Source organism: Anguilla rostrata, chromosome 12 (assembly GCF_018555375.3).
Source record: "Anguilla rostrata isolate EN2019 chromosome 12, ASM1855537v3, whole genome shotgun sequence".
In the NCBI taxonomy this organism is placed as follows: domain Eukaryota; kingdom Metazoa; phylum Chordata; class Actinopteri; order Anguilliformes; family Anguillidae; genus Anguilla; species Anguilla rostrata.
Window position 1 is genome coordinate 6,709,639 of NC_057944.1, and position 100,945 is coordinate 6,810,583.

The 100,945-nt window shown below is 47.8% G+C and overlaps 6 protein-coding genes across 15 annotated transcripts in view; 2 read left to right on the forward strand and 4 right to left on the reverse strand.

Annotated features, from left to right (window-relative positions):
* Window positions 1-13,039: 13,039 nt before the first annotated feature.
* Window positions 13,040-33,331, reverse strand: pafah1b1a (platelet-activating factor acetylhydrolase 1b, regulatory subunit 1a). Of its 3 annotated transcripts, none has more exons than XM_064300934.1 (11): window positions 33,146-33,331; window positions 29,572-29,700; window positions 23,487-23,571; window positions 23,129-23,203; window positions 22,454-22,660; window positions 21,855-22,023; window positions 18,893-18,995; window positions 18,322-18,550; window positions 17,814-17,915; window positions 17,098-17,254; window positions 13,040-16,438 (listed from the first exon to the last, which is right to left on the reverse strand). In XM_064300934.1, the coding sequence occupies exons 2-11, from the start codon at window positions 29,601-29,603 to the stop codon at window positions 16,365-16,367; spliced, it is 1,233 nt and encodes a 410-aa protein (XP_064157004.1). In that variant the 5' UTR covers window positions 29,604-29,700; window positions 33,146-33,331; the 3' UTR covers window positions 13,040-16,364. The 3 variants fall into 3 exon arrangements, with proteins under 3 accessions (XP_064157004.1, XP_064157006.1, XP_064157005.1); XM_064300936.1 differs by having other exon boundaries at window positions 33,253-33,277; XM_064300935.1 differs by lacking the exon at window positions 33,146-33,331 and adding an exon at window positions 32,891-33,033.
* Window positions 33,332-34,592: 1,261 nt separating this feature from the next.
* Window positions 34,593-59,422, reverse strand: cluha (clustered mitochondria (cluA/CLU1) homolog a). 4 transcript variants are annotated; one of them, XR_010324684.1, is made up of 27 exons: window positions 59,094-59,422; window positions 51,312-51,505; window positions 50,559-50,730; window positions 50,017-50,160; window positions 49,794-49,918; window positions 49,266-49,420; window positions 48,549-48,674; window positions 48,275-48,422; window positions 47,842-47,934; window positions 46,882-47,576; window positions 45,841-46,433; window positions 44,749-44,850; window positions 44,514-44,614; window positions 43,894-44,046; window positions 43,614-43,676; window positions 43,164-43,408; window positions 42,008-42,092; window positions 41,720-41,873; window positions 41,095-41,234; window positions 40,622-40,702; window positions 40,397-40,522; window positions 40,066-40,187; window positions 39,795-39,888; window positions 39,350-39,484; window positions 38,598-38,671; window positions 37,282-38,318; window positions 34,593-37,243 (listed from the first exon to the last, which is right to left on the reverse strand). XR_010324684.1 is itself a non-coding variant. In XM_064303445.1 (26 exons), the coding sequence occupies exons 1-26, from the start codon at window positions 59,221-59,223 to the stop codon at window positions 38,189-38,191; spliced, it is 4,293 nt and encodes a 1,430-aa protein (XP_064159515.1). In that variant the 5' UTR covers window positions 59,224-59,422; the 3' UTR covers window positions 34,593-38,188. The 4 variants fall into 4 exon arrangements, 3 of the variants coding, with proteins under 3 accessions (XP_064159515.1, XP_064159514.1, XP_064159516.1); XM_064303445.1 differs by having other exon boundaries at window positions 34,593-38,318; window positions 45,928-46,433; XM_064303444.1 differs by having other exon boundaries at window positions 34,593-38,318.
* Window positions 59,423-59,782: 360 nt separating this feature from the next.
* On the reverse strand, window positions 59,783-67,255 carry LOC135236864 (coiled-coil domain-containing 92B-like). Of its 2 annotated transcripts, none has more exons than XM_064303447.1 (4): window positions 66,879-67,255; window positions 65,086-65,234; window positions 64,645-64,692; window positions 59,783-63,188 (listed from the first exon to the last, which is right to left on the reverse strand). In XM_064303447.1, exons 1-4 carry the CDS (start codon window positions 67,130-67,132, stop codon window positions 62,497-62,499), a joined length of 1,143 nt encoding a protein of 380 aa, XP_064159517.1. In that variant the 5' UTR covers window positions 67,133-67,255; the 3' UTR covers window positions 59,783-62,496. The 2 variants fall into 2 exon arrangements, with proteins under 2 accessions (XP_064159517.1, XP_064159518.1); XM_064303448.1 differs by lacking the exon at window positions 66,879-67,255 and adding an exon at window positions 66,427-66,872.
* A 3,537-nt stretch (window positions 67,256-70,792) lies between these two features.
* Window positions 70,793-82,613, reverse strand: LOC135236738 (TLC domain-containing protein 2-like). The gene is made up of 4 exons (XM_064303251.1): window positions 81,977-82,613; window positions 81,430-81,512; window positions 78,369-78,451; window positions 70,793-71,011 (listed from the first exon to the last, which is right to left on the reverse strand). Exons 1-4 carry the CDS (start codon window positions 82,153-82,155, stop codon window positions 70,793-70,795), a joined length of 564 nt encoding a protein of 187 aa, XP_064159321.1. The 5' UTR covers window positions 82,156-82,613.
* A 4,586-nt stretch (window positions 82,614-87,199) lies between these two features.
* On the forward strand, window positions 87,200-97,038 carry LOC135235949 (apoptosis-inducing factor 3-like). Of its 3 annotated transcripts, none has more exons than XM_064302031.1 (19): window positions 87,200-87,402; window positions 88,189-88,270; window positions 88,566-88,675; window positions 89,813-89,922; window positions 90,139-90,183; window positions 90,549-90,630; window positions 90,909-91,021; window positions 91,269-91,355; window positions 91,452-91,543; window positions 92,061-92,191; window positions 92,296-92,411; window positions 93,165-93,236; window positions 93,449-93,512; window positions 93,759-93,835; window positions 94,108-94,225; window positions 94,695-94,793; window positions 94,886-94,961; window positions 95,092-95,196; window positions 95,330-97,038. In XM_064302031.1, exons 1-19 carry the CDS (start codon window positions 87,384-87,386, stop codon window positions 95,361-95,363), a joined length of 1,632 nt encoding a protein of 543 aa, XP_064158101.1. In that variant the 5' UTR covers window positions 87,200-87,383; the 3' UTR covers window positions 95,364-97,038. The 3 variants fall into 3 exon arrangements, with proteins under 3 accessions (XP_064158101.1, XP_064158103.1, XP_064158100.1); XM_064302033.1 differs by lacking the exon at window positions 87,200-87,402 and adding an exon at window positions 87,622-87,643; XM_064302030.1 differs by lacking the exon at window positions 87,200-87,402 and having other exon boundaries at window positions 87,686-88,270.
* Window positions 97,039-97,417: 379 nt separating this feature from the next.
* Window positions 97,418-100,945, forward strand: part of vps53 (VPS53 subunit of GARP complex) — an 18,402-nt gene continuing 14,874 nt past the window's right edge. For both annotated transcript variants that reach the window (XM_064301549.1, XM_064301550.1), the window contains exons 1-6: window positions 97,418-97,583; window positions 98,232-98,312; window positions 99,430-99,479; window positions 99,596-99,662; window positions 100,163-100,249; window positions 100,527-100,642. In XM_064301549.1, coding sequence (XP_064157619.1) covers window positions 97,491-97,583; window positions 98,232-98,312; window positions 99,430-99,479; window positions 99,596-99,662; window positions 100,163-100,249; window positions 100,527-100,642 — 494 coding nt within the window. In that variant the 5' untranslated portion in view covers window positions 97,418-97,490. The remainder of the gene's footprint in view (window positions 97,584-98,231; window positions 98,313-99,429; window positions 99,480-99,595; window positions 99,663-100,162; window positions 100,250-100,526; window positions 100,643-100,945) is intronic.

Here is a 100,945-nt window from a genome sequence, read left to right on the forward strand (position 1 = left end):
TGAGCGACTATGTATCACACGTTGTTATGCTTCGTGTATCCTGAAGATTTATAGACAGTAACTGTTTTGATTCCAACATTTTTCATTTGAAATTGATGCACTGTATCGAGTCTCTCGCAGCGCCCTTTAATTTAATCTTTTAGTTCTTTTTGTTTCAATCAGAATATAAACGTTTTTTTGAGCAAAAAGTATTATATGTAATATTCATTCATCTATTTATTTTTTTCTGTGTGGATTATAGCTGTCCCCTATGTCCATATGTACACATATATCAAAAATTGGCTGTAATAACAGCAATAATCATCACATCACTATCGTGTTAAATTTTAATGGTAAATTATATTTAACATTTATTTTTTGCAGTTTTGAAAAAAGTAACCAAGTAAAGGCACACTTGTAACAGAGAACATTCTGGTGGAAACTACAATAAAATTAACATTAGGTTAAAAACATTATTATTATTATATGAAAAATAATACCAGACAGGACTTAATTTAAAAATAGCTAAATTATGTCCTGTCCAGTATTATTTTTCTCATATACAACATCTGATATATAAAGACCACAAAGAGAACTGGTAGTAATAATAATAATAATAATAATAATAATAATAATAATAATAAACGGGGTAAACTGAATTATTCCCGAACACGTCTCCTGTCTGTTCTGGCCCCACGATGGTGGAATGACCTCCCCGTGGAGGTCAGAACAGCTGAGACACTGACCCACTTCAAGCGACGACTGAAGACTCACCTCTTCAGGCTGCACCTCTCCCCATCCCACCCTACCTCCCTGTAAATGACTGTAAGCTTAGGGTTGTAACTAGGTAGCTGTTTTGTAGGTGACTTAGTTAATGCACCTGTCTTAACTACTGCTTGTATTTTTGCATAGACTGCGTTGTTGCTGTTCTCGTTTGTGTTAGTGTTAAACAGTTTAACCTTCAGGGTCCAAGTTGAACTATGCGGTTGTTCCCTGCACTTGGACCGGTACTTCTCTCTAGGGTTTTCGTCATACTTGTTCCTGGTTATGGTCATACACTTTGTTGTACGTCGCTCTGGATAAGAGCGTCTGCCAAATGCCTGTAATGTAATGTAATTTAATATGTATGGGTAATAATAGGACTAATGTCTAAATGTATTTTAATGTAGAGTTGAAGCAGCAAAATCTGACAATGCATTGATTCCGAAGCACTGGTAACCTGGACAAAACGGGGAAATCCTTCCGCCGGGTTTTACCTGCAGCCCTGTCCTGCAGTGCATTTGCATTCAATGAGAATATGTCGATGACTGGCAGCCAATCAGCATTGAGAACAACAAGGCATGGTGACTGTACACATGGACACCGCCGAGCGCCTTCATTTGCATGTGAAGCCCGACCTACTGTCTCAGACATCTCCTTGGTAGCCACACCCCTCCCACGTTGCCCGCATGCCACAGTTGCACAAGAGGTCGCTGTGCGTAACCTGAATCCATTTTAAGTTTTTTTTTCTTTGCACCATTTCGCATTTCGTTTCTTGTTCGTGAACATTATTCCGTGCGTAAAACTGAAATAAATTCATTACGTTTTACCAAACAGCAAAGAACTGATTTAAGCTTTAACACATTTGGATGGTCTTAAAACATGTAGAAAACTGATTTTTTATTATTATCGTTGCGTTAAATATATGAACAAATAGTCTCATATTCTATTGTGTTTCAGTCGTTTTTCTCACTGAAATGCAGTTAGCCTACTTGCTTTCCTTTCGCAACATAGGGCGCGGCGCGGGAACAGTTCGTTCATTGCTCTCCATAAATCGGAAGGCGCGTGGTGTGGGGCGGAGCTACAGGAAATCAGTACACGCATTTAAAGGGATAGCTTCTGCTTTTCCGTAATAAGGGCCTCTGAATCAGCGCTGTACATGGTCACCAGTTAAACGAGCAGGTCTGACAAACTGAATCCCAAAGGGGCTGCAGTGTCTGCGTGTTTTTGTGGTTTCCCTTCCGTTAGCGGCCAATTAAGGTCTTGGGAACAAGATGTGTGGATTCCTTATCCAATCGATGACTTAAATGAACAACTGGTGCTGAGAACACCTCAAAACAAGCAGACACTCAGGTGTGTGTGCGAAGGGGCAGACCATTTCAAGATACCACATAGTATTTTATGTCTGGATGGGTCAATATGAGGATACATCAGAGTCAATGTTATCCCAATTTTAATAACTCTGTAAAGACACCGTGATCTGGTCCAGTCATAGTAAATAGTGATCTGGTGCAGTCACAGTAAATAATGATCTGGTGCACTCACAGTAAATAGTGATCTGGTGCACTCACAGTAAAGGCTGAGCTGGTGCAGTCAGAGTAAACAGAGTGATCTGGTGCAGTCAGAGTAAATAATGATCTGGTGCACTCACAGTAAATAGTGATCTGGTGCACTCACAGTAAATAGTGATCTGGTGCATTCACAGTAAATAGTGATCTGGTGCACTCACAGTAAATAGTGATCTGGTGCACTCACAGTAAACAGAGTGATCTGGTGCAGTCACAGTAAACAGAGTGATCTGGTGCAGTGACAGTAAATAGTGATCTAATGCAGTCACAGAGTGATCTAGTGCAGTGACAGTAAATAGGGATCTGGTGCAGTCATAATGAAGCAGGAAGTGACCACACCACCAACCATCAGTTCTGAAAATATGAAATGAACAGCACCACCTTGTGGTTAGAGTTAGAATTTGCTAGACAAATTTTCACATTTTTATATTATAGTGTAAATATGACTGAAAAGCAACGTAGTGCTCCATAGTTATGGGATATGCTCTGCCAACCTGTAGTTTCAATGGCATACCTACCAACCCAAAATGGTTACCCTCACATTCATTGAGAGACTGAGTTGATTTCATGGTTGGTTTCATCTCACACAACTAATATCCTCACTACACACTAGGATATGGTTACAGTGCAATGTAAATTCCTCCTCTATCCCCTGATTGGCTGAACTGAAACCAGGGGGGATACATGGCTGCCTGGCATTGCTGCAGAGCATGTGTATTATGCAACGTCCAGTCACACACACACATACACACTCCCATATACACACTCACACACATACACATGCGCGCACACACACACACACGTGCATACACGAACACGCACATGCACACAGAAACACATATGCATGCGCATACACACCCGCATACACACACACATGCACGCACACATGTACACACACACACACACACACACACACAGCGATTAGCAAACTGTATCTCATTCCCCTGCAAATACACACATAAAAGCACAAACATAATGCAGACAAACACGTGTGCTCTTAGACACTGAGCTCACACACAAGTGTCCGGTCTCCTTGGAAACCGGCCTACAGTACAGGAAATCACGGCATGGCAGTGAGTCAGAGGGAGAGAGGGCGAGAGAGAGAGAGAGGCACAATGGTCTCTTCCTGTTCTCTCTTCTCTATTATAAGCCGCGTTTCCACCAAAATTACCCGGAACTTTCAGTCCCAGGAACTACTTTACCAGGAACTAAAAGGTTCCTTCAGCCAATGGTTGTCTGCGTTTCCACCGGGGTCTAAAGTACCGCGAAGATTAGGCAAATTAGCCCACTGACGTTGTCGTCGGTCCATCTGTCATATGATTTCTTCTGTATCCTCATACTACCACCGAAGTAGCCTACATTATTTTCTAATAACCGGGACAGCCCGGAGGGGTTTATTCCACTTATATACAACGGGTTACCAACAATGACTATATATGGTTACTTTTGTATTTATTGATTTTCATATATCCTCTCAAACACATTCACTAACAGCAGAAAACATGCACACGTTGTAAACAATTAGCTGTTTTATTACTTTCTCGTCGTCAATTCCATATAGGCTAATCGCAAAATGACAAGAATAGAACGAAAACTCGGACTTGCGTGAAAATGTAAATTAGTAGTGGTACAGCCACCGTTTGCTTTCCTTCGAAGTTACTGCTAGCCGAGCAGCGGTGTGCCCTCCAGATGCGAACCATGCACCATAAATGAATATAAATCCATAGTCTTCCTGGTCTTTTCGTGGAATTGAAAAATGGCAGTAAAATTGAGTAAAATTACGGCAGTCTGAAAAAGCTAAAGGGAAGATTACTAGAATTAACCTGTTATTTTACCCGGATAAAAAGTGCGGAAGGTGATTTCCAGTTTGCTTGTACTGTATCACCAATGTTAATTATGCAGAACTACCGCATACCTCACATAACTGTATCAAACGTTTTGAGTCAATTACAACGGGCTAACAAAGAAAATCCGGAAGAAAATATTCAGCAACCGAATTAATCCGTTTGAATGTTTTGGTAGCCTACGTAATATGCTGTCCCAGCACGAATGCTTAGCATTTTATAAAACGAATACTAAAGCAAGAAAAGAACAGAAGAGCACACGTTATAATTCCAAGACGTTGACAGGCTATAACCAAAGTAGGCTACTGCGCCGCATAACATACAAGTTTGATTTGAAGTTATTATGAAAATAAATTGGTTTGCCGCTGCATATTTTCAAACATGGCGGGTAATGGCGGAAAATAAATACAACACAAACGCTACGAGTACTCGACCAATCAGAAATGTTCAGCGCTGCAAGCTCCACCCAAAAGGTTCCTGTACTTTCGGAAAGTACTACCCCCCGAGCAGGAACGTTTTGGGGGGTAAAACAAAGCCCCCAGAACTAAATTTAGACCCTAGTTCCTGCGGTGGAAACGCACTGAGTTCCTCAAAAGGTTCCTAGTTCCGGGGTATAGTTCCTGCGGTGGAAACGCGGCTATAGATAATAATTGTGTCATTATAGGCTCCACACAGAGTTACACTGTCCTCTTCATGATACCAAGGTGATACCAAGTTATGTGTCAGAACCGATAGTGGCAATTACATTAACCTGGAGAAGCTGTAATCTGTTCTGTCACATATGGTCAGAAAGAAGAGGAGAAAGACAATAGTACCTGGTTTTTCTAGAGTACCCAGGGCCTGGGTGAAACGGAACTGAAACTTTCCACACCCCTCCCACGCAGTAATAAGAATAGGCGGTTCAAAAAAGGGGCTGCTTGGTGACTCCTCCTGTTAGATTGTTGGTCATCATCCTGTTAGATTGTTGGTTATCATACTGTTAGATTTTATGCTTATCATCCTGTTAGATTGTTGGTCATCATCCTGTTAAGATTGTTGGTCATCATTATGTTAGATTGTTGGCCATCATCCTGTTAGATTTTTGGTCATCATCCTGTTAGATTGTTGGTCATCACCTTCTTAGATTGTTGGTCACCATACTGTTAGATTTTATGCTTATCATCCTGTTAGATTGTTGGCCATCATCCTGTTAGATTGTTGGTCATCATACTGTTAGATTGTTGGTCATCACCCTGTTAAGATTGTTGGTCATCATCCTGTTAGATTGTTGGTCATCATCCTGTTAGATTGTTGGTCATCATACTGTTAGATTGTTGGATATCATCCTGTTAGATTGTTGGTTATCATCCTGTTAGATTTTATGCTTATTATCCTGTTAGATTGTTGGTCATCATACTGTTAGATTGTTGGATATCATCCTGTTAGATTGTTGGTCATCATACTGTTAGATTGTTGGTCATCATCCTGTTAGATTGTTGGTCATCATCCTGTTAGATTGTTAGTCATCATTCTGTTAGATTGTTGGTTATCATCCTGTTAAGCTTGTTGGTCACCATACTGTTAGATTGTTGGTCATCACCCTGTTAAGATTGTTGGTCATCATACTGTTAGATTGTTGGTCATCACCCTGTTAAGATTGTTGGTCATCATCCTGTTAGATTGTTGGTTATCATCCTGTTAGATTGTTGGTCATCATCCTGTTAGATTGTTGGTCATCATACTGTTAGATTGTTGGTCATCATCCTGTTAGATTGTTGGTCATCATCCTGTTAGATTGTTAGTCATCATTCTGTTAGATTGTTGGTCATCATCCTGTTAGATTGTTGGTCATCATACTGTTAGATTGTTGGTCATCATCCTGTTAGATTGTTGGTCATCATACTGTTAGATTGTTGGTCATCATCCTGTTAGATTGTTGGTCATCATACTGTTAGATTGTTGGTCATCATACTGTTAGATTGTTGGTCATCATCCTGTTAGATTGTTGGTCATCATACTGTTAGATTGTTGGTCATCATACTGTTAGATTTTTGGTCATCATCCTGTTAGATTGTTGGTCACCATACTGTTAGATTTTATGCTTATCATCCTGTTAGATTGTTGGTCATCACCGTGTTAAGATTGTTGGTCACCATACTGTTAGATTGTTGGTTATAATCCTGTTAGGTTGTGAGTCATCATTCTGCCATGCACCTACCCTGGGTCTGAATCCTTATGCTCAGCATTTCCAATTTTTTTTCCTTCTGCGGCACACTTTACAAATTTACAAAATCTCACAGCACACCACTCTCAAAAGGCAGCAAGGTACTGACATCGATGCGACGTGTCAGCAGTTGGCCTGAATGTTCTTTGCGGGGTTTTAATCAAGCAACATGCATTTTAATGACATTTATTTTGGCTTTTGTGAATGGGCATATCCCAGGTGTATCAGAGGACGAATGCCAGTTGTACGTAAATTGAATACCTGTTAATGTTCATTGGCATAAGGAAACACACAAGCAATCCCATAAAAGACATGCAGACTTCAGGATTGTGTGCAAACACCAGCAATCTATTGCTCCCTGCAAACATACCAGCCTGGTCCATAAATATGCACTCTCTCCCCTCTCCTCAAACTCCCCATACAGTTGAAGGTACATTTTTGTTCCCAAATGTAACCTGAAGGTACAACACTCTTCTATTTGGGTACTAACAAGTTAATTTTACAAGCTAAAAAGGTTTAAATGAATTATGTAGGCTATTGCTGGCTAGGGGTACAGTTTTATGTACCTATGGGGTACCAGCCCTGTGACAAGTGTTGTACCTTTTAGGTGCTGTTTTTTTTTTTTGTAACTTTTTTCTGATACTGAATGTACAATTAGCCAAGTAATCCAAAAGCAGCAAATGCACCATTGCTAAGTGTTAGATTCAGCTGCACGCTTCTCTATTTCCATATACCGTGATTAATCACTTTTATCAATAAATGAAATTACATGTTTGACCAAAAAGGTTAATTTTCATAAACTAAAATGAAAACTAGGGGTTGAAAAACACCAAATAACTAAAATAAAATAGAAAAACTGAAATAAAAAAACTAAAACAAAAATAGAAAAGTGAAATTAAACTAAATAAAACATTTTAAACTACTGAACAATTAGAGGTTAATCAGTTAAAATCAGTAAACTACTTAGTATTAATACATTATGATATTAACATTATTTGTATTGATAAACCTTATGTTGTTAATATGAGGTCTGCAACTACGTGAACGGCCTTAACATAAATAATAAAGCATTCTAAATAGAAATATCTCCTGCATCCGCCTTTACACGTTTCCAGACACATGTAGATTTTGCTTGTACTAAAGAACAAATTTAAATAAGGATCGTACATATTTTTGAGTGAGGCCCATTGATCAGTGCCAGTTACGTGGTGCCATATCTATAACAGCCACACGGGGGAGCCCTTGCCTTCGTCTTACACACCCCCTCCCAGTGGGGGCTCAGGCGTGGCATCCGCAATCAGCTCCAATCAGTAACGCCCCCCTTCCAGCAGTCAGACAGCCCTGGCACGGATATGGTGGTGGTTTTGGAGATGGGGGGGGGGGGGGGTCTCAGTATCCAGGGACAGCTGGTCTCCCCAGGGATGGGGGTGGGATCGTAGCTACTGTGGGTAATGGGGTATCTGTCTGCCAATTAATTAAACAAACTCTAAATGACAGATCCATCTGCACCCCAACCCCCCCCCCCCTTCAACACTCCTGCACCTGCAGCTCCTCCTGTCTGTAAGCTCCCCAGCTTTGCACAGCCCCCCCCCCCCCCCCCCCCCCCCCCCCCCCAATTACAGGAAAGATGAACTCCTCTGATGAAATCCACAGTAATGTCCACAACCGCCGGAAGAAACCTCAGTATACAGTCGCTCAGTGGCTGCAGCAGAGAGGCAAACAAGGTATTAAATGAGATAAATCAGCAATATGACACGCAGGCACTCAGAACGAGGTTGACTGCCACCGTTGCACTCATCTTGATGCAAAGGCAATAAAATCCCGTCATTAGAACAACACCATGTTCCGTTCGACTTGCCCGTATGTGTCCAAGATAAATATCGCCTTGCGCGGCTCTGTCCATTAGAGCCTATCAGACAGACAGTGGTTTCTCTATTAGTCTGACAGGCTGGATTAGAGATTCCCTGACTGTGATTATAGTAGCGTTTGCCCCATTAAGCCCTGAAAACGTCTGTGTCTCCATATGGATCAAAGGCAGTAATCACAGAGTTTTGTCTCCCCGTGGCACACAGCTGCACTCTGGTTCAACGTCTCCGTATTTACACCCCGATCAGACGCCGCAGTTCCCGTGCTGCTCACCGCATTCCATCTCCATGGAAACGCTTTGTGACTCAACGTGCTTTCCTTTGAGATGCGACCGGGCTGAGCAGCGGCCGGAAGTTTGCTCTGGAGTCCCGGAGGGGACGACGTCGTAATGTCCGCCGGAGACGCTTGTAACCCCGTTAAACGGCACAGATCGTGTTTCGAACACGTTTCGTGTTTCGCGAAAACGCACCACGGAACAGCGCGGATCGCTGGAAAATCCATGGCTTCTCTGGGCGATTTTCGGTACAGCAGACATGTTTGTTTGACAGGTCTTTGGGAAGATGTCCCTCGTGAAGCAATAATGCGACACGTGTGAATTCTGAAAACACGACACTCGCATGCAAGCATTCTACCAATCAACTGCAGCCAAGTGGCCAATTATTCTGCTCGCTCATTTTCACAGTGATGGCAAAGAATACATTTCGATGAACGTAATGTGTTTTTAAAACCTGGTGCCCTGAAGTGTTCTCCAGTGGTGGTATGGTTAGGGTTAGTGAGCTGAAGAAAGGTAGCATGCACATATATGCATGTAACCTTTTCCCCATTTTGCATTTTAGGCGTTTAGTAGACTCATCCAGAGTGAATTACACTAATTACATGCCTTTTAAACACTTTTATACAGATGGATAATCTACTGAAGGAGTTCAGGTCAAGCACCTTACACAAGGGTCCTACAGCAGTGCCCCATATCTAGGAATCAAAGCTAACACACACACACACGCATACACACACACACACACACATAAAACACACACGCATACACACACACACGACACAGCACAAAACACACACGCACACACACAATACAACACACACAGCATACACACACACACACAGTACAACACAACACACAGTACTACACACACACACGCAGGTACATACACATACACACACACGCACAGGTACATACACATACACACACCATCACACACATACGCACACACATATAAACACACACACACACACACACACACACACAGGTACATACACACACACACACACACACACATATAAACACACACACGCAGGTACATACACATACACACACACACACGCATCAACACACACACACACACACACACACACACATACAAACGCACGCATACATACACACACACAAAGACACACACACAGTTCTGTGCCTCAGTCTTCTCTGTGCCGAACCTCCACCACAGCCAAAGGTGGGGATTACCGCCAGAGTCATTAAGAGAAACGACCCGGGAGTTCCACCCCCTCCCGCAAAGACCAGCGATAACATCAATTAATTTTTAACGCTGCTCTGTCACCTGCCATCTCTCTGCTCCTGAATCTTTTCTCCCCCCCACCCCCCCCTCTCTCCAGTGCCCGAGGCCGCTGGTCTGGATGTTTTTTTTGTTTCGGCTTTAAAAACGTGCAACCGGTTGAGATGCGAAGGAACGGGCGAGTTTACCGTAATGAACCGCTTTGATTGATCCGTGATGAGCTAAGTGCTAAGTAACGACAAAAACCCCCCTCACACCCTGTGCGTCTCCAAGGTCAACAGTGGTCAGTGCCCCGAGTGCAGGACAGGACGGTATTGCAGGGGCAGAGATGTGTCTGGTGTTTGTTCCAGCTGAAATCGGCTGCAGTTGGGTGGCCTATTGAATCAGCCCGAATACAACACTACTGCATGCGGTACAAACAATGCAGACATCCCCCCCCCCTCCAACAAAACCCAGACTGGGGGGCGCATCTGTAAATATGGGCTCTTATTCACACCTCTCGGAGAGTTCCGGAAGCAGCAGGAGCCCGTATGTCACCCTGCGGCTGATTCTCTCCACACTGCATATTTTACAGGCTACAGTATGGAAACCAGGCGGAGAGGAGATCCTGCCTCTCCACAGCCCCTCTCCTTCGCCCCCCCTGCCCCCCCCCTTCCTCCCCTCCACTCTTACACTTCCACCTCTTCAGCTCATTTCCCCCTTTTCTCCACACAAAACAGGCAGGAAGCCCCCCCCATTTTCAGCCTCAGAATGAAACACTCAAGCATCCTCATGCAGGTGCAGCTGCTTACGCTGCCTCATGTGAGTGTGTGTGTGGGTGTGTGCATCTGCACGTGTTTGAGAATGTGTGTGTGTACATGTGAGAAGATGTGTGCATGTGTGTAAAAATGTGTGTGTGGTGTGTATGTGCATCTATGTATGTGTGTGTGACAATCTGTGTGGGTGTGTGTGAGAATATGTATGTCTGTGTGCATCTGCATGTGTGTGAGAATCTGTGTGTGTGCCTGTGCATCTGCATGTGTGAGAATCTGTGTGTGTGTGTGTGTGGGTGTCTGTGTGTATGTGAGAATCTGTGTGTGTGCCTGTGCATCTGCATGTGTGAGAATCTGTGTGTGTGTGTGTGTGTGGGTGTCTGTGTGTATGTGAGAATCTGTGTGTGTGCCTGTGCATCTGCATGTGTGAGAATCTGTGTGTGTGTGTGTGGGTGTCTGTGTGTATGTGAGAATCTGTGTGTGTGCCTGTGCATCTGCATGTGTGAGAATCTGTGTGTGTGTGTGTGTGTGTGTGGGTGTCTGTGTGTATGTGAGAATCTGTGTGTGTGCCTGTGCATCTGCATGTGTGAGAATCTGTGTGTGTGTGTGTGGGTGTGGGTGTCTGTGTGTATGTGAGAATCTCTGTGTGCACACGTGTGTATCTGGGCTGTAAATTTAACTGGTTATACTCAGGCCAGACAGCACCTCCTGCTGCTTCCTCTTCTGACACCAGCCGAAATCTTTCAGGCGGCTTCGTGAAAAAGGACCGAGATGAACGTGACGACAGGGCTGGGCTGAGTTTGAGCGCGGGCGCCGCCGACGTGGCGCAGGCTTTGGTGCAGCGATGCATCACACGCCGCCCGGCTCCAGCCCAGGCTGCGACTGCGCGCCGTTGCCCAGGAGACGGGGCTTCGGTTGGCACGGTAACCCCCGCGTAATCGCTCAGCGGGAAGTCCTCCGGGCTGATCGGGTGCCTGGGACCTGCCCGGGCCTGCCTCTCCAGCGGAGCAGCACTCCAGATCACCAGAGACTCACCGCCTGCGTGCGCGCTGGAGGATGTGAGGAGCGTCTGCACAGAGAATAACGGCAGAACAACCATCCTCGGGCTTCCCACGTTCATTTCCCCCTGCTGTCCTGGAACATGAACAACCTGCGCACTGATCAGCACATACTGCAGTACAGTCCTCTGCTCTATCAGTACAGTCCCCTGCTCTATCAGCACAAACTGCAGTACAGTCCTCTGCTCTATCAGTACAGTCCCCTGCTCTCAGTACAAACTACAGTACAGTTCTCTGTTTTATCAACACAAACTGCAGTACAGTCCTCTGCTCTATCAGTACAGTCCCCTGCTCTATCAGTACAAACTGCAGTACAGTCCTCTGCTCTATCAGTACAAACTGCAGTACAGTCCCCTGCTCTATCAGCGCAAACTGCAGTACAGTCCTCTGCTCTATCAGCACAAACTGCAGTACAGTCCTCTGCTCTATCAGCACAAACTGCAGTACAGTCCTCTGCTCTATCAGCACAAACTGCAGTACAGTCCTCTGCCCTGATCAGCACAAACTACAGTACAGTCCTCTGCTCTATCAGCACAAACTGCAGTACAGTCCTCTGCTCTATCAGCACAAACTGCAGTACAGTCCTCTGCTCTATCAGCACAAACTGCAGTACAGTCCTCTGCTCTATCAGCACAAACTACAATACAGTCCCCTGCCCTGATCAGCACAAACTACAGTACAGTCCTCTGTTTTGTCAACACAAACTACAGTACAGTCCTCTGCTCTATCAGCACAAACTGCAGTACAGTCCTCTGCTCTATCAGCACAAACTACAATACAGTCCCCTGCCCTGATCAGCACAAACTACAGTACAGTCCTGTTTTGTCAACACAAACTACAGTACAGTCATCTGCTCTATCAGCACTAACTGTAGTACAGTCATCTGCTCTGATAAGAACTGCAGTACAGTCCTGAGTCCTCTGGGTAAAACATGGGCAGTGAGATCGTTTTGTAGGGTGATTTACAGAAGTCTGCCTCCTATCAGACAACCAAAGTAAAACAGACCGTTTACTGTGCTGACAGGGAGTCAGCAGGTCTGATAAAGGGACAGTGCTCAGTTGCAAAACATCCCACATCAGCATTATGTGAACCTTAGGTTCTCCATAATACAGTGTAACCATGTTTTGTATTGTTGGAAAGCCAAAGTCATGGGAAACAAGTTGGTGTCTTTGGTGCGGACTAAAGATCTTGATACCTATGGGTCAGCGCCCAACCAGATACAAAGGTTAACCCAGTGTGATATGCTCACAGATAGTGCAAGCAGGATCATTGATCTATATTGTTTTGTCATGCTTGTGTCTGATGAGTTTGTGTTTTGCTTTTAGAAACGGTTTTGGTAATGGATGCATGCAACTAGTGATGCACAGGTCAGTACTTTTTTTAAACACATTATTTGCCTGCATTTGAACCCTCACTTCAAATCACCTCCACAGCAGGACATCAGGTTTTATCCAAATCTGACCAAACCAACAAAAGGAGAAAAGGAGGCATTTTTACAGATGAATTTTTTAATTATGTTGCAAACAATGACATCCATACATACTGTTAACAAGTTGCTGTGTGGACATTGAGACAGTGTGACGTGAAAATCCCACAGGAGCAGCGAGTCAGAAGTTCAGTCTTTACATAGGAGAGCACGGACAGACAGACAGACAGACGTGCCGGCAGCACAGTGACTGTCTGTCTGTCTCCCCTGCAGTACAGGCCAGGGATTCACACTGGGGTAAAGACCTAGATTCCTATGTGTGTAACCAGGTGATGGAGGAAGCTCCGCCTCCAAGCAGGTGAGAGGGAAGCCTATAATCTCGGCTCCGTCATGTGACTGTGGTTTGGGGTATATGAAGGACAGGTGCAGTTACGGACAAAATGAACTCTGGGTAACATGGGACAGCATCGCCCCACGGAGAGGGAACTCTCCTGCTCACTACACCCTCCCCAGACTACCTCCTGCTCTTCAACACCAACCCACCCACCTCTTCCTCTTCAACACCCACACACTCACCTCTTCCACTTCCACACCCAACTCTTCAATATCCATCCACCCACCTCTTCCCAACCACTGGGTAACTACCTACGTGCCTCAGATGAGGAGGGATTCATAGGTAAAGGCCCTGCTTCGTCTGCAGGTGGAGCTGGCTCCCCTGTGCTGGTCCATGGTCGCGCGCTGCTCATAATTACACTCATTAAAACGAAAAGGCTACACGTTCATTTTCTCTGGACCAGAGACCGCTCACTGCAGCCCTGCGGGGGAGGCTGCTCTCCAACAAATCCCCCTATTCGCTACCTTCAACAAATCCGAGGACCATCCACCAATCGGACGGCGGTAACACGTCAGAGAGGGCGGGGCTGCACGTGCACACGCATGACCGAGCATCTTTAGAGTTGTAAAGAGGACAGAAGCACAGCTGAGTTCGGACACTGGCGCCCATTCTAAAGCAGCATTTGGATAAGAATGCCACGGCTAATTCACTGATCGCTTACAGTCCACAGAGACCACAGTTTCTAAACGGGCTTAATCACAATTAGAGCAAGCCTCACACGATAGCACAAGCTGCCACTGCCAGTTACATCACTTCCATGAGCAATAATGCACCTCTTGCATTCTCGCAAACTTTTTGCTCGACAAAAAAACTCGTAAGGTCCAGCAATTGGTCGACTAGTTTAGATTTTTATGCACATACAACTTATTTCATTAACCATTTTTCAAAATTCAGAATCAAGCTAAATTTACGCTTGCGGAAATGGTGCTAGTCACTTGGTCAGGCTTTGAGTACCGTATTGCTTCTAATAAACACTGCCCTTAAATAGACAATGCAGTCAAGCACACATTTTGGTATTGTTACACAGGCAGAATCTCTAAAGCAAGATATATCCAGCCATCTAGCCTGCTATGCACTTAATATCTATAGCCACTGTACCCATAAAAGACAGCAACGTGCAGAAAGACAGAATCAACGCTCTCTCACCTCTCCCTCAATGTAGCTGGGAGATACAGCGTGTACGCCAGGCAACACTAGCAAGCTAGCTTAACGTGTGTAGGCTGGTAAACCCCCGTAAACTAGCTTAGTGCTTATAGGCCGTATAAACCCTGGCAAGCTAGCTTAGCGCTTATAGGCCGTATAAACCCTGGCAAGCTAGCTTAGCGCTTGTAGGCCGTTAAACCCTGGCAAGCTAGCTTAGCGCTTCTAGGCCAGTAAACCCCAGCAAGCTAGCTTAGCGCTTATAGGCCGTATAAACCCTGGCAAGCTAGCTTAGCGCTTGTAGGCCGTTAAACCCTGGCAAGCTAGCTTAGCGCTTGTAGACCGTTAAACCCTGGCAAGCTAGCTTAGCGCTTGAAGGCCAGGAAAACCCCGGCAATCTAGTTTCACACTTGTATGCTGGTAAACCCCAGCAAGCTCGCTTAGCGCTTCTAGGCCAGTAAACCCCGGCAAGCTAGTTTAACGCTTATAAGCCGGTAAACCCTGGCAAACTAGCTTAGCGCTCATAGGCTGGTAAACCCCGGCAAGCTAGCTTAGTCCAGTTAACTCCAGCAAAGCTCGGCGTGATTAGGCTTGGTAATCCAGAGCAAGCTAATTTAGCATAACCAGGCTCACTAAACCACAGCGAGCAACCTTATCTCATACAGGCCAGTAAAGGCCAGCGAGCTAGCTTAGCGAAGCCACGTCACATAATGGAATGTACATTTGTATCATCTGCCAACTGCTCTCCGAAGACAGCAGTGAGCCACAAACATTTATGCAGCTGAATGCCCTATGGACACAAAGATTTACACGTATGCTAATAGCTCCACCAACAAACAAAAACCGCCCAGCAGCAGGAGCCTCAGAGGTGAGGGACTGATTATTAGAAGTAATACGGTAAATTCCCTTCCTATTTGTGTGCTCCAGCAGTCACACTTCTTGCTTCTGTATTTTCTAAAAATGGGAGTCTTATTTTCGGGAACCCTCTCGTATCCTTTTGCCAAATAGCTGCGGAGGGGCAAGGCTCCACAACCGCGTCATACTACGCAAGTAACTCCGCCCACATTGTGCCAGGCCCCTCCCACAGCCCGCCCAACTACAGCAGCAGGCGGAGCCACAGCGCTGCCTGTACTCCGTGCGTGCAAAAGACACGGGGCGCCTTTTCAAACGTCCTTTGTGGCCTAAAACGAGCCAAACTGGACAACCGCCCCACCCCGCCCCCTCTCCTTCCCAATAACCCCCTAATTATTTCGCGCTGCAGTTTCTGACCCACCTCCGTCAGGTTCGAATCTGTGAGACGTTCACCATGACAACGAAAGAAAGCCTGTGCCGCTGGTCTGGATGGAACGTGAGGGAAGTGTGAGCGGGTGCCCCAGCAAGCCCACACACCCCCCTCCCCCTCCCCCCTCCCCCCTCCCTGCTCCCGTCCCACAACAGGGGCGCATCACAGACAACCACAATCAAGAGAAAGAAAAAAAAATCCTAAATTAAAAAATATATATATATACAGAGCAAATGGAACACGTGAGAAAGGACACGGTCATCAAGTTATAAGTTTAGTGCCCGGCGTTAATCGCCAGTATCAGTGTCACCGCTCCAGGGCCGCGGGTGCTCAGGCTGGTTAAACCTATGGTACTCCTAGACAAAGTTTATGTCAGTTTTACAGTATACAATTTTGGATTCACCATGCAAGAATACTTTTTTTTTCCGTGTAACATTTAATAGCTCAATCTACATCGAGAATAATTTACATAAAAGGACGATAGTTATTTTAAACAGAGATCGATGGGCGTAACCATGGGGGGACTGAGGGCATCCGGCGGGGCGGGGCGTGGGCGTGGCCTGGCAGAGACGATCAGCGGCATTCCCACACTTTTACAGTCTGATCTACGCTGCCAGTGACGACGTACGGCGCTGACCTGTGGAAATCTGTGGAGAGAAACTCGGTGAGTGCCTCAAACTTATATTTTAATATTACACAGACAAGCCGGAGCAGTCAGTACCGGCAGCACAGACAGACTGGAGCAGTCAGTGCCCGCAGCAGAGACAGGCTGGAGCAGTCAGTGCCGGCAGCAGAGACAGGCTGGAGCAGTCAGTGCCCGCAGCACAGACAGGCTGGAGCAGTCAGTGCCCGCAGCACAGACATGCTGGAACAGTCGGTGCCCGCAGCACAGACATGCTGGAACAGTCGGTGCCCGCAGCACAGACAGGCAGGAGCAGTCGGTGCCCGCAGCACAGACAGGCTGGAGCAGTCGGTGCCCGCAGCACAGACAGGCTGGAGCAGTCAGTGCCCGCAGCACAGACAGGCAGGAGCAGTCAGTGCCCGCAGCACAGACAGGCTGGAGCAGTCAGTGCCCGCAGCACAGACAGGCAGGAGCAGTCAGTGCCCGCAGCACAGATAGGCTGGAGCAATCAGTGCCCGCAGCACAGACAGGCAGGAGCAGTCAGTACCCGCAGCACAGACAGGCTGGAGCAGTCAGTACCCGCAGCACAGACAGGCTGGAGCAGTCAGTACCCGCAGCACAGACAGGCAGGAGCAGTCAGTGCCCGCAGCACAGACAAACCAGGGTAGCTGTGGTCACTCTTACCCAGAGAGGTGACGAAATGCTCGTGGGCACACAAGGTCTTCATGCAGCGCTTGTTCTTGTAGTCCCAGATGCGTAAAGTCTTGTCATCAGCACAGCTCAGCACCAAGCGGCCGCCAGGGTGAACCTGCACACCCCGCACCCAGTTATCATGGCCGACCTGAGGAGCACACACAGCGTGCTCATTACACACAGCATGCGCATTACAACTGCACAGTGCTCACACACACACCGCACACGCATTACAACTGCACAGTGTTCACACACACACCCGCACCGCGCATTATCACAGCTACACAGCACACGCATAACGCACGCTTCACACACACAACACAGCAACAACTGCATTCACACGCACTTACAACTGCACAGTGCTCACACACACAGCACAGCATTACAACTGCACAGTGTCGCACACACACGTAGCATAAGCACAGTACCAACACACACAACAGCACGCATTAAAAACAACTGCACAGTGCTCACACACACACAGCACACACATTACAACTGCACAGTGCTCACACACACACAGCATGCGCTTTACAACTGCACAGTGCTCACACACACACACAGCACACGCATTACAACTGCACAGTGCTCACGCACACACACACACACACACACACTCACTCTTACACACACACACACACACACACTCACTCTTACACACACACACACACACACACACACACACGCTCCAGATCTAACAGACTCACCAAAGTCATAAGGCACATGCCCGTGCTCACATCCCACATCTTGATGGTTTTGTCTCTGGATCCTGACAGGAGGAAGGGGCCCGGCTTCCCACTCTTCTTCACCTGGGGAGGGAGGGAGCAGACAGCCCGCATTAACCTGTGTGTGTATGTGTGTGTGTGTGTGTGTGCGCGTGCATGAGTGTGTGAGTGTGTGTGCGCGCGTGAGTGTGTGTGTGTGTGTGTGTGTGCGTGTGAGAATGTGTGTGAGTTTACAGTGTGAGGGGGCGGGGCTGACCTCTGACCCCGTGGCCTCCAGGATGGTGGAGTAGACTCAGTGTGTGTGTGTGTGAGCGTGTGTGGGCGAGGCTGACCTCTGACCCCGTGGCCTCCAGGATGGAGGAGTAGGCTCAGTGTGTGTGTGTGTGTGAGTGTGTGTGTGGGCGAGGCTGACCTCTGACCCCGTGGCCTCCAGGATGGAGGAGTAGGCTCAGTGTGTGTGTGTGTGAGTGTGTGTGTGGGCGAGGCTGACCTCTGACCCCGTGGCCTCCAGGATGGTGGGGTGGGCGCTCTCGGGGGCCCAGCAGATGCACTCCACCACGTGCTCGTGCTCCCGCAGCTCCGCCTTGCACTCCTTGGAGGCCACCGCCCACACCCGCACCGTCTGGTCGTTGGAGCTGCTGGCCAGCAGCGAGCCATCCTGATTGGGCCTCACCATGCGCACCCACTCCCGGTGCCCCGTGAACGTCTTCACGCAGTACCTGCAGGGGAACCCAGAGCCAGGCCTCACCACACAGCCAATCACAGCCCTGCTGAAGCCACCCTCTATGTGCTAGTAAGCTATCCCTTTAGCTAAAGCTCTGCTATCTGTGCTAACACACAATCTACAGTCTTCTCCCCAGACAATCCTAGAGCAGATATTTAAAGGAAGTCGAGTGTTTGTCTGAAGAAGTGTTTACAGATTTCAGGAAGTAAATATAGGTGAAAGACAGTCTACATGTAGCCTAATGAATCAGCACTTTGCTCATAAGCTAAACAACATTAACACTCCAGTAACGGACGCTCTGATAGGTCTTTGACTCGGACACAGTGAGTGTACTCACCCCGTTGCTACCTCCCACATCTTAATGGTTTTGTCCCTGGAGGCCGACACTATATGGTCTCCGTTGGGCATGATGGCTACAGACGACACATTGTGGTCATGTCCTAGAAGTCAAACACAGCAGGCCAGTTAGCACTGAGCTTCAGCTCCATTAACCCAAACACAGCAGGCCAGTTAGCACTGAGATTCAGCTCCATTAACCCAAACACAGCAGGCCAGTTAGCACTGAGCTTCAGTTCCATTAACCCAAACACAGCAGGCCAGTTAGCACTGAGCTTCAGCTCCATTAACCCAAACACAGCAGGCCAGTTAGCACTGAGCTTCAGATCCATTAACCCAAAGACAGCAGGCCAGTTAGCACTGAGCTTCAGATCTATTAACCCAAACACAGCAGGCCAGTTAGCACTGTGATTCAGCACCATTAACCCAAACACAGAAGGCCAGTTAGCACTGTGATTCAGCTCCATTAACCCAAACACAGCAGGCCAGTTAGCACTGAGCTTCAGCTCCATTAACCCAAACACAGCAGACCAGTTAGCACTGAGCTTCAGCTCCATTAACCCAAACACAGAAGACCAGATAGCACTGAGCTTCAGCTCCAGTAACCCAAACACAGCAGGCCAGTTAGCACTGTGCTTCAGCTCCATTAACCCAAACACAGCAGGCCAGTTAGCACTGAGCTTCAGCTCCATTAACCCAAACACAGAAGGCTCGTTAGCACTGAGCTTCAGCACCATTAACCCAAACACAGCAGGCCAGTTAACACTGAGCTTCAGCACCATTAACCCAAACACAGCAGGCCAGTTAGCACTGTGATTCAGCTCCATTAGCCCAAACACAGAAGGCCAGTTCAGCTCCATTAACCCAAACACAGCAGGCCAGTTAGCACTGTGATTCAGCACCATTAACCCAAACACAGCAGGCCAGTTAGCACTGTGATTCAGCACCATTAACCAAAACACAGCAGGCCAGTTAGCACTGAGCTTCAGCTCCATTAACCCAAACACAGCAGGCCAGTTAGCACTGTGCTTCAGCTCCATTAACCCAAACACAGCAGGCCAGTTAGCACTGTGCTTCAGCTCCATTAACCCAAACACAGCAGGCCAGTTAGCACTGAGCTTCAGCTCCATTAACCCAAACACAGCAGGCCAGTTAACACTGAGCTTCAGCACCATTAACCCAAACAAAGCAGGCCAGTTAGCACTGTGATTCAGCACCATTAACCAAAACACAGCAGGCCAGTTAGCACTGAGCTTCAGCTCCATTAACCCAAACACAGCAGGCCAGTTAGCACTGAGCTTCAGCTCCATTAACCCAAACACAGCAGGCCAGTTAGCACTGTGATTCAGCACCATTAACCCAAACACAGCAGGCCAGTTAGCACTGATTCAGCACCATTAACCCAAACACAGCAGGCCAGTTAGCACTGAGCTTCAGCTCCATTAACCCAAACACAGCAGGCCAGTTAGCACTGAGCTTCAGCTCCATTAACCCAAACACAGCAGGCCAGTTAGCACTGTGATTCAGCTCCATTAGCCCAAACACAGAAGGCCAGTTCAGCTCCATTAACCCAAAAACAGCAGGCCAGTTAGCACTGTGATTCAGCACCATTAACCCAAACACAGCAGGCCAGTTAGCACTGTGATTCAGCACCATCAACCAAAACACAGCAGGCCAGTTAGCACTGAGCTTCAGCTCCATTAACCCAAACACAGCAGGCCAGTTATCACCAGAGGTGGACATTCCAGGGATCAGAAAGTAAAAGTCCTGCCATGTATTTCATCTACCCCTGAACTCAGCCAGCTGATTTAGTTCTACCTCCTGGCAGAAGAATGGTGCTCATTAGCAAATCCAGGTGACTGGAACGAAATCCCGGGATGAACTTTTACTTTCTGAACCTGGATTGTCCACCTCTGGTTAGCACTGAGCTTCAGCTCCATTAACTCAAACCCAGCAGGCCAGTTAGCACTGAGCTTCAGCTCCATTAACCCAAACCCAGCAGGCCAGTTAGCACTGTGATTCAGCTCCATTAACCCAAACACAGCAGGCCAGTTAGCACTGAGCTTCAGCTCCATTAACCCAAACACAGCAGGCCAGTTAGCACTGAGCTTCAGCTCCATTAGCCCAAACACAGCAGGCCAGTTATCACTGAGCTTCAGCTCCATTAGCCCAAACACAGTAGGCCAGTTAGCACTGAGCTTCAGCTCCATTAACCCAAACACAGCAGGCTGGGTTGGAAGTCTGCTTCAGTGTAGTTTGACTAGACACCAGCAGAGCAGAGGATACAAAGAACTTGAGCTGAATGACACCCCCCCCCCCCCTCCATGCCGTAGGAAAGCTGTGGTAAAGGGGGGTTCTGCAAATTAGGGACTTAAACAGAGGGAGATAACCAATTAGCCAGGGGGTGGCTTTGTTATGTGAAAAGATAATTACACAGGCAGCCATCCTTACGCAGCTGAACAGGAAGATTACCAAAGAGCAGACCCCACATTCAGACCTGGCCAGGATAATTACACCGCTCTTCAATTCACACAATACAAATCCAGGAGAGGGGAGAGGAGGCAGGAGTGAGAGAAAAGAGAGAAAGAACAGAGATGGAGAGACACATGCACACGCTGTCCGCTTTGGCAATATTTATGGCATATGTATTCACTCCTATAAAGCATAATGAATTGAGAGAGACACACGAACACACACAGAGTGTGTGAGTGAGAGAGCGAGAGAGAAAGAGAGAAACAGAGAGAGAGCTCAGAACACGGTCTCTCCCTAGCCATGTGCAGACCACACAGGTCTACTACCCCTCACCATGCAGCACCCTCTACGATGGCCTGATGCCCCCGATGCCCCAGCCCCTCACATGCTGGTCCTGATGCCCCCTGATGCCCCCCCTCACCATGCATGGTCCTGATGCCCCCCTGATGCCCCCCCCCTCACCATGCATGGTCCCGATGTCCCCCCCTCACCATGCATGGTCCTGATGCACTCGAAGCCCTGGAAGTCCCAGAGTTTGATGGTCATGTCGGCGGAGCAGGAGGCCAGCAGCTTCCCGGTCTGGTCAAAGGAGATGTCCTGCACAGAGTCCGTGTGTCCCTTCAGCGTGCGCTCAAAGTCCCCCGTCTCATAGTCCCACACCTGGGGAGGGAGGGGGGGGAGGAGTTCACACTGCAGCTCCACCGCAACCCAATACCACACCCTCTTCCATCAGACCAAATATATACTCCTCTCCACTCCTCACACACTCTCACACACAGAGAGAGCACTAAACAGATACAGCAGGCATGAAACAGAATCATACACACAGACAGGCAGACACAGAGAAAGAGAGACAAACGAGAAGACAAGAGGCAGAGAGAGCAGACAGACAGAGAAGACAACAGCAGAAGACAGAAGAGAAGAAGAAAAGAAGACAGACAGAGACAGACAGACAGAGACAAACAGGCAGACAGAGAGAGAGAGAGACAGACAGACAGAGAGAGAGACAGACAGAGAGAGACAGACAGACAAAGACAAACAGGCAGACAGAGAGAGACAGACAGAGAGAGACAGACAGACAGAGGCCTACCTTGATGGTGGCATCCTCGGAGGCAGACACCATGACGCTGAAGACGGGGTGGAAGATGACCCGGGTGACGGGGCTGCGGTGGCCGCTCAGAGCGTACTTCTCTGGGGGGCGCGGGATCCACTCCTTGGGGTCCCGCTTCTGCGTGATGGGCCCGCCCAGAGTGATCTCCTCTTTCGCTTCATTCAGCTTGGATTCCAATTCCATCACCTTGAGAATGCGGAAAACAAGGGCCACTTCAAGACAGGCCAAAAGCACGCACACCCTACACCCCCTACACACACCCTACACTGCCTAACCCGCACACCACACACCCACACTGCCTAAACACACGCACACCCTACCACCCCTACTGCCAACACACGCCACACCCCTACAACCCGTACCCCCTACACCACCTACACGCCTAAACACACGCCACACCCCCTACACACACCCTACACTGCCTAAACACACGCCACACCCCCTACACACACCCTGTACCCCTACACACCACACACACGCACACCCCTACACACACCTACACCCCCTACACATACCCGCACCCCCTCACACACCCACCTCCTACACACCACACCCCTACACACACCCACACCCCCTCAACACCCCACCTCCTACACACACCCTACACAACAGAGCACCCTTTGGGATGGGAGTTAAAGCGTACACGCTCCACACCTTCTTCTGTAGCCTGATGACAGAGGTCCATTTCTTCTCTAAAAGTCCGGCATATTTCTTATCCAGCTCTTCGTTCTGGAGGGAAAGCCGAAGAGAAGCAATGAGAAGGACGACAAATGCAGACGTCAAAAAAATCAAGACACACGCAAAGTACGCACACACACACCTCCCGTCCAGAGGACAGCCAGGAGCCAACAAAGACAGATACAGGTGGTCGTGGATGCTCTGTGCTAAGCTAGCCCTTTGTCTGGACCGCTCAGCACAGATTCATCACACAGACGGGCACCATGTCTCCACATTGTTCCGTATCTGTCTGGCACAGCCATGGCACAATGCCCCGGGATCTACAGGAACTTACCATATCCATCTCGGACTCCTTCTTAAAGACGGAGTAAGCCTCTTCGTAGCCATTGGAGCGGAGATAGTCCGCTATCGCTCGGTTCCTGGGAGACAAAAGGGAGTAAATTGCTTCCTGATCCGAGAGGCCGATTACACGTGCGCCAGAGAGAGCAGCAGCCCGAGACTACTGCAGCGCTAACGTACTCGCGCTGCTCACAGCTGAACACAACCACACACGCCGCGAGTAAACAGAGTCACACCCGTACCGCGAGTAACCAAGCATAACCACACCCGTACCGTGAGTAACCAAGCATAACCACACCCGTACCGCGAGTAACCAAGCATAACCACACCCGTACCGCGAGTAACCAAGCATAACCACACCCGTACCGTGAGTAACCAAGCATAACCACACCCATACCGCGAGTAACCAAGCATAACCACACCCATACCGCGAGTAACCAAGCATAACCACACCCGTACCGCGAGTAACCAAGCATAACCACACCCGTACCGCGAGTAACCAAGCATAACCACACCCTACCGCGAGTAACCAAGCATAACCACACCCTACCGTGAGTAACCAAGCATAACCACACCCGTACCGGAGTAACCAAGCATAACCACACCCGTACCGTGAGTAACCAAGCATAACCACACCCCGTACCGAGAGTAACCACAAACATAACCACACCCGTACCGTGAGTAACCAAGCATAACCACACCCTACCGTGAGTAACCAAGCATAACCACACCCGTACCGCAGTAACCAAGCATAACCACACCCTACCGCGAGTAACCAAGCATAACCACACCCTACCGATGTAACCAAGCATAACCACACCCGTAACAACCCACCGTGAGTAACCAAGCATAACCACACCCGTACCAGCGAGTAACCAAGAGCATACCACACCGTACCGTGAGTAACCAAGCATAACCACACCCGTACCGCGAGTAACCAAGCATAACCACACCCGTACCGTGAGTAACCAAGCATAACCACACCCGTACCGTGAGTAACCAAGCAAAACAACACGTACCACATAAAACCAAGCATAACCACACCCGTACCGTGAGTAACCAAGCATAACCACACCCGTACCGCGAGTAACCAAGCATAACTGCACCCGTACCGTGAGTAACCAAGCATAACCACACCCGTACCGCGAGTAACCAAGCATAACCACACCCGTACCGGAGTAACCAAGCGTAACCACACCCCTACCGCGAGTAACCAAGCATAACCACACCCGTACCGCGAGTAACCAGAGAGTCTCACCCGTACCGCGAGTAACCAAGCATAACCACACCCGTACCGCGAGTAACCAAGCATAACCACACCCGTACCGCGAGTAACCAAGCATAACCACACCCGTACCGCGAGTAACCAAGCATAACCACACCCGTACCGCGAGTAACCAAGCATAACCACACCCGTACCGCGAGTAACCAAGCATAACCACACCCATACAGCGAGTAACCAAGCATAACCACACCCATACCGTGAGTAACCAAGCATAACCACACCCGTACCGCAAGTAACCAAGCATAACCACACCCACACCATGAGTAACCAAGCATAACCACACCCATACAGCGAGTAACCAAGCATAACCACACCCACACCATGAGTAACCAAGCATAACCACACCCGTACCACAAGTAACCAAGCGTAACCACACCCCTACCGTGAGTAACCAAACATAACCACACCCGTACCGTGAGTAACCAAGCATAACCACACCCGTACCGCGAGTAACCAAGCATAACCACACCCGTACCGCGAGTAACCAAGCGTAACCACACCCGTACCGTGAGTAACCAAGCATAACCACACCCGCACCATGAGTAACCAAGCATAACCACACCCGTACCACATATAACCAAGCAAAACCATATCTGCGTAGTCAGTAACCAAAGAAAACCACTGCTGCACCATTTCAAATCAAACAAAAACCACTCGTGCACCATGACTAACCAAAGTTGTATATCGTATATATTGTACAGTACTGCAGATACATCAAGGGCTCTGTGTGTACTGTGTATTGAACAGCACTGCAGATATATAGATCTCTGTGGGTAGTGTGTATTGTACAGTGCTGCAGATGTATAGATCTCTGTGGGTACTGTGTATTGTACAGTACTGCAGATGTATAGATCTCTGTGGGTACTGTGTATTGTACAGTACTGCAGATAGGCTATATAGAGAGCTCTGTGGGTACTGTGTATTGTACAGTACTGCAGATATATAGAGAGCTCTGTGGGTACTGTGTATTCTACAGTAGTGCAGATATAGAGAGCTCTGTGGGTAGTGTATATTGTACAGTACTGCAGATATTGAGCTCTGTAGTGTATATTGTACAGTACTGCAGATATTGAGCTCTGTAGTGTGTATTGTACAGTACTGCAGATATAGAGAGCTCTGTGAGTAGTGTATATTGTACAGTACTGCAGATGCAGAGAGAGCTCTGTGAGTAGTGTATATTGTACAGTACTGCAGATGTTGAGCTCTGTAGTGTGTATTGTACAGTACTGCAGATGCAGAGAGAGCTCTGTGTAAACGGCCTCTGAATAACATTTGAGGGGAGAGAACACAAGACGGACACCGACAGATGCTGAGTGAGCATGGCGGTGTTTTGGTTTCCATGGATACAAACTCACAGGCACACAAGAGGGACAGCTCCCTCAGAACTGTGTGGGTAGACTCAGGCAGGACTCAGAGACAGAAAAGCCCTATTCCCCATGCTTACACAAGCACACAGCGCACAGCGTTCGCCTCCAACACACCACGGTATCCACCCGTGCAGGCATGCGCCATTGATTCTGACTTTCTTCTCGACCTCTTTTCAGCAATCACACCTGATGTGGTAACGAACCTAAAAACTTCAGAAACCACATGAAAAAAAAAAACCCCATCACCACTCCCCACACACAATATAGTGTTACAGCGATGACGCCTTTTTGTTGGCCAACTCGGATGTTTCTTCTGCCATAGGTTCCCTCGGCAGATTTCCTATGCTTTTTTTCCCCATAGAAATTTCATTTTCTGCCGAAAATAAGGCCTGTGGTTGACGTACGCCTAAGTGCATTTCTCGTTTTGTAATACAAGATAAATTATACCCATTAATGTCTCAACTGTGAATTTCGAAGCCGTTGTGTGCTTTAAAAAAGTATGTTGCTAACAAGTTGCTACATTGAAACTACAACAATGGTCGCATTTCTGGCAACCGCCGAACCTGCAGCACAGCCAGTGTCTCAGACTGAGCTCAAACCTGCAGCACAGCCAGTGTCTCAGACTGAGCTCAAACCTGCAGCACAGCGAGTCTCAGACTGAGCTCAAACCTGCAGCACAGCCAGTCTCTCAGACTGAGCTCAAACCTGCAGCACAGCCAGTGTCTCTCAGACTGAGCTCAAACCTGCAGCACAGCCAGTCTCTCAGACTGAGCTCAAACCTGCAGCACAGCCAGTCTCTCAGACTGAGCTCAAACCTGCAGCACAGCCAGTGTCTCTCAGACTGAGCTCAAACCTGCAGCACAGCCAGTCTCTCAGACGAGCTCAAACCTGCAGCACAGCAGTCTCTCAGACGAGCTCAAACCTGCAGCACAGCCAGTCTCTCAGACGAGCCAAAGCCAGCACAGCAGTGTCTCTCAGACCGAGCTCAAACCTGCAGCACAGCCAGTCTCTCAGACCGAGCTCAAACCTGCAGCACAGCCAGTCTCTCAGACTGAGCTCAAACCTGCAGCACAGCCAGTGTCTCTCAGACCGAGCTCAAACCTGCAGCACAGCCAGTCTCTCAGACTGAGCTCAAACCTGCAGCACAGCCAGTCTCTCAGACTGAGCTCAAACCTGCAGCACAGCCAGTCTCTCAGACCGAGCTCAAACCTACAGCACAGTCAGTCTCTCAGACCAAGCCACAAACCTGCAGCATAGCCAGTGTCTCTCAGACTGAGCCACAAACCTGCAGCACAGCTAAAGTCTCTCAGACCAAGCTCAAACCTGAAGCACAGCCAGTGTCTTTACGGATTGACCCTTTACAACCCAACCAGAGCACATGTGCACTCAGCAAGCTCATCGTCGCCCTGTGGCTCTTACAATCCGCCCTGGATTGCAATATACACACACTCAGTCCACAAAGGGTTAATGGAGCCTGCACATTGTTAACTGGGTGTTTAGAGCGCAACACTGTAAGCAATAAATTTCCCTCAAATGCACGATAAAGAGAATCCTGGAAATGTGCGCTTCAGTTCTGTGTCGTGATTAAATCTGCGTTCATTAAGCTCTTCCGGCTCCACGGTTATCCTGCTGTACCAGTCGGCGAGATTACTCCTCTACACCCCTCCAGCACTACAGGGGTTAATCAGAGTTTAATTAGAGGAGCCTCCTCAAAGTTCAGCACCGGCAACTTTTAAACACCATCAGCAAATCACAGTGCATCTACACAACAATGATGCACATCACCCTGCAACCAGGAAGCACCATCACTGCATCACCATGCAACTATGCAGCACCATCTCCACATCACTCTGCAACTGTGCAGCACCATCACTGCATCACCATGCAACTGTGCAGCACCATCACTGCATCACCCTGCAACTGTGAAGCACCATCACTGCATCACCCTGCAACTGTGCAGCACCATCACGGCATCACACTGCAACTGTGCAGCACCATCACTGCATCACTCTGCAACTGTGCAGCACCATCACTGCATCACCATGCAACTGTGCAGCACCATCACTGCATCACCTGCAACTGTGCAGCACCATCACGGCATCACACTGCAACTGTGCAGCACCATCACTGCATCACTCTGCAACTGTGCAGCACCATCACTGCATCACCATGCAACTGTGCAGCACCATCACTGCATCACCATGCAACTGTGCAGCACCATCACGGCATCACCCTGCAACAGTGCAGCACCATCACGGCACCGCAGAGCAACTGTGCAGCACCATCACTGCATCGCAGAGCAACTGTGCAGCACCATCTCCACATCATGCAGCAACTGTGCAGCAACTGTGCAGCACCATCACTGCATCATCATGCAACTTTGCAGCACCATCTACACATCATGCAGCAACTGTGCAGCACCATCAGCACAACATCCTGCACCTGTGCAGCACCATCACTGCATCGCCCAGAAACTGTGCAGCACCATCACTGCATCGCCCAGCAACTGTGCAGCACCATCACTGCATCGCAAGTAACTGTGCAGCACCCTCTCCACATCATGCAGCAACTTTGCAGCACCATCTCCACATCACGCAGCAACTTTGCAGCACCATCTCCACATCATGCAGCAACTGTGCAGCACCATCAGCACAACATCCTGCACCTGTGCAGCACCATACCAAAGGGACTTCAGTTCCACACGTGGGCACAGCCAGTGTCTGCTCTCCCTGCTCAAACAAGGGCGACTCTGGTCCCACGCTGTCCAGACATGTTTAATGTGAGTCTGGGGACACGCCCAGTCAGCCCCACTCAAAGCCTCACCCCCATGGGCATTCAGCAAGGCTAGTGTTAGCTGGTGTTCCCAAAACAATGCACTTCATTCTGTTCACCACAAGCATTTTCCCGAGTTAGCCACGCTGAGAATGGTAGTGAGCAGCAAACAAAAACTAGGGACAAAGACAGTGGCGTCCAACTCTGGAGGGCCGCAGCATCTGCAGGTTCAACTCCAGTCCTGGAGGGCCACAGTGTCTGCAGGCTTAACTCCAGCCCTGGAGGGTCGCAGTGTCTGCAGGTTTAACTCCAGCCCTGGAGGGCCGCAGTGTCTGCAGGCTTAACTCCAGCCCTGGAGGGTCGCAGTGTCTGCAGGTTTAACTCCAGCCCTGGAAGGCCACAGTGTCTGCAGGCTTAACTCCAGCCCTGGAGGGTCGCAGTGTCTGCAGGTTTAACTCCAGCCCTGGAAGGCCACAGTGTCTGCAGGTTTAACTCCAGTCCAGACACCTTACAAAGCAGAGTCTATCATACTGAAGTTTTCATAAATCCACACCCACTTATTACACACTCCAGTCGCAACACTGAAGCCCACACCACTGAAGAAGTGAAGCAGGGAGTGGTCATGGGGGTCACGGGGTCATGGGGGCGGGACTCACAGCTCGTCCCTCTGTCTTTGGGACAGCACCATGGTGCAGCAGGTGGAGGTGAAGCTGTCAGTTCCTGGTCCTCGCGCCGGGATCCCTCGAAGGCCAGCGGCAGTCTCTCCAGCAGGGCCTTCAGTTCATCTGCAGGGAGAGGGAGAGAGAGAGAGAGCTCCGTTTCACACCGACCGCTTCGCCACCTCCGCGCCGGGTCCGAGGGTCTCGCCACCGTCGTCAGACGTGCCTGCAGAGCAGCTCTGGAAGGGCGCGGCTCCTACGGGTCAACCCCCTTTCAGCATCACAATCCTATAAACCTGCCGGTGCTTCCAGTACAGCTGCTTGAATCAAACCATGGACATACGCTCACGCGGCGGCCATGTTGCGTTTATGGCACGCTCCACCCGGAAGAGCTGGTAAACCACTGAGAAAGCACAACGTCTTACTGTTGTGTGCCAGGCTGCAACTGATTAAACGTTGGGAGACGGACAAAAATCTCTTTTCAACGCTTCCCGATAAAGACAAAGCACTGTGAATTGAATGGATTTCTGAATTTCTGAGCCACGTTGGGCCGCATTTTAAGGTGATAATCTCGCGCACGACTAACTGGGTTTAGCTCTTCCGGGTGGAGCTTCCCTCCTCCACCGTAGCATAAGGGTAACATGGCCGCCGTGCGAACACGGCCAGTCCTGCTTCCAGGTGATGGTCATGGACGCTAAATTTGTCCTTCGTCGGTTCGAACCGCGTGCCCTGCTTACTGACACTCGGTGATCGGCTGGCTGCGGTCTTGGAGCGCTGCGGGAAACGCAGCTGAAAATTTCACCCTTTAAAACGGCCTTCAAGGACAAATTTCAAATTAGACTTCTAAAGGAGGTTCTTTTGTAAAAGCATATCCGCGGATTGGTACCACCGCACCTCATCTTAATTAGTGCCGTAACCATCATGGCCTCTGACAGATTCTCAGCACTGAGCAGCACGTGGAGGAGACCCAAAAGGACTCGGGGGGCTTTAAGTAGCTAATCCAGCAGACTGCTCGCGGTGCATTACCGGCCCCACACCGGGACTGCATAGAGACAGCCATAACGGAAAGCACTGCATCTTATCAGTACCACACCGCGCGCTTTCATAAAGAGCGTGCACAACAGACATCGGCCGCCTTCTGAGAAATGACATCACCACCGTGCTGCCAGACATGTCTAATGGACTGACGTACCGCTCTTCTTCCGCGGCGCAGAAAGACGATTGCTAATAAGTTAAACCACGATAGCAAACACCTCTCAGCTTAACTGCGTTATCAGCGAGCAGCGGTATAATAACAGGCCGGTGAGAGGAACAGGAAAGCGGGCGCTGTGTCGTAGGGGAAGGGCCGCGGAGATTTGCGACTCTGCTAAGACGCCCACCGGCAGGGAAACCGTTTCTGCGCGAAATCGGTGAACACAGCCCACCCCTCATACGCCTGATAACACAAGATTGCCGTTGAATGAGATCATGCCGATTTTCAAACCAACAAATCGAGCGGGGGAGGAAGGGGCCGGCTGCCAGCCTTAAACGGCCTGCTTCTCCTCCGCTGGTGGACAGACAGATAGACCACCGAATCATGGGTCAGTAACACTTATGACAGGACTCCACTCGCCTTTCACTTAGCTAGATATCTAAATGCGGTATAAAAGTTGACAGATACAAAGATAGATATTCAAAATCAATGCCAAATGACACATTCGGCCACAACCAGCAAATTGGCAACGTCAGGTAGCGAGCTTTACCTTCCGAATTCAATAGCTACAGTTGACCAGATTTAATTTAGTCCACGTGAACTTAAAACATAATCATAGCTACCGGGGCTGAGCGTTTATCTGTGACTATTTGCTTTGGACAGCAGCATGTTAAGTCATATTTCACAGCAATTTCAATTCTAATCATGCAAGATTGAAATACAAGCTCGCTCGCCAACAAATTTCATCTTAGGCCAGCTAACGTTAACGACCCGGATCATCAACATTACAGGAACAGTCTGCTACATAAAATAACATTAGACTGGCGTTATTTAACCGTTAATAGCGTCATGACCACCCCAACTTTAATCAACGCCAGTGATGCGCTGACATATCAATTTATCACTGACCTACGTGCAATGCTAATGGCATAGATCCTCTGTTCAATGCCGTATTAGCTACAAATATGATGGCTAACGTTACAATGACAGTCTTAGCCACAACTACCTACTGTTAACCTTGGTATATGTAACAGACAAGACGGAAAGCTGTTCGGAAACGCTATTATATTAACAGCTATGTTGGCCATCAACTAGTGTAGCTCGTTCGTCGTCATTTCCCGACCTTGAAACATCTAAATGTTCCGTTTTTGCGGACTGCTCCTGGTTAACTAGTCTACTTTATTAGCTAGCTGACTAGATAGCTAGCACGTGTTTACCAATCATTCTAGTCTATGCATCAGCGGGGTTTACTTTACAGCTAGTCAACTGCATTTAATTGCTTTTGTTCAAGCTAGTTCCTTGGCAAGTGCATGTCTAGCTAACGTTGCCGTTACAAATCATAGACCACCAGATCTGCTGTGTTAATTGTTAGCTACACTTTAACCTAGCTCTAGTTCTTGAGTTTATTCGTTGACCTGGCTCGGTGACCATTCTGTCGGTCTGCCATGTAACGTCAACAGATGCTAGTCTAGCTATCAACTTGATAAAAATACTGTACCATTCGTTGGACAACGGCTATCGGGTTAGCTAGTGTGCCTAACAGTTAGCAAAAACAAACAGATTAGCTATCTAGTTTAAATGTCAAATTAACTAACGTCAGACTAGGCCATTATAGCTAGCTACAAAGACACAAATGGCACTTGAGTCGCTCGCTAACTGTTAGATCTATGTGCGAAGACAAGCCCCAGCCTTGTACCGCTATTCATAATGCTTTATCTATACTAGCTGCGTAACTAGCTAGCTAACTTATCGAGCCAAACAACAAACTTAGACTAGCTAGCTCGTCTAACCTTGCTAGTTTGCAGCGGTGCAATGGTAGCGCTCAGATTCAACCACTGCATTGAAAAAATTCTGACCTACATTTGGTCATCCGCGACCTAACAACAATGGTAACGTTAACTATTTATGATATTCTTTATCATTTTCTTAATTATAAAAAACGGCCACATGACACTTTATTTCAAACACAACTTAATCCAAATGTTAGCAAGCGCAGCTAGATTGTAAACTTTAAAAAGGATAAGATCAGTTTAACTAGCCAACTAACTACAATTAAGTTCGATCACCGATTTGGGCGTTAACTAGTTCGTCTAAGCCTATCCGAGTTAACTGGCGTCTACTTACATGTAGAAAAAGATAACATCAATGTGGTAGATCGTTTTTCTGATGATATATAAGTTAGCTGTGGTTTGCTGGCTACATAATTACGTCAACTAGCTAACTAGCTAGTTACCCAGAAGCAAACTGCAGCGCCAACGGCCTGGCGGCCATTTTGAGACACCGAAAGGAGACGCAAAATACAGCCACATCGTCATTTTTGCCATTCAGTTTTCTCAGATTACATTACCACAACTTGGAGTTAAATAAAGCCAGTCTTACCCTATGGTGTCTCCTCTATTTCATTAGCTTGTTCTGACACTCACGTTGAACTGGGTGAGATGTATGTTTCGTTCAACAGAGCAATATGTTTGGTCTGACCGGCTCACCGCCTTGTATCTCCAGCGATCCTTGTTTTCAGTACCGCATTCGCCTTCTGAATGCGGGCATGCGCACACCTACCTTCGCGGTCGTAGACTGACAGATTTTAAAATCCTCGTTAACGTATTCACGCACACTTGCTCGCAGCACTTTATGTAGTTCGTGAAACATCATTATAACGACTGACTCCTCAAAATTTGAGATGAAAGTTTATAAAGTTATTTATAAAATTATGCTGCATTATGAGACTGACAAATCTTATTTTCAAAATAATTGTGGACTTGCTTGGCGAGAGGGTGCTGTCCGACATGCACACTATTTCATGAAAACTGAATAGAGAAGAATAAAAAATCTATATGAACCCGTGCTACAATGGCTATCATCTCAAACGTGATGAATTAAATGAGGAACAGCTCAAGCATAGTGGAGCTTTGGCTGTCAGTGCTTTTGATGTCTGTGCAGTATTCAATGGGAAAGAGAAGAGCACGTGTTATGCATTTTATGAATGTGGAAGATCTTATCCCAAGCAACTTGCATTCTTTAAAAAAAAAAGAACACTAATATTTATACAGCTAAGCAGGGCCGGTTTTAGGCACAGGTGGCAAGGGTTGTCGCCTAGGGCACCATCCGTCTGGAGGGAATCGGGGATGTACCAAAAAATCCTGACATTGCGTCTATGATATTCTGTAACCCCCCCCACCCCCCCACCTAGGGCAAGAGAAAGACTACAGCCGTATCTTCTGCTAGATCAGGGGCGTTGCCAGGCCCGATAATATGTTTCTGTGCCCCAGTAAAATAATCATGGAAAAATTAGCGACCGTTACAACTGTTAACGAAGCAGTTAGACAACTAAGGGGGAAGTGCTTGTCAGTGCAAAGGCGCGAGGAAACACAAGGCAGTTTTATTTGTGCAGAAAACCGATTTTCAGGGATGCGAGCGCTAGCAACACCTATGTGCTGTATATTAACCAAGACAACGGAGGTTAATTATTTTAGTCAAGGATGCCGCAGTCGTATGCAGGCTGTACTGTATCATCAAGAACCACCACACCAGGCTTTCATCTTCCAATGTAGACCTGCGAAATCGTAGCAGGGCTGGGCTTGCCGTGTACTTGGACGGGAGGCCTTCTGGATGCAGAGTTGTTGGTGGAAGTGATGGGTCAGTACATTAGTAATTTTGGAATTACTGTTGAAAATGACAGAATTTTAGATTTCAGAATTACATTTCTCAGAACATCCCATCTGTCCTGGAGGTGAAAGTGCAGTGTGTGTTAGATTTCAAATTTCAAACATGGTATTAAATTCATATACAGTAGTTGCAGACAATTCAACAAAGAATCCAAACAAAATGTTATTAACTAGTTTTCTTTATTTTAATACAAAAGCATACTCAGACCAAAAAGGAAGGAGGGATTATTTGTCAAGAGGGACAGACACCACACAGCAAGGAAACAAGCAGACAGACAGACAGACGCACACACACACACACAATGCGCTGGAGAAACGTCTTCCTCCGTTAAAGTGGGTGAAAGGAATCCTGGGACGTCCCGACTCTGGACGGTGTGCGTTTCGCGTCGGAAGAGGCACTGCTGAACAGTCCCAGCCGCTGCCAGACAGCCCGCCACTTCAGTAAGAGTGCAGGGCCCGGATGAGCCGGGGCGGGGCGGGGCGGGGCGGGGCCAAAGCAGGAAAGAACCAGGACCGTGATTATGTATGTGTGTGCTGTGGATGTGCAGGTCACATGTACGGACAGCTGGAGAAGAAAGGAGGGAGGAGCTGGAATTCTGAATACAGCTGTGCACGTCTGAGGTTGAAGGAAGCATTACACTTCAGAACAGGCGTCCGTGGGGAAAATGGCTCGACTTGGCCGGGCAGGACACACACTCAGCCAGCCAGGCAGGACACATACACACACAGCCAGGCCAAATGACACACTGGCAAGGCCTGGTTTCGATACTGCAGTAAACCCAGCCCGTATCTGCAGTAACACTGATCAGGGACAGCCCTGTAGGTACAGTAATGCTGACCGGGAACAGCCCTATAGCTGTATTAACACTGATCAGTCACAGGCCAATAAGGGAATATGCCCCCCCCCCCCAAACCGTATTAGAACCCCACAGATTCGTTTTTCTTACCCAAACAGGCCCGTCAGTCTATGAAATATCATTCAAATGTATGCAGGAGCAATCTCACTGCACACACACATACGCAACATTCATACCAAAATCCTTACGTTTTCAGATTCAATTTCAGAATGGGTTGTCAATTTCCACACTTCTAAGTCACATGAAAAACAATTTAAGTTGTATGAAAGAGTAACATTTCTGTGGAGATATGCACTGCATTTGATCAAAGAACATTCAGTAATCTAATATGAAAATTTAACATTCACATTTTGGAAAGCTCTCGGCACAGATAATCATGTACTACAAGGAGCTGTGATTCATTTGAGTTAGAAAAGGCTCCATACTGTAGGTTTCATATGTACAAGTGTTTGATGCACCCTACACAAAGTTATTTTAAAAATGTTAATTTCTACCGATACTAATGGGTAAGACGATACGCTGTGATCTTGTTTTGTAGGGGGTAAAGTACAACAGATGTTTGTTATCACGTGGTTTATAGCAAGAGCAAAGCGAACGGTACTCAACATCTTAACAACAGAAACCAGGCTTCTCATGCACTCAGCTGTCCACATGTACTGTGAAAGATACTACACTAAATGCACTGTGTGAAATATGATATCACAATCAGAACACAACTCCAGGTGGGGGGAATACCATAAGAAAGGGTTCAACAAACTGCAGGTAAGTTTAAGCACCAGTATTACCCACGACTCCTTGCTTATGTACACGTGTACGGAGGGCAAAATACTTAACTCTAGTTTCATGGCACGCTTGGCCCGTAAATGAAGCCACAAACGCCCTCTCACTTTATTAAAAACCGAGCCTGCTCCTCTTCGTCACACATTTCATATGAAACTGTTCCCAGCGGGGTCCTGTCGCTCTACAGTCCTACGTGGGGTCCGACAGTACGGGACAGGATATGCATCCTATCTATACGTAGATATGCATCGCCTCGTCCCCAGGGAAAAAGAAACCGTTCGTTCTCAAATTTAGACGCTTCTGTAAATCCTCAATTTAATGCAGTCTCTGAAGCACAGCTCAATGGTGGTTAATGGTACTGCAACAGGAGAGCATGGGGGGGGAAAACACACACACACACACACAGTTCACACACATCAGTCCAGCTGTACGGCGAAGCCAGTACGCTGCGTGCCAAACGCACCGAAGCAGCGCCGGGTCGCCGTTCAGTCCCAACACAGCTCTGTTTCCTAACACACACACACACACAGGCACCAGGTCCCTCCTGCGAAGGCCAGTTTGCTCCAAACACTTGAACAGACATTTTTTTTTTTTTTCCCCATCAACAACAGCAAGGGGTCGGGATGCACACAGCTTTGACATTCCCCTCCTGGTACAGAGCGGTTATGGTGTACGCGAGCAGCCCACAGGAGCCCGTTAGGCGTTCCGCACACACACACACACCCCCCCACCCCGCCACTCCTCTTTTTGGTTCGTTACGCGTAAAAGCCCTTCGCCCGTCTACCTTTGGACACCGCTCTGAGTTTGTTCGGATAAACGCAAACCAAGCGTTACTGAAACATTATGACAGTCACAGAACTCGCAAACTGCTGACCCGTTAAAAAAAAAAACGAAAAAAAATAGGGCCTTAACAGATCGTCTGGCTCGAATTCTTCCTCCTGGTCAAAAGTGGTTCCTCCCCTCAGGTCAGACTGAAGAACAGCAGCAAAATCTACAATCAGGCCGCCAAGAACATGAGGCAACAATCAACATCGCATTAACCCGACAACCATCCCCACAGCTAAGGTCGTGCGTATAAAAATATATTCGACAAGCAACAGCGTCCTCCACTCTTGCGTTCAAGTCCCAGTGCGCGTACACACACACACACACACACGTGCGCACGCACACACGCCCTACATGCGCACGCACTTACGCAGCACACATAGCACACGACCGCACGAACGCACTTGCGCGAGAGGCGGGGCCTATACTGGTCTTAGTGTGAACTTGGACGTGTTCGACTCGCCATTTCCATCCCCGTCACTCAATATGGCTAAACTCAGATATACAGATATACACATATCCCACGGATTCTGATTTACGCAAAATAGACATTTCTTAAATTTGCTGATAAATAATCTACAGAGAATGGCTTCCCTCGGCTTTAAAAAAAAGCTGTATTACCCACAATGCATTTCACGAATAAACCTTAGATTGTTTGAGCGACGTCGGAATAAATGTGTCTTGTGTAAATCTACTCGATGACACCACGATCACCTGGCAGCCAGCTATACGCAGCAATGAAGAACTGCAGAGGGGCAGAGGGGGCGGGGCTAACTGTTTGGGAGGCGTGGTCTAGGTTTGAAATATTCACCTCTCTCTTCCCTGGGACACAGTAAAATTCACCTGAGTTGAGGGAGAGCTAGTGCGATGCAGCAGAGGCACACTAGGGGGAGCTCTCTGCAGGTCTTGGGGAAAGGAGGTGCTGGTGAGGGCGGAGCCTCGGGAAAAGGGCGGAGCCTCCAGAACGGGCAAGACTGCATCGACATTAACGTCGTCCTTTCACCGCCCTTCCCCAGACTGCTCCACCTGCCTCCTCCACCTCAAAAATCAGGCGAAAATCAGCTTCTCCACACTCTGCACCCTTGATTGCACATGTACACACTTATTATTATTATATTATTATTATTATTGTTTTCAATTCAACCCTGGCTATTATTTTATCAGCTCTGTCAATAGATTTCCTTTTCTGACCTGATCCTCCTCCCATCCAAAAATTCTTTTAAAACACAACTCAAGTCCACAGTCTCAAGAGCATGGCTGCTGCTCCATGGCCTCCAGCCAGAGGGGGCGCTGTGTTAATCATCAACAGGCAGTTTGTCATCCAGCTCCAGCTGGCAGTCTTCCGGCTGCTCCTCGCTCTTCCCAGACTCCTGCAGTTGCTGCCGTCTCTGAACCTCAGCCTTCAGAGTCTCCAGGTCCTTCTGACTGCAGAAGGGAGTGTACAGGCACACGTTACAGATCACAAAGCAGGGGGTGTACATGCACACGTTACAGATCACAAAGCAGGGGGTGTACATGCACACGTTACAGATCACAAAGCAGGGGGTGTACATGGACACATTACAGATCACAGAGCAGGGGGTTTACAAATACACATTGCTGCAGAACAAGAAGGGGTTGGGTTCCTGGGACGTCCTATAGTAGCCCTGCTCGAACCCTGGGCCATGTACTGGGCTGCACATATAGTGTGGCCGGTAGTCTTACCTGAGGGGGATAAAGATGATGCCGTTGATGATGTTGAGCTGTTCCAGAACACTGGCCATGCTGGGAGCTGTGAACTACAGAGAAAAAACACACCGTCAGACCAGCCACACAAGCACACCCACACAAAGTAAACCCGGTACACACGAGGGTACTGTACGCACGTGGAGAACACATGGTCCTGTACACACATGAAGAACGTAGGGTACTGTACACATGTGCAAGGTACTGTACACACACACGGATGGAGGGTACTGTACACTCACACACAGATGCAAGGTACTGCACACACAGACAGACACACAGACACACACAACATACGCAGGGTACTGCACACACACACGCACAGGGTACCGTACACACACACACACACACACGTACGCCAGGGTACTGCACACACACACACACACACAACACAGGGTACCGTACACACACACACACACACACACACAGATGCAAGGTACTGCACACACACACACACACACACACACACAGACGTACGCAGGGTACTGCACACACACACACACACGCGCGCGCAGGGTACTGCACACACACACACACACACACACACACACGCACGCACGCACAGGGTACCGTACACACACACACACACACAGATGCAAGGTACTGCACACACACACACACACACACACACACACACAGACGTACGCAGGGTACTGCACACACACACGCGCGCGCAGGGTACCGTACACACACACACACACACACACACATACGGACGCAGGGCTCCGTACTTTGAGGGGCATGATGCTGGCGTTGGAGCCGTTCTTGTAGATCTCGTTCATGGTCCTCTGCAGGGCCACGGCCTGCTGGGTCAGGTGCTTCAGGTACTCCGAGCTCTCCTTCGTCTTCTCGTGCCCCTCCCCCACCTGCAGCCAGGGGTCAGAGGTCAGCTGTGCTTACACCTTACCGTGACCTGTGATGTCAGCAACGCGGGAACTTCACAAGCACTGGGTGTTCAGTCCTGCAAACTGAGCCCCATTACTACAAGGCTTTGTTTATTATGCGTTCCACACTACAAGAGAAAAATTAACTTAAGAAATGGAGAGAGATGCAGTATGACAAAGGGAGAGAGAGAAGAGCAGGTGAAAGAGAGAGAAAAATGGAGAGAGATGGAAAGAGAGAGAGAGAAAGTGAGCGTGAGATTGATGAACAGGTGAGAAATGTGCGGGGGCCCACCTGGTTCTTGTAGATGGTGTACCCCTCCTTTTCGTGCTGGAGGGCGGAGCGAAACTCGGCCTTGCTCTCGTACACTCGCGCCACCAGGTGGTGACTGCAAGGAGCGGACAGAAAACGCAGCGCGTCAGAAAAACCGTTCCCCAGGGAAATGAAGCCGTCTCGCAGCGAGACCCAGGCACTGCACGAAGGCCACCATCAAACCTGCTACACCCTACCGTGCCAGAAGCGCACCCTTTCCCCCCCCCCCCATACCCCAGTGGGGGGGCCTCACCTGAGGGCCACTTTCAGGGAGCGGGGCCCGTGGTATTTGGAGTTGATGGTCAAGGCGTTCTCCAGGAAGCGAAGGGAGAGGTCGTACTCCATCACACCGTGAAGCACCAGGCCGATGTTGCTCTGGGTCACCACAAGGGGGAGACAACGGCAACTTTTACACCACTTAAAGAAGTTTACTTTGGTGACCTTACAACTGTGGTTATCGCATTTCTTTAGGTTATGAGTTGGTTCAGTCAACCATAGAGTTCCGATTTAAGTGTGGCTATCCTAAGCTTTGTGGAAAGTGTGGAAAGGAAGCGGAGAGACCGCTCCTCGGGGGACTCGCGTACATCCAACAGCGCCATCTCCGGGTGGTCCTCCCCGCACGCCAGCAGCATGAGGTAGCGCGCGCGGTACAGCAGCCGCAGCGCCGTGGACAGCTGCCCGTTGGCGAAGCAGTACAGCGCCAGGTTCATCTGCGGACAGGAAGAGAGGGGGCGGGGCCACGGTCACTACTTCCTGTCGGGCCCGCTGACGGGGGAGGTTACAGGAAATGAGGTGGCGCTCAGACTCACGTATTCCTGGATGGTGTTGGGATGCTCGATGCCCAGAACTCTCTCGCTCATCAGCACGGCCTTCTGCTGGTTACTGAGGGCCTGCACACACACACAGACGCACAGACGCACAGACGCACAGACGCACAGACGCACAGACACACAGACACAGACACAACACACACACCTTATTAATGACGCATTCCAGTCATCGAAACAGGGCCAACCAAGAGAGCCTGTGCCGGACACAAAAACAAACACAGGAACACAACCACCAATGTGCGTGTGTGTGCGTGTGTGTGTGTGTGTGTGTGTCTACAAGTAAGTCGGTCAATATGACTGAGCGTGCGAGCGTGCATTTCTGTGCACATGCGTATTTCTCTGTGTGCAGTTCTATGAATGTTTATGTGTGTGTTTCTGTGCGTTTCTGTGTGTGTGCGTGCTGTAGGTGTGTGAGCGCACGTGTGCATGTGTGTGTGCATGTGTGTGCGTACCTCCTGGTGGTCTCCCATGATGTAGTTGAGCCGGGCCAGCAGGCGCAGGCAGGCGCAGATCTCCACGTGCATGGCGCCGTAAACGTTGTTGAAGAGGTTCAGCGCCTCGCTGATCAGCTCGCAGCCCTCCTTCAGGAAGCCTGCGCACGCACAAAAACACACCTGAGCCCAGCTGCCCTGCCCATGCAGCGCTGTGGGGTGTGTCTGCGGAGAGGGTGGGGCACTGCGTAGTGTGTTGTCTTTGGGCCAGTGTGTAGCGTGTGGGGACAGTGCGTAGTGTATGGGGACAGTGCGTAGCGTGTGGGGACAGTGCGTAGCGTGTGGGGACAGTGCGTAGCGTGTGGGGACAGTGCGTAGCATATGGGGACAGTGCGTAGCGTGTGGGGACAGTGCGTAGTGTATGGGGACAGTGTGTAGCGTGTGGTGCCAGTGTGTAGTGTATAGGGACAGTGTGTAGCGTGTGGTGCCAGTGCGGAGCGTATGGGGACAGTGCGTAGAGTGTGGCGCCAGTGTGTAGCGTATGGGGGCAGTGCGTAGCGTGTGGTGCCAGTGCGTAGCGTATGGGGACAGTGCGTAGCGTACGGGGACAGTGCGTAGCGTGTTGTCTCGGTGGTCAGCCCCGTACCTTGCTGGACCTTGGCCTGGCCGCTCTGGAAGAAGTGGAAGGCGTCGGAGGCTTTGGGGTTGACGTGCTTGACGATGGGGAAGATGTTGAGGATGTCCTCCTCAGTGAAGGCAGGCTTGTGCCGGCTGTCCATGTTGTATTCTTTAATGAGGATCTGAGGGGCGGGACACAGGCCTGTCACTCAGGGGTACCATCAGAGCAGGGGCACAGGACCGGAGGGGGAGGGGCACAGGGCAGAATGGGGAGGGGCACAGAGGGGGCAGAGCAGAGTGGGGGGGGGGGCGTTACCTGGATGCCAGTCTTGATAGAGATTTCTCTGAGCAGGGTAATCTTCTGCAGCCCATATCTCTCCACCGCTTGGTCCACACTCTCACTGTGCACACACACGCACACACACACCAAAAACAGGGTTATGGGTCATAGTGTGAGTCATAGTGTGTATGTATAGTATGTTTGTGTGTGTTGAGTGAGTGTGTGTGTGTGTGTGTGTGTGTGTGTGTGCGCGTCTCTCACCATTTCAGGCAGTAGTGGTAGTAGCTCTGCGTGTGTGTGTGTGTGTGTGAGAGAGTGTGTGTGTGTGCATGTGTGACTCTCACCATCTGAAGCAGTAGTGGTAGTAGCTCTGTGTGTGTGAGTGTATGTATGTGAGTGAGTGTCTGTGTGTCTCTCTCACCATTTCAGGCCGTAGTGGTAGTAGCTGTGTTTGTGTGTGTGTGTGTGTGTGTGTGTGTATGCATGTCTCTCTCACCATTTCAGGCCGTAGTGGTAGTAGCTCTGTGTGTGTGTGTGTGTGTGTGTGTGTATGCATGTCTCTCTCACCATTTCAGGCCGTAGTGGTAGTAGCTGTGTGTGTGTGTGTGTGGTATGCATGTCTCTCTCACCATTTCAGGCAGTAGTGGTAGTAGCTCTGTGTGTGTGTGTATGTATGAGTCTCACCATTTCAGGCAGTAGTGGTAGTAGCTCTGTGTGTGTGTGTGTGTGTGTGTGTCTCTCTCTCTCACCATTTCAGGCCGTAGTGGTAGTAGCTGTGTGTGTGTGTGTGTGTGTGTGTATGCATGTCTCTCTCACCATTTCAGGCCGTAGTGGTAGTAGCTCTGTGTGAGTGAGTGAGTATCTGTGTGTGTGTGTGTCTCTCTCTCACCATCTCAGACTGTAGTGGTAGTAGCTCTGTGTGTATCTCTCTCTCACCATTTCAGGCCGTAGTGGTAGTAGCTCTGTGTGTGTGTGTCTCTCTCTCACCATTTCAGGCCGTAGTGGTAGTAGCTCTGTGTGTGTGTGTGTGTGTGTGTGTGTGTGTGTGTATCTCTCTCTCTCACCATTTCAGGCCGTAGTGGTAGTAGCTCTGTCTCTCTCTCTCTCACCATTTCAGGCCGTAGTGGTAGTAGCTCTGTGTGAGTGAGTGAGTGAGTATCTGTGTGTCTGTGTCTCTCTCTCTCTCTCTCACCATTTCAGGCCGTAGTGGTAGTAGCTCTGAGCTTCAGAGGTGATGCTCTTCCACAGCTCGCAGGGCGTCAGGCTGGCCCAGGCCGTGTTGTCTCCGCCCCCCGGCACGCGGTTCCGCCGCCGCCGGTTCTTCTTGCGGGACAGCAGCTCGTCGGCCGGCAGGTGCGCCACCGCGTCCGTGAACGAGCTCAGGAAGCAGTTCAGGAAGTGGCTCACGGCCGCCGACAGCGCAGACAGCTCCACCCCCTGGAACATAGAACGAACTCAATCTCCCAGAATTCACCAGTGCACAAACTCACTCTCCCAGAATTCACCAGTGCACAAACTCAGTCTCCCAGAATTAACTGTCACTGCACCTCAACCTTGGCCTCTGCTATACAGAAACTATCGCTAATAGCATCTTCCTTACCAACAATATTTCACAAATGCTAGACAACAGAGAGAGACTCACCTGGAGGTATGTTTTAAAGATGTGTTTGGCACATCTGGTAATCAGCTCACTGATTCCAATTTTCTACAAAAAAAAAAAAACAATGGCAAGAAATTAGAACATTGAAACTGGAAGGTGCAAAGATCTCATTCACTAAATAAAGCATCTCTTCAATTCTCAACCTTCACTCATTTCGAATGCTTCCAACTTTTAAATGGCAAACAATTAACCCAAGTGTCGTTTCTGGACTGTGTCACATACAGACTGATGTTTATAATAGCACCATCAGCATTTGACTCACATAGAGATGGTCTAGCTGGGCTCTGGCAGGGGTCTTGTCCACAAATTCCAGCACGTTTCCAAGGTAACGCACATTGATGCCACGTTGGTGAAGAGTTTCAGTTAGAGTGGATCCATCCATGGGCAGAGCACTGTGATCCAGGCAGTCTTTCACCTGCACACACACACACACACACAAAGTACGATTGGTACGCATGTCATCCGGCAGCAGATTCAACCAGAAAACAGTGCATGTAGGAGAGTCACAGTGTGTGTGGGAGAGTCACAGTGCGTGTAGGGAGAGTCACAGTGCGTGTAGGGAGAGTCACAGTGCGTGTAGGGAGAGTCACAGTGCGTGTGGGAGAGTCACAGTGCGTGTGGGAGAGTCACAGTGCATGTAGGGAGAGTCACAGTGCGTGTGGGAGAGTCACAGTGCGTGTAGGGAGAGTCACAGTGCGTGTAGGGAGAGTCACAGTGCGTGTGGGAGAGTCACAGTGCGTGTAGGGAGAGTCACAGTGCGTGTGGGGAGAGTCACAGTGCGTGTGGGGAGAGTCAACAGTGCGTGTGGGAGAGCATACGGGACAGGGAAGAGTAGTCAGAAGATGTGGGCGGGGCAAATAGGGGGGAGGGGCGGAGTCTCACCAGGGAGGGGATCTGGCAGGACACCAGGAAAGCAGCAGCGTCCTTCAGCAGCTGCTTCTGCTTCTGGATGTCTTCAGCGCTGTCGTCAGGGAAACGCACGCCTGCGCCAGCAGAGAGAGACGGGTATCAGCGCCCGGCAACAAGCACACACTCACACACTCACACACTCACACACACGCACGCACACTAACACGCACGGTAACGAAGGTGCACACAGGCGCACTAACACACGTACCTGGGGAGAAGATGTCGGGGTTGAAGCGGATGTCGAAGGAGGTGAGGCTGATGGAGCCCACGGCCCTGCAGGCATTCTGAACCACCTCCCTGCTGCGCGGGTCTGTGTGGGGGGGGGGGAGAGGGAGGAGTCACAGTAAGAACCGCCCACAACTACACCACCACCACTGCAGACCACACCCACAGCAGCCACGCAACACAGTCACCCCCACACACCAACACAGACACCCCCACACCGTAATCCCCACACCCCAACACAGACACCCCCACACCCTAACAGTAACCCCCCCCCCCATCCCAACGTGATCGGAACTCAGGCAACACATCACTCAGGAGCCAAAAACAACAGAGACAGACAGACATCACATGACCCCGTCACTCTTCCATTCGATCACGACCCAATTTCTCCTTTAATCGGTGACCCTGCGTCTCTTTAAATCACATGACCCGGTGACACTCATTCAGTCCCTCCCAAGCAGCACCCGGGAATGCCACGTGGATCAGTGTGTGTGTGTGTGTGTGTGTGTGTGTGTGTGAGAGTGAGTGTGTGTGTGTGTGTGTGTGTGTGTGGGGGGGTTAAAGATCACCACGGACAAGCAGGAGAGATTAAGGGAGGTGAATATTAGGAGGTCGGGAGGAAAAGGAGACGCAGACCATGCCAGGATGGAGCAGAGGAGTCAGGGACACACTGCTGGGGAGATGCGTGACCGTACACACCCCCCCCCCCCACCCTACACGCCTCCACCCTACCCTAAATTCCCCCCCAATACACCCCCTTTAAGCAATTCATTCCACACTACGATCTAATCCCTAAAACTACACACTAAGGTCAGTAGCGGCTATGGTTCTACTGGGGGATGGGGGTTATCCAGCAAATCCAGTTTTTTATTTGGTGAAAAGTTAAATCTTCCAAACACTCCTGTTCCGGTAGCTTTCCGTGACAGAACACTCAAGACTGGCCTTTTTTTAAACACATCGCCAACCCTCAGGGACGTTTATGCGCAAAAGCGAGAGGAAAACTGGCATCTCTCCAGCGTCAGTGTGACCCCTTGTCCCAGACTCTCTCTCTCTCTCTGGGGCTCGAAGGACGTACCGATACCGGACCCGTCTCCCGCGGCTAAGGACTGGGCCAGCTCTTTGGCCTGGGCTAGACCCGGGATACTCTCCTCGGCCTCCTTACCCTCCAGCGGGCCCTCGCACTCCCCGTTCGCCAGCGGAGCCGCGGCCGCCGCGGGAACGGAGCCGTTGGCGGTCGCCGCGGTGACGGCGGCGTCCTCCCGAGCGGGGGGTGCCTCGGGGGCCGGAGCGGAGTCGGGAGCGCTCTCCGGGACGGTCGACTCGGGACCGCTCCCCGGGACGGTCAGTGCTGGTTCGGCCTCTGGCGCGGTTGACTCCGGACCGCTCTCTGGTACGGTCGAGGCTGCGCTGCCCTCCGGTGCGGTCGAAGCCGGACCGCTTTCTAGCGTGGTTGACGCCGGACTGCTCTCTGGTGCAGCTGCGGTCGAACTGCTCTCTGGTACGGTCGCGGTCGAACTTCTCTCCGGTACGGTCGCGGTCGAACTGCTCTCTGGTGTGGTTGCAACTGGACTGCTCTCTGGTAGAGCAAGCTCTGGCCCAGCCTTGCCCTCTTTACTGGCTTTGTGCTGCATTAGCTGCAAGGCGGCCATTTTCATGAAGAGCAGGTACCTGCAGCACAGACACAAGGAACAAAAAGTGCTTAGTCAGGCTGACAGGGCACTTGACACAGTTTCTCCACTAGAGGGCAGTGTGTGAAAAAATGTGTTTTGGGACAGCAGCAGGCATACGTGCAGTGTGTATGTGTGTGTGGTTGTGTGAGAGTGAAAAAGTGAATTTGTGTGTGTGAGTGAGAGAGAGAGAGAGCGTGCGCGTGTTGTGTGCGTGTGCATGTGTACACATATGCGAGTGTGTGTGTGTGTGTGTAGTGTGTGTGTGTGTGTGTGAGTGTGTGTGTGTGTGTGAGTGTGTGAGTGTGTGAGTGTGTGTGTGTGTGTGTGTGCGCGTGTGCGCGTGTATGTATGTGTGTGTGTGCGTGTGCATGTATACGTATGAGAGTGTGTGTGTGTGTGTGTGTGTGTGTGTGTAAGTGTGTGTGTGAGTGTGTGTCCGCACGTACCTGTGCTCCACGAAGGCCTCGATCAGCTCCTGGCGCAGGCAGGCCAGGCGGTGCCGGTGTGGGCGGGGGAAGCCGTGCCGCCGGCTCTCGGCCGAGAGCTCCTCCCCCTCCACGGGCAGGAAGTTGAGGTCGGGCGGGAAGGTGCGCAGCAGGTCCAGGATGTAGTGGCGCCCGTCGTTGCCCACGATGCCCTTGCACTCCACGGAGGAGCAGAGCTCCACGGGCCGGTCCTTCTCGCTGAGCACGGCGTGGCGGAGCACCTTGAGCGGCCGGCTGGTCTTCTCCAGCAGCTCCAGGTAGCGGCCGTGCGACACCACCGTCTTGCCGAAGTCGATGGAGCCGTAGACCACGCTCTGCTCCTGCTCGCGCTCCAGGATGCCGGGGATGATGGACTGCGCCGTCACCCGGTAGCCGCGGTAGTCCACCACCACCGTGCCCAGGGTGTAGAGACCCTCCACGTCCACCGCGCCGTACGCCCGCACGCCGTTCAGGTCGTTGGTGGGGGCGGCGTGCGCCGCCGCGTCCCCGCCCAGCTCGCGGTAGTGGTCCCGCACGTCGAAGCCCAGGCTGAAGAAGATGTTGTTCCAGATGAACATCTGCATGCGCGTGTCCTCGCCCGGGTTGATCGCCATGACGTTGCCGTCGATCACCGCCATCGCGCCCCGGGTGGCCGCGGCAGCGAAGTCGCTGTGCACCTGGAGACAGAGAGAGAGAGAGAGAGAGAGAGAGAGGGATGAATAATGTTAAGGGAAGACAGCACAGCAGATGACCTGCAATTACCCACAAATCAAAGGGTTAGGGCAGAACCAGGATCTGCTGGAGCAATATTGCCAGAACCGGGCCCTGGCAGTAAATTAACAATGACAGAGAAAAGAGAAGCCCACTTGTAAAAAACCAGAACAAATTAACAGATGAAAGGAAAAAAAGAAATGAGGCGAGGAGAGGGGGTGACTGTTTCACCTTGAAGATGGCCCTCTCCCTCAGCAGACGTTCCGGAAGGTTCTTTCGGGCCAGCTCCCGCGTGGTCTGCAGCTCCTCGTTCCAGTCCCGCGTCTACACACAAACATCACAGTTTAAAAAACACCAATCACGAGCACTAACACACATACCACAGTTACAAACCAAAACGCCACGGTAAAAAAAATACGACAAGCGCAAAAACACAAGCACCATGATTACCAACACAAACAACAAGGGTACAAACAATAAAATGACCCAAAAACATTACATTCAGAAACAATACACCCAGTCAGGTTAAAAACATACGCTGGTCGCCAAATTTCCTGTCACAAATGCATCCTGGGTAGGTGTACAGGCCCTAGCCGCCTGCACACGCCATTCACACCCGTCACAGTCACAGCCCTGCAGTGACCTGGACCACGACGGCCCTCACCTGTCCAGGTATGTGCTCTTCGTAGCCCAGACGGGAGGTGTAGGCGTCCTCCGCCCGCACGCAGTCCATGGCGTGGTCCACCTGAGGCGCCGTCCAGCTGTACACCTGGAAGGGCGTGGCTATCCTCTCAAAGGGGTGTCGCTGGACCCTGCAGGGGGCAGAACGCTTCAGGTGAGATGAGAGAACGCCTCCCAACCAATCAGCATTCAACTAAATGTACATTTTTTGCGTTTAGCAGACGCTGAGGTACGAGCTCTGGTGCGAGGGCACTTGCCTCTTCCTCTGCAGGGCGGTGAAGTTCTTCTTGAAGGCGGGGCTAATCTGGCTCAGCAGCTCCACCAATGAGTGGCTGAGGAAGCTGGGACTCGCCGGCTTGGGGTTGAACGTGTAGGTGGTGGACCTGAAACGCAGACGGCACGCCTCATTAGCATGTAGAGCTACACTGCTCTTCTGATACTCCTTAACACTCACCAGATACTCAGGTCCTGAGCTCCTTCTGTCCCCACCCCTCCTAAACTACAGGAAGCGCTGCTTTATAATGGCAGTTTCTGCTGCGTTTTTACACAACAAAACTTTCATTGCTTTCATAGTACATTAACTCCGTAGGTATACTATGGGGGTATTATTGTCTAAAAAATAAAATAAATTCAACGATAGGGATCACAAATCGGAAGCAGGGATTATTTATGGGGGCATAGCAGCTTGTTCTGATTGCGTCAACGTGGCTGTCAGTGGATCTGCTGCATTTATTTGTGAATCAGCTATATTTATTTGTGGATTTGTTACATTTATTTATTTGTGAGACAGTAATACCCCAATAATTCCCTTTCAGGAGATGAAGAACATTGCAATTTTTCAATGAAAGGGAGATAAGACCATTGAATGCTAATTTGGAAAGAAGCATCAGGGGAATCAATAGTATCTGTGGTCACTGCCAGTAGGCCTCTGCATGCGGTGAGGGGTGGGAAGTGAAAGGTCAGAGGTCGCTCACTGGTTGAGGTAGAACCCGCGGGTGGACGCGGTGACGCTGATGTGGCGCTCCTCCACGGTAACCAGGTACAGGTACATCAGGTCGCCGTGCATCTTCCTGTTTCCGGGCGGGGGGTTCCACCCGCTCATGGTCAGGACCTTCAGGCACTGCAGGGGCTGCCCCAGACCGCCCCACACAAAGACACGCGTTACCATGGCAACCATTTAAGACACCGGCGTCGGCCAATCAGCCGGCGGGCCGGCATCAGGCCAGGAAGTAAAGCTCCGACTGCTTGCTGCCCCGCCTCCCGGTCAGGGGTGCCCAGTTGTCACAGCAAGACTGGGCATAAGCACATGCGTGTGCAATCCATGTCCACATGAAGCTCATACTTTACTTCCCACTGCTGTCCACCACCAATGTAGACATTGCACTGCAGCCCGGAGCAAAGACACCACCTAACTGACCATAGAAACCACCCGTCTCCCTGGGCGACGCTGTGGCCAATCGCATGCCGGCCTGAGGATGAGCGGGCGGTCGGGATCGGCTCACCTTCCAGTCGCGGTTGTGCGGCTGCAGGGGCACGAGGGGGCGGTCCTTGCTGCCGGGGAGGATGTGCTCGGGGGGCGTGCAGTCGATCTGCTCCAGCTCGCTGCCTTTCTTCCTCTTCCCGCTCTCTGTGAGGGGGAGGATGGGGGTGGAGTCAGTCTCAAGCACCGCCCACTTTACCCAGGTAACCCCGCCCCTTGCCCCGCCCCCCCGCCGGGACACTCACCCCCCAGGTCCCCGTCTGTGAACACGCTCAGGAAGGAGAGGGAGTTGCAGTCCACCCCGTTGTAGGCGTCGGAGGGGTCCAGGCTCTTCAGCAGGTCCCTGATGTGCCGAACGTGAATGCGAGCCTCGCGCACCGTATACGGCTCTACAGGAGAGCGGGGACAGAGTGAGCACACGCCACGCGCAGATATATACACACTCAGACCACTGAGCAGTGCAAATCCTGAGCATCAGCCTCAGGGCAGCAGAATCAGAATCAGCCTCAGAGCAGCAGAATCAGAATCAGCCACAGAGCAGCTGAATCAGAATCAGCCGCAGAGCTACAAAATCAGAATCAGCCGCAGAGCAGCAGAATCAGCCGCAGAGCAGCAGAATCAGCCTCAGAGCAGCAGAATCAGCCTCAGCAGAGATCAGCGCAGAGCACAGATCCCTCAAGCAGCAGACAGCCAGAGCAGCAGAATCAGCCTCAGAGCAGAATCAGCTGAGGGAAGCAAAACGCTGCAGGACAGTGCGGGTTGTTTGGGGGGGGGAGGGGGGGTTTACCTTCCACGACCTTGAGCAGGGAGCCCTCCTGTAGACCCTCGATGGACTTGAGCTCGGCAAAGTTGTCGAGAACGTTGCCGTCCAGCTGCAGGGAGAAGCAGGTGCGGTGGCAGGTGTCCTCCCTGTCCATCAGCACCTGGTGGATCTCTTGCACCATCTCCTGTGGGGACACCTGCGTGGGACAGACAGAGTCAGCAAGAAACCACACCCCTTACCCATAACCTCACCCAGAATCACCAACAAACTACACCCACACCCAGAGGCAGCAACAAACCACACCCCATCTCCATAACCCCACCCTGACTCAGCAACAAACCCCACCCCTTCCCCATAACCCAGCCCAGAGTCAGAAACAAACCCCACCCCCTCCTTAACCCAGCCCAGAGTCAGCAATAAACCCCACCCCCTCCTTAACCCAGCCCAGAGTCAGCAACAAACATTACATTACATTACATTACAGGCATTTAGCAGACGCTCTTATCCAGAGCGACTTACACAACATTTTACACAGCATTTTACATTGATCCATTTATACAGCTGGATATATATACTGAAGCAATGCAGGTAAGTACCTGCTCAGGTACAACGCAGTGTCCTTACCGGATCGAACCTGCAACCTTTCGGTTACAAGCGCAGTTCCTTACCCACTGTGCCACACAAACCCCACCCTCCATAACCCCGCCCAGAGTCAGCAACAAACCACACCCTTTCCCCATTACCCCCCGCCCCGATGGCCAAGCAGGGCGGCCGTACCTGCAGGTCGAACGGCTCTGTTCCCGGGGCCTGGATCTTCACAGTGAAGCCTGTGTCCTGGATCACGATCACCTCCTGCTCGTTGGCGTCCTCCCCCTGCTCCTGGTCTCCGCCCCCCTCCGGCTTAGACTCCGCCTCTTCGGTCTGGTCATGCTGCCCATCCCCATTCATCACTGTGGAGTGCGCACTCTGTCCTATAAGAGGGACACAGGCATGAAGACGGCTGTTTAGAGTAAAAAATAAACCATGCACGATGCTTCACTGTACCTGCCAGTATGTTAAAAAAAAGCATAACAACGTTGGGATTATCGTTTATCTGATGAAAAACACATTTTCAGCATACAAAAATGGCAAGTTACTCACACATACAAGGCACTGTCTTTAAGTCATTACTTCAAATCTAGGCCTGATATTAAAAGTATTGATATTAAAATTGCACTGAGTTACATGAAACAATGTTGGCTATTTTAGTTCACACAAATTTAAGAGGCTGTGTTCCAAAGCAATGCTACCCAATGTTTCCTAAATTGTTTTATTTGTAAGGGCTGAGAGTCGGTGGTCATTGTGGGTACTTCTGTAGGGAACCCTGAAAAGTGCCAAACTCTCGGTGCTGTATAGGTATGGGGCATGCCGCCCCGCCAAGGCGTAACTTGGCGGGACGGCGTACCTGCCATCCCAATATCCTTTATTAACATCCTGGGCAAACCTGAATCCATCATGGTTATGTCAACATTGCAGAAAGCGCTGCAGCTTTCCAGTGTTTCGGCAGTCACACGCCTCATACAGACCGTGGCACACAACGGCCCACACCGGAAGGGCAGTCGATACACACAGGTATTAAATATGAAGCTCTGCCCCTCACAGAAATCAGATTACCCAGGAGCCTCCAGTACCAGGGTCACAGCGGCCATGTCTGTTTTCGTAAAGACCCTCCTGGCCCATTTATTCCCCCCTCTGAAGGACAGAAGGGTGTCAGGGCCGCAGGGGGAGGGGGCACTAGCCTTGAGCAAAGTTATGAATTATGTGACCTTCATCTCAGATAAGTGGACAGCACTCAACAGGGAGGGAAGAGCTAGAGTGCACTGTTAGAGCACTGACCTGGTAATAATATATCTACAGCACTGTAAAAACCAGAACTGTTAATAACATAGCAAAAACACTGGTAATAATATGGCTAGAATACTATTAAAACCGGAGCTAGTGACAAAGCCAGAACTGGTAATAATATAGCCAGAACACTGTTAAAAGCAGACCAGGTAATAACAGAGCTATACCACAGTTAAAAACAGAACTGGAAATAATATAGCCAAAACACTTAAAAGCAGACCAAATAATATAGCTACAGCACTGTCAGAACAAGAACTGGTAATAATATATCTACAGCAGTATTAAAACCAGAACTTTAAAATAGCTAGACCACTGTTAAACCCAGAACTGGTAATAATAGAGCTACAGCACCGTTAAAACCAGAAGTGACACTAATATATCTAGAACACTGTTAAAATCAGAACTGCTCATAATATAGCTAGAACACGGTTAAAACTTGACCTGAGGGGTGTACTACTACAAAGCGAGATTGTGGGGTTAGCGAGCTAATTTAAGCTTTAACCCTGAGTTTATCCCGTCAGGAAACCGACTCGCTTTAAATCAAGGTAAATTGCCATTGTAACTTGCGCTGCGCGGCTAACCTAGCCCGAGGAAGGTTTTGTACGTTCAGGCTCTCGGACTGAAGTGTATAAAAGGCCCGCCCTTTAATTAAGGGCGAGCCCAATTAACTCTGAAAAGGGTGCCTCCATTCCTGCAAGATCCTATAGAGCTCATGGGTGTTTTCGCCAGGCAGACATTTTTTAGAGAACAAATTAATCGGCTGGTTTTCTCTGCGGATAGGCAACACTTCAAAGACGCTGGCTACGTTCTCAACGAGGGGAAAGCAGCTGCAGGCCCACACATGCGAGCTTCTGGAACACTCCGCGTCCGTATCCACTTCCCTTACTTATGGGACAAAGGTCAGAGCCCTGTGATTCTTGAGTTCATGAATAAACTTTGGCGCGATCGCTTCAGGCAATCTTTTAAATATCCTGTATCAAGCGTAAGGTTTAAGAGCTCCAGAAAGAACCGTTAGAAATGCCGCACTGCTATAGGCTCGTTTTTGCTGACACGGCCATTTTAATGGGTTTGATGAACAAAGCCCGTGGTTCACATAGCAAGTTGATAGCCGCGTCTGTGATACCGGTTATGCCTGATTGCATTTGTTAAGTTTTGTGAAGCCAGCCAACGCGCAAAAAAAAAAAAAAAAAAACTCTCGGTATGTTAAGCTTCCTTTTGTAGTACACCCCCCTGATAATAGAGCTAGAGCACTGTTAAAAGCAGACGTGGTGTTAATGGAGGGGCGGGGGGGACTAGGTCAGTGAAGACAGAGCCGTGTTGGGGTTGGGACAAGACACCTCCCATTCAGGTAAAATGTAACCCCGAGACACCAGAAACACAGGACTGGATTCACACTTTAACTGAACAAATCTGCCTTAAAGGAGACAGTCTGCAGAACTGATAACCACCCTAATGCTAGAGTACGCCTCCCCATCCCCCCCCTCCCCGTCCCTGTCCCATGGCAGACGTGTTAATGCCAAACCCGCAGCGCCGCGAGCTGCGATGCCAGAGAGAGGTCTGCTTTCTCACACCGTCTGCCACGATCGTCATGGTGACCAGGCACTTTCGGGCTCTCACACAATGAGGGGTCTGTCACGTCATCTGCTATCTTTGAGGACACGGCCGGAGTGGCTACAGCAGGGTGCCCACTGCCCGGGGCGCCCCGCCTTCCGTGTTTTCCAGCTCTGGGATCAAAAGGAAGTTTCTGCGGCGACGGGGAATCTGGGTCACCGTCTGAAGCGGCTCAGGAAAGGATGACGGGGGTCGCTCAAGGTCAAAGCGGCCGCGCGAGCCGGCGGGGAAACACAGGGCTAGGGAGGCGTTGGAAACCCGCGCCCAGCCTAACGACCGACGGCGGACGGGGAAGCCAGAGCACGCCGGACATTTCTGCCCAAAAAAACACAGTTTAAACCCGAGCAAAACGCCCCGCCCGCCGTGACCAGCCGGGCAAATCGCTCGGAGTCAAAGGGCAGGAGGGTTCGGACAAATCAATAACGTCTCCACGCAACGCCGTTACCTCACAGCGCCGAGTTACAGAGTAACCGCGCTATCCAACGGTCATCTCCGGTCAGGAACCCGGCCGTGATGTGTGACCACGGCACTGCAGTACCCAGCCTGTGCAGTTCGCTCCAATGTATTTCCCCAAAAGAGAGGCCAAAGAGTGCTAAGGCTAAGCAGAGAGCTGTAATGAGCTGTAATGGGCTCCCCATCCATACAGGCTAAGCAGAGAGCTGTAATGGGCTGTAATGAGCTCTCATCCATACAGGCTAAGCAGAGCTGCAATGGTCTGTAATGAGCTCCCCATCCATACAGGCTAAGCAGAGAGCTGTAATGGGCTCCCCATCCATACAGGCTAAGCAGAGAGCTGTAATGAGCTGTAATGGGCTCCCCATCCATACAGGCTAAGCAGAGAGCTGTAATGAGCTGTAATGGGCTGTAATGAGCTGTAATGAGCTCCCCATCAATACAGGCTAAGCAGAGAGCTGTAATGGGCTGTAATGGGCTCCCCATCCATACATTACATTACATTACAGGCATTTGGCAGACGCTCTTAGCCAGAGCGACGTACAACAAAGTGTATAACCATACAGGCTAAGCAGAGAGCTGTAATGAGCTGTAATGGGCTCCCCATCCATACAGGCTAAGCAGAGAGCTGTAATGGGCTCCCCATCCATACAGGCTAAGCAGAGAGCTGTAATGAGCTCCCCATCCATACAGGCTAAGCAGAGAGCTGTAATGAGCTGTAATGGGCTCCCCATCCATACAGGCTAAGCTGAGAGCTGTAATGAGCTCCCCATCCATACAGGCTAAGCAGAGAGCTGTAATGAGCTGTAATGGGCTCCCCATCCATACAGGCTAAGCTGAGAGCTGTAATGGGCTCCCCATCCATACAGGCTAAGCAGAGCAGGCTGTAATGGGCTCCCCATCCATACAGGCTAAGCTGAGAGCTGTAATGGGCTCCCCATCCATACAGGCTAAGCTGAGAGCTGTAATGGGCTCCCCATCCATACAGGCTAAGCTGAGAGCTGTAATGGGCTCCCCATCCATACAGGCTAAGCTGAGAGCTGTAATGGGCTGTAATGGGCTCCCCATCCATACAGGCTAAGCAGAGAGCTGTAATGGGCTCCCCATCCATACAGGCTAAGCAGAGAGCTGTAATGAGCTGTAATGAGCTCCCCATCCATACAGGGTAAGCAGAGAGCTGTAATGGGCTCCCCATCCATACAGGGTAAGCAGAGAGCTGTAATGGGCTGTAATGAGCTCTCCATCCATACAGGCTAAGCAGAGCTGTAATGAGCTGTAATGGGCTCCCCATCCATACAGGCTAAGCAGAGAGCTGTAATGGGCTGTAATGGGCTCCCCATCCATACAGGCTAAGCAGAGAGCTGTAATGAGCTGTAATGGGCTCCCCATCCATACAGGCTAAGCAGAGACGCTGTAATGGGCTCCCCATCCATACAGGCTAAGCAGAGAGCTGTAATGGGCTCCCCATCCATACAGGCTAAGCACAGAGCTGTAATGGGCTGTAATGGGCTCCCCATCCATACAGGATAAACAGAGAGCTGTAATGCACAGCTATTCTGATCACTAACTCACCCTCCATGTCTCCCTCTCCTGGGCTTATAACTGACCGTCAGCTTGCTTTCACTACAGAGTCATTAATCACATCATAATCCTCTAGATGAATGTCACAGAAATCGAAGGTCATGGCGGTTGCCATGACAGCACAGAAGTGAAAATCAGGTGACAGGGACAAGAGCAGTGCCAACTAAATGCAATTCAAATTTTAGATTCCCAGGTAAAATAAAAAGATTTTATATAGGGCACAGCCATGAAATCTTTATTTTTGCATTTGATCGCACAAATGGCATTATTGAGAAATTTAAATATGAATTACGCCTAAAAAATGAAAGCAAAGCCAACTAGAGCCGGAAATTAATCATTCACTGTCTTGAACACGTTTGCTGAGGGAGTGATAGAATTTATGATAAAGGTTAAATCCACATCCAAGGCAAACTACACACTATCTAGCCACTTCACAGCTGGAATTGAAGAGGCAAAAGAGCAACAAAAAAGATTGGGGGTTGGGGGGTCTGTATTTGAAAAACTTCCAAGCGAAATCCCAAAATACGGCGGTCAGCAGCTTCTCCTGATATTCTCCAGCACCCCCCTCTAAATGGGCCGAGGGAACAAAATGAGGCAGCATCGAGCCTGTTGTCCAACCTCAAAGCATGTCTGCTTTTACCCCATCTCTGCGCTCTAATAACACGTGACAGGTCCTGTAGGAGTCTGCCACTCGCGCCAAGACGCACCTTTATAAGTACCCTTACTGGAATTTCAACCTTTGGTAAAACAACCCTTTTGACTGATGGTTTGACCGCCATACCTGGATGTAAAATGGCTGTCAAATATAAGCGGTATGCGATCAAAAAAAACACCCCCGAAACACCCAGTCGACCATATTTCTCATAATGAAGGTCATGACAGAATAATAAACACTGCCGTTTTATTAGGCAAGCCGAGTTCGAGCCACCTGGCTATTCTGCAGTAACCAAAAACTACACCTGCTGCGGAAGCTCAGTCTAAAGGCCTGTTTTGATAAACCGCATCGGTCCCGAACACCTTATCCGAAATGAATCAAAGACGACCAGGCGCTTTGTCTAATGCTTTGTCATCTGACCGATCCAAATGTCCAGGCGCAAAAGCCGCTATTTCTGCGTCGCAGGCGGCCATTTCCAGCAACTCTGTGAACTACGGCACAGATACGTTTTGCAAAATTTATCTTTGCCAAATAAACTGACGAAAAATCGGATTGCATGCAAATGACTGCAGCTTTACTTTCCAAGGAATTGCCATTTTCAAAAAATGTATGAATTATGCCGTTAGCAACTGACGATGCAGCAGCCAATACTTAAGAGAATCTTGCCGTGCACAAAAAACAACCTGGCGCACGATAACCTCTACGCACAATTGGCAGCAATGTGCCAAAACCAACTGTCCTCGAGGACCGATGACCTGTCCTAAATAAATTAGACATGCAAGTTACAACATAGCCAAAAGTTTTACTAATCATCAGTTGCATAGCCTGTCACTAATATAAATGTCTTCTCATGACCGTGGCACAAGATCCAAAACGCCTCTGACAACACAGCTCAAGTCAAAGTCCTCTATCGGCAGAAATGGTTTGGAACAACTATCGTGTGCACTGCAGTTGTACAACTTTAATGTTAGCCCAAAAATAAGCGATAGGTAAATAGTTAGCGAGCTAATCCGCAAAACTAAACGTGATTTAATATACGTCGTCATGACAACGTATGTCATACTTGAACGCAATATAATCTAGGTAATATTTCACTTGAAGTTAAAGAACTTGGGTAAGTGACACTTACCGAAGTTGTTTCGCTAGTGTAACCTTCCCTTACCATACATGCACCATGACTTTAACTGAGCGCAAACTTCCGCTTCCTGGTCAACGAACGTACAACCTCTCAGGTTCAAATTCATAGGGGGAGCCAGGGTCAGTAATCAACGTACCGACAGCTGCACCGCTGCATTTGTGCCTGAGAAAACATTCAGCAAACATTCCTGCAATAACGTGGATACCGGACTACGCCGAAACTGTCGGTTAAGTGTCGCAGATGTCGTTTATCGAACAGATCGTAAAACGTTTCTTCCCCGTCGTTCCTTGAATTGTTCAGTTCCACTGAAGGTGACCTTCAGTTCATACGTACACGCATGCTGTTATAGCACATGTGTGACAGCGTGCGCCTGCCTACCGAGGGTTGTTTTGACAAAAACATTAGTTACATTTATTCCGCTGTCATGCTGCATTCGTAAAGTACTCGGCCTCTATTTGAACACTTATACTATTTCAGGGACCCTGGCCTTTTTCATCAAAACCATGACGTTTTTTTTTTTTTAAACATCACTCGCGACCGAATGACATCACTGGCTAAGTAGTTACCTAATTAGCAACAACCAGTAACTAGCTAACACAAGCAAACTAAAGTTATGAAGGTTTTCCACTGCTAACCAAGGACGAATGGCCATGTTCATTGTGACTGACAAGCCAGCACCGACATAAATTTTAACTATGTCATGTTATCCAACGAACGCCTTGGTGAATGTTCTTCACTTTTAAACATCTATGCAAGTTCCCGTCTAAGCGGATACAGATGTGCTTTTCTCTGCAGACATTGCTATATAATTCAACGATCAAGTAAATGAAATCTTTAGGGAAGTCTACTTCATTCATGGCGTGCTGGTGAACGAAGAGAATAAAAATCCATGTCATGAATTCGGATCAGAGGAACTTAGATAACGTTATATGTTCAAAGGCAAATCTCAGCCATGAGGGAAACATCGTCATACTGGAACGGCCACTTTACTTGAGACGCATATAACCTTAGGAAGCCAGATAACTGGTTACTAGACAGATAGCCAGTAATCCAATTCCCTGCTCAAACCCACCGGCTAGCTAATAGTTAAGATATATGCAACAACAAACATGGATCAAGTACGTATAGGCTGCACATATGTGCGTATCAGAATGAATGGCTAACTTGCGCAGATCTAGTCAGTGTTGGTACTATCACATATCTTAGGTCACATGGATTTGCATGATAGGCTACATACCACAGGCGCACGGATCTTTCAGCGGCTCCTTCATGGTCTCTCTGCTGTCCAGCGTCTCACCTTCCTCGTTGCGATCGGCTGTCTTACCGGTTGGTACCGTCGCCGGAATGTCGTCCGTCTTGCTCACCATTATCAGTGCGGGCAGCTTTCACGTCTTGTGTCAGAAATCCGTCTCTCTGTTCAGTCCTGTTGATTTGTGATGCTGCCCTTCCGAGCAAGCTCGCAACATGTAAAGAGCGCTAACGTTACGCACGGAAACAACTCTCCAAGAAGGACAGGGCAACGCAAGACTTGTCAATCCCACGTGGTTTCTCCTCCTCTTGACCCTTTTGCCTTTGTGTTTGTCCCACCCCCAAACGTCTGACTACGGGAAGTATGTTGGGCCATAACAGAACGCTTTTACGGTTTCAGAATGCAGCGCGAAATCGAGTGCTAAATTGAAACTGTTCTACAATTTCCCCACAATTTATCTTGTTGTATTTAAACATGCATATACATGAGTAATATTCGTTGTTACGATGAAACATGAAATTATTATATAAATAATTCAATAAAAAGTCACAAGACGCACTCCGATCCACAAATCTGACTCTATTGTGTATGGGTTTAGTAGCACAATATTAGGCTCTACAGTTGGGTTATTTACCCCAGCGAGGACTGAATAATGGAGGAGGCTGGAGCCAAAACAGTTTAGTTAATTTTCAAATTTATTCAAATAAGTATACAGTTGCAAGATGTATGTTGAGAAACCACAGTAGGTGCGGCACTGACGGGTTTAGGGAGACTCGGTCTAGGATAACACACCAAATGAACTGGGTGTGAATCAGAAAAGGATCACCGGATCAGAGATCCCTGAAGTCACTGCATAATTTGTGTCTAAAAGAGTACGTTATTGCTAGAAAGTGCGAACAGGCATTTAACGCCATTTGCGTGATGTTAGAACAGTCTCCCACTGATTTCGGTGGTCATTTTTTTACTTAAAATTAAGAAATACAAGTATTTTAACGAACGTAGCAGCTGCCGACTTCTGTTTCGGTTAAAAGCAAAATTCCAGTAATATCTAAGAGACGGCATTGCCACAGCTAAAACCGGCCGAACATACGCCTGAGGAAAATTTAACAAAATCAAGGTCTTTCACTCAAGTTGGAAAATAAAAAAACATATAGGCCTATAAACGAGAAACGTTACAGTACACTCCCAGACAAAATGTAACATGAAATCCAACTCAGTCTTATTTCTGATTAAGTGTTCGAGCATTGAACTGACTTTCCACTGTATTAAAATTACCAAATTGGAAATACCCTTTGCAATATGGAAATAGCATTTAAAATACAATACAACAATGTACTGCAGAGAAGTATAGAAATCTTACACCCAACCATCTTAATGCATATGAAATTGAACAAGACAATCTTCTCTTTCTTGTGGGGAAACGACCATTATCCAGCTCTGACCCACTCAAGACAAGGTCTGGCCATTCAGCTACCAGCAGACTGTAGTTTACGGGGTAGGTGGGTAGTTCGGTTGCCCCCTGCCAGTGATGTACTTGAAGAGCAGAGGCCAAACGTTCCTTGGATGACAACATCTGCAGGCTCAAGGTCATCTCAGCTTACAAGACGCAAGAAAACCTCTCCACTGCCTCAACAGTAGAGCAGCCTGCCAACAGCCCCCTGTCCATTCAGAGACGGACAAACTGTTCGGCTTTCAGACGACGGCCATCAACGGAAACATTTTTAAATTAGAAATGTGAATTATGTCGGACAGTTTGTTTTCCACTGATCTGTCTTGCTGAGAGATGTGACGATGTAACAAGCCCAATGTGAAGCTACTGTATGCAATGCGTCTCTCACAAAGCTGGACCAGTAATTTCAGTAACCCAACATTGACCCAACATGGATGATGTTGTATCTGATTTCAGCAAAACAAGGACTGTGAGGTTAACCAGAGTAAAAGTCACAGTGAGATTTATCGTGATGGGAGTCACTGCTGGGTATTTTCGACCGGAGTACACATTTCTCTGGTAAGGCTCAAATTCGTAATTGCAAGTAAAATATTAAGGTGAATACATTTCATTACTTATCTAAGCATTCTCTAAAATAATTACATTTGAATACCAGCCATTAAATAATCACACACTAAAAAGCTCTTTGCTACAATATCAGATACACGTCTTTATCTGTTGTATTACTTGTATATACGGTCTATTAAAGATAGGAGGCTTATGTTTTATGGCATAGCCATTTTATACCATTTAACATACACAAAACACACATTCCCTAGTACTGTAATAGAGTGCAATTCCATCACCCCACCACTTGATGGCGCCTGTTGCTTTGCCATTCGATGGCATTCTATGTTATTCTCCCGAGCTGAGACAAACCCACTGTAATGCCTCAATCCAGCTCTCTCCATCTTAATGTTCATACAGTGGAGAATTTCTACAGAGGATATATTTCAAATCTACTAACTACTGGCCTCACTAGCTCTGTCCTCCATTTAAAAAAATTAATTAATGACAACAGAGAAACAAAGGAGTTTTATAACAATTACGTTATTAACCTGAACAAAGACAATAGTATACACCTAGCTGCAGCACGGGTGTAAACTACATTGACGACGGTACCGATGATGAAGATGATGGTCGTGATGCATGTGATGATGACAGAGGAAGGGTTTGCCTGACGGTGATTAAATAGTTCACTTTCTGAGTTTTTTGATAGCATTTCAGTTTCAGTGTTTTAAAACTGGCCCCCAGACAGTTTTTTGTGCATGATGGACAGCATCTTAGATATTCAGAACGGTTTGCGATGACCTGCCGACTGTACAATGGCTGTCATAGGGCCATTCAGGGGTTTGGGGTATAAACCAATAAAATATACTTAAAGTGACTCCAGAGTAGCTTGCACAGTGACATTATACACCCACAAATTTTAAGTCTGGATTACCCAATTAGTCTTCAAAAATTAAAGTTTAATCTTTCTTTTGGTTGGAACAGTTTCCTATGGTGCGTGCGTCCTGAGACTGCTGTGCTCAAAAAAAGAAGTACCAGCATCACATAAAACAAATATTTATGTTTACTGTTGTGAATGAATGCTGTACGATTAATCTGTTCATATGGTAGAGTTCACAAATGCACAGATTCCCTATACCAGCCACTGTAAAGCAGGCTGGCGGTCACTGATATGTGTAAGTATCGAAAGTATTGTTCATTGCACATAAAAACTGTCTGGGCCAATCAAAAAACATACACTAAAACCAAAATAACACCAAGCAGCCTCAGAAAGTGAAATGTCCCTTTAAGAGATGTTTCACATTCAGAACAGGAACCAGGCCGGAGCAGCTTCCTTATTTCTAAAGAAAAAAAACCGTGGAAACACGAAGCAGAACCCTGCCGGTGTTTGGTTTATAACTCAGGGGTGTCCACGTCCCCCGGTGATGACTCGTTGGCGTAGTTCCGCGACGCAGGCTGATGACACATCGCTGCGCAGGCTGTGTCCAACCGACTGCCACTGCACCCTTCCCCCGTCACGCCGTCCTCCTCCCCTTCCCCCTCCCCTTCCTCCTCCCCGTCCGTCTGCTCGGCCGGGGGGCAGGGCCTGCCCCTGCGAGGGTGGAGGAAGAGGGCGGGGTCCGGCATGGGGGTGGGGTCCTCCGGGGCGGTCACTCTCTCACGGGGCACGCACTCCCTGGCTCTCTCTGCACGGAGGGCGTGGCGCTGTGCCGGGGGCGTGGCCAGGGCTGGGGGCGGAGCCGGGGGAGTGGCCAGGGCCGGGGGAGGGGCCGGGGGCGGCGGCCACTGCAGGTGCTGGTGGTGCAGGTGGTGGCGGGCGGAGTGCAGCTGGAAGGCCAGGTAGGCGGCGGCCTCGGTCTGGACGCGCAGCTGCGCGCGCAGCTCGGCGCTCCTGTGGCTGCGCTGCTTCAGCTCCTGCAGGAAGCGCCGCTCCTCGTCCCGCAGGCTGCAGCGCAGCGCCCTCACCAGCGCCCCCTTCTGGCTCAGCTCCTGCTGCAGCTCCCCCACCGTCCACTGCTCCTCCTCCAGCCGCATCTCCACCTCCTGACACCTCCCGATCAGGAACTCCTCCTCTGCCTCCACCTCTGGAAAATATGCACATGCATACACACATACACACACACATACACCCACACGGACATACACACACACACAAACGCACATACACACCCACACACACACACACATACACACACACGTGCGGGCGCACACATATACACACACACACATAAACCAATGCATACACCCACGGACACATACGCGCACACACACACACATATAACAATACGTACACATACACCCACGGAAACATACACACACATGCACAGTCATGTCAGTTAGGTATGTGTAGCCCTGATGTTGTCTAATTTGGTCAATCCCTCTGAATAAGAGCTTCTGCTAAGTGTATGCAATGTCATGTCATGCAGCACTGTTATGTACAGCCAATCATATGGAGCAGACCGAAGGCGGGTGGGCGGGACTCACATCAGTGTGGAATTCTCTGCCAATAGCAGGAGTCTCTAGGTGTCACCATAGAAACCAGGCCCAGCTTAATGTGAAATGCTGGAATGGCTTAATGTGAACCCAGCTGACCCTGATCAGCACTGTGGGCAGACACGCTGGTCCAGGATCAGTGCCAATAAGGTGTCAGATCAGACCAGAGCAGGGACCCCAATGGGAATGCAGCATTTCACACTCTGAATTGACCTCTGACCCACACACTGCACATCCACACCCACTTCCTCCTCAGCCCAGCTTGCCTGCCACCTACCACACACAAGCTATGATCACGTGATAAAATCAGCCATTTTCTCTCTCCCAACACACTGCCTCCCCCCCCCCACCTCTTTCAGTTAATAACGTGGGACAGGGGGTGATCTGGAGCTGCTTTAGCTTTTTAAAAAACTCTCTTTCATCTGTCATTCACCCTCTCTATCTCTCTATCAGCAAAACTCCCTCCCTCCATTCTCTGTGAACGAGCTGTAACTGAATCCTCCCCGCGGAACGTAACTGAAAGAGAGGATGACCGAAAGACAGGGAGAAAGAGAGAAAAAGTACAGGAGAGAAAAAGACAGGAAAGGAAGAGAAGGGGGAGATGTGGATAGCATAGTGCAATGTATCTCATATAACTCAACTGATTCCATAACTCCTTTTAATATTTTTAGCTAAATCCGCATTGTTCCATGTGTTTGAAATAGCCAGTCAATGGCACAAGCACCCTACTGTATGTACTCACATTGGTATGCACTTATTGTGCGTCGCTTTGGATAAAGTGTCTGCGAAATAAATGTAATGTAATGCTTTCCCTTACAGCCAAGATCTGGAGCCAAGATATGTGATGCATAGTGTGTTCTATATTTCATCTTTGTAATCTTGGGTTATTATTTGTGCTTCTCCTAGATTTTGCCGTGACACCTTCTGCAGTGGCTGGTAGCATTGATGTGAAGGTTGAACAGTGTCTCAAACTTCCCCTCCATGCCTTCCTCCTTGCTCTCTCTCCCTCCGTCCCTCCCTCTGTCCCTCCCTCTGAGGATACTGTACCTGCCAGGGTGCGTCGTGGGGGCTGTAGTTCCAACTCACAGGTCAGATCTGGGGAACACAGGAAGAGCGCTATGAGTGCCATTCTCACTACGGCCGCCAGGGGACTCCCCAGGTGCGGCCAGCTGCAGCCCTCTCTCTCTCTTTCACTCTTTCATTCTTTCACTCAACAGTTGCAGATTTTTATCAGGAAAAATCTAATGTTATTTCCTGTTTCTTTTTATGTAAATGTGCATATAAATACCTTTACTGGATAAACATAAAACCAGTTAAAACTCACAGAAGAAACGCGCTAAAGAAAATTGAGCACCAATGATAATAATCTTCCATTATAAGCAGTAAGATGATAGAGTTCTGGCAGAGAGGGTGTAAGGCACAATCTAGCTGTGTGTGATTGGCTGGTGATGGGTCATGTGACAGGAAGTGAGTGCATTCCATACAGACCAGTGCAGCGTTTCTGCAGGGACAGTATCTCCACATGTAGGCCCTCCAGCAGTGCCAGCTGATCCTGCCTCAGGAATGCCACACTCCGCTCCACCCTCTCCACCTGCAGCGCCAGCCAGCTCGTATCCATGGCAACACGTGCCCTGACCCTGGAGGAGGGCAGAGATCAGGGGAATGAGACTTCAGTACACTGGATTGCTTTTTCAGCTGTAGTTTACTGATTCACCACTCATAGCTCAAAAATGTATGCAAGAGCAATACTGATTAAACAGAGTAGCTATTTGACACCAACTCGAACTCTGCATGTAAGTCTTAGACAAGATATTTCAGAGGAAGGCCATTTTTGAGGTTCAACCTTTTCCTGTTCTGTGTTTCTCCATTCAAGAGAGCCGAAAGTCACGAGAGAGCCAGAATGCCATTCTCACAACCTTGATAATAATAAAAAAACAGCGACCAATTATTCACCGCCGTAGTGCCAGTGCCGCCAAAATAGGACTACATTCCAGATCATGGAGCCTGTCACTGCACCAAGGACCAGTTCTTTCCGTTGATACGACACCAGCAGTCCCAATGGTGCTTTCATCTATTGATTGCAGCCCATGCTATGAAAGATCACCGAATTTCATGCCTGAAGTTGCGATATTTGGTATTTGTTGTTTTTCAACACCTGTCAGTACATCGCCTATAATCAACACTTTGTGGTAGTCAAAATGAAATGTGCATTCTATCGCCCCATATTGCACTATAACGCCGACCTGTGTGGGAAGGGGCAGTAAATCCTGCTTCTTTCTGCAATGAAATAAATCTATTAATGGTTGATCTTCCGATTACAGCAACAGAACGCGAAAGACTGCAGAACGTGGCGCCTGTGTTTTTATTTACACTGGCAGTTACGTTAATTAGCCCTCTGGCTCGCTTATATTCCGCCCATACGATTCTACTAGAATAGCAATGTTTTCGTAGGCTATATTTCTGAAAACTACTGCAATTAAATGACAGCACTTGTTTAAATCACTCTTTGAAATGATGTCATACAATAATAGCCTATATAGCCTAGGCTACATCAACGGTCTTTCCTAATTTCTCCATTTCCTGTTTGCATATAAAGCATCTTTGTGGCACTGTCTCTATGAAAATGGTTATACAAATAAAACTGAACTGAATCAAATGAAAAACAAATCACTTTTATAAAAGGTTAGTTAACGGCGGCAGCTAAAACCTTTAGGGTACGTCGAACCATAATGAAAATCTGCTAACGGTCCATTAATATCTTCAGTTTGCTGCAGCACAATGGGCGTAAAACAAATGCATCGGCTGACATAAAGGTTTGTTCGCTCTTACCGTTTTGTAATTCAAGGATCCACAGTGAGATCAGTAAATCTGAGAGGATGGGTGGTCAGCGTTTTGCCCTAAACCCGAGAGCGTATACAGCCGCTTCCCCGGCCACAGAGAGAAATTAAAACCAGTATGTCCATAATGGGAGTTCATGGTGCGTTTGAGAAATAACGAGGTTTTAGGACGAAGACAGCGAAATCACATCAGTGAATACTCCATTTCAAGGAGGACTAGCCAAAGGAATATACAAGGGAGTGCACATTTACGCTGTTATAAGTTCTTACAATTTGCCTCCACTCTCAAATGTACACTTTGAAGATACGTCCATCCAATAACCAAAACGCCTTAAAGCGTAAACTCTCATTAATTCTTTCCTTTTTAACATCACCTAAACATAAAAATGTAGGCTAATACACAACGATTCATAAGCACACCCCACGTCCCCGAGTAAAATTCACCTTCTGACTCCGTAGATGAAGGACAACGTAATCGTATAATAAAATACAACGTATCGCACCGGAACAGGCGAGATGCTGATTCCACAACCGTGAAGCTGATTGGCAGACGATGCGTTAACGTTCCTATCCACTCCTAGTCGGATCAATAAAAACTGATCCGCTGGCGAAAACACACTACTTTCTACGAATGGATACTTGTTAATTATTCTGACAAATATATAAGACGCTTCGAGCGCTATTATACTATATAACATGAAAACTCTGGGGTACCAGCGATGTTTTTATTTGCTGGATCTGCAACTAGTGCTCGCCAAAATCCGAGAGAATCAGCAGATGCCCTGGGTTGGTGTATTGTCTAGAGAGGAGCTGCAGACAGGCTTATCTGTTGGCGCAGGGCTTGTCTAGTGGGGGAAATATAGTTTTATATAGCCTACCCACCCTTGCAGCTATATTGCGTTCCACCATACAGTTACTGATTTTTGATATTGCGTGTATAGGCTATGCATCCCAAGAAGTCACAGTAGAGATGAATAATTAACTCATAACATCAAGGTGCAGCCACGCCTGGCGTTGCACAAAAGCCACTCACCAAATATTATTTTACAAATTTAGCTTATAGCCTAGGCTATTTGTTTATTTAGGGGTTTAGTAGTAACCATATTTGTCACGCATAAGTCATAGCCTACTGAAAGGAAAATATTATTACAACCCACAGCTATATAGCCTAACATTACAGAGAGTACCTGTCAGATCATTACAAAGGCCACTACGTGTAGAGCCAACTCATCTGGGCGTCGCTTGGATACGCAAATTGTCAAATTCTCAGAGATTGTACAATAATCTTGTCCGATGCATCTTTTTAATTCATCACGGCAAGTCAGAAGTACACCCTTAAAGAAAAGGATGCCCCTTACTGGTTTACCAACCGGACCTGCTGCTGGCGTCTGTGATCTCCCGTCCGAGCACGAGACAAACCCCGCCCTCTGGAGTTTCTATCAATGGCAAAAAATAGCCAGAGAGCTATAATCAAATAGTGTAGTTTCCGGTCTGAAAATGTAACATTTTATATAGCGATAATTTTTCCACCGATATTTCAATTAGTTGCAGCCTCTCCACACATTTTCAGCAAAATTGAGAAAGTGACATATCCGTTAAAAGTATTGCATATTTGTCGTACAAAGACATTGGTGAAAGTGCTGTCTGAGTGGATTTTATTCGGTCGCGTGCTCATGCGTTCGACTGTATGGAGATGACGTCAGATAACTGCATGATTCCCTCGGACCAGAGATGAAGTCAGGTCCATTATCCGACAGAATCCATTATCCTTCAAGTAATATTCACCCAACAAGTGTTATTTTTATTTTCACATTAAACAAGTTTTTTTTGTTACAGTATAAACAGACAACAGACAATAAATGTCATCAATTACAAAAATCACAATGCATCTAAATAGAATACAAAAATACCATCATGTACAAATTAGACAAGACTTTATGAAACACAGATTAAGAAAATTCAGGGATAATACTGTATATAATAAAATGGGGTTTCTGAAAATCCAATTCCATTTATTTTTTGTCTGACATTTTGAAATCACTTTGAAATATTACAGTTTAATACGATGTTTCTTATATTTGCTAGAAAATCTCTTAAATTGCCTACTCAACTAACAACACAATGTCATATGAGATCAGTTTGTAGTTGTGTTAGTTTCAGACCTCAAGAGATAGAGATTTCCAGTGATCTCCACACACTCAATTTACTACCAGGGAGCAGAATCCTCACCATAAGTTTTGCCACATCAGGGAGGAGACATTCTCATTGGTCAGGTTCTCACCGAGGGGCGGTTCACAGAACTGTTAGGTATTGGACACATGCGTCCGCTACTCAAGCACCTCCTTTTATCGCACCGTTTCTGTTCCCTGAGCAACACCACTCCCCGGTGAGTAAGCGTAGCAACACCACTTAGCACTCTTCTTAAGCTGAAGCACTGAACGCACCCCTCCGCCTGCCTGTGGGTCACAGACGATGACATTCACAAAAAAATGCTGTTACTCTTGCCTTTAAAACTTCTATCAGTATCCAGTTCCTTGCTTTTAAAAAATGCACATTTACAGAACTATACGGAGGATAAGGAATAGTGGCACATTTTAAATTCCGAGTGATGTCACTCAGTCATTTTAAAAACTGTACAAGGCAGACTGCCCCTATAGTGTCGTTTGGCTTCAATACGGTAAAATGGCGCCACACTGTGGCCGTGAAAGGCTATAACAGCCATGAACCACAACGGGAACCACACACTTGTATCTGCTGACTGACAGAAGGCTGACGCCCCAAAGAACATCACAGGTTCTACACACACATGCGCGAGAACACGAGGAACACAGACTCACAGTGATGCAGTCAGCTGTTACTGAGAGACACATCAGGCCCGGGGCTACACATAAACCCAGAGCTAGCTAGCACGTTAGCACGTTGCACTCACAGAGAAGGCGCAATGGCAAAGCCTAGACTGACCACCAACACAATGGAAGGCCTGAATACTGACTGTGTTCTATTTACGAGCAGACAAAGTGATCTCATACACTGTACCACACTCAGACTGTACTCCACATACCAAACCTGCTTCAGCCGAACTACACTGAAATAATAAAGAATCCATCTTACTCCAAACCACAAGATCCCCCGCTAATACACATCACATTTTTACTTCCAGTATACGGAGACTCACCCAAGAAAATAGTACTTCTACACCCATCGGTTACTAATTCCATTCAGCCACATCTAATGACAACTTCACTTCAGTATATATACAAATATATAAAATGTAAAAAAAAAACATATGCAAGTAAAACATTTAGAACATGTTACACAATGCGTTTTAATATTATTGTTTTTAATGGCTGTTCCTGATAAACCAGTGCTGTTTGTTTAATGTGAGGTCACTGTGTCTGTATTTGTGTGCAATGAGTAGTGGCAGACAGCAGCTCAGGAGTCTGGATTTCAGCTCAAAACTTAAGCAGTATGTTACCATGGAGAAAGTTAGGTTAAACAAGTCATGATATGGGAGGGAGTTTGGGGGGGGGTGGGGTGGTCAGGTGACTATGGCACCAACACCTGCCCCCCCCCCCCCCATTGGTGAAGCTGTGATTAGAGAGGTTTCACCCCCTCCAATGAGAGAGTGACAGGATATGATTGTGCCCTGGTATAAGTGCTCTCATGTGAAGGAATCAGCCTCCTTCACACTAAATCCTTTTTAAAGGAGCTGGTAACCATTCTGTATTCTTTGTTTAAGAACCACACAATTTAGGAGCTTCCGGCAAAATGCCTGTCACAGACGGATAGAACTGCTACCTGTTCACACACTTGAGGTATCAGATGTCTTTTAAAGGCCTGGAGCCTTTTCTACACTCAATGCTACTTATCTAAAATAAATACTCAGCTTTCATTCTCAATAAGACACAAGTTTGGCTTCATCGATTGCTTACATACTGCAGCATTCAGTGCAGGGGTCAGAGGACAGGTTTTTGTCCTGTGGACATGGAACACTGTAGCTGGTCAGCTGTTATGTGCAGATCACGCTGATGCAGAATCTGGTGTATCTTACAGCATTTTTTTCCCCCACGATTTAATAAGCGTATTAATAATTATTTTTGTGAATTTTAACCTTGTCCCCCTTACTGAGAGACAAGCGAGGACGGACGGACTGCCGTATAAAGAGTTTACTATTCCACCTACCCCGCCGCCTTCTCCCTTTACCCCTCCTCTTTCCTGAGCCACCGCACGGACTACCCTCTTCCTATCCGGGCTCGCGCGTTCAACTAGAACTCTCCTGACATGCTAAAACCCGTGTTCATGGCGTACGATGGCCAGGCCCAGCCTGCGACGGCGTAGCTCAGACCTGCCTGCCTCAGCTAAACCCTCGCCAGCACCGCATCCACCCTCAGCGTGCTGATCTCGAACACCACGTAGGTGCCCAGGTTCACCAGGCTGTTCACACCGTAGGCGTTCCGCCCAGCTCCGCCTAGCAGCACTACCCAGGTGCAGGAACACCAGTTGATCTCCCTCAGCCTGCCTACCAGCCGAACCCACGTACTGCCGTCTTCACACGCGATGCCCAAGCACGTGACCACCTGCGGAGAGAGCGCGGACCAATCAGAACACGACGCCGCACCCAACCTTCAGTCATGCCACAAATATTCATTACGGACCAGTTTTTTCTCCACATTCCAAATGAATGCTGAACTACCCACTGATCATGTGCAATATGAAGCATTACTAAATTTCTAAGTCAAGTTTCACAAGTATCAAACATCACATTACTGTGATTGCAGTAAGGGAGAAAAGCAACTGCATTATCACTTGTTGTCCACAGGATGGCCATGCATCTCCATGCCGAGCTGTTGCCAAATCACCATGTACTATTCCACACTAAACCCCCAGCCTGCTATTCCAAACTAACCCCTCGCCTGTCTCAATCTCCTTAATCCCCTCAGCCTGTCTTATTCAAACTAAACCCCTCTGCCTTACTATTCCAACTAAACCCCTCTAGCCTGTACATTCTACACTAAACCCTCAGCCTGCTACTATTCCACACTAAACCCCTCTCTGTCTATTACACACTAAACCCCTCAGCCTTCCAACTAAACCCTCCGTAATATCTCACTAACCCCTCACCCTTACTCTACACTAAACCCCTCAGCCTGTACTATTCCACACTAAACCCCTCAGCCTGTACTATTCCACACTAAACCCCTCAGCCTGTACTATTCTACACTAAACCCCTCTGCCTGTACTATTCCACACTAAACCCCTCAGCCTGTACTATTCCACACTAAACCCCTCAGCCTGTACTATTCTACACTAAACCCCTCAGCCTGTACTATTCCACACTAAACACCTAAGCATGTACATATTTTATCAATAATAATAATAATAGAGCACCAGAAGAAAAGCTCAAAGTACTTTACAGTAAGAATCTAAAAGAGAAAATGCAAAACAGAACAAGGAAAAAATAGCATCTTCAAAAAAAAAGACATAAAAGTAAGTAACATAATGCATGTCATTACAGAGAACTAAAAGCAGGACAGAAAGGGTCTGGTATGGATACAGATAATACCAGTGAAAGCCAAAACAAGGAAATAAAATCTACGGCACCCTTTAAACCTTTGGGGTACACAGAGAAAGCCTTTCTACAAAGACCTCAGAGGGGTTTGTGAGTAATTGGGGCTCAGCAGTTGTTTGAGGTACTCAAAGGCTAAGGTAGGACATGCTTTTATAATCAACAGACATATTTCATATTCAACTGTAGCTGAGTCTGGTCACCAGATGTGCGACCTCTGGCAACAGCAACTGAAGAGACATACAAATTTTTCTGCCAGTTATACACTGACAGAGCGTAGGCAGTTGCCTGATGTCTCCTGGAATCTCATAGCACACAATAACACATCTATAAATACACTACGCAGCCAAGCCAGTCAACTGGCATCTTCGTACACTGCATAACGTTCTATTGACATTCTATAATGCATCTATAAACACGGTATAAACTAAAGCCACTCAGCACTGTCCAGGAATATAAACCCTCTAATTCCAAAGGGGTGAACATCATCCTGAACCTGGGCATCAGTGTGTGCTTATGCATGCACGTGAGAGAGTGAGAAAGAGGGCCTGGGGGGAGGGAAAGGGAAAGGGAGAGAGAGAGAGGGAGAGAAAGAGAGAGAGAGAGAGAGAGAGAGACTTTCTGACATCATCTTCTCAAATGCTCCCATCTCGCACACGTGCAAAATCTTTACCTGCAATTACACACCTGAGACACACCTGCAAGTGGCTGATAGGGCTGCATGATGTATCCAGCCGTACGTGTAAACAAGCCATGTCACGATGACCATGCGAAATGCTTCTGGGAGAAACATAATCTCTAATAACAGTAAGTTCGTACAGCTTCTATGGCCACATCATGTGTTTGTTTCACACACTTGGAAGCTGCAAGGCCTTGCTGGTGATTGGCTGTCTTATCAACACCAAACATTTATGAGTAGTGATGTTTTTTTCCCCCCAGAAGCATTTAATGTGGCTTCTGAATTTTGGTTGTTCACTACCGTATCAGGCACGGTTAAAGATAAACTGAGGAAAGACAGTCGGTAGGCTACATGGTAGCGATTGTTCTGCCCATACCTGTAGCCGGTTCTTCACAAAGCACTGACCTGTGCACGTCAATACTTAACAACAGCTCTCATAACAACACAACATTTAACTTCAAACATTCAAACCTAAAACAGGCTTTATGAACAACACTGATTGCATAACACCCATATATTGTGTGAGAACTGAGAATCTGCATGTGTGTTCTGAAGATTACACCACCATTTTCAAATTACTACATTCGACACACCAGCCACAGGGTCCTTTGGCACACCGATAATGGCAGTGACTCACAACTGACCAAGCACATAGTGCTCATCAGACAGACAACAGCAGGGTGAATCACCATGGCGACACACCCCAGAAATCCCACAAAGAACCTGCCTCAAACGCTCCAGCCCAACTAACAGAAAAACTAACAGGAACCTTTGCTCCCTTAGCCATGTCTACAGGGACGATGAACCAAGTGGGACAAGTTTCCTCATAACTATATGCGGTGTTCCAAACTGTATTCTGGTGTTCCAACTAGAGCATAAAGCAGGCGCGGGAGTAAAGAAGGTCACGTGACCAAGCGTGTTCCAAACTGAAGAACGCAACAAGACAAGAATGTGAGATTTCACCAGAAGTTTTGATGCAGACTTTTCCATGCCCCCCTTTCCCAGTAGCCATTGCGTTTGCTCTGAACTTTTTATTCAGCCATGAAAATGGACAACAGAAGGGAGGAGGATTTCGTGTAGTGTTAAGTATATTTTATTCATGGATTTTTGTAGTGCCGATGCGCTTCTTGCTAAGGTTAGAGGTCAGTAGTGGTGATGTCAAAGTACAAATACTTTCCAAATTCAACTGAAATTACATGTTCTTAGTGTACCAGGAGGCGTGTGCTTACAGGAAAATGAGAACACAGAACACAAGTGTACAGTTTGGAACACGACCACAAAAACCATTGGCCAAAATGGTCAGGCGAAAATGGAATACTGATATAACCGAGCCCTGCTTTCCCCAAGCACAACAGAAAACCGCAGGTTTTTCTGTGTAAATAATGGACGGACAGTACAAGTAAAATAAGATATATTTATTGGTTATTTTATGCAGGCCTCTCCTCTATCAATATTTATGAAACAGAATAAACCTACATTTTCCTCCCACACACAGCAGGGCCCCTCCCACACACAGCAGAGCTCCTCCCACACATAGCAGGGCCCCTCCCACACACAGCAGGGCTCCTCCCACACATAGCACGGCTCCTCCCACACACAGCAGGGCTCCTCCCACACACAGCAGGGCCCCTCCCACACACAGCAGGGCTCCTCCCACACACAGCAGAGCTCCTCCCACACACAGCAGGGCTCCTCCCACACACAGCAGAGCTCCTCCCACACACAGCATAACTCCTCCCACACACAGCAGGGCTCCTCCCATACACAGCATAACTCCTCCCACACACAGCAGAGCTCCTCCCACACACAGCAGAGCTCCTCCCATACACAGCAGAGCCCCTCCCACACACAGCAGAGCTCCTCCCACACATAGCACAGCCCCTCCCACACACAGCAGGGCTCCTCCCACACACAGCAGGGCCCCTCCACACAGAGCAGAGCTCCTCCCACACATAGCAGGGCCCCTCCCACACACAGCAGGGCCCCTCCCACACACAGAAGGGCTCCTCCCACACACAGCAGGGCCCCTCCCATACACAGCAGAGCTCCTCCCACACATAGCAGGGCCCCTCCACACAGAGCAGAGCTCCTCCCACACATAGCAGGGCCCCTCCCACACACAGCAGAGCTCCTCCCATACACAGCAGGGCTCCTCCCATACACAGCAGAGCTCCTCCCACACACAGCATAACTCCTCCCACACACAACAGGGCTCCTCCCATACACAGCATAACTCCTCCCACACACAGCAGGGCTTCTCCCATACACAGCATAACTCCTCCCACACACAGCAGGGCTCCTCCCATACACAGCAGAGCCCCTCCCATACACAGCAGGGCTCCTCCCACACACAGCATCAGCCCAGTATTCAGACCCGCACAGTACTGTGCAACAGATGTACATGTGAATCCCAGATGTGTTCCAATATTTTTTGGGGGGAGGGGGAGGGGGGCTTTCCTATGAGTCCTCTCCATCTTCTCTTTCTACACCCTTTCCCTTTCTCTAATATAAACAGCACTAAAAATAGAACGACCAAATGACCAATAGCAGCCAACGGCACTCTTGAACTTACTCAATTCGCAATCACAAGGCAGCCTTTCCGGGCTGCTTGCCCAGTAAAAGTTACAGAACTTCCAGAAGATCTCAGGTGGCTCACGTCTAGACTGGAGCAGCAATGTGGCATAAAGGTCAGGGATCTGGGTTTGCAATTCTGAGGCGGGAGGGTTGATTCCCTGATGGGGGTCCATCATTCCGCCCTTCAGCAAGGAACTTAACCGGAAATACTTAAGTAACACATCCAGCTGCATGAACAGAGGGAATGTAAAGAGTGTGAGCTGGATAAAAGGGAAATGCTACTGCTGCATACTATGCACACCCCCAACCCCCTCTACATGTTCACACCCCTGCTATGTGTTCCAGCTCATAAGAGCCAGGAACACGGCATTCTGGCATGCATTATTCCGTGAAGGGAAAGAAAAACCCGGATCAACAGGCATCAGGGGAGGGTGATCAGGTCGGGTCAGAAAAACGGACGCAAAGTTTCGCCTCGGGCAAGACGGATTGGCTCGATGCTCTCTGTGAAGTCACACCTCTCTGATTAACAAACTCAATTCAGCCCAATCACACGTGACAGCCATTGATGTGATAGAGAGCACACACAAACAATCCATCACTGTGTTCAACAAACAGCGAATCTGCTAGTAACTCTACATTTTCTAATAGAGAATCCCTCCTATTATACATAAACCAGGCAGAATCAAATCTAAAGCAGCAGACCATAGCTTATTGAAGATTCTGGGAAAAGGCAAAAGAACACCATGACTTCTGCCTCACCTCCAAATACTCCTCAGTATTTCCATGAGTAAGCGCAAATGGGTTTTCCAGTGTCTCAAGAGTGTATCTTTACAAGAACAGTTAGCAGCCTTTGAAAGTTATTTTAGAACAGCCACAGTAACACCAATGAAACTGACTTCGAACAGGAAACCCTTTATGATACATTTGGCACAAAGAATATTTGGTTCTGTAAACACATTCATTTGCGAGTCACCCGGTCCACAGGGTGGGGGGGGGGGGGAAATATGTCCCATAGATGCCGATTTCTGGCTCAGGACTTCCTGTTTCTTTGTAAAGGGGGGGGGGGGCTGCACAGCTGGGGTAAGTAGCTCTGTAAAGTTAAAGGAAGTCTTAATGAGTGTGTGCTGGTCTGTGCTTTATAGAGGCCATGGAAGATCCAAGATTGGGATGGGCTGACGGAAAATATTACAGATTCTATCAAGACCACAGGGTGTGTGAGGTCAAATTAGCAGCAACTGAAAACATTACTGTTTAAACCATGCAGCCGTAAGTAGCTCATCAACAAAGTGAACAGAGAAATGGAAAGGAGGGGATAGAGGGAGGGAGAGAGAAAGAGAGAGAGTGGAGAGCGGGGGAGAGAGAAAGCAGGGTAAAGAGAGAGAGAAAGAGAGGGAGAGACAGGAGTGGAGAGAGAAAGAAAAGGAGGAGAGAGAAAGAAGGAGAAAGTTTCTCACATGGACACTTAGAGTCTGACAGTGCTGTGGAGCGAATGTCCCAGGAAGACTGGAAAGAAATTCAAAACAGCAAGAAAAGAAAAGAACAGAACAGCACATAAAAGAACAGAACAGAAAAGAAAAGCACAGAAAAGAAAAGAACAGATGATGTAATGCAGGGCCCAACAGCAAAGTAAAACTTCCAACTGAATTCAGCACCTCTCTCTATGTATGTATAAAAAGTGCAGTAATTTCTACATGGTGAAATGAAAGTGCATAAAATAGCCTTAAATATAAGCTGAGAATGTACACTTTGTTTGATTACAAATCTAAAATTGTGGATTTCCAAGCCAAATGAAAAAAAAAAAGACTTTGTCCCAAACATTATGACATTTTCTTCAGTTTACGCCTGCACAGTCCCCAGATCTCAATCCAATAGAGCACCTTTGGGATGAGGTGGAACGGGAGGTTTGAAGCATGCATTTGTAGTAGCATTTTCTATTATACAGAAGTAGCATAATGCAAAAATAGAAAGAACATACGCACATTTTCTCTCATACATGTTCTCTTACATGTGTACAACATACTTACATGCCCTGAGCACATGAGTAGGAAAGGTCAGGTTATAGAAAGGTCAGCTTTGCATTTCACCCTGCCCTCAGTGCAGACCACGCCCAACCATCCTACAAACCCATATCGCCTACACAACCATCCTACAAACCCATATCGCCTACACAACCATCCTACAGACCAATATCTCCTACACAACCAATCTACAAACCCATATCGCCTACACAACCGTCCTACAAACCCATATCGCCAACACAACCATCCTACAAACCAATATCACCTACACAACCCGCAACCATCATACACAACCAATATCTCCTACACAACCATCCTACAAACCAATATCTCCTACACAACCATCCTACAAACCAATATCTCCTACACAACCAATCTACAAACCATTATCTCCCGCACAACCATCCTACAAACCCATATCTCCTACACAACCATCCTACAAACCCATATCACCTACACAACCATCCTACAAACCCATATCTCTTACACAACCATCCTAAAAACCCATATCGCCTACACAACCCACAGCCATCATACACAACCCATCTCCCATACAACCCCAACCATCCTAAAAAACCCATATCGCCTACACAACCCACAACCATCATACAAACCCATATCTCCTACACAACCATCCTACAAACCCATATCGCCTACACAACCATCCTACAAACCCATATCGCCTACACAACCATCCTACAAACCCATATCACCTACACAACCATCCTACAAACCCATATCTCCTACACAACCCGCAATCATCATACAAAACCTACATTTCCTACACAACCCACAGCCATCACACAAAACCCATACTTCTGGCCCAACCCACTACTAAACAACCTGCATTTCCAAGTACAACACAGCCATTTTACACAACATGTTACTCTAAAATAACCATGTTACACATTCAGAAACTCTGGGGCAGCCAGGTTACTTTTAAGGCCTATAACTGAGCCACTATTGGTGTGAGTGGGGAAGTGAACACTGAGTAGAAATGTAGGCATAGTTGGTATGGGTGTGGTTGTTGTGGGTGTGGTCATTGTGGGAGTGGTCGTTGTGGGTGTGGTCGTTGTGGGAGTGGCCTACGCACTTACCACCACATGGTGGAAAAGGAGCTCCCAGGACTGACTGAGCTTCTGGTTCTGGACCATATCTAAGAAGTCATAGATGAAGTATCCTGCAGAAAAATCAAACAAAAAAGGAGAACTATTAGTGGGTTTTTTTAAATGGCTATCGGCCATTTTGGCTAGTTTCTCGATTCTGGCTACCATGACAACACTTGCCACGGTTACCAAGATGTCAGTTCCAGTAGGCTATTTATATCCATCTCCTCTATGAATGTATCCATGGAGACGGTATTTCAGCACGTTGCTTCAGTAAGAGCCTTTTGGAAGGGCCAGAGAAGTGGGTCCCTAACCCAGATAACCACAGCAGCCCCCGCCTCACTGCCTCCACCTCACTGCCCCCCCCCACACTGCCCCCACCTCAGGGCTGTAGCCTGGAAACCATAGAGCTACACCCACACATGCTCACTTGCACACACATGACTAGCACACACATATACACATACAGTCACACAGACACATGCACAGAGCGTATTTTACTCTGTCCTATACAGCACCCCCTCAGTGACTGAATCAGACAGAATAAGCTGCAGGCAGAAAGTGAATCCAGATGGTTGTACTGATCGAATCCCTGTTGGGGCAGTGAGAGTGGAAGCATGGGGGGGGGGGGAGGCTGTGGAACAGAGCAATGTGTTTGATGTGAGACAGAAATGGTGCCAGGATAACAGATAAATACAAGACAACTGAATTCAGGTTATTCAGTACCAGTGCCCCAAAGGGGGAATCAAACTTGCAACCTCTTAGTTACAAGCTCAGTTCCCTAACCACTACACTGCACTTGCTTTGGTACACTACAGAGTGGTCTTCAGGACACACAGAGACTCGGCAGATGGACTGGTATGTGGTTACGGCATGAGAGGATGGAAGGTAAGCTCTGTCAGGATGGGATTGAGGCTGGCAGCAGTAGCCTTGTGTGTCCGTGTGAGACTCTGCAGCAGCAGCCCTGTGGGATCTAACAAACGCTAAAGCTAAAAGTGCATGTTTGGTTACGAAGCAGAAATGTTCCATTTTGTGTCTCTGGTGTCCATAGTTGTTTTTCCTCATCCTCTCCATAGCAAAATTATTTGACAGCTTGGTTGTATGATGAGAGATCAGGACATCTGTGTCCATACGGAGTATAAATGCATCTCACTACCCTCTGTGCTGTGTACCTGTAGCTCGTATGTGTTCCATCACAGTTCCACGTCTGTCATGTCAACTTTACCATGACAACAAGGGCACAATGTCATCTGCGCAGTTACGGCTACGCTTGGCAGAGTCACGGCTGCGCGGTCACAACTGCACTCAACAAAGTCACAGCTGCGCCCGACGCAGTCACGACTGCGCAGTCACGGACGGCCACGCCTCCCCATCGCGCCACCGCATCCCTCGGCCCACCCTCGGGTCACGCTATCTGCGCCGCGACTGTCCCGGGCCAATCAGAAGCAGCCGTTCAGCTGCGCAGATGAACAAAGGCGTCCGTTTGTGGCGGGGGGTCAGCCTTGAGGAGTCCTGTGACACTGCGAAGGCAGATCAGGAGCCTGGGACGGGCCATAATGCCCCCATTGATGCCTCTGACGGCGGGGGCTGGGCCAATCCAGGAATGCGGAGGAGCTCTAGGAATCCCAGAGCGCCCTGTGCCCGGTACAGGCGCAGTAAATCAGGGGTTCAGCGGGGACAGCGGGACAGCGTTTAGCTCCGCAGCTGGGACGCACGGACAAAAAAACTACAGAACGAGACGCATTCTATTCTGAGCTTCTCACACGACCGTCCATCCACTTTCAACACACATCTGGCATTCTGGCTCTTTTCCAGAGGAGAAGCTATTTTACTGGGTTAGCTAAGTCCAGCACACTGTCGTCAAAATGCCACAACATCAGGACAGATATCTCACCTCTAAACAAATAACTGTCCTGAACCGGTGTTTTGATCATTGTTTTTGACAAATATCATTGTATTACTGTACTGAGGTGCACAAAGTTCAAGCACATCTGACGCAATGTGTTTACAAAGAAAAATAAATCTGCTGCTGTTGGGTAACCTTTTCTTAAATTTACAAGGCTGTAAATCATATAAACCATGAGAAATCCTAGAATAGTGATCATATTACTGTAAGCTGAGTCTCCCTTACAGTCAGCCGCCCCTGACCAGTCCAGGCCAGAGACTCACTTTCCTTATAGAGCTGTCTATTTCCTATCATCACTAAAGGACCACAGGTAAAAGGTGCGTAAATACAAATGTGCCTTATTAAGGAAACCAAAACATTTCATCACGACATTTGACGCTGGTTCAGCTGCTGTGTCGTGTTTTTAATAATAAAGCAAATACATTTTCTCATGGGGAAAGTCACACCTTTCTTTTTGTGTAGCACTAAGGCTGTTCAATAACATTTTAACGTAGCACGTTGGCTCAGTTGCTTGAGTACAAACTGTTCCTATGAAGCACTCAGGGACCAAAGAAATCATACATACAAGACTCACAGTGGTCTAGCTGGGTGAGCATCAACAGAGCTGTGGAGTATTTCTGGCATTGGCAGATATATAGGTGGTTTAAGCAGCAGTTCCGGAACTGGAGCCAATGAACCCCAGGGGTCCAGAAAATAATATTTTTCTTTATAAGAAAATATTATTGACATTTAAATATTTCTTATTACAAAGAATCTAGTTTACACTTGCTGTGTAGCGTCACAGTCGTTGTAATTTAGTACATATTTATGTTGTAATAAATACATACTGACATAAGTGCGCTGCATGATATCCGATTTTATCCAAGTTTCCATAAATAGCGTGTGTAAAATAGCCACTGCCTGCAGTCTGTAGTGCATATTGAATAAATGTGTCAAGCAAATTTTTTCTAGACGGTGTTCCTCATCCAGACGGTGCTTGTTTTATGTGGCTTTGTGGGAAACACGTTTGGAAACCCCCCGGTTTAAGATATAAACTGCACGAGGGAAAATTCAACCACTGGAACACGTTTACAGGCCGAGGATCTATCTAGGGGCTCAGTCCAAACGCAGTACCTCCATGTTACTGAGCCCGTAGTTCGAACTTACCGATTGATACACAAACCAGCGCGTACGAGAAAACTGAATGGGTGGCGATGAGATCCTCCGCCATCTGCGGATGCACATAGAAGCTGCGCGAGAGGAGGGAGAATGTCACGAGCTGCTTTCTTGCACATTTCATGTTAGAGCACTGATATTTCCAAACAGGGAAACTACAAACATGAGTTACCTGTACATTTTATTTACGGGCGTTTTTACCGTTTCTGGTTACTATCAAGTGGACGTCAATTCAGCGTCACATCTAACAAAGATGTCTATTCACTTAAAGCCTGTTTAATATATGCTGTATATTAATATATGCAATTTATGCTAAAATAACGATGTTTTACCATACAAAAGAGCGTTGCTAATTTCATTACATTCGAAGCTATATCTTTGTTTAGAAATAGCTACAGCATTTGGCCAGTGACGCCGAATCACTTGAAAAATAGCACACAAGGCAAAAATAACCACAGCAACATTCTAGTGGCGATTTAACAAACTGGTAAAGCCTTGAACTCGACGAAATCCCAAATAGCAGTGTGTACACACTCACCAAAGCACAGCCCAGAGTCCTGTGATCAGGCTGTGAACCAAAGAGGTGGAAATGTTTCTCCATTTCCACACGTTTCTGCGAGCACTTTCTGGCGCTGGCAAATTATTCAGTCCACAGTTCACGAGCTTGAAAAATCCCACGGAGCCACTGGTTGTCAAAATAACCGATTTCAGATCCATGATCTTGCACTGTCGTTCAAACGTCCTCAATATTCAACTGCAAAACAATATCTGAAACAGCACGCGTTGAGCAACCTGATGCTGTTTTTCTCGCCTCAAATTTTTTGTAAATTTCGCAATTAACATTAGGTGCCCCTTTTGTCCCCTTTGTGCAGTACTTATTTTCTTGATTTTTTTCTCATATCCAACAAGCCATGTCATGTGCTTAAACAGAAATAATACATGCTTGTGTCTATAAGCAATTAGGTCGTTAATCTGGTGTTACTATTTGGCTTGATTAAATCAGCGGCGATAAGAAACTGAAGTTATCATCAGGTCGTAGGCATCTCACTGGCTACAGTTACATCATGGTAGGGAAACACCAACAATTATAAATGGTAGCCTGCCCTCGTATAACTTTCTGCCTTCTACTAAACAACATAGCCCCGCCCCACTATGAGAGAGGCGCGGCCGAACATTCGAAAGCCTGACGTCATGTTTTCCTCAACGCTGAGAGCCCCGCCCCCTCCGAGCCAACAGTTAAATGTCTGTATGAGTGGCTGCTGTGCTGTGCGTTAAAAAAAAAAACGAATAAATAAATAAATTTGCATCTAAATTCTATTCGTAATGCCATTATTTGGCAAGGCTTAAAATTAGGCTTAAGATAGATTTTAGAAACGAGGCAAGCAATCAAATCTATTCAAATTAATTTCGATAGCAGGTCCCAAAGTATCCACAATGTATTTTGTGACAATCTGATGATCGGTCACTGTGTAACCAAAGTTCTTGGAAAATCCCCTGGGGAACCGTGTAGAGTAGGCCTACAGCGCCAGTGCAAGGAAACGGAGGTATGGAAAGCCTTCGATGTCAAAGCGTCTGAAAAAATACGTCCCATCACGGTCATGTTTGACCTGTTGACAGCCGTGTCAACATATTGCTCACCTTAACACGCTTTAAAGAAATTCAGCCAATTGCAATGCTGAAATTGTGCGTAGATTAGCATATTGCCTCAAGCAGAGCCGTAGAGAGAAACTGACGTCTAGAATCGCGAGTTGTCAGATTTATGGTGATTGTAGGAGTCATTAATTATGTCTGTGTATTTATGTCTGTTTATAATTTGTAGCCATATCACGTTTACCACTGGGTGGCAGTGTAGTTTAATTTGGTAGGTGAAATCTATAAGGGCACACAGGTTTTGTTGCAATATAACAGTTTATCAATTTAACAAAGTAAATTTGCTGTAAACCGATTCTTCATTAAACGGGAACCTCACCGGAAAGTGAACTGCCTGGACTTCTACTCATTGAAGCGCGTTAAAAACAAGGTCTTCTTCCGCACCCAGCCGAGTGGCTAATTGCTAGTCAGGGTAGTCGCTACAGTGATGGTGACCACAAAGCCCATACACCTAAGCCAGGCCAGCCATTAAACCAGGTCGTCTGAAACTCTAAATAGCTCAAATGTCCTTCATCAAATTAAAATAGTCTGAGTCAATGAAAAACATAAGCTACAATTATATATTTTAAAACGGAAAAGCAACAATAGGCTACCTTTACACTTGAATCTGAACAAAAACGTTTTCCACATACACAAAACGGCAAGTTACTCACACATACATAGCACTGTAAGTCATTAAGACTTGCGAAATCTAGGCCTGCCATTAAAAGTACTGGTATCAAAAATAGGCCAAGTTACAATACACAATATTGGCTATCTTAGCTAATACAAATTAAACATGCTGTATTCCAAAGTAATGCTGCTACCAAATGTTTCCTAAATTATTTCAAGTAACTTGGCCCTGTGTTTTTTCATCTTACCATCTAAAGAGAATATGGTCATTCAGCATATGTGTCACATTGTCGGGTAGACCACTCGGGGTGAGTGGGTGTGGTTGTTGAAGATGGAGGAGGAGACTTCTTTGATTTTAAACACACGACCACAGCAAGGCTAAAAAAAATCCTGCATAGTATGCCTTTAACAACACATTATCAACACACTGAAATATGGCGACGTGAAAACAATATGGCGGGTGAGAAGTGGAAGGGATTCCCGACCAAAGCCAAAGTTGTATCATTTTTACATGTGAGTAGGAGGTTCATCTACTAAGTATGTTGCCTATCAAACATCCGATATATATGTTGTCAATAAGTACATCTATAGCAAGCCCCTTTCAAAAAAAGCTAACTAGAAATACAGTCCATTTTTCTGTCTGCAACAAGACAACTGTTTCGCTGTCTCTTTCCACTTCATGACATTTTCTTACATTTTTTTTTTCAAGAACAGCCACTGCCAAAGCTTCAGCCAAAATTCGTCACACCTGATTTCGCAAGACCAATATCTATTGTGAAGTCTTGCATCAGAGTCATGCCGGCACAACAGATTTGACTTGTAAAGATATCTGAAAATATAATTTAAGACCTGTTTGGCCAGCCATACATGTTCATTCTATTCGTCTGACGACGTGCAGTTTGACCTCAACGGGTGAAAAATAATCATGATGAGATGCATTTTTTAAGATGCTTTGGCACCATTGGCTTTCCATAGCGAGGTGCACTCCATGCATGAAATTTGCAGCCTGTGTTATAAAACGTTTAGACTAGCCATTGCATGACACCGGGGAAATAGGCTGTTCTCAATGCATCCCATAAAGTTGCTTTTAAAGATGTTTAAAAACGTTTCAAGTGCTGCCCAAATGGTTTGCTCCATTTCTCAAGAATGAATTATCAACCCTGCTTCCATTTACCTACGCTCACAATTCCATATGTGTCCTGCTATTTACTCTCTCTATGAAAATAACGTAGCCAAACATTTGATTTGAAATGATTTATAAAGCCAACCTTTAAATCTCTAATGATTTAAAAATGTATAATTTCAGTTTATGTTTTTGATTGACTCAATTTTTGTCTGTGTTTTAGGATATATTTTTGCTATTTAGACATACTTTACAATGGCTGGTCTGGAATGCAGTACAGGCCAAAAGTAAAAAAAACGATGTTGAGAAGAATTCTGTTAATTTACGTGCATTTCTTGAATCACAAAGCAAAGTGTTGAGCCAACATGTTGTGACATGGAGGTTATTCCCAGTGAGAAAAAAAGAAAAGAAACTTAAGATTTCCAGATGCAGTGTTCAGTACACACTCAGAAGGGTCCAGCTGATAGGCAGTAGGACCAGGAGAAGACCAGGTAGAAGGATAACAGTGCACAGAGACCACTTTGTTCTCTGTGTCTCGACTATAAAACTGTTAAGGGGATTCCTGCACTTCCCCTCACTGTAGCGGTTTCAGAAACTCTCGAGGACATTTGGGGCTTTGAAACTAAATTACAGGGCTGGCCAACCCTGCTCCTTGAAAGCTGCACAGTCACCTGGTTTTGTTCTCACCTGAAATTCAAGAACCATATTAGACCCAAGAAACCAGGTCACGTGAATTAACTTTGTAGGTCTAATATTCCTTAATTGATGAAATATGAAAATACTGAATGAAATACTGCCTAACAACAGAAACTAACAGACCCTGGTCTGTGAACGTGTGGTAAATATTATTGTCCCGGGCCCGGAAGTAATAGCTAGAATAATATAATTTTGTACCGGGCCTTTGACACTGTGGACCACTCTACCCTCCTGTCCTCCCTGGCAGCATCAGGGATCCGCGGCACAGTCCTTGACTGGATTGAGTCCTACCTCTCTGACCGTTCCTTCCAGGTTGCCTGGGCGGGTAAGGTATCACCACCCCGTCCCCTCACCACCGGAGTTCCCCAGGGCTCAGTCCTTGGTCCCCTTCTCTTCTCCATGTACACCAGATCCCTTGGCCCTGTAATATCTGCCCATGGCTTGTCCTATCATTCCTATGCCGACGACACGCAACTCTTTCTCTCCTTCTCCCCATCGGACACACAGGTCCCCGCCCGCATCTCCGCTTGCCTGAGGGACATACAGAGCTGGATGGACAATCACCACCTGAAGCTCAACCCGGGAAAGACGGAGCTAGTCTTTATTCCTGCTCTATCCTCTCCCCTCCTCGACTTTTCCATTTCCTTAGGGGACACCGTAGTGACATCATCACCCTGCGCCAAGAATCTCGGAGTGATGATGGACAACAGGCTGTCCCTCTCCAACAACATTGCAGCAGTAACCCGGGCATGCAGATTTTTCCTATACAACATCCGCAGAATCCGCCCCTTTCTCACCACCTACTCAACCCAGCTCCTGGTCCAAGCAATGGTTCTATCCCGCCTGGACTACTGCAACTCTCTTCTGGCTGGACTACCGGCATCTGCCACCAGCCCCCTGCAGCTCATCCAGAATGCTGCGGCTCGTCTGGTCTTCAACCTCCCCAGACACTCCCACGTAACTCCCCTGCTCACTACCCTCCACTGGCTGCCTGTTATAGCTCGCATCAAATTCAAAACATTGGTTCTAGCATACCAGGCAGTCAAGGGATCAGCCCCAGCATACCTTCACAAGATTTTCAAACCCTACATGCCAGCCAGATCCCTCCGTTCTGCTACATCAGGACGCCTAGCACCTCCCCCTCTTCGCACCTGCACTTCCAGAACACGTCTCCTGTCTGTTCTGGCCCCACGATGGTGGAATGACCTCCCTGTGGAGGTCAGAACAGCTGAGACTGTGACCCATTTCAAACGACGACTGAAGACCCACCTCTTCAGGCTGCACCTCTCCCCATCCCTCCCTTCCCCCCCTGTAAATAACTAAACTTAGGGGTGTAACTAGGCAGCTGTTTAATAGGTGACTTAGTTGATGCGCCAGTCTTAACGACTACTTGTATTTTTATTTATTTTTATTTTTCCATAGATTGCGTTGTTGCCGTTCTCGTTGTTAGTGTTAATCAGTTTAACCACCAGGGTCCAAGTTGAACTATGCGGTTGTTCCCTGTACTTGGACCGGTACTTCTCTCTAGGGGTTTCGTCATACTTGTTCCTGGTTATGGTTATACACTTTGTTGTACGTCGCTCTGGATAAGAGCGTCTGCCAAATGCCTGTAATGTAATGTAATGTAATGGGCCTGGATTGGCCACCTCAGCTGTATGAGTGCTGGGGGCGTGGCGGTTTCCAGGGCTACGGGATCTTATGACGCCTCTGTCCCTAGGAGTTCACTCCTGTAATCGAGCCGGTCTGAATCTGTGGCGTTACCGACTACTGGTGTAGGCTATGTGCATTTGGAAACGTGCCGGCAAATTTACCTATTAAATCTTAGATAGATACAAAATCGACTTGATTCTTGGGCACAAGTGGGATGTCTGTGACACAAGCAGGTAAGCGATGAGGCAGCTCAACCCCCTTCCTGGAGATCAAGCTACGTCCTGTAGGTTCACTCCAACCCTGACAAAGCATACCTCATTCAATAGCTGCTAATCAATAGAAACAGGTGTGGCAAAATAGGGTTGAAATGAAAACCTACATGACTACAGATATCCGGGGAAGAGTGTTTTGCAGCCCTTAGTGCAAAGCTCTTTCTGGGGCTCAGTCGTTTGAAACTCGTGTAGTGTATGGGAGGTATTAGACAACAAAGCACTCCGGTTTTATCTAGCATACAATTTTCAAAGAACAAATTTGACGTTCAAGTCTGTACGATATAGCTAACTAGCTAACGTCTTTGGGCAAGCGCCTTTCTTACACGTGTGTTCACGGCAGTAAAAAAAAACTACTCGTAACTTGCCGGGCGATTCACCTTTTCGAGAGATCGATTCCCCAGTGTATGCCATTATTTTCGAGCAAATTTAATATGGCTTGGATAACATGTCAAATTCATCTTACGACGATTTAACAATAATGACGTCATGTCGATGCGACGATGTTTATACCATGGGGACCGATGGAGTTACGAAACTAACTTACTGTGGAGTGAAAACCTCGATGTAAAGCCATCCGCTCCTGCTTGGCATGGAAAAAGATGATTACATACGTCTCAAAATACTAAAGAAATAATATGGCGCTCAGACGGCTAGTAGCTATGAAGGACATTGTCTGTCGGGCCGCTGTGGTTCGGAATCGGACCAGAAAGCGGACCGTTGTGACACAGGAATGTATGTTTTCGGCAGGCACGAGCTCCCTGGGCAAACCACCGGACCAGGATGAAGTCACAGCGGAGGTGTGCCAAGCGTCAGACCTGCATGAGGGACAGTAAGATTAATAATAGATACCATTATGCCTCGCGAGAATTGTTGACTGATTAGGCTGAACATCTAGTGTGTTAACCTGGTTGCGTTCTGCGTGCATCTTGGCGTGATGCAATTCTGTTGGGGAACAATAAGATCCTGTCGCGCTGGGAACCACCACGATGCCAGTACCGCGCAATCAGACCGGTTTTGCCGTAAAGCTGATGCAGGTCAGGTGTGAACAGACGGGTATAGTAAGGTTGGTATGATTGAATGGGTGCGATCAGGCAGGTGCAGTCAAGTGTGCGTCTCCTCTGCAGGATGATGGAGGCGGAGGTGGGCGGGCAGCGAGTGTTGCTGGTGCGTAGCGGGGGAGAGTTCAGCGCTGTCGGGAACCTCTGCACACACTACGGCGCTCCGCTCAGCAAAGGTTGGAGTCACACCTCGCGCCTCCGACACACCTGCGCCTCCTCCACTCCTGCGCATGCACCGTCTGCATCTCTTGGGATAGCTGTGCTGGTATATGTTGTGCGGAGTTAACTCATGCAAAGCCACCTTCAATGTCGCTTCATTAACAGGCTGTGGCCGCTGCATTTGTTCTTTTTCATCTCGTGTACGGTGGTATGCAAAAGTGTGGGCACCCGTGGTCAGATTTAATGTGAAAACAAGTTTTTGCTGAATTTAATAGATTTAAAAATAAAAGTAAATGTGGCATGTCTAAAAGTGTGGACACCCTGTCAGTCAGTAGTTAGTAACACTTCCTTTGGCAGAAATCACAGCTTCCAAACATGTCTTCTTGCCAGAAAACAGTCAGTCACTCTTCCTTGCAGAACCCTTCTTGTTCAGAAATATTTTTACTACGTCTTCTTGGAAGCACGGCATGTATTATGATCTCCACACAGATTTTCAATAATATTCAAGTCTGGGGACTATGAGGGCCATTCCAAAGCCTTAATCATCCATTCCTTTTAGTAGCTCATGGTTGATTTTGAGGAATGTTTTCGATCATTGTCTTGTTGAATTATCCAAACTCTTTCCTGCCCTGCTTCAGTTTCTTTATTGACTGGGACATTAGCTTCCAAGATTTGTTGACGTTTAGTTGAATCCATTCTTCCTTCCACCCACACAGTATTTCCTGTTCCACTGGCTGCCACACTGCCCCAAAGCCCTCTTTTTCTCTAAATGTATCTTTTGGTGGTTGTGGATGGTTGGCTAAAATGTAGCAAATGCCACATTTACTCTTTTTTTCAGATTGTTAAATTAAGCAAATAAAAAGTAACTGCACTCTATAAATAGCTGAAACATGTCAAAATGTTACATTTTTACCTTGCAGAGGTTGTGCTAACTTCTTTTCACTTGGAGATTCAACAAAACATGCAGTTTGACCAGGGTTGCCCAAACCTTTGCATACCGCGTACACCTGATCCGAAGAAGAATGCTGCTGTGGCTGCAGCGTGTAGTCTGTTCATTTAAAATGATTCGCTCACAACCTCCTAATGTCACAACTAGTGGGAATGAATCAACTGATGTGTTTCCTGTTGGGCTGATGATGCACTTCCTGTGGCAGGTGCATTATTGGGAAGCAGGGTACGGTGTCCCTGGCACGGGGCTTGCTTTAACATAAAGACTGGAGACATAGAAGAGTACCCAGGACTGGATAGTTTGCCCTGTCACAAGGTAACCCCATGAGCAGAATCTGTGCTTTAGAGCTCAGAACATTTGCAGAGCTCTCTGTCTCCTGGCTATAAGGTTTTTTTAAGTATTGGTTTTTCAATTGATCCTTCTGTTGACAACCTTGCTGTTGAAGATTCAGTGGTCTGATGGTGACGTTGGACAATTCAGCATCACCTGCCGGCATTGGTAAATCACGATTTTGCTGTCTTGTTTTTGTAGGTGACCATTGAGAACAACAAAGTGTTTGTGTCGGTTAGCAAAAAGGTAAATTTGCTGTTTTGTTTATTTTCTTAGTATGCATTATTGTATTTAAATGTACAGCATGCATTTTATTTTTGAATATGTTTATTGGGTTTTTTGAAAGCATTATATGAAAATAGTCAGAGTCAAGCACTCAACCCCCCCAACATAAAAACAGAAACCCACAATAAAAGAAAATGAGCGAATGAATGACTGAATGAATTAATGAATGAATAAGGAAAGTAGAGCATCCATTTTCATACCTGTAAGGGGGTGGGGCTGATGCAGTTCTTCACATTGGCTACCTGTAAGGTGGCAATGCTGATGCAGTTCCTCACATACCTGTAAGGTGGCAGCACTGAGGCAGTTGTTTCCGCTGTTATTCACAGTCCCTGAAGCTGGTGAAGCGGGTGAAGCCCATGGGCCGCAGGGTGGCGGAGGTCAACCACACGGTGCTGCTGATTGGAGGAGGTGATGAGAGGGCGGGACACTTGGGGAAAGTGGGAGGCTCTGGTAGGAGGGTGGTGGTCTCCAAACACCCAGCCTGCCTCACAGTCTGGGATGTGAAGGGCACTGCCCCAAATTCAGTTTGATGAGGCTGCTCAATTCTGGATGCTGCTGTATTGCTTTCTGAAGGGCAGAATACAGATTCTACAGATCTTGAATCCGAACACACATGTGATTTGTTTATGGACACAGGCCCCGCCTCTCTTCTGTGTGATAGTCATGTGACTTGTTTATGCACACAGGCCCCGCCTCTTTGCTGTGTGCCGAGACGCTGCGTCAGGAGAACTACGGAGGCAGAATCGTCATGGTGACCAGGGAGGACCTGCCTCCCTATGACAGGACCAAGCTGAGCAAGGTGTGGTCAGGGCAGGCAAATATGAGTGCAGGTGTGATTCAGTGTTGTTTAGTGTGTTCCAGCAGGCATATTGTATGAGGGTTATTTAGAGTGTTTGAGTGAGATCAAGCATATTTTATGAGTATGTATGTTGATATGTGTGGTTGCTGATACAGTAAATGTATAGCCTATCTCAGGTGCTTCATTTGGATGGCGGTTATGTGGTGTTGAATGTGGGCAGGAGTACTTAAGCAGTTACCTGTCTCAGGTGTTGAATGTGGATCGGAGCAGCATTCTCTTGAGGCAGAGGGAGTTTTTGGAGCAGCATGACATCGAAGTGTGGACTCAGAAGCAGGTAAGGAGGTTATATTCCAGTAAAGTACAGTCATCAGTTTCAGTTTGCGATTGGCTCTTTGGTTTGAGTCGTGCGATCTGATTGGTTGGCCCGCAGGTGGAGTCCGTGGATACTGAGCGAGGTGCGGTGACCCTGAGTGATGGCTCAGAGCTTCGCTACGACCAGCTGCTCATCGCCACGGGCTGCAGGTCTTCATTTCTCCGTCAACTTCTCCCCCCTTCCATCCTTTCATCACTTCATCACTCCTGTCTCTCTCTCTCCCGGAAAAATGCTGCAGTCGCAGTGCAGAGGTGTAGCACTGCAGCGATATTCACATGAAAGTAGTGTGGTGCAGTTACAGTGAAGGTGTGTTATAGTGCAGTATTCTGCAGTGCAATTGTGTGTGCAGGATGGAGTGTAGCACAGTGGGTAAGGAACTGGGCTTGTAACCGAAAGGTCGCAGGTTCGAGTCCCGGGTAAGGACACTGCCATTGTACCCTTGAGCAAGGTACTTAACCTGCATTGCTTCAGTATATATCCAGCTGTATAAATGGATACAATGTAAAAATGCTATGTAAAAGTTGTGTATGTCGCTCTGGATAAGAGCATCTGCTAAATGCCTGTAATGTAATGTAATGTAATGTGTGTAGTTTCAGTGAAGGTGTGTTAAAGCACAGTATTCTGCAGTGCATTTCCTGTTTGAAGCTGACCCTGTATGACCCCTAGGCCTCGGCCAATCAAGTGCCCTGGTGCAGACCTACGCGGAGTGAGAGTGCTGCAGACTCCAGATGACGCCATGAGCATCCACCAAGCCTGCGAGGGCCGTAAGGCCGTCATCGTCGGCTCCTCCTTCATTGGTAACCCAACCCACCAGCTAATGGGCTTTCAGCCTTCATTAATATTTATGAGTGATTGACAGGCCAGGTCAGTCACCAAGCCCTGCTTTGCTTCCCCTCTGCAGGCATGGAGGTGGCATCTTATCTGTGGGATAAAGCTACCAGTGTGGCAGTGGTGGGCAGCAGTGAGTTCCCCTATCAGAGATCGCTGGGCTCGGAGATCGGAAGAGCGACTATGCAGGTCAGGCAGCCCCGCTCACCCCTGACCTTTGACCCCACTCACCCCTGACCTTTGACCCCACTCACCCCTGACCTTTGACCCCACTCACCCCTGACCTCTGACCCCACACCCTTCTGACCTCATCTCAAGCCTCATCATTATCACAGATAGTCACAGATAATTAAGGCACGAAGAACGGCTGTGGCAGATCTCTGAAGATTAGGGCTGCACGATATGTGCAGTGTGAGATTTTGGATATTGCAATGGCTACGTCCTCTACGAACCACTCGATCATTGCCCATCTTCTGCCGACGCATCTCTTCAGACTGTAGCTGGACTAACTATCACTACTCTGCAGGGCACTCCCAATCTATGATTGCTCTTATCACTTGAATCGTTCTAATCATTCTAATGTTCCTGTAGCACTTTTATGTTGCACATGTACCTCCATCCAGCACTTATATTCCACTTGTGTCGTTGTCTTGATGTAGTAGCTCGTTGTCATACCTCCTAGTTTGCCATAACTTTCTGATCTAGCCTATGCTTACTGTTTGAACTGGACTTAATGTGTTCATGGCTTTGAATAACTTTTACATAATGAGTATTGTACCTTATCTGGCCTGTGTTTTGTAGTTGTTCCAACGACCTTCGGTATACACTTTTTGTACATCACTTTGGATAAAAGCGTCTGCCAAATTGACGTTATGTATGTGAAATGCGAGGCGTTGTGGATGATTCCCATGGTAACGGCTGCTTGTTTCGTCTCTGCTGCAGATGCTCGGAGAGAAGAAGGTGGTGTTCCACATGCGCGATGGAGTGGCAGAGATCAGAGGAGAAAACGGACAGGTAGCTTGAGCAGGAGCAGGAGGAGGAGGAGGAGGAGGAGGAGTAGTGTTTTTTTAAGCACAGATTTTCGGGGCCAGTGTCTATTTTCAGACTGACTGACGGAGGCTGGGATTAGATGGTGTCCAGTGGAGGACTGTAGCATGTTAGCAGGTGTATGTTATGCTGAAGTGTTGTTAGCAGATGACGTTAAGAATGGGGCGTGGTCTCTTTAGGTCCGAGAGGTGGTGTTAAGGAGTGGAACGGTGCTGCCCGCCGATGTGGTTGTCGTGGGGATTGGTAAGTCCTGCCGCCTCAACCCAAAAAACACCAACACCTCTCAGAACACCTCCTGCGCCAGTATCAGACCCAACTGTCCCACTGTGGATGAGATCAGATAAGGTCTCTTTAAATATTACCCACAAATCCCTCGCCATGTGACATCTATCACACAACCCACTAAAAACTGTTTTACATTCACATCACTATGAACACCAGACTGTTTTACCTTCATATTACTGTAAGTGCCATGCTGTGGTCTTCCAGGTGTCATCCCCAATACCGACTTCCTGAAGGGGGGCACTGTGGAGCTTGATTCCAGGCAATCTGTGATTGTAGACAAGGTACAGTTGAGCTGCTGTGATATTATTGTCTGTCATTAATGTCAGTAAAGATCCCATTTAAAAACGTATATATGGGGGAAATGATGTGAAAGGATGTAAGCTTTGGAATAGTTTCAGCAGGCACTGGCCAATCTTTATAAAGATTACGGCAAACTGAGGAACAAATAAAAGAGCTAGACTGAGCCTAAAGCCATGTAGCGTGTGGTCAGATGCTTGATGAGTGGTCATGTGGTCAGTACGGTGGGTGTGATTGGTTTGTGTCTCTCCCGTAGTTCATGAGGACCACTGTGCCCAATGTCTTCTGTGCTGGTGATGTCACCGCCTTCCCTCTCAGCTTACGCAGAAACCAGAGGGTTAGCATCGGCCACTGGCAGCTGGCACAGGCCCAGGGTACGCCAGTCACCGCAGACCGTCGCCATGGTCAACACCGTGTGGCTGCTACGATAAAGCCAAACCGTGGGATCAACACTGTAGAGCTGTCACTGTAGAACCAACATCATAGTGCTAACACCATAGCACCATAGAGCTACCACCATAGAGCCAAAAACACCATAACACCATAGAGCTTCCACTGTAGAACCAACACCATAGAGCCACCACCATAGGGCCAACAACATCATAACACCATAGAGCGTCCACTGTAGAACCAACATCATAGAGCTTCCAACGTAGAACCAACACCATAGAGCTAACAACATAACACCATAGAGCTACCACCGTAGAGCCAACACCATAACTCCATAGAGCCAGCACCATAGAGCTGCCAGTGTAAAGCTAACACCATAGAGCTGGCAAAGTATACCTATCACAAGACCATGGGACTCCAGCATTAACACATCTATTCTGGGTGTGGCTTCAGGGAGGATAGCTGCTTTAAACATGCTGAACCACCAGGTCGAGCTGGACTCCGTACCGTTCTTCTGGACCGTGCTCCTGGGCAAAAGCCTCCGATACACAGGTAACCTTTTTACAGGTAACTGCACATGATTATTATTTTTTTTAACAGCAGTGAAATAAGTAATATTTCTATTTCTGCTTACTTTCTTGAAGGCTATGGTGAAGGATATACTGACGTTGTACTGAAAGGAAAAATTGAAGAAATGAAATTTCTGGCATTTTATATCAAGTAAGAAAACAAAGATGACTTTCTGTCCAAACATAAGTAGTCTCAGAGTTGAGGGTTTGGGCATGGGGTTTAGTTTGAGGCTGAGTTTCTCTGCTTGGACTAAACTCTGACTTTCTCTCGGTCTGAATAGGGATGAGGAAGTGGTGGCCGTGGCTAGCTTGAACTACGACCCCGCCGTTTCCCAGGTAGCAGAGAGGATGGCAGCAGGGAAGGTGATCACGAAGGCCCAAGCAGAGTGAGTCTGGTGGAGGAGGGTGTGCCTGTGTGAATGTGCCTGTGCGTGAGAGTCTGTGTGTGCGTGCATGCGTGTGTGCGTGTGTGTGTATACGTGTGCGCGGGCTGATGGTCTGTTGCCTCTTGTCTCACAGATCTGATGACTTGAGCTGGCTGACCCTGCCCTGACCTGCAGAATTGTGGGCGGAGCTTCACTCCCCCCATTCAGGCAGCACAGCCGTGTTGTGGTTACCTCGGTAACCAGCCTTCACTTGAAATATACTGCGATATGCTACAGCATATTTTAGAGATGTGTGCTCCTGTTTGTCTGATGTGTTTGGGGTGCTGTGGTGTTTCCATTGGCATCACGGTCACCCTTTCAGCTTCAACTTACTGAACAGTTTTTTGGGTTTTTCATATATTTAACACAACCATGATGGTTGATATCTTACCACGTATCAAACAATCGATGATGCGCTTCCTGTCTACCTGTCACGTCTGTATTTAGAAGAGATTTTAATGGAGAATCCTAGCTGGACCTTCCTTGTCCATAGTCATCTGTTCATTTTGGAAAGCAGGTCTTGCGGAGTCTTTGGGACGGTTGAATTAATCTGGGATGCTGGGACGAGCTTTGATCGTCCCATTAAATTTAAAAGCATTGTTCTGAAAAATGAGCTTATGAAGAATCATGTCACATTTTGGGATACACTGAGTGGGGTAACCGGGGCTGATTGACAAATCGGGTTAAACTCAAACCTAGCCGGGTACGTGTGACAGTCATAATTGACTTATGATTTAGTAGAACTTCTGATTTATTTTTAAAGATGGAATCGTAACCCCTCTGTGTGGAAACTGCGTCAGACTGTGACTACCTCGATTTTTTCCCTCCTTAAATGCAGGTTTAAAAATCCAGATTTAAATCCCAGGTTTAAACACAAGGAAACGGGTTCTGTGGAATCAGCCTCAAAGAAAATAGTGGACGCACCTCAGTTCTGTCACATCCGAACCTCGCACGAAAACTTTTGTGCAACTTTGTTTGAGAACGAGAGAATTTGCAGGGGTGAAAGTGGCAGAACGAAGCGATAAAGTGCTTAAGAAAGGCTGCTTGTGTAAGTGATGTGTATGAGGCAGTCGATGGAAACAAACTGCCAGGGAATTTTGCAAACAGTCTCTGCAGTTCTGATCTGTTTATAGAAGGGACAGAATTTAGTGTCTATGCAGTTTAACTTACGTAATTCACACAACTTGCATGTGTCGTACATCGCTACACCTGTCAACAGTTCCATATTGATGGTCATAAAATATATATTAAATTAAACACTTGAGAAAATTATTTATGCATTAGTTATATCTATATAGATATATATTTGATATTTAATATATTTTCCTGTCTTAATTTTCCTAAAAGGTACTCTATGCCAAATGTTGCATGTGATGCTATATTGGTGAAAGATATTAGGTGATAGGCCTTGTCAGACTTGCAGTATGTAGCTGATTTGGTCTCTGGCCTCCTTCAATCCCACAATGCTTTAAGTCTGTAGAGTTGTAATCAGGCTCCTTGGCTGGGTGAATTTTTAGCCTTGGCATGCACGCGCACACATACACACACACATCCACATCTACATATCCACACACATATCTTTGATCAAAGACATTGGTCACAGCACTACTGCAGGTGTGCAGGAAGGGTGTTGAGATGTGACCTGGGCAGGGTTTGTGCGGAGAAGGGAAAAGCTGTGTTTGGATATTTGGAAATGGCTGTGTGTCACTCCCTGGAAATCATCTGTGAGGTACTTCCTGTCTGCATTCCATTTCAAATGTGTTTTTGTGCAAATTCTGAAAATAAAAAAAATATTGTCCATCAGTCTTGGTCTTTGAATTGTTTTTTTGCAAGATATAATTGATATTCCATTTCAGCAACATTAAATGGCTTAATCTTTATCATGGAATGTTCATGAAAATTTTTGTAATATTTCAAAATAGAGTACATAACTACAGTAAATGAGTAGTTCTCAATATTAAGAGTAGTAGCTCTTAATATTGATATTGCTGTCAAAGGTAATGAGCATAATATTTTTGGTAACAGGCGTTCTCACGCCGTATTGACATTGAAATGCACACTTTTGTATTATAATTTTAGTGGACACGCGCAGCTATTGTGGGTCCTACTTGAAAGTACCGCCTTTGAAAATGAAAAAAGTGACGTCAGCCTGGAACGTCCCTTGGACCTCCAGTATCCCAGAAGCCCAGTGTTTGAGGAAGTTAGCTGCTGTGAGCTTCTGCCAGCCTGTCTAGCAGCGGCTGTGTATTGTTAACATGTCAGTGATGGAAGACGAAGAACTGGAATTCGCTGATGATTTGGAGGCGATCCTGCACCTCACACCGGAGGTGCAGCAAGCCATAGACCAGGTAGGGGTCAGGGAACGAGTTTGCAGACGCTAATTCAGAAACCTTTTTTGATAGACAGCTCGCTAGCGTAGCCAGGTCAACTTGGATGTGAATTCTCAACCGTCGTTTCTGCGACGAAATGAACCTCGCCGGTGTTATCAGTAAAACACACGGGATGGGTAGGATCGAACATTTTGGAGATCCGCGATGTTTGGTAGTTGTTTATTTTACGTTGCGCGGCGTAGTCTCCTCCATCAGAAACGACTCACTCCAGGGAGCAGTCGTCTACCTGCTGCCGCACCACTGAAATTCGAGCAGCTGACCAGTGACGCCCCATTTGTATTCCGCGCAGGCTGACTGTACGCAATGCTCCGTGGGTGGTTTATACTGTAGTTGCAGCGTGTCAGTTCGATTGTCACCTGTCCGTTTTATAATATCAATTCTTCCCTATATATGCGGAGTTGTCTACTGAATAATAAGGCCAGGCCTGGGGCCAGTTCGCATATCGTTAAGGTGTGGTTTAGTTCTTGAACAGGACAAACCGCTGTATATGACTCTCGCATGTGAACCGAGTCAGTGGTATCCACTGCTGCTGGCTACTGAGCGTTGCCAGACCGTTTATATATTGTTTTTATATTGTGTGCGGATTTCAGCAAAATTTTTCTTTAGGTCTTTCCTAGTCAGGATCCGTTGGATAGACCGGACTTCAACGCGGTGGAGTACATCAACACCTTGTTTCCCACTGAACAGGTAGGGTGACTAACGTAATCCACGCAACAAAGTACAGTATCTTGCTGAATAATTTTTGGAAATTGTGTTATGGAATGCAGCATAGTTTTAAATCTCAAGGTTGTGAATTTGAAGTGTGAGTGTGACTTTCCTTTGTGCATGAGGAAAATTTGTCTCGCGTGAAAAGTTAACCAATTTAGTGAAGAGATAAGTAATTTGTCAATGGCAAGAGAATGTACTTTGCAATGTAATTCTCAAAATTCTCTCAATCTATTGCAAAGACAGTTTATTTTCATTTCAAAGCACAGGGCAGAAAATCACAACAGAATATAAGTAAAAAAGGTTAAAGTGAAAATGGCAAATATAACAGTTTACCGTGGTATTAAATAATTGGGGGAAATAATATGAAAAAACTATAAATAATTCTATATTAAGCGCTAAGTGTTTGGGTTCATTGTCAGAGTGTGTTTTACTTTGTGGCCCTCTGGTTTGGATTGAATAATTGTCCTGCAGTTTTATCTCGCTTGGATCCTCATGAGGCAGATTGGCAGGTTTTCATTTTCCTGTATGACTGGAAATTGTGGATCATCTCTTTACTTGATTAATGATTGTTAAAAAAATACTTTCCTTCCTTGGTTTTTCTTTTCGGTCGTTATTTTGGTATCCATACACTAGGTGGCACTGTTAGTTTAAAAAAACTTTTTTAGTTTAACGTGAAAGATTTGCGATATAATTCCTTAATTATTATGCACATAGAATACATAAATATTGATGATTTGAGATGTTTTAAATCACCAGAGAATGCTGGGGGTTTGATTTGCTATGAGTTTGTTTCTCATGAGCATTAGATCAGTAGTAGTTATTAAAGCAGTACTGTAAGCAGTATTTAAGTAGTGTGAAATCTACCATGGAGAGGGCCAGCTTATGAGTTATGAGGCTTGTTCATAAAGTTATGTAGTGTGTTGCAGCGGTACATGTTGTGAGATAGTGCTTGGTGCTGAGCTGGTCCAGTGTAATAAATACAATGATACACATTGCAGTGCATTGTTCGTGTTACTGACATTGTGCTCTTGGCGAGGGTCGGTAGCTGTATTGTGCTGATGCTTTATATTGAAAACGACTGTGTCATTTTCTGCAGTCTCTGGCCAATATCGATGACGTGGTGAACAAAATTCGTCTGAAAATCAGGTGAGCGTGTGTTGCGTCTGTATGAACGCGTGTAGCGTACATATAGCGTTTGGATGCGCGTGATGCGTTAGCGTGCACAGCGTGCGTTATCTGACGCCGTATTTGATCTGTCCCAGGCGGTTGGACGATAACATCAGGACTGTGGTGAGGGGGCAGACCAACGTGGGACAAGATGGCCGACAGGTGAGTCTCCGCCCCCTCGCTCCGACATCATCGTCGTAGTCCTTCGTGAGAAGCTGCTGTTTCTCTCTCTGTCTTTGGAGTGGACCTGAGGAGTCCCGCCTTCTCCTGCTGGAGATCAGGAACATCGGAAATTCCTTTCCACACTGCGGTGGGATTTGACCAGTGTCCCTCGGCATTATGGGAAAATTCAGGAATGATGGCTTTAGCACGCTGGTCCTGTGGCTGGGTGCTGTGGAGGACTGAAGTCTGACTGGGGATTCTGTAAGCAAAGATGGAACGTTCTGGATACTCTGTGCAGTCAGAGTGAACGAGCACGTTAAACCCACGTCCTGTCAAGATAAGGGAAGGCTGCACCTGTCAGCTGTGTGTGAGACCCTCAGTGGGGAGGTGTGTGTGTGCGTGCGCGTGTGTGTGCGTGTGTGTTGGGTGTTGAACAGGCTGTGCCGTACACTGATCTCAGGTCAGTTGCTCCAGCTCGCTCCTCTCTCTCTCTCCTGCAGGCTCTGGAGGAGGCTCAGAAGTCCATACAGCAGCTCTTCGGCAAAATCAAGGACATCAAAGACAAGGCGGAGAAATCGGAACAAATGGTGGGTGGAGCTCCCTAACCGACGGACTGACAGACAGGCGGACCGACCAACCAATATACAGGCGGACAGACCAACTGAGCAAGCGACCGACAGACAGACAGACAGGCAAACGGACAGGCGGACGGACAGGCAAACAAACGGACAGGCGGACCTGGCCTCTTGCAGGAATGCAGTTTGGGGAGGGGGGGGTGAAGGGGATGTGGGCCGGGACAGGGGAACAATAGGCCCCGTCCCGGGACAGCTGCTGGAGTAATCGGGGTGGGCGTGTCCTCTTCAGGTCAAAGAGATCACTCGGGACATCAAGCAGCTGGACCACGCCAAGCGTCACCTGACCACCTCCATCACCACCCTCAACCACCTGCACATGCTGGCGGGGGGCGTGGACTCCCTGGAGTGGGTATCTGTGTGTGTGTGTGTGTGTGTGAGAGAGTCTGAGTTCATGTGTGTGTGTGTGTGTGTGTGTGTGTGTGTGTGTGAGTGTGAGTTCATGTGTGTGTGTGTGTGTGTGTGTTGAGTTCATGTGTGTGTGTGTGTGTGTGTGTGTGTGTGAGACAGAGTCTGTGAGTGTATCTGCGTGTGTGCCTGCATGTGCATGTGTGTGTTTTAACTCGCACTGTGTGTGTGTGTGTGTGTGTGCGCGCGTGTGTTTTAACTGGCACTGTGTGTGTGTATGTGTGTGTGCGCGCGTGTGTTTTA

Excerpts from the sequence above, each read along its gene's own strand:
- pafah1b1a (XM_064300934.1), bottom strand. The coding sequence starts at position 29,603 with ATGGTGCTGTCCCAAAGACAGAGGGACGAGCT. Across the intron at positions 22,661-23,128 it reads TCATCAGGCTACAGAAGAAG|GTGATGGAATTGGAATCCAA; the intron begins GTGTGGAGCGTG and ends CGCATTCTCAAG. Across the intron at positions 17,916-18,321 it reads TGGAGGCCACGGGGTCAGAG|GTGAAGAAGAGTGGGAAGCC; the intron begins GTCAGCCTCGCC and ends CTCCCTCCCCAG.
- cluha (XM_064303444.1), bottom strand. The coding sequence starts at position 59,223 with ATGGTGAGCAAGACGGACGACATTCCGGCGACGGTACCAACCGGTAAG. Across the intron at positions 48,675-49,265 it reads CGCGGGTTCTACCTCAACCA|GTCCACCACCTACACGTTCA; the intron begins GTGAGCGACCTC and ends TCTGCGTTTCAG. Across the intron at positions 44,615-44,748 it reads CCCCGACATCTTCTCCCCAG|GCGTGCGTTTCCCTGACGAC; the intron begins GTACGTGTGTTA and ends CTGCTGGCGCAG.
- LOC135236864 (XM_064303447.1), bottom strand. The coding sequence starts at position 67,132 with ATGTTATATAGTATAATAGCGCTCGAAGCGTCTTATATATTTGTCAGA. Across the intron at positions 65,235-66,878 it reads TTCATCTACGGAGTCAGAAG|GGTCAGGGCACGTGTTGCCA; the intron begins GTGAATTTTACT and ends GCCCTCCTCCAG. Across the intron at positions 64,693-65,085 it reads CCTGCAGAAACGCTGCACTG|ATCTGACCTGTGAGTTGGAA; the intron begins GTCTGTATGGAA and ends TGTGTTCCCCAG.
- LOC135236738 (XM_064303251.1), bottom strand. The coding sequence starts at position 82,155 with ATGGATCTGAAATCGGTTATTTTGACAACCAGTGGCTCCGTGGGATTT. Across the intron at positions 81,513-81,976 it reads GGACTCTGGGCTGTGCTTTG|CTTCTATGTGCATCCGCAGA; the intron begins GTGAGTGTGTAC and ends CCTCTCGCGCAG. Across the intron at positions 71,012-78,368 it reads TCCTTTTCCACCATGTGGTG|GTGGTCACGTGCTTGGGCAT; the intron begins GTAAGTGCGTAG and ends CTCTCTCCGCAG.
- LOC135235949 (XM_064302030.1), top strand. The coding sequence starts at position 88,077 with ATGGCGCTCAGACGGCTAGTAGCTATGAAGGACATTGTCTGTCGGGCC. Across the intron at positions 91,356-91,451 it reads AAGTGTGGACTCAGAAGCAG|GTGGAGTCCGTGGATACTGA; the intron begins GTAAGGAGGTTA and ends GTTGGCCCGCAG. Across the intron at positions 92,192-92,295 it reads CGTCGGCTCCTCCTTCATTG|GCATGGAGGTGGCATCTTAT; the intron begins GTAACCCAACCC and ends TCCCCTCTGCAG.